This window comes from Ochotona princeps, chromosome 27, assembly GCF_030435755.1.
Source record: "Ochotona princeps isolate mOchPri1 chromosome 27, mOchPri1.hap1, whole genome shotgun sequence".
NCBI lineage: Eukaryota > Metazoa > Chordata > Mammalia > Lagomorpha > Ochotonidae > Ochotona > Ochotona princeps.
Window position 1 is genome coordinate 11,183,442 of NC_080858.1, and position 144,179 is coordinate 11,327,620.

A 144,179-nucleotide genomic window follows, 5' to 3' on the forward strand; every position below is an offset into this window, starting at 1 on the left:
GGAGGTGAGTTGGGGCTTGGTGATCATTGCGCAAGATGATGATCTCTGGAAAGGTTTCCCAGCATCTTACATGGGGCTCAGTATACATGCGTGCATTATAGTGTCTTCCACAGGCTGTTGGGGAAATGCCCAGCTGCATCATGGGAAAGTGGGTGTACTGAATTTGCATGGAAGAGAGTTTTTAGCAATATGAGACTCTGGCACGGAAACTTCTAGAAGCCTGTTAGCTGTTTGTCCTTTGCTAACTCTAGGCCTATCCCACATCAAAGCCACCAAATTATGAGTAATTTTCTAGTGACCAAAAGACAAGAATGTTGGCTCACTTCAATGTTCAGAGCAATTGTTCTCAAACAGTGAGAACCCCTGGGGTTCTCCAAGATTCTTTCATAAGGCCCTAGAGATCCAAACTGCTTTCAGTACAAAGACATTAATAGCTTTTTGTTTTTCTGTAGATAATTGTACAAAAACAGAAAAACAATTGTAGGTAAAACTCCTCACAGCTTTGTACCAATCAAGGCACTAGTTTTAAACTTTTTTTTTTTTTACCACTACCGTTCTTGTTAGTTTTTAGAAAATGTTTTTTTTTTTTTCAATAATGGAGAGGGTGAGCACTATTTTATTAGTTTGAAGCCTCAATACACATCTACTATGGTTTGGATGTAGTTTAAATGTTTAACTGGGTCTCCCAGAGGCGCACTGCGATTGAGGCCTTGATTCCCCAGGATTGCAGTGCTGGAAGGTGGTAGATATTTTGGGAGACTGGCACTGCCAGGAGGTGCTTAGGTCTCTGGGACTATGACCTCCAGAGAGACTGTGAGACTCCATTGTCTCTCTGTGCCTTTCTATTTGGTGACACAGGCTGTTAAACACACACACACACACACACACACACACACACACACACACACAGAGTCAAGAGCCAACTGCAGCCAGGAGGACCCTTGCTGGAACTGAGCCAATTCAAATATTATGCCCTTGGAACTCCAAAACTATGAGCTAAATAAGCCTTTTCTTCTTAAAAGGTTAGTGGCCTTGGGTATTCTGTTATAGTAGTGCAGAGCTGACTAACACAGCATCCATTTAGCAATCAGTGTAACAATGTGCAGAGTTCTAACGAAGTACTCTTGGCACAAATCAAAATATTTTGAGTGTCCCAAGGAAAGACTTGTACTATTGTTTCAATCATAGCTTGAAAAACCTGTGTTACCACTGCCCCTCCTCATTGGTTTTAAATTTTTAAAAAATGAGTCATGGAAAATCAGGCTTATTTAAACTTGAATTTTTGGCAGACACATTTCTTAAAAACAAAGCAAGTGACCTTGTTATTTCAACAGAAACAGATGGCAGCAGTTGTTGCCCATGATAAGATTTAAGCTTTCAGACAAATTAGAATGTTGAAAAATTTGTATCTGCCTCTGTAGGCTCAATAGCATCCAGCGTTTGCCTGATGAGATCAGAGATAGAATGGCTACTGTGATTTTTTTTTAAATTATTATTATATAACGAAATACGTCAGCCTTTGGAATGTTGCAAGTCATTCCTTACTGTCTACATCACTCAAGGAACCAATATTGTTTGAATGATCAATGTGTTAAGCTTCAAAATACATGCAGAAAAGAGCTATTCCAAGTGAAACAAATGAGGGGAGGGAGTGGTTGAGCCACTAGAAAGATACTATTGTCTCAAGGCCTACAAATTGGGAGTTTGGTTCATCTCACTCTGAAAAGGAACACCCCTCTGCCTGTAAGAGGCTCAGACCACTTTAGAAGGCCAAGGCTGACCCAGACAGACCAACGGTTCCCTCTATGTTTCTTGGAACACATTAGCATACAAAATGACATATCTGCTCAGCCACCATGACAGGAAACATTGAACTACATAAAGATTGAAAAGGGGTGGTAGCTAGAATTTGGGAAATCTCTACCCGCTTCCCAGAAAGACTATTTGATGAACCGAGCCACTTCATGTTAAACACAGTTTAGAGAAAAAGCCACTCTCCTCCACTGAGCTGTGATGCTCATTGTGGAGTGTGCATTTTTGCTATCTCAATGAAATGTTTGGTACTTGTTGTTTGTGATTTTCTGACTTGTTCTTAAATTACTCAGTGAAGCAAATGATGAACCTGGGCGCTGGGCAGCTCTCATTGTCTAGAGCCACAAGTGCAAGACAGACAACAAATTTTAATGCAACCAAATATGATGGATAAGATACCAGAAGGCACTTTGCAAATAACTTTTGAGAAAGTACCCCTTTGAATTCTGTTGTAGCATCAGAGATTATTCACAATTATCTAAAAAGGTTACTAAAGTGACCCACCTTTTTCCAAATATACTGTCTGTGTGAAGTCACATTTTCTTCAAATGTTTCAATAAAAAAAAGCAAACAAATCATAATGGATTGATTTAGCAGCAGAAGAAAGAATATAGCTGTCTTCTACTAAACTAGACTAGTAGTAAGTAAGCTTTTTCTATAAAGCACAGACAGGGTATTGTAGTTTAAAGGGCTGATGTGGAGCCTGGTGTCATGGCTCAGTAGTTAAATCCTGACCTTGCAGGAGCCAGGATCCCATTTGGGTGCTGATCCGTGTCCCAGGTGCTCCACATCCCAACCAGCTCCCTGCTTGTGGCCTGGGACAAGCAGCAGAGGATGCCCCAAAGCCTTGGAATCCTGGGAGACCTGGAGGAAGCTCGGGCTCCTGGCTTCAGATTGGTTCAGTTCCAGCCATAGCGGACATCTGCTGAGTGAATCAGGAAATGGAAGATTTTTCTCTCTGTAAATCTGACTTTTCAGTAAAAATAAATTAATCTTTTTAAAAAGTGTGTGTGTCGGGGGTGGAGGCTGGACGCTGGGATACATTGCCTGCAACACAAGCATTCCACACAGGTCCCAGTTCACGTCCCAGATGTTCCACTTCTGACCCAGCTCCCTTCTATGGCCTGGGAAAATCAGTGGAAGATGGTCCAAGTGCTTGGGTCCCTGTCTCCTACGTGGGAAACATGGACGACATCCCTGCTCCCTGGCTTTGACCCGATCTAACTCTAGTTGCCATGGCCACTTGAAGAATAAACCAACAGATGGAAAAGTTGGCTCTCCCTCTCTCTCTTTCTCTGTAATTCTGCCTTTCCAATAGATAGATAGATGGATAGATAGATAGATAAATAAATAAATAAATAATCTTTGTAAAAAAAAAAAAGGCTGTGGACTAAATTTGACATGAGTACTATAGTTTGCAGGACTTTGGGTCACTAAACCAGACAGTAAAGATGTCTATGTCCCAAATCAGAGTGCCATTTTGAGTCACAGCTATCATATTTCCAACTCAGCTAATGTACCTGGGAAGGAAGTGGAACATGACCCAAGTACTAGAGTCCTTGACATCCCTATGGGAGACCCCAAGAGGGTTCCTAGTTCCTGGCTTAAGGCTGGTCCAGGCTTTTGGGGAACGAACCAGCAACTGGAAGATATTTCTCTCTCTCTGTGTCTCTCCATCTTTCTTTCTGTTCTCTTGTGTTTAAATGTATAAAAACATACATCTTAAAAATACATAAAACTGGGGCCTGGCGGCGTGGCCTGGTGGCTAGGGTCCTTGCTTTAAACGCACCGGGATCCCATATGGGCGCTGGTTCTAATCCCGGCAGCCCAGCTTCCCATCCAGCTCCCTGCCTGTGGGCTGGGAAAGCAGTCGAGGACGGCCCAATGCTGTGGGACCCTGCATCCGCATGGGAGACCTGGAGGAACTTCCTGGCTCCTGGCTTCGGATCGGCACAGCACCGGCCACTGCACTCACTTGGGGAGTGAATCATCGGATGGAAGATCTTCCTCTCTGTCTCTCCTCCTCTCCGAATATCTGACTTTGTAATAAAAATAACTAAATCTTTATTAAAAAAAATACATAAAACAGGGGCCAGAGTGGTATAGTGAATAACCCCCTATCTATGATGCCAAGCATCACTTATGGGCGCTGGTTTCAGATCCAACTGCTCTGCTTCTGATTCAGGTTTTTGTTAACACATCTGAGAAAGCAGTGGAAGACAGTCCAAGTGCTTGGACTCCTACATGCATGTGGAAGACCTGGATGTAACCTCTTGCTCCTAACTTAGGCCTGGCCAAGTCCTGGCTGTTGTAGCCGTTTGGGGAGTGAAAAATTAATGGAAGCTTGCTTTCTTTCTGTCTCTTCCTCTCTCTCTGTAACTCTTTCAAACAAATAAATTAATTAATCTTATTTTAAAAAAATCATTCACAGAACAATGGTGGTCTTCTTCAAATGGAGCCCCTAATTAATGTCTTGAATGTAGGCATTAGATCCTGTCAGGCTGTAGTTTCTCTCCTTAGACTAAAATTTTTCTGCAAGTCAACCTCTTGCTAAAATTTATTTACTAGATGGAGGTCATTTATCTCCTTTAAAGAGAACACCTTGGTACTCCAGGCCCTGAAAAAAAAAAGCCAGCATCCTGACACAAGCCCACTTTGCCATCATCAAGATTCCTGAAAGAATGGTATTGGTCCCCAATCAAAGCGGAGCCATGAGCCCTGTAGCCAACCACAGGCCTGTGCACAAGCTGAAGATGAATCTCTGAAAGTCACCCTCAATCTGGTAGAATCTTATCTTTAGCCTTTTGAGGATCCCAGGAATTAAGCAATAGCTGTTTGGCTCCTTGTACTTTATAATTGTTGACCACTTTCTAAAATCACCCCAATGTCTTGCTGTTTATCAAGCAAGTAAGCTCAGGTTTTGGACATTCAAAAGTATTCCCACTAACTACTTCTGAAAACATTTTTTTTGCACAAAAACATTTTTATATTTTTAATATTAACATATTGTTGGTTTATGATTATCATTTTAAATGTATTTATAATTTGGGAGATGTTAACCAGTAAATGGAAGAGACATCCCCTTCCCCACTCCTTATTTTGTCATTTAAATAAAGAAATAAAAAGAGCAGAAGGGACACTATGAATGTTGGCTTCCCTATAGGAAGCCCACCCACTCTATGGTCCTTATAAAAATAAATAAACGTTTTAAGTATCCACATCAATTTTAAATAGAATAGATATTGGAAGATATAAGCCATACAATCACACCTCTTAAAGGGTCTCAAGAAATTTTTTTTTAGAAACTTATTTGTTTTTATTGGAAAGGCAGATCAGAGTTACAGAGAGGAGAGACAGAGGAAGATCTTCCATCCACTGGTTCACTTTGTAAGTGGCTGCAACAGCTGGAGCTGAGCCAATCCAATCTGAAGCCAGGAGTCAGGAGTTTCTTGTGTTTCCCAAATAGGTGCAGGGTTCCAAGGCTTTGGGCTATCCTTTACTACTTTCCCAGGCCACAAGCAGGGAGCTGGGTGGGAAGTGGGAAACAGAACCGACCCAGCAATTGCAACCACCAGCTGATTGGGGCAATGGACTGTGCCGGTCCCCGTACTTGCAAGTATATACAAGAATCTGGTCTGGGATCACCTCAGACAAAGTTTCTTTGAGGATCTCCCCAATCGAAATGCCGGACTCAGAACCCTAACCATGAAGAGAAGTGCAAGTTCCATGGTCTGCCATGGAGTACAAGTGCCAGAGCCGGGCCTCCTAAGAGGCTTAGATGGAGCAGTGGAGAGCATGGCCAGGCGCACATGGAGGATATGGCAGTCTATTGGAGGCTGCAGAGGATACCTGGTACTACAACAGAGGACAGAGCAAATCAATTAGCTACCCCAGCCATATGTTGGCAGTGAAAAACTGGGCAAATGGAGATTCTTGGGTGGACTATGTCAATCAGTGGATTCTGCAGTGACTTCATCATGCTTGGAATGGTGAGATTGGCAGCAATTCATAATTGAACTATCAAAACCACTTGAGCAAGATCCTCAGAGCATCCCCCATATTGGGGACCTGGGATGGGTGAGAGGCTAGGTGGGGCTTCATCCTTTATCTCCCCCTGTACCCCAGATGCAGAAAAAAATGTGGAAATAATAGTCTTACCCACTTTCCTGTATCCCTTGAACCTTTGTGCCCTAATTAACTATGTAAATTGTCAACAACAACAACAACAAAAAGGTCCCAGGGCCCCAAAATTTTGAGAACTACTGATTTAGAGGCCAAGAACAAATGAAAGTAGAAGACTAGCCCATTGAAGGAGAAAAACTGGATGTGGAACGTCCTGGAAGCCTCAAGGAGGAGTATGGGGGACTGTGCCATTCAATGATAGCATCATGAATGTGTCAATGGTAAGCTCCATTAGACAAGGAAGTGGTATGCTAACCACTGCCTGCAGCACACTGAGGAAGCTGTTGGCACCCATGGCACTTTTCCTGGTCCCTTTGTATGGAGGAGGCCACGTTGCTGAGACTGGAGAGACTTCTCTGCTGGGGAAGAGGCACCAGAGTTGAAGGAATCAACATCCCCAGCTTCTTCAGGGTCTTCCCACATGTGTCTGTCCTAATCTAGAGGATTCTTTCCTTCCTCCATGGAATGCCTGTACTTTCACAGCAGATGCCCAACAAGGCTGACTGCTCAGCTTGCGTTGGACTTGAGCCAATTGCAGGATAGGGATCTGTGTTTGAGTTTTAGCTCTGCCAACCCTATAGTTATGGGACACAGGGCTCTCCTTCAGGACATGCCCAGCACTCCCCAGATCACCTATGCGGTACTTGTGCTAGAAATTTAAACCACTAAGTTCAGCCTTTTCTTTTATTACTTTGTTTGACAGTATCAGAAGCAACCAACCAACATCTTCTTACTCCTTAGTTTTCCAAAAATATTCATATAAATATATACATATGTATATATTATATATACAGAATTATACGTACATACATATATAATATATGCATATACTATACATACGTACAGAGCTATATATGCATACACACACATACATACACACATATGCTATTTAGCTCTATCCCTGTTACATAAAGAACACAGAGATCTTGACAGTGTTTTGCACTAAGCTTCTGTACTGGTAGTCCCCAGCAGACCAGGATAACAACCGAAAGTGAGTTACTAACAGTAAAGCTCTACATCACCAGGCTGTAACTCAGCTGTCTCCTTGACCTTCACAGTAACCAAAGTTTCCAAGTAGGCAGATTTTACTTGGCATGATGACGGCAATCCTTCTACTTTAATCCTTACACAAAAGAAGTCAACTGAAACAACTCAAAGTTAACATTCAAATTCTTTCCATTCTATTCTATTTCTGTGCTCTGATCTTACAAAAAAAAAAAATAACCTTTAAATGATCAATTGACTTTTGGTCTTAGTTTCTACTTTCTTCTGTTCTTTTCTGCCTGTAAAACTGACTGCTGCTTGGCACATGAGAATACTTACTATATTTGTGAAGTGTTGCCTGAAAATTTAAAATAGAGTCAAATAAAAATGCTAAACCAAATTGTTATAATTTTATCCTTTGATACCTCTTAGCAGTGGCTGACTAGGATTAGCCAATGCAGATTTTTTGCTTGTTTCTGTAAATAGTTCAGGCACTGAACTGTTAGTGTTTTCTTTACTACTAGAATGAGAACCTGAGCAACTGTTTTTATGTGTATGTGTGCCTGTATGCATGTTCTATTTATTTGAAAAAGAGAGTAACAGAAAGCGGTAGAGGAAAGAAAGGAGGGGAGAAAGAGATCTTCTGTGTCTACTAGTTCACTCCCCAGATGACTACAACAGCTGGGGCTGGGGCCAGGCCAAAGCCAAGCGCTGGAACTCCATTCCCGTTTCCTGTGTGGGGCAGCAGGGGCCCCAGCACTTAAGTTAGCTTATGCTGCTTTCTCAGACGCAACAGCAGCAGGGTGGATGCGAAGCAGTGCAGCGAGGGCTTGAGCTGATACGGGATATCTGTATCACAAGTGGTGATTTAACCCACATGCCACAATGCTGCCCACCCTGCTTAGCAATTCTAAATCTAATGACATTGGAGAGTCACTTCAAGAAGCCCAAACCAGTTTAGCAAACTGACCATTTAAATTTTGTTCCTTTAAAATCCCTTTCAGTGGGCCTACTGTTATGGCACAATTGGTGAAGCTTCCTTCTGGGATTCCAGCATCCCATTAGAGTACCAGTTTAAATCATGGCTGCTTCACTTTCAACCCAGCTCTTTGCTGGATTCTGGGATTTTATTTGTAAATTTAAAAAAAATTATTTGAGATGCTGAGAGATGAAAAAAGCTCCCACTTGCTGGTTCCCTCCCCAATGCCTGTAACAGTTGAGACTAGACCAGGCTAAAGCTGGAAACTAGAAATGCAATCCAGGTTTCCACCTGGGTGATGAGGACCCAACTACCCGAGTCATCCACTGCTGCTGTCCTGCAATGTGTATATCACCAGAAAGCTGGAATTGGGAGAGGAGGTGGAATTTTAACTCAGATGTTTTAAAATGGGATGTGGGCACTCTGAGAGGTGTCTTAATGGCTAGGCCAAACGCCCACCACACTCTATAAGAAGAAATTTATTATGGGGCTTGGTTTATGCAATTTTGGAGGCAGAGATGTAGTGTAATATGCTCTTTGCAAGCTAGAGAGCCAAGAAAGCTGGTGGTGTGAGTCAGGTCTGAGAACCAGAGGAGGCAATGGTACAACTCCTGGTTCAAAGGCATAAGAACTGACAAGATGTGGTGGGGATGTCTGAAGGCCTGAAAAACTGGAATACCAGTACAGACAGTTGGGACAAGATGGATGTCCCAGCTTCACGAAGAGAGCTAATGAACCTTTCCTCCACCTTAGGAGTTCTCTCCTGGCCCTGCCAGTCTGGCTGACGGTCGCCCATGTTGGTGAGGGTGGATCTTCTCTATCCGTCTCCTGATTCTGATGTTAATCACTTCCAGAAATGCCCTCACAAGCATGCCCAGAATTAATGTCTTAAAGACCCTTTGGATTTCTCTTCATCTATTCAAAATGATATTTGAAATTACCCATCACAGCACTGGTTGAAGAATCGGCTTTCAATGAGTGAAAAGTTTCCACCTCCACTGATAGAAGAGATAATAAACAAGGAGGAAAGGCATCTGCAGGCAAATGTGGAGGTCCAGTAGCAGGAAAGAGGGAGTGCTAGTTGGATGCCTTCTATTTTCACGCTGAAGTAGGAGTGAGCATCTGTTGGGATGAAGGGGTGAAGTGTTTGGAGGCTTGGAAGAGTGAGAAAAGTGAAAAACTCAAGAAAAGAAATAGAGGCGACTAAGATGATTAGAAGTTTCTGGGCGATGTTGACTTTGTAGGTGGGGTTAGAGATCATGAATGCTCTTTGGCACCAATCTATATAATTAGTAGATTTTCTCTAGTAAATATTTACCAGTCCAGGTATTTGCACAGTGAAGGCAGATTACAGACTTGTTAGACCAGGGATAGGCAAACTTCTTCTCCATCAAATAAGGTGGCACATTATTTTAGGACTACAGACCATGTAGTCCCTACTTTAGCTATTCTATTCTTTTAAAACTTATTTATTTGAAAGAAAGTGATAGAGAAAAAAATCCATTGGTTCACTCGCTAAATACTCGCAACAGCTGGGGCTGGACCAGGCCAAAGCCAGCAACCAGGAACTCTTATCCAGTTTTCCCATGTGGGTGGCAGAGACTCAAGCATATGAGTCATCAATCAGCTGCTTTTGCAGGCACTCTAACAGGAGGGTGGATCAAAAGCAGAGTTGTCAGAACTCAAACTCAGAGATACACAGCTGTAACAAGTGGCAGTTTAACCTGTTGCCCCATAATGCTCCCTGCTCAACTCTGACTTTGTTATGTAAAATCAACCATAACTAATACATAAATACGTAATAAGCATAGCTATAGTTCAGTAAAACTTCATTAGGGGACTCATAAGTTTGAAGTTGATACAATTTTCATATTGCAAAATGTTACTTTCCTTTCATATTATTCACCTGTTTAAAAACGTAAAGACAATTCCTAGCTTGTGGGTTATACAAGAGCAGGCCATGGGTGGATATGCTTTCTGGAAAGTGTAGTTTGTGAAACTCTGCCCTGGATTATGTGGCAGCTTAGAAAAAGGTGCATCCTTGGAGCAAGATGATCCCAGGTCTCTGAAGCTCGGGCTTGTTTTCTCTTATCCCCTTTCTGCAGTGGTGCATGTGCAGCCCTAAACTGTCCCTATATTTGAGATGATCTTGCTGAGCTGGGGGGTCTACAGATGAGACGACAGTGCAGGAAAACAGCACGGCAAACAGGTTGCTGGTGCAGGCGCTGGTGAAGTGTCGTGTCACTGCAGTGTCCTGGAGGAGAGGGGCGGACAGAAACCAGAGGAGGGAGTCAAGGGCCGAGAAATATTGATCAGTTCAAGGAACTGATGTAATAGGAGTGACGATGAGAAAAGCTGGAAGATCAAAGCCCCACAGTGCTATGTCTAAAGAGCTCGGAGTGAAAGGGTTCCAGGTAACAAGCAACACATGGGATCCAAGTCTTCGTTGAGAAAGCTGCAGTGTCCAGGCTGTCCACCCAGGACGGCACTGATGGTGAAATGAGGCTGATACAACTAACGACAAGAACTTGAAGGAGCAAGGTGGCTGCAGGTGTAACCAGCTGGAAATGGTTCGGGGACAAAGGGAATGTCCATTGGCTGCTCCCTTAACACTGAGCTAACAGCACATTAGCTACCAGCTGTTTGGTCCTCGGGCCCAAGGACTTAGGCCCTCGGAGGATCTTTTCTTTCCTCACAAAGATCTGGGTTGGCAAGGAGATAATAGTATAAACAGTACAAATACTTAGAAGCTAATAGATAGGGAGTAGAAATAATGGGACTCTCCATAAGTTAACAAGTTTGGCTTCATTCTATTCGTGTGTTTCCACTGCCTCCTGGAACCTCCAGCTGAGTATGTCTCAGGCTGCTTAATAAACTCACTATGTCCAAAGCACTATGGAATCTTCTGTCTCAACACATCCTGCCATCTCCTCCTCCATAAGCTTGTGCATGATGTGGATAGCCGCTTAGTAAAGAACTTTGTTGCTCCTCACTTTTCCCGCTTGCTTTCTTTCTCCTTTCCTTCCTTAAATTTTATTTATTTGTTTATTAAAATTTTGTGGGCCTGGTGTGGTAGCCTAGCAGCTAAAGTCCTCACCTCGCACATACTGGGATTCCATATGGGCCCCGGTTCTAATCCTGGCAGCCCAGCTTCCCATCCAGCTCCCTGCTTGTGGCCTGCGAAAGCAGTTGAGGACGGCCCAAAGCCTTGGGACCCTGCACCTGTGTGGGAGACCTGGAGGAGGCTCCTGGCTCCCTAGCTTCAGATTGGTTCAGCTCCGGCCATTGAGACCGCTTGGGGAGTGAATCACCCGATGGAAGATCTTCTTCTCTTTCTCCTCCTCTCTGTATATCTGACTTTCCAATAAAAATAAAATAAATCTTTTTAGAAATTTGTCTATTTTTACTAGAAAGGCAGATTTTTAAAAAGATTTATTTATTTTTATTCAAAGGGGGATATACAAAGAGGAGGAGAGACAGAGGAAGATCTTCTGTCCGATGATTCACTCCCCAAGTGGCCACAACGGCTGAAGCTGAGCCAATCCGAAGCCAGGAGCTCTTCCAGGTCTCCCACACAGGTGCAGGATCTCAAGGCTTTGGGCCGTCCTTGACTATTTTCCCAGGCCACAAGCAGGGAGCTGGATAAGCGCCCATAAGGGATCCCAGTGCATACAAGGTGAGGACTTTAACCACTATGCTATTGCGCCAGGCCCTAGAAAGGCAGATTTTACAGAGAGAAGAAGAGACAGAGAGAATTGTTCACTCCCCAAATGACTGCAATAGTTGGAGATGAACCAACCTAAAACCAGGAGCTAGGAGCTTCTTCTGGGTCTCCCATGTAGGTATGGGGTCCCAAGGCTTTGGGCCATCCTTTACTGCCTTCCCAGGCTATATGTAGGGGTCTAGAAGTGAAGTGCAGTAGCCTAGACATGAACCAGCATCCACATGGGATCCCGGCATTTGAGGATGAGTATTTAGCCACCAAACCATCTTGCCCGGCCTGCCCCTCACTTTTCGTAGGTTTCCTCAATCTATCTAACGACCTTCATTCCCACCTGATGCCATTCCTTTGCTTCAGGCTTTCATCATCTCTCTCTCACTTGGATTATTAGAATTTCCTTTGAGTAACCCTGTCTTGATTAGACAATTTCATAACTTGCTCATCATGGTTGTTTCTTAGGCCTTAGTTTTCTAAAATATTACATTAGCATATTTATCCTGATGATTTAGTCTTTCAGTGTCTCCTCAACTTGGAAGACTAAAGTCTCTTTGGGTGCCTCCTTAACACAAGGCCAATCCTCAATCCACTCTGTCCTTGCCTTAGTCCTGCTCGCCACCCCAGTGTTGGCTCCCTCCATCTGCTTTCCGCTCACCATGGGCAGTTAGTCATCTACGTGGCTTGTGTCATCATGCCACATCAGTGCACAGAATTCATCAGCATGACTCCTATCACATTAATTCATCATGAAACTCGACAAAATCACTGCTTACTGCCTCAGCCTCTTCTCTAGATTTCCTTTTTAAAAAGTAGTTATTTGAATCTGAGAGATACAGAGCTGAAAAGAGAGAGACATCTTCCATCTGCTAGTTCATGCATCGAATGACCACAATGGCCAGGGTTAGCCCAAGCCTAAGCCAGGAGCCGGAATCTCCTTCTGGGGCTCCCATAAAGGTAGAAGACACTGAAGTACCGGTCCCATCTTCCAGCGCTTTCCCTAGGCCATTAGCAGGGAGATGGATCAGAACTGGAACAGCCGGGACATAAATCAGCACCCACACAAAATGCCAGCATCTCTGGCGGCAGCTTTATCTGTTATGCCACTACGCCAGACCAGACGCTAGATTTTCTTTTTTTTTTTTTTTTTTCCATTTTTCTTTGCTGTGGTTAACATTATGGACTAGCACTGAGGGAACAGGTGATGTTCTTAGAGTTTGACTTGCTTTATTGCATCTTATGTGTTGTGACAATAGAGATTCTATTTCATTATTTTGATATTCTTTTATGGTGAAAACACTGAGCCACAAAGATTTACAACTTTCTTATTATGTCTCTTGTAGTCTTTTCTTCATTTCTACTGCCTGGTCAGCTTTCCAGTCTCCTAGGATTACTGTGTGTGCCCAAGCAGTCTCCTCCCCTACTCTAAAGATGCCGTAATCCTAACCCCAGGAACCTGTTGACTTACACAACATGAGAGATCTTGCACATTGCAGATGTCAGTTTAGGAATCGTGCGATGGAGACTTTCCCCTGTGTTGACCAGATGGGCTCAGTGTAATTACAGGAGTGCTTCCTTATAAGAGTGAGTCATGGCGATCAGAATAAAAGAGAAGATGTGATGAGAAGAGCAGGGAGGGCAGAGTGATATCATGTCTGGAAGGGGACCAGGAGCAATGTGGGTATCCTCTAGAAGTCAAGAAAAGACAAAGAACAGGGGCAGATGTTCAGCGCAGCAGTTAGGATGCTGCTTACAAAGTCCACATCCCATACTGGAGGCCTGGTTTTGAGTCCCTACTCTACCCCTAATTCAAATTTCCTGCTAATGTGTGCACCCTGGAAGGCAGCACCTGATGGCTCTTGGGACTTGAGTTCCTGCTACCTACATGGGAGATGCAGACTGAGATACGGGCTCTTGGCTTTGGTCAACTCCTAGCTCTCTAAATATTTGTGGATATTTGGGGAAAGCACAAATACATGAAAGTGCCCCCCCGCCCTCTCTCTCTCTCTCTCTCACACACACACACACACACACACACACCCTCACATCTTTGTGGCACTCTGCCTTTCAAGCAAGTTTAAAAATCGGAAGACACAAGGAACAGGTAATCTTTTAGAGTATCCAGAAATAATGAAGCCCTGCTCACATTTTCATTTTGATCTAATATCTAGAATGACATAATAAATTTGTGATAAGCCACTACATTTATGGTACTTTGTTATAGCAGCAATGTGAAACTCATCTATTTACTTTTATGAGGTCTTCCCGACTCTCCCCCATTGTGCTCCAGGCTCTTTCCCAAGGCTGCCACAACTCCCGGCACGTCTTGCCGTTTTGCAGTCCCTGATCATGGATCTGTCTACGTCTCTAGACTCTAAGTTCCTTGTATAGGTGTTGTTCTTTTGCATCCCCGAAGCTTAACTTGAGGATACACAAGGGGTACGCAAAAATGTTTCTGGAAAACTGAGTCAAAAGTTGTGTTGCTTCAAAATCTTTGAGACACCAACATTGCCTTATTTTTTTTTCTAAAAAAAAATCTCATGTATAGTTGGAGCATCATAGTTATCTAGCGAGTGAGTGAGTGAATGTGATTTCTCAGAGAGCGAAGATTATGCGCTTATCCCAAAGTCAGGCGCAAAATGATGACATTGTGTTTAAAATGCAACTGAATTTGTTTCCATGTCCAGAAACAAAAATTTTACGTCATAGAGTGAGCTTTTTCCTAAGTGTCTCATGAATAAAGAAGAGAAGTCATCACTTTGACAATAAGGAGAAACCTGTGTCATTCAGAGAAGCAACTCAAGCAATAGGACAAGAAAGGGCAGAATAATTACGAAAAATCAGAATTTAACATATACCGGACACATGCTTAGAAATATGTGTCAGCTGCAAGAAGTTCTTGCTCATGACAATGATAAATTGAGTGTAACTGTGCTGTTCCTGCTACTATTGAGTGTGATTCAAACATGAGTCAGGGCCACATGACAATTTATTTGTATTTTCCTCTTATCATAAATCTTTGCAATGTCATGTGTCTTAATCCACTTGGCTACTACAACAAAATATCATAAATTGGCTGATTTACAGACAACAAATATTTATTACTCATGGTTTTGCATGCTAGGAAGTACAAGATCAAGGCAATGGCAGGTGTGATGACTGAGGAGGGCTTACTTCATGAGTCACCGCCTGGCACATTCCTGCCATGTCCTCAGAGGGTGGAAAGGCAAAGGCAGATCCTTGGGGCCTTTTCATCATAATGACACTAATCCCATTTATGACCTAATTACAATCCAGAGGTCACTCTTAAGGCAGACCTGGATAAATTTTTTGGCCAAAGGTTGAAGACATCCAAGGGTGAACCACTGGATGGAAGATTCTCTCTCTGCGTGTGTAACTCTGACTCTCAAGTAAATAAATCTTTTGAAAAAAATTTTGAAACTCAAGCACAGTTTTTATGTGATATGAATTTTCCCTGAACTTTCAAGACCTCTACAGAGATTAGTGAAGTATCTAGAATACAACTTTATGCCAAGAAATTTAATAATACAGTCAAATATCCAATCAAGATTAAAATTCCCTTAATTGTTCTCAGAAATATTCTTGTAGTTTATTGTTATGGGCTAATTTTTATTCCTAATTGTTGTCTCGCAGAGATTAAGAATTCAAAACAGGGCCTGGCGTAATGTCTTGCGTGCAATGGTATCTTATATGGGTGCTATCCTGGCCGCTCCACATCCCTTCCGGCTCCCTGCCAGTGGTCTGCGAAAGCAGTAGAGGACAGCCCAATGCCTTGGGGCCCTGCACCCGCTCCTGATCCCTGGCTTCAGATGACTTGAGTTCAGGCCATTGAAGACAGTGTCTTTGTCTCTGTAAATCAGACTTTCCAACAAAAATAAATAAATAAATCTTAAAAAAACAAAACAAAACTAAAAAAGGCCTGGCACGGTAGCCTAGTGGCTTAAGTTCTTGGCTTGTATGTGGTGGGATTCCATATGAGCACTGGTTCACTTCCCTTCCAGCTCCCTGCTTGTGGCCTAGGAAAACATTTGAGGACAGGCCAAAGCTTCGGGACCCAGAACCCTTGTAGGAAACCCAGAAGAGGCCTCTGGCTCCTGACTTTGGATCAGTTCAGCTCTGGCTGTTGCGGCCACTTGGGAAGTAAATCAGCGGATGGAAGATCGTTCTGTCTCTCCTTCCCTCTGTAAGTCTGCCTTTCCGGTAAAAATGAATAAATCATTTTTTTAAAAAAGAATTCAACTTATAGTGTACAAGTGAGAGCAAGATTTATTCAAAACAGAGTGAAGAGTGAATCTGCATTCATTTGTGAGTGTATGCTGCTGCACGCAGAGACACCCACAGTGGGTGGCCCAGAGTTGCCTAGGAAGACAGAGTGGAAGGAGGCAGACAAGGGATCCTAAGAGTGGTCCAGAAGCCAAGAACAAAAGAAAGGCATTTTCATACATAACAGTCTTCAAAAAAATTGTTTTACAAGATAAGGAGTAGCACCCTAACTGAATAGACAAATGGGGTAGAGTTTGGTGTGGCTCCATGTGTAGAACTCCATGTGCAGCTTAGCTTCCAAGTTATGGATAACACAAGAACATCATGAGACAGTGGGTGTGCTAGATGGACAAGCAAGGCGGCAGAGTTACGATGCAGCTGTTACACAGTTTCTAACTTCTGTTTGTTCCTACCTAACTCCCTGCCTTGTTCTCCCACATTATAATCAGGATGTATCTGTTGAATTTAGTTGACTACTATCTTACTTCTGCTAAAATATCTAACATTTCTCCACTTCTTTGTTTTTCTTGTGACATATTTGTCCAGAAACAGTCATTTGCTCTATGTAACTGGCCTTATTTAAGATTTTCCTGATTGTATTCTCATAGTGTATTTTAAAATGCTCTTCTATCCACTATATTTCCTGGAAATTTGGTATAAAGATTTGATTAGATGCAAGCTGATTTTTTGAGGGGAGGGAGGTTAGCGATACTTGTTAGCAACTATTGTATATATAACATTGCTTCAAATCAACAGACACATAAGCTTGACTCTCTGTTTTCTATATCTGATGTCAGCAACTATTAATCATCATTGCCTGAATACAAGATGGCATTGGGGCTGCAGATTAGCAATATTTTTATTTCATCATGCCTTATTTATTAACTAGAGTACTTATGAATATAGAAATTTTCTCTTTAGAAAAACTATACATAGGGGCCAGATAATTTAGTCTCAAGGTATAAAATTAGAAATTTTGTCTCTTATTTTAACATAAGCATGACAGACATTGAAAAGTTTTTGTTTGTTTATTTGCTTGTTTTAAATTTATAGAGAGGAGGAGAGACAGAGAGGAAGATCTTCTGTCTGATGATTCACTCCCCAAGCAGACTCAATGGCCAGAGCTGAGCTGATTTGAAGTCAGGAGCCAGGAACTTCCTTCAGGTTTCTCATGCGGGTGCAGGGTTCCAAGGCTTTGGACCATCCTCAATTACTTTCCCAATGCACAAGCAGGGAGTTGGATGGAAAGCTGGGCTGCTGGGATTAGAACCAGCACTCATATGGGATGCTGGCATGTGCAAGGCGAGGACTTTAGCCACTAGGCTATCATTCCAGGCCTGACAATGATGAGTTTCAAACTGGGTAGTGTGAATTGGGATGGTTAAGCAAATTTCTCACATCTGGGAATTGTGATGGTGGGTTTCTTGCTTGAATGGGAAGCAAGATACACATTAGCTATCTGGCAGCCAAGACTCAAAAGGAATATTGACTTAGGTCCCAGAGTATATAGCTGAATTTTTATTAGGGGTATGTGATAAAGCTCCCATACCTTTAATATTGGATAACATAGCATTGACTTTTCTTGTTCTAATATGATTCCCATATCTACTACTATGTAAAGCTCAGTTTTGACCTTTACCTTGAATGAACAATAGTGGGTGCTTGCATATATGTGTGTAATGAATGAAGCTACTTCCTTTTGTGGAAACAACACAACTTAACGGCAAGTTTAGAAACATCATTTGTTGCTATCTGGAAAAGACAGGATGGATTCCATACTCAACAGCATTGTACAGGAATACTAGTCATGGACTCAACTTACTCCCATCAACTTTAGCATTTTCAAGTGTTCACTATAAATTAAAAAAAATTTAATTAAATTTAAAAAACCCAAACACATTCCATTTCTTAATAACTAATGTTGGGATAACTGGATAGCCATAAAGAAAAAGGAAAAATTGAATGTATTGTTTGCATCAAAATAATTGGGACTTAAATCACATTCACACAATGATTTATAAAACTATAAAACCTAATTGCTGTGGCCTGATGTGGTAGCCTAGCGGCTAAAGTCCTCACATTGCATGCGTGGGCATCCCATATGGGCGCCGGTTTGTGTCCCGGCTGCTCCACTTCCCATTGAGCTCCTTGTTTGTGGCCTGGGAAAGCAACAGAGGATGGTCCAAAGCCTTGGGACCCTGCAGCTATGCGGCAAACCCGGAAGAAGTTTCTGGCTCCTGGCTTTGGATTTGCTCAGCTTCAGCCATTGCGGCCACTTGGGGAGTTAACCAGCAGATGGAAAATTTTTCTCTATTTCTAAATCTTTTCCAGAGAGAGAGAGAGAGAGAGGTGGGAGAGAGATGAAGGTGGCAGGAGCCCAGGCAATCGGGCCATCATCTGCTGACTCCCAGGATGCACTGGCAGGAAGCAAAAGAACCGGGACTCAAACTGGCATTCTGGTGCGGGATGTTGGCATCTTACACTGCAGCTTAGCAGGGTACAGCTCAACTATTGCCAAGAGTTTGATTTTAAACAGACTCAACAAGACAGAAATAACATATAAAAGACTATTTCAGACTGGTATCTGTCCCTGTAAAGTTTGAACATTTTTCATGCTATATTATAACGCAGAGGTCTGACTTGAATGAGGAAGTGTGCAGGAAAATCTAACCATTTCTTCTCTGTTCTCACACCGCAACTAACATAGCAGACTCCAGTGACTTCAAAAGTACTCAAGATTTCTCCCTACTAACAAGAAAAGAATCAATTTGGCAGCAGCAGACACCAGTTCAAAGCTACTGATAGGTGGGGGGCTTGGTGCCCAGGAACTTCCTCAACTTCCATCACAAATCCAGTCTCCGGAACTTCTGATAAAACAACCTCAGCTGGGGTTCCCATGATCCCTCCTTCAGGTTCTACTGGTTTGGGAGAGTTCATAAATCAGAGAAACAGTACCTACCAGTGCACTGTAAGACACATATTTTTAAGGAGATGAGTAAGGAGTGAGATAAAGAGCCACAGGGGCAAGATGTGGAAGGGTGCTGCGTGCCGCAGCTGTCATACCTGCTGAGCAGGTTGCGCTATTTGCCTGGCACATGAACCGTCTGCTTTGGGTTTTCATGGCGACTTTAGCGCATAGGCACAAAAAGGTTATGCTCTAACGCGATTAGACTTGATTTCTCCTTGAGGAGCCCAACAGATTCTTCTGGGCCTCTCTGCAGCATTTCTTCCTTGTGCGCATGGAGCAAAGATATCTCCTTACATGAGGATCTTATGAGCTACTTTCAAAAAAGGTAGCTCAGAAAATTTTTTAGTCAGCTCCAAGGCAGAAAAGCAGTATATCAGGTTTTTAGTTTCTATGCCTGGCCTGTGGAAGAAACATTCTAAGTTTCTAAGGTTTATCTTGGAGAGAGAGGGCTGGAAGGCAGAAACTGCAGATGAAAACTGGAAGATATGCATATTATAACAGCATGAGAAGAATCCTCTGACCTTTGTAAAAAAAAAAAAAATTCTCCTGAAGAAATGATCTGAGTAACTTTTTAAAAAGATCAGTTGGGCTGCTCTGTGGTGAACAGATGGGAATATCAATCTTCAGTGGGAAAGAGATGCATTTGAGAAGGTCTTTAGGAATTATAAATAATAGGGCTTGGTGATTAATTAGGTGTCGGGGTAGGGAAGAGGAAGAGACAAAGATAATTGTCAGTCGTGGGTAGAGTTTTCCACAAAGCCCTTAAATAGATCTACCTAGAAAACCTCTATGCTGGGCAGTACAGGCACTGATTAGGGGGATTTGTGCTGGTGCAGGTGCAGAAAGAAAGTACCTGCCAATTCTCCTGGGTGCCAGGGCTCCCAGAGTGCACTGATGATGAGTTCTAACGCCAGGCAATGGGTTCCACCTGCACAGCCTTCTGATGCAGGGCTGCCGTGTGATGATGGTCCTTGACGCAGGGTCTCATGAGATGAAAAGGGACTGATGGCAAGAGGAGGTTTCCAGCTGACTACTTACCTTATTTCCACAGTTGATTTGCTGTTTTAGAAGTAAATCGAAGTTGGGGCTAACTAATCCTCTGCCTGGAGCATTTCATATGGGTGTGATGGTTCCAGTCCCAGCTGCTCCACTTCTAACAGAGCTCTCTGGTTATGGCTTAGAAAAACAGCAGAGGAAGATGCCCAAGTCCTTGGGCCCCTGGACACACGTGGGAGACCTGGAAACAGCTCTTGCACCCAGCTTCAGAACAACCAAGCTCTGCATGTCACGGCCGCTTGGGGAGTGAAATAACAGATGGACGATCCTTCTAGCTCTCTGTCTCTCCTTCTCTCGAAATCTGCCTTTAAAAATAAATAAAACTCGGGGCCCGGCGGCGTGGCCTAGCGGCTAAAGTCCTCGCCTTGAACGCCCCGGGATCCCATATGGGCGCCGGTTCTAATCCCGGCAGCTCCACTTCCCATCCAGCTCCCTGCTTGTGGCCTGGGAAAACAGTCGAGGACGGCCCAAAGCTTTGGGACCCTGCACCCGCGTGGGAGACCCGGAGGAGGTTCCTGGTTCCCGGCATGGGATCGGCGCGCATCGGCCCGTTGCGGCTCACTTGGGGAGTGAAACATCGGATGGAAGATCTTCCTCTCTGTCTCTCCTCCTCTCTGTATATCCGACTTTCCAATAATAATAAAATATTAAATAGATAAATAAATAAAACTCTTAAAAAAAGAAGTAAGTCAAAGCAAACTAACTGAACTAAGTCCAAGTTGGGATTTATACCTAACTCCAACTTAAATCAGTTAATTTCTAGCTTGAACAAATGACTAGATTTGGTGTGATTACTGTCGGCATGGGCAACACCGTGCAGGAAGACCAGGATTTTGCTTGTTTTTCCCCCCTTAAGTTTATTTATTTAAAAGGCAAGCAAGAAAAAGGGAGGAGAAGGGGAGAGAGAAAATTTTCCATCTGCTGATTTGCTCCCTAAACGCGTGCAATAGCCTTCTCCCACTGCCTTCCAGAATGAGTTTTAACAGGAAGTTAAAAGTGGATCAGGGTGGCACTTGGCCCCAGGAACTCCAGTACGGGATGCTGGCATCCCAAGTGGAGGTTTAACCTGTAGTTACAAGGGTCAGGAATGCAGAGGAGAGCTGTGGGCTAAAGATAAAAATCTGAGGGGAAGCAAACCAAGATGGAGGTTGACAACGAAGCATGCATGATTATATACCCACAGAGACACCAAACTGGACGGCCACCCACGCAGCAAAACACCTTCACCAGAGCTAAGGCAGCCAGAGGGGAGGCCCCGGCACTGGATAGTAGCATGAGAATATGAAAAGGTGCCTCACAGAAGGCAAGAGGGAAGAAGCAGGAAGTGTGAAGAAGGATTCCAATGTAGACCTTAGAGCTGAAACTCATTACCAGGCCCATGCTCATGGTGAAACTCAGTGCCAGGGGAGGCTTCATGATCTGAGCCAGGACCTGCAAGGTTGAGCTTCGGAACCTCCCGTGGGCATCGTCGGACTTCTCCCGCCCCTCCCTCCCGAGTCTGGAGCAGGCAGCAGAGCAGACTTTTAGCTCCTGGGCAGTAGGACAAGAAAGTGAGCCAATGACCTTATTTTAGCACTCAGTGCAAGGTGTCTGTGGGGAAGGTCATTACTAGAGGACCCTAACTCCAGGCAGCCTGTAGATCTTCCTTGGTATGAGGTATGAGGCAGAAAATTACGTAACATTTTGGCCCGAGTTACAGCCAGCCCCACAGAGACCTGGTATGTGCCCTCAGGACTGAGGAAATCCCCAAGGTTGGGAGACCTGGCGTGATGTTGACTTGTGCAAGCAAGGCATTGCCTCCATCATCCCTCACCCAACCTGAGACAGACAGCAAGGTGCAAGGTGCCAATAAATCAGGAGTATATCCAAAAAGTAAGCACAGGATTGTGTCTTGAAACTCAGAGCTGGGCTGATACAAAGCCAGCTATGGAGACCAGCTCTGTGGTATAGTGGGTAAAGCTGCTGCTGCCTGGGAGTGCTAACATCTTACGTGAGTGCTGGTGCAAGTCCTGGCCGCCCCACCTCTGGTCCAGCTCCCTGTTGATGTGCCTGGGTCAGCATCAGAGGATGGCCCAGGTTCTTCAGGCATTACACTCCTGTAGGAGACCCAGAAGCTCTTGGCTTCCAACATGCTCAACTCAGGGCATTGTGATCATTGGAGAAGTAAACTAGCACATGGAAGAGCTTTGTCTGTTTGTCTGTTTGTACGTATGTCTCTCAGATAAAATAAATGTTTAGAAACAAAACGAAAAACCGATTTTAGGGATTCTAATGCACCCTAAGGGTCAGTGGCTGATGATGGAGCCTTTTGGAACCACTGGTACCAATTAATCAGATTTACATCTTGGCCATTTGTGGCTAGTTGCAGCCTCAAGTCTACCTCAGCAGCAGGCAGCCTATAACAGCATGAGCTTTTGCATGCCCCATGGTGCACTGGTCTCAGTAACCTATGGGTGCTTTTTCTCCCCTAAGCATTAATTTTAGCATTAGCGCAATGGTAGAAGTATGACTGCCTACCCCATATTCCCCCAAGCCCAACCAGGAAACACAGAACAACTATTCACTTACAGAAAGAGAAAGGAGGGAGACACCAAGTTATTGCATAAAACCTTGAAAATGATCCCTCCATAGTGAAGGCCAGAGTCAGGTGGGATTCTTCAGCACCTGATCATAGGGAAGTGACAGTGGGCAAACTTGGGGGTACTCCAACACTAGTTAGAGCTTTATAGGGATAGCTGACAGGTCTGACTCGGTTCATTCTGAATAGCACACTTACTGCAGATCTGGGAATAAATCTGACATTGGGATGCCTTAGTGTTAAAACAATGGCAACACACCAACAGCAGACTTGCAGCAAACCTAAGCTTAGGGCGCCATCTAGTGATGAAATAGCAGTAGTTCCACAAGCTCAGAGAACATAAGCAAATTGCTTAGAATTCCTAGGAGGACAAAGACACAGATTACAAAATTGGAGTAAACATCTAATCCTTTAATGCACGTACAATGTTGAATGCCAATAATCAACAAAAACTTTTGCGGAACTATGATTTGTCTAATGAACAAAACAAGGCACCAGAAAAGGAGCATATAGCAACTTGGAGAACTGCATGTTACTGCATGTAGAATTCAACATAGTGGCTTTAAGAAAACTCAGTAACCATGAGGAAAACACAGAGACACAAGTGGCTCAATGCTCTGAGATATTTAACTGAGAGACTAAAGTAATAAGTAAAAACCAGAAATCCCTTAGCACACTAAGCAAAATTAAAAATACAACGGAAGGCATGATATTAGACTAGATCAAACAGAAAAAACGAATTAGTACTCAAAGCCAGGATATCTGAAAGTATGTGGTGGGAGGTGAGGGAAGAAAGGGTAATAAAGCCTGCTTACTAGAACTTTGGAAGACACTTCAAAAAGAAAATATTAGAATTACTGCAGTTCAAGAAGCACTTGAAGGGCCCGGCGCAATAGCGTAGTGGTTAAAGTTCTTGCCTTGCATGCCCGGGATCCCATATGGGTGCTGGTTCTAATCCTGGCAGCCCCACTTCCCATCCAACTCCCTGCTTGTGGTCTGGGAAAGCAGTTGAGGACGGCCCAAGGCCTTGGGACCCTGCACCCGCGTGAGAGACCCCGAAGAGGCTCCTGGCTCTGAATTGGCTCAGCTCCAGCTGTTGCGGCTGCTTGGGGAGTGAACCATTGGATGGAAGATCGTCCTCTCTGTCTCTCATCCTCTCTGTATATCTGCCTTTCCAATAAAAATAAATAATTTTTTTTTTTTAAAGAAGCACTTGAAGAGGTCAAAGGTTTAGAAACCTTACTCAATGAGAAAACGACAGGGGAGGAGAGGCCCAAAGGTCAAATGTCTGGTTAAGATACCTGTGTCCCTTAGTACAGTACTGGGGTTCAATGACCACGTCCAACTCCTCACTCCAGTTTTCTGATAAAGGAGAGCTTGGAGGTGATAGAAGCTCATGTAATTGAGTTCGTGCGCCCACAACAGAGACCTGGGTTATGCTCCCTGACCTCGCTTTAGGCCCGCCATCGTCGACTTTTGGAGAATGAACCATGAGAAGCAAATGCACTTGCCTCCCCGCTTCCTTTTTCCAGTTCCAATTCTCAAATAAATAAATCAAATTTAATAACAGAAAGTTCCTTAAACGCAAGGACAGCTGTAACCATTTAGTATAGGAAGACTTAAGGTCACCAATCAAAATCAATTCTACCAAGACTATCTCAAGATATATTAGAACCAAATTTGCCAAGGCTGAAGGTAAAGAAAGAAGAAGTAAATGTACTTGAGGAATTAACCAGAGAATAGGAGCTTGCCCTATTCTCTCCTTACCCCTCCCCCTGTTTCCAAATAAGCAAAAGAAATAAAAGAAAGCTCATGATAAGAATAATAATATTGACTAGCTTAGAGTGTTCTAATATTGTAAATATGGTGCTCAAGCCACTTACATCTTTGGCCTGCAGAACAAAAAAAAATTAAAATTATGACTACATTAATATGTTAAGAGATACGCCATATGTAGAAACATACAATGGGATATTAGAAACTCAAAAAGATGTGCAGAAATGTAGTAGAACTGTGAAGTTTTTTGTATTATTGTTTTTATCACTTTATTTTTTTATCCTAACTTTATGATCAATGTTCAGTTTTAATATTTTAAAATAGGCTGGCATAAAGAAAAGACCTTTTTTTTGCATGCCTTGTGGTAACCACAAAGTAAAAATCTGTAAGAGAAATATCAAAAATGATAAGTGAGCATTACTCATTCATAGAGAAAAAAAACACTGAAATTTAAAGGAAGATTTTGAAAGAAGGAGAAAGAAAGGAGCTATAATAAAACAGGAAAAATAAGTATCAAAACGTTAGGCAATTGATAACTTATCAATAACTACCTTAAATGTAAATGGATTAAATTCTCTAATGAAAAGAGATCCAGTGGAGCAGTTGCCTGGCTCAGCAGTTTAACCCATCACTTGAGATGCCTGAATCCCCTATCTATGTCTTCCTTCCCTTTTTCAATAGAGATGATTAATTCCTTCCCTGCTTCAAAGAAGATATTACTTCCAGGAAACTCCTCCCCTTCTCCTCCTCCGCTAGAGAAGAAGGTATATATATATATATATATGGAGTGAAACAAAGAGCAGGAGGCACTCTTTGTTACTGTGTGTTTCCCGGGCCAGCAGCCCGGCACTCCCAGTCCACCCTCAGGGTTTGAGCATCGCGTCCTGCAGGTCGGGACACAAGGGAACAAGCAGGAAGCAATACATCAACTGACTTCAAAATATGCTACTAAGCTATAGTGCTGCTTCTTCATTTTTAAAATGCTTATTTCCATTGTCCTGGAAGGCAGGACAATGGAAAGAGTGAGAGCAAGAGAGACAGAGCTATTTTCATCTGCTGGTTCACTCCCTCAGCGCGTCTAGCAGCCAGGGGCAGGCCAGGCAGAAGCCATGAGTGAGGAATTCTCGTACAGGACAGAGGCCAAAGCACTCCTACGTCTATCACCTTCTCCCTCCTCGAATGCATCAACAAGAAGAGGGGTTAAAACAGGAGCAGTTGGGACTCAAACCAGAACTCTGAAATGGGATACAGGTGACCTACGTGGTGGCTTGACGTACTGTGCCACCATGCGCTTCACCCAATGCTGTCATAATTAAAATGGCACAGTAACAGCATAAAAACAGATGTAGCTAATGGAATGGAAAAGATGCTAGAAGGAAACCCTCACATATACAGATGACTGCATTTTGAAGGGTTGCTAAGAATGTGCAATAGAGAAAGGACACTCTTCAATAAATTGTCCTGAAATTTGGATAAATACATTCGGAAGAATGAGGCTCTATTTCACCTTAGAAAAAGTTTAAGTCAAGATGGATTAAAGAATGAAACGTAAGCCCTGAAATCATATGGAAGAAAACAAGGGAAAGAAGACAGAGTGGGCAAAGGTTTTCTTGGATTACACTCCAAAAGCACAGGAAACATGAGCAAAAATAGACAAATAGGATTTCCTCAAAGTAAAAAACTTCTTCCATGCAAAGGAAATGGTCAACAGGGTAAAGTGACAGCCTGCAGAATGGGAGCAAACATTTGCCAAGTATACTATGGGGTTTTCAAAAGGTCATGGAAAACCCATACTATGAAAAAAATACGCAGAAGTATCCATCTTCTCTGCATCGAAAAAGATCCAGCCTCTTTTTGAATGTATTCATTCAAAAACAAAACAGAACAGGGAGAAAGAAGAGAGACATCTTCTACTCACTGGGCTGAGAGTTGGTCGGGAGGAAGCCTGCAGCCTGGAACACCTCTGTGTCTTCTCTGTGGGCGGCAGGGACTCAGCACATGAGCCACCATCCTCTCTCTCCCAGGAGCATCGACAACAGGAAACTGATAAGAAGCAGAAGCAGAGGGTGACAAGATGGCTCAACTTGCTGATCTTCTGCCAGGAAGCACTGGCATTGCATATGGGCATGTGCCCCACTGCTCCACTTCCCTTCCAGCTCCCAGTTTGGCCTGAGAAAGCGAAGGACAGCCCAAGGCCTTGGGACCCTGCACCTGCATGGCAGCTCCTGAAAAAGCTCTTGGCTCTTGGCTTCAGATGTTTAGCTCTTGTCACTTTGCAGCCACCTGGGGGAGTGAACCAAGGGATCTTTCTGTCTCTCCTCCGCTCTGTAAATCTGACTTACCGAAACAACCAACCAACCCCAAGTGGATATTTTCAAAAGAAAACTAGAGGTAGAGGCAGAACTTGATGCCAGGCATTGTGATATGAGACACACTCTCACCAGTGGATATATATTCAAATGAAATAAAATCAGTCTGTTTTGAAGGGATGTTTACACACATGTGCTTGCCGTAGTACTATTCCTTCTTCTTTTTTTTCCAAAACTATTCCAAATAGCCCAGAAATGGAAACGAAGTATCAGTGGACAAATGGATCAGGAAATGCAGCCTATATACCTAACAGAAATCCTGCCATTTTCAACAACATTTTTGGAATTGGACGCAATTGTGTCAGTGAAATAAGCCCATCAGAGCAGTATAAGCGTTACATGAGCTCATTCATATGCAGAACCTAAAAATGTAGACCCCAGGGTGGGCATGTGGTACAGGGTCAAGATACCACTTCAGATAGCCACACCTCATGACCGAGTGCCTGAGTTCCCATCCTGGCTCCACTCCCAATTCCAGCTTCCTGTTACTGTATGCCTAAGTATCTGAGCAGCAGGTGATGGCTCAGGTGCTTAGGTGCCTCTCATCCACAAGCACTGGAGAGTTCTGAGCCCCTGGCTTCAGCCTCACCCAAACTCGGATGTAAGTAGACAACTGAGGCGTAAGCCGTGGATGGAAGAACACCCTCTCTGACTCTACATTTCAAATAAACAAAAATTTTTAAAATTAAAGCAAATAAGAGATACAGGTTAAGCTGCTGTCTGCAAGTCCTGGTTGCACATTTCCTATCCAACTGCCTGTTTAAGGGACTGGGAAAACAGCAGAAGATGGTTTTGGCCCCTGCCATCCAGGTAGGAGACCAAGATAGAGTTCCAGACTTCTGGTTTGGGCCAGGCCTAGCGCTGGTCATTGTAGCCATTTGAGGTGTGAACCAGCAGGTGGAAGATGTCTCTCTGTGTATAGCTTTGCCTTCCAAGTAGATAAATCTTAAAAATTTGAAAACAAAGTTGATCTCATAGAAAAGCTAAGAATATAATAGTGGTTAAACAGAGGCTGAAGAACACAGAGAGTGGGCAAAGGTTGATAATAGGTAATAAGGTATAGTTAGAATAGAGCAAAATGTTTAGTTCTATATTGCAGTAGGGTTGCTACAGATAATAATAATGTACTGTACATGCATGCATATATATATATATATGTCTAAAGCTACGAGAGACAAACTTGAATGTCGTCATTGCAAAGAGATAAGTGTGTGAACAGATATGCTTACTCAGATTTGACATTATACAAGGCACACATGTACCAAAACATCACATGGCATGCCATAAATATGAACAATTTTAATGTGTTGTTTAAAATTAAAGGCAGGAAGAAAGATTGCATTTATACTTAATTTTTTTTGGACAGCCATTGGCTAAACAGATGGAAACTGAAGTTAGGGGGATGGATGAGATCACCTAAAGAGAGAATATAGCTAGAAGAAACTCAAGAACTGAACCTGTAAAAACTTGAACATTTAATAGTTAAGGACAGTGAGTAGGCTGAGAGACATATGTATACACTAGAATAGGTAAGAGCAGAGTGGTGTCTGAATATCCACAAGCAAAACATTCTAAGGAGAGAGTATGCTTTATAGCATCGAATGCTACTGAGAGTCATGTATAATGAAAACAAGAAAAGGTTGACTAGAGTAGGCACCAGGGGCTATTGATAGCAGTGTTAACGAAAGCTATTTTGGTATAGAGTGTTGGTGGCTAAACATAGAATTTTAAAAATGTCTGGTAGGCAGGGAGAGGGCACCAAGTACAAGCAATTTTAATTTTACAGGGATGGAGAGTGATTAAAAGGAACATTTGGGTAAATTAGGAAGGAAGAGAGACCAAATATTAATATTTGTGTTGTTACTCAGTTTACTTACACAAGTATTTACTGACTGCCTGAGGCCCACAGAAGAAGGAAATGAGAATTGAAAGAAAAGAGGAAAAAATAGAACCCTTTCTTCAACATGCTCAAAGTTTAGTGGGCAGGGTTGGGGGTTAGGAGGGAGTATGAGACAGAAAAGTTACTTAGGACAGAGTACAGTAACAGGTGTGATATTAGCAGTAGCACGGGTGTGAATGAAGAGTATGCTTTTTCCAAAAGAGATCAAAGATGTAGAATTGACTTTTAAATTGATCTGTGATTCCTAAGTGACTGCTAGGGTAACTAGTAAAAAAATATTCCAGGGGTTAGCACTGTGGTGTAGTAAGTAAAGATGCTGACCGTGGTACCAGCATCCCATTTGGGCATTTATTGGAGTGCTGGTGGCTCCATTTCCAATCCAGCTCTCTGCTAATGAACCTGACAGAGTAGTGGAGGGTGGCCCAGGTGTTTGGGCCCTTTATCCATTTAGGAGACATGGAAGAAGAAGCTTCTGTGTCCTTTGGTATGGCCCATCTTCAGTCACTGTGGCCATTTGGGAAGTGACCCAGCAGATGAAGACTTCTCTCTTACTCTCTTGGTCTCTCTCTTTGTAACTCTGACTTTTAAGTTAAAAATACATGCTTTCTAAAAAAAAAAAAAAAAAAAGATAATCCCCCCCCACCCCCGCAAAAGATATTCCAGGCAGAGGGAAAGAAATAATTTGCTATAAAATTAAGCCTTTAAAGAGTATAGGTTCTTGGAATCACATTTCCTAGATGCAAACTGCTTATACCATTATCAGTTCTGTGAATCTGGTCATCGTAACAGCTTTGCAAAGCCTCAATTTTCTCATTTATAAGACGAGGACTGGGGCGAGTGGTATGGCACAGTGGGCAGATGACACCCGTCATGCTGGTTTGAGTCTCACCTGCTCTGCTTTTGATCTAGCTGCATGCTACTGTGCGTGGGAAACAAGGAAAGATGGCCCAGTTACCAGGGTCCCTGCCACGCATCTGAGATCGGGACAGTTTCCAGGCCCCTGGCTTCGGCCAGTCCCAGCCCTGGCTGTTGCTGTTGCAACCATTTGGGTAGTAAACCAATGAATCGAAGATCTCCGTCTCTTTGTCTATAATTCTGCCTTTGAAATAAATAACAAATAAGCCAAAAAAAAAAAAAAAAAAAACAAACCCAAGATGAAAGCTGATTGTACATGCAGTATTTAAGGAGTCTTAAAAACTTTGAGGCACAGAATTCAGTGGTTGGCACACTGCAAACACTCATTACGTATTAACTCTCGTTATTACTGTAGGATTTAAAATTCTAAAAAAAAGTTCAGGGTAGGAAGCTACAGGAGCTGATTAGGGCTCACTTCACAACGTATTTGTCCGGCAAGTCAGCACTGTTCCCAGCATTAATTAAAACAAACTAATATGATTATTAGGGAACAGTTAAACTGAAGACAGGCTTAATTTTACTTATAAAAAGGGTCTTCAGGAAGCATCTTAATTATAATCTCCTGTTAATGAAGCCTAGGGCAACAGGAATGTACAAGTACCTTATAGCCTACTAATTAGGAGGCTGGGATTGCTAACCTCTAATTATGCAATTTGCAAATACTTTTTACACTGCAGTATCTCATAATTTAACACATAATTGTCCATTGCCATTATTGCTAAGGTTTTCTAATGTATTTTTTAATGCTCCTGTATTAAGAGTGAATTAGCAATATGTAGATTTCATTAGAAATAGCCACTTCAACCTTACCACCAGAAAGTACTGATTGCTTTAGGTAGCTGGTCTTTAGAATTTGATAAGGATAAGAGACTCCAGAAAAAAGCTGCATGGGCAGCTTTGGTCCAGTGTTGCTCCTTGGGATACTGGTATCCCACATGGCAGTCTAACGTGCAGTTCTAACCCGCTTTATGCCCATGTGCACTCTGGGAAACACTGGTGATGGTTCAAGCGCTTAGGTTCCAGCCACCCTTTTGGGAAATCTAGATTGTACCCCGGGGTCTGGTATCTGGGGGAGTGAACCACTGGATGGAAAATCTGTAAGAGCTGCAGGAGGCAGTAAGAAAATTTTGCATTAACTATGGTCTCTACTTTTGCTATTCCGGGAAATCAGGAGCTTGATCTTTCAGATATTTTTCCTTGGATAAAGTTCTTCTCTCCTTAAAAGAGCGGAACTTTGTGTAGGAAGAAAATTTGTCTTGGAAAAGCTAATTTTGGGTAACATCTGCTTTGACTACCTACTGCACCTGCTGAGTTTATTCACAGTTAAATAGAGCACACTGATATCTCGGGTTAGGAAGTTTCCAGTCCTGGAGAATGCAGGGGCAGTGCAACGTCCTTTCCCTTTGCTTTGTTCATGCTGCTTTTGGCAGCGAGGACACGGATTAGCCACTAAGGCTGGTTTTGATATTTGATATATGGATTTTGATATTTGCTTTGCACGTTTCTCTGTACACCACTGAGTCGGTTCTTCAGGATGTTCACTGCTACTACGGCTCGCTTCTCGCGGATGACGGACCACCCGCAGCATCCTGGGTCTTGAATTTAGGCTTGTGGATGCTTCATAAACACCCCCGAGATGAGCCAAGTGCAGGGCGACTCTCACCAAGCAGAGACTTTGGCTTTCAAAGTGCCCTCTCGCCCCCAGTGCAAGTGCAACGTGCCCGAAACGAACGCTTCACGAAGTCACGCTCGCTTCACCACGGAAAGGGCCCGGGCAGTTTGCCCTCACAGAAAACCACTCCACCTGTACCTCTTCCAGGCCGGAAACTAGTCAAGTCTGTTCCACCCACAAGTGACGGGTGGTCAGAGGCGGACTGGAAACGCTCCCCTAGCAGCTGCTACTTCGCTCGGATTCGCGGTGGTCGGGGCTCGCGAGCCCGTGTCCGCGGCTATGCCCGTGAGCCGTGCCCGCCCGCGCTGGAGCCCTGAAAGAAGGCGCGTTTTCCTCAGCTGAGGAAAGACACAGCCACGACTCGGTGGATGATGCAAGATTCGACCCGTTCCCCTGTCCGCCGGTTTCCTCCAAGACAGCCCCGCCCCTTTCATCTCGGCTCGGCGAATTCAATTTCTCCCCCGCCAAGAGGGCCGAGCGCCGAACGATCGATGCCTCCTCCCTCCCGCGCGCCCCGACGGCCGCCATTTTGAGGGGGGAGGAAAAACACCCTGAAGGGGCGGTCGAGGCTCTAAGGGATGCGGACCGGGTTTGGCTTCCCTTCCCAGCTTTGCGGGGGACACGACAGAAGAATCCAGTAGGGAGTTTTCTTCCGCCTGCCTCTTCCGGAATGAGACCTCAGCGCCAGCGCGAGACGGTCCCCGTTCACCCCCGAGCGTGAGTGACGGGCCCGCGGCGGCTGTGCGCGTGCACGCGCGTCCTCGGCTGTCAGTTGCTCCGCGCGCCCCCGGCCGGCGCGTGTCCGGCCCCGGCGCTCGGCGCAGACTCGCTTTTTTTTTTTTTTTTTTTCTTCTGCAGGAACCCAAGGAGAGGCAGAAGCCGAGACGATGCCCGGGAAACTGAAGGTGAAAATCGTGGCCGGCCGCCATTTGCCGGTGATGGACCGTGCTAGTGACCTGACTGATGCCTTCGTGGAGGTTGGTGCAAGGTCCTGCCCCCCCCTAGCCCAGAGAGCTGCAAACCCTGGGAAGGATCTGCCCACCTCGCCTTCACCCGCCCCCTCTCCCCGCTCCTCAGCCCAAACGCCCTTCCACTGCGCGCCCTTTCCGCCGGGCGTGACCAGCTGTCCCTCGAGGGATGACCGCCGAGACCTCAGCCGTTGTCATGGATCTGGCGCACAGGTGGCGCGGGGACTGGTGTCAGGACTCGCCGCAGGGAGGACTGGCCCTGGGCGCCCGAGCGATGGGCGTCCTGTGGATGGAGGTGCCTCCAGCCCTTTCCACGGGTCCGCGGAGCCCTAGGATGTGACAGGGATCCACTCCTGACCCAGCCTGTTTCAGAATTGGTCAAACACAGCTGCTGACACTGCCTCTGTAGGGACCCACAATCGGGGGAGGTGTTTTCAGGAAGGATAATTTAGTGCCTTGAGGTAGGAAGTCAGTTTAAGTGCCATGGATTTAAATTGCAAAATTGCTTTTTAAAAATCTAATGATTAGTTTAAAAACGCATGCAAATTAGCGTGGGCCTAAGGCCCAGAAAGTAATAACCCGGTGTGTGAAAGAAGCCAAGGAAAAATTGCAATAAAAATTGAGTTGATGAGGTAGAGCAATAATCATTGGGGTGGTAATGTTTGAGAGCCGATAGAGGCCCCACCATTTAGAGCCTGATTGCATCTGGAACAGTCTTAGCGTTCCCTGAGGCTTCTCTGAGGCAATGACTGCGGTTCCCTTTCCCCTTCAGTGTCATGGTAATTCTTAATCCGGCTTCCTTTTCCATTGAGAAAATCCTGAGTGCTGTGGGACCAGATGCTGAAGAATGGGATGCTGCAGGTAGCTCAGGGCTAACCTGTCCAACAGAGAGAGAACACAGAGCGAATGTGTGTTAAATCTTCTCACTGCCAGATCACTGCTAAGTATAGGAAGGAATGTTGTGTTCATTTGCATTATTCAAAAGCTAAAGTGACACAAAGACTCTTCTCTCTGCGTTTTTTGCTTTCCCTGTGCCCGCCATTGCTGAGACTGGGCCAGGCTGGTTGTCCCATGTAGGTGATAAGGGACTCAAGTCCTTGAGCCAGCATTTGCTGACCCCCAGGTGCATTAGCAGGAAACTGGATTGAAACCAGAAGTGGTACTCAATCCTAGGCATTGAACATGGAGTGTGTAGTAATTGCTGAAACAAACTCTTATCCAAATGGGTAGAGTTTTTAACAATATGAAACTTGATCCCAGTGCTTTTAATTTTTACTTTGTAAAACATTTTACAGTGGTCAGCGTGGTGGCACAGCAGGCTAATCCTCCACTTAGGCCACAGCATCCCATATGGGCATTGGTTTGAGTCCCAGCTCCTGGCTTCAGATTGGCTTAGCTCTGCTGCAGCCATTGTGGCCATCTGGGGGGTGATCCAGCAAATGGACGACTCTGTCTGGCCCTCTTTCAGTAACTTCTTAATAAAATAAACTTTAAAAAGATTTAGTTACTTATTTGGAAGACAGCATGAGAGAGGGGAAGAGATCTTTCATCTGCTGATTTACTCCCCAAGAGACCACAACGGCTATGGCCCGGCCAGGAGCCTGGCACTCCACTGTTGAAAAAGTGGCAGGGCCTGGGTGCTTGGACCATTTGTTGCTGCCTTCCCAGCTACGTAGAAGGGAGCTAGGTTGAAAGTGGAACAGTCAGAACTTGAACCAGTGTTCCTATGAGATGCTGGTGTTGGAGACAGAGGCTTAACCATTGTGTTGCAGTGCTGGACTCTGTTATGGTAGTTTCACCCATAAAACTGAGTTGGTTTCCAGGTCCGGTTCCTACCCATGTGACTGTTGGATGGGACGCTGGAAAGTCATGACAGGGGATAAATCTTCAATACTGGGGAGACCCCTGGCATTGCAGGACACCCGCCTGTCTCACCCTTCTTCATTAGCTACTACTGTGTCCCAATAAAGCACTGCTAGACATTCCTAAAGCTCCTGCTAATTTTTGCAAACCTCTGATTTAAGGGGAAGAAGTGGGGTGTGAAGAGGTTTGTAAGATGAGGAAGAGTGTGAAGAGGTTTGTAAGATGAGGGAGACGAGGAGAAGGAAGCAGAATGTTAGTGGAAGGGAGGAGCCAGAAAGTAATGTCTTAGAAGACAAGAGAGGAAGTGTTCAGACTTCTGTGAATGCTTCGAGAGGTCAAGCGAGACTGAGAAGTCACTGTATTAGACAGTGTGGAGGCAGTTACTGATCCTGGCAGAGGCACAGTCGCTGCAACCAGGGCTGTTGTGAGTAAACGGAGCCAGGAAGGAGGAACGGTGTGAATAAGCAGCTTTTTGAAGAATGGCCGAGGGGTGGATGTTGTGGCAGAGTTGATTAAGCTTATTTATTTGAAAGAGCGGCAGAGGAGGAATTAGGACCCTTCCTTGTGCTGATTCACTCCTGACATGGCCACAGCACTTGGATCCAGGCCACCTTAAAGCCAGGAGCCTGGATCTCCATCCTGGTCTCACATACAGGTGGCAGGGGCCCAAGTGCTTGAGCCATCATGCGCTGCCTTCCCAGGGGTGTTAGTGGGAGGCCAGCTCAGAGCATCTGGCACTCATCCTGGCACTCTGCTTTGGCATACTGGTGTCACAGGAGCCTGCTTAAACCTGCTGGGCCCTAATGCCAGTCCTGCAGTCTCCCAGCTGTTCCACTTCTGATCCAGCATTTTGTAAATGCACATCCTGGGAGACAGCAAGTGATGGTCAAGTCCATGTTTCTTTGCCATCCATTTCCAAGACTCTGGAGGGATTTCTTGTCCCCTGACTTTGACCTGGCCCAGCCTTGCTGTTAGACATTTAGCACATGAAGCAGTGGAATGAAAAATAATATTTCAGCCTTTTCTCTGCCTTTCAGATAAGTAAGTAAATCTTTAAAAAGACAAATATGGCTATGTAAGGCAGAGGGAAAGTACTGGAATATTTAACCACAATTGGCTAGTAGCACTGATCCAGCAAAAGGGGAACATGCAGGTAAAGGGATAATAGGGGATTATGATCAGGCTCACTGGAGTGTGAAGCCGTAAAGCCTAGGATGGTCATGGGAACTGAGATATGCAGAGAGGAGGAGAGAGACAAAGCTTCCAACCACTGATTCACTCCCCCAGTGGCCACAACAGCCAGAGCTGAGCCAGGAGCCTCTTCTGGGTCTTCCATGTGGATTCAGGGTCCCAAGACCCTGGGCCGTCCTCCACTGCGTTCCCAGGCCACAAACAGGGATCTGGATCGGAAGCGGGGCTGCCAGGATTAGACCCGGTGCCCGTATGGGATCCTGGTGCATGCAAGGCGAGAACTTTAGCTACTAGGCTACGATGCTGGGCCCCAATATGCTATACCTTAAAGTGTTTGTAGATTATATTATTCTTAATGATTCTCTAAGTCGTTTGATACTTGATTGAATATTTGTCCTGGTGAGCACTGGTTGAGAGGATTTCTACTGTGCAGGATGGAAGCAAGTGGTATTTAGAGATGGCTATTCTCGCAGAATCTCTGCATGAATAAGGGATTCTGTACAAGGGAACTGTTAAATCTTGCAGTGTGCATGTTGAAATATGTTCTGCTAAACTACATTGCTATCTTGTGTTTATCCAGGAGCCTTTGAGAGAATACGGAGAGGAAATGAAATTAGTACTTAATGAGTATTTTTATATACGAGATATTTTGTGGGGCCACTACATGTATAAATTCATGTAATGCTTCCAGCATTCCTGCTTCTCAGAGAAAAGAAGCAGGCTTAAATAACAGGCTTAATAACTTTCTCAAGGTAATTTAGTTAATGAGTGGGGGAAAAGGAAGCATTACTTTACTGGGGAATCTCCCATTAAAGTCCCTGATGTTTCTTAACAAAGTTGTAAGGCATTCATTTAATTGCTGTGTAATAAAATCTCCTTTAAATTAAATAAGACCAAATGCACTGTGACTCTGCGTTACTTAAAGGGAAAACATCACAATGTTGACAAAACACACATACTAGCTTCTTTCTTTTTCTGAAATTTTATTTGTTTAATTCCGTTTGGGAACTGTCTGATCTATATCTAGAGTGGAAACATTTGACAAAAAAACAAAACAACACGAAAAAAGAAAAACCAGAGCATAGGACTAGGACGGGTGCCGAGGTGTGACAACCCTGAAGGGGCTCCAGGTTCATCATTTAAAACATGCTGTGCTTTTGAAGTGTGTTTGGTTTTTGAAGGGTTTTGAAAATCCTAGCATTTTATTTCAAATAAGGCAGTTTTAGTATTTTTACAAATATATATTTATTTTTAATGGGAAGGTAGATCATATTTATGGAAAGAAGGAGAGACCTTCCATCCGCAATTTGCTCCCCCAGTGGCCACAATGGCCAGAGCTGAGCCAGGAGCTCTTTCCGGTCTCCCATGTGGGTGGCAGGGACCCAGACCCTTGGACTATCTTCTGCTGCATTTCCCAGCTTGGTAGCAGGCAGCTGGATCAGAAGTGGAGCAGCCAAACCAGCACCCATGTGGGGGATACCTGTGTTGTGGGTGGCCGCTTTACCTACTGTGTTATAATGTCAGCTGACAGTGGCTTATTTAAAGGAAAAATTGTCTTCAGCTCATACTGGGATTTATGATGGAATTTAATTCTGATGAATCCATTGTACATTGAAAATTCACTAAATAAAAAGATGCTCTTATGGCTCAATTGCATAATCCTTTCCCTTCAAGCACCGGGATCCCATATGGATGCTGTTTCATATCCCACATAGCTCCTTGCTGTGGCCTGGGAAAGCAGTCAAGGACAGCTCAAAGCCATTCGTTGCAGCCACTTGGATAGTGAACCAGAGGATGGAAGATCTTTGTCTCTCCTACTCTCTGTAAATCTGCCTTTTGAATAAGAATAAATAAATATTTTCTTTAAAGAGCTTCTAATATAGCTAACCTTCCTAGTCTAATTTTAATGTGCTTAGCCCACTTAGCCTATGGTTGGGCAAAAACATCTGGTACAAAAATGTGCATCCACAGGCAGCTGCATCGTACCATGAGAAGCAAGCACTCAGCCCATGTTAGATAGGATGCTGGTGTTGCAAGGGACGGCTTAACCCCCTAAGCCGTAACACAAGCCTTCTTTGTAGTTCCTTTTTTTTCCCTACCCTTAAACACTACTTAGGTACCAAATAATTGATAATTGAAACTGAATTAGCTAAATAATACAATAACAAACATACAGAAGAGAAAAATAGCCTTGCTTTTTACAAGTTTTTGGATTAAGTTGTGACATCAGCAAATATTGTGACATTTACCAGGTTGGACAAGCATTTCCTGAGTATGTACAATGTGCAATGCTGGTTGTTAGGAAACAGAAGCTAAGGTTTACTGTATTTTGAAGTTTGGAAGAATACTTGATGGTGATAAATTATAGAATAGCAGTAAGACTTCACAGAGGTCAAGTTAGGGGCTTTGAGACAAGTTAGAAAACATGGGCCTGCTGTTTTTTCCTTAAACTTACTTCCTGACCACTTACAGACCCACTCTCAGGTTTCACTCAGTTCTTTGTTGGAAGCAAACCCCAGGGATTTACCTTGCTTCCCCCAACCCCCATCTTCATTTCTTTAATGACTTGTTTTTGGAGCTTGTGTAATTTAGTGCTTGCCAAGATAGGCTGTGAATTAAGATGTCTTTCATCTGACCCCTTTTATCATCTTTGAAGCTGGGAACATCAAACATCACAGTTGATGAAATGCAGAAATGAAGACACACAGATACGGGAAAGTTACCAGGAAATGTTCCGAAGTTCTTGAAGTAGTGGGTGTGCTAAATTCTCTTGCTTAGGAGGACATCACCTTATGATTTTTATTTGTGCTGGTCCTTCTCCCTTAAGATTTCCCTCCTTTTCCTGGATCCTCACCAAGGTACGGGCACCAAGGGCTGTATCCCAACTGCCAAGGAGACCACGGGGAATTGGATTGCCCTTGTAGGCCAAAAACTCTGAGGTCATCCACTCCCTTTCGGATCTCCCACATGGGATGGAAGATGCCCAGATCCTTCCTCACGGGATCTAATGTCATCGGAACAATAGCCAGGAGCCCTGAGCGGACCTCAGAAACAGAAGAACAGTAAACTTCCTTCAGGACTCGGGAGGGGAGCTTTCTCTGGTCCTTATTTAGTTCAAACTTTGGATCCCCACCCTCTCTTGCAGGGACCATCAGGGCTGCTCCGGATCCCCCCCTCCAAAAAAAATATTAGATTAGATAGACAGAAACCAATAAGGAAAGCTTAGAACTAGACAGGAAATGGTCAGCTTGGACTCACATATACCTTACTAGGTAGGACACAAGGATTAGTTACTCCTCATTAAGGTAGTGAAAATTTCTCTGCACACCCCTCCTAAAACTGTTCTGCATCTCAACTGTTGACATATGCCTTGGTAGAGTTATAAGCCAGTTTGGACTATCCTAAAATTCGCCAAGTTCAGTAAAAATTATGCTTCGACACTATAAACTGCTAAATATAAAAATGAAAATAGTCACGAGACAGCTGAATAGTATCCTATAGCCATTTTAAGGTGTATACCCAGTTGTGTATAAGCTAAAATTGAAATGTCAATGAAGTAGTCACAGAATATGGTTAAGAACTTGGATTTTCTAACCTTGGTCACTCAATACCATGTCAGTTAGCTCCATAATGTTGTAAATTGTTGTTGATGTTATGTTGGGGCTTATTGTTGGATGGGATGACCAGAGATGGTCTCCCCAAGAAACTGGACAATAAGATGCCGAACTCTATCCATGAAACATGCTTGCAATGAAAGAATCATGATTAGATTTGAACTGTAATACTGCAGCAGTGTGGAGGAATCCACCATGGGGGGAATCCCAGAGCCTATGAAACTGTGACATAAAATGAAATGAAATTAAAAAAAAAAAAAAAAGATTTCTCTCTTTTATGTCAGTTCTTTTCAGTGGTCCTCCTGAGTCCCTCCTCCAAGCTGACCCTGTGGTGTGTGCCCCATTTTCCCAGGGAGCTAGTTAAGCAAGGTGGGCGATCCCTGTGCCAGAAGTACTCCACAAGCACACATGGACAAATCTGGAACTTCTTTTTTGTCATAGAGGACAGCTGTCCTTTTTCCTCCTATAGTCATGTGGCTGTCATGATAATTTATGTTTACTCACAGTTTTAATATTTATGTCTGTTTTTAGGTAAAATTTGGTAATACCACATTTAAGACAGATGTGTACCTCAAGTCTCTCAACCCCCAATGGAACTCAGAATGGTTTAAATTTGAGGTGAGTTTTTAAGTAGCAGTATTTTGGTTGTTTTTTTTTTTTTTTTTTTTGAAGTGATTATTTTCCCAGAATGGTAGCAATACCTTTTATTTCAGGTATACTAGCTTTTTTACACAGTGAAAATACTAGTGTTTTTCTTTTACTTTGAATAATTTTAACTGAATGGGTAAAGTTTACTCAACAGCTAAAGTTGGCCAGGGGAAAGCACTTGAGGAGTCCTTGCTCCCCAGCAGCCTCCTGCGCACATCCTGCCCTGAGACACAGGGTTGCTGTACCCATTCTGTGTGTTGGTCCACTGCATGTGCTGTCCCTGGGGAATTCTGTTTTGTGTTGGCTCTGAACCACTGCCGGCATGCTTTGCCCCTCCTGCCGGCATGCTTTGCCCCTCTCTGTGTGTATCTGTGTATATTTTCATGCATTCAGTCTGTTGATATGTGCAAATATTGTAGGAGATTCTGGCAACTCAGCCAGGCCCTATGGAAGGAACATGAAATACTGAAAAAATGTGACAGTTCTCGCTTGCACAGCGTTTATTAGCCCTGGACCCTGGTGAAATGCTCTAGGAGCATTGTCTCATTTGATTTTCAGGGTTTTGGGCTGGTTTGACAGCCATGCTATGGCTTCAAAGAGGGACTTTCCCTCTATCACCCTACCTCCTCAAACTGATCACTGTCTGGTGAAGGTCTTGTCTCCTTTATTTTGTTTTGGCACAGTGCTTGGCATGTGAAACATTCTTGATAATGTGTGATTCAGAGAAGACATGTATCATGAATTTGATACATGGAAGTTTATTTGTTTATGCATAGTTTATTTTGCTTAAAATTTCATTCTTCTGAAATAATTCTTCAAAATTATGGTACAGTTCTACTCATTGGCATTTTCTTTCTGTGTAGAGAAGGTATGGGCTCTCTTGTGACATGCCTTTAGCATTGTTGCTGTATGTCACAGAGTTGTAAAACAAATGATAATATAGGAAAACAAATTGAGACATCTCTGTGTTATTACTTTAGTACTTGGAGGAAAACTGTGTTCTTTTTTTTTTTTTTTCAGAAAGCTGTCATCCTATAGTGTGTGTGAATGCCTCAATCTTTGTACTTTGAAACAAATGTGTAAAGAGTCTATACTTTTTTTTTTGTTTGTTTTTGAGAAATGTCATCATTTTCATGAGTCTAGGTATGCATTTGTGATCATTAATGTTTCAAAACTGTAAAATTTGATGTTTACATGTATTTTCAGGTGGATGATGAAGACCTGCAGGACGAGCCTCTGCAGATCACAGTTCTTGACCATGACACCTACAGTGCCAATGATGCCATTGGGAAGGTGTACATCGACATTGACCCTTTACTGTATAGTGAAGCTGCAACAGTCATCTCAGGATGGTTTCCAATTTATGATACCATACATGGTAGGAAGTGTTTCAAGAATAAATCACAGTCTCAATCTTTATTACTAGTCCATGAAGATACTTTTGGTATATTTGGTAGTTTTAAACTATGTGCACTTAAAATATGCCTGTAAAAAGCCTTTTTTGAAGAGTTATTTGAAAGTCAGAGTGATGGAGAGAGAGGGAGAGGAGTCCTCCATCTGCTGGCTTGCTCTTCAAATGACTGACATGGTGAGGATGGGCTTTGCCAAAGCCAGGAACCGGAAATTCCATGTTGTGCGAGTGGCAAGGCCCAAGGACTTGGGCTGCCATCTTTCTGTTTCCTTCACAGGTGCATTAGCAGTTAGCTGGATTGGTCTTGAACTGGTACTCCAGTATGGTGGGATTCCTTGGGTGGTGGGGTTCAAAGCGGCACTCCGAGGTGGAATGCTGGCAGCTCAAACGGTAGCTTTAACCTGTTGCATTGCAACACTGACCCCCTCGCAAATCATTTTTTAGGTTGTAAAGGGCTCCTGAAACCAAAAAATTTGTGACCTGCTGGACTAAACATGTAGTATCTCTTTAGAATGGCAAAGAAACCTATCTAGAAGTGGTGCTTGTCTCTCTAATCTTCTATGTTTTCTGTCATTGTTTACATTTTTATAAACGTTGAGTAGCTTATTTTATGTTCTTTTAAAATGTGAGAACATACTATGGATATTCATGTATGCTTACATCCTGTTACTAATGTTTAAAATGATAAATGTAAGGCGAAAATTAGGATTGCTTAAATTAAACATATACAGATACAAGTTATGCCTGGGATAAAAAGCCTATTTTCAGAAAACAGTATCACCAGGAAATGTGTGTGATTTACTTTCAAGTGCAAAGTATGAATTTGATGTGAAATCAGAATAGTTCAGTAAAATTGCCTAGCAAATATTTAGAGGTAAGTACTGGGTCATCTTTATATATTAGGACATTTTCTAAAAGTCCTTAGTCTTAGGATTTTATAGCTACCTTATTAAACTTATAGTTGTTGGAAGGAAGAAAATCTGTTTTGTGTTAAATAAGATGTTAAGAGTATGTATGCTGGGGCCACAAAAGTCTTTTAATACCAGCCTTGCCAGTTATAGTTATTATTAATTAAATGTTCCTTTTATGAAATAGGGTTGATGCTAGTATAGCAATACCTTATTGTGTTGATGTGGGTACTGTGACATATGATATTAAGACATTTAGGATGTCATCTTCAGTGTTATCATCATAGAAATCATCACCCTATTTGAATGAGATGGGACCTCTTTTCAGTTAGTCATGGTTCAGATCATTGGAGATTTGTGGCAAAAATGAAAATTATTCTGTAATGCACACATGTAGTACTTTAGAAAATAGAAGAATAGGTAGAATGAAAATAATGAGGAAACAAAGTTTTACTATTATGATTGATACGTTATTTGAAGTTACTCATTGACATTTATTTACTTGTTTACTTACATGTTATTTTTAAGGTAGGAACTTGATTTTCCTCTTACATTTCTAGGTATCCGTGGGGAAATCAATGTAGTTGTCAAAGTAGATCTCTTCAATGATTTAAATCGGTTTCGACAGTCATCGTGTGGAGTCAAATTCTTTTGCAGTAAGTAAAAAAGTTGTTTTATTCACTTCATAGAACATTTCATATTCTTAAATATGGTAAACCAGTGAATATTTCAGAAGGCTAATTGAAATTGTATTAATCATTGGTTTTAATACCAGAGAGAAAATTTTTGGCTTTCCAGAAATAATTGTCATACTAGAGTGTAAATAGTATATAGGATCTTGGAGTTTGTTTGAATGCAACAGCCAAGCACTATGTGGTTCTGCCCCTTAGTGCCCAGACTTCTTCAGGAATGAAGTTCTGAGAACTCTGAACTGGGCAAATCTGGGTGGCATAAGCAGCAAGTGGAGGTAGGGTTAAAAGGAGCTGAGCTACTGTTAAAGAACTAGCATCAGTTTGAAGAGACTAATTTGATAGTCTGAGGCTCTCCCTTTTTGAATCTGATGAGATCTTCACTACAAATACCAATTTAGTTTAAATGAGAGCATATTAAACAATGGGTGCGTGGAGTAGTGCAGTGACTATGGAATCACTTGGTGTTTGGATTATTAGGTCCTGCGGGGCAGTATTGACTCGAAGAGCACTCTAAAAGGTGAAGGGGTAGTGCTTGAGGCTACAGCATGCGGTGTCTAGAGCAAGTTTTGCTAAGATCTTTGTATAATTAAGAATTTTTAGATTTATGTACTTTGTGCTTACTTACAAAATAATCTGCTAGCTGACCTTAATTTTGATTTTTAAAACTATATTCAGTGTTATTTAAGGAAGTCTGTAGTTGTTTCCACAATTTACATAAATATAACTTATATTTACTGTGTTGACATAAGAAAGATGACAGGCTTTATGATAGAAAATGATTATTTGTATGACTAAAATAAACCTTGGATGCCTGTAAAGCTGTAATTGGAAGTGTTAGTATTATAATTCTATTGAAATTCTCATCGTAGAAATAGTTCTTATGTGTCTAAAATATAACAGTTTTGGCTTGGAGTAAATGAGGCATAACATCATTTGTTTTAACAGCAACATCTATTCCAAAGTGCTATAGAGCCGTGATAATTCATGGGTTTGTAGAAGAACTTGTGGTGAATGAAGACCCAGAGTATCAGTGGATTGATCGAATTCGCACACCAAGGGCATCAAATGAGGCGAGACAGAGACTCATTTCTTTAATGTCAGGTATTTAAACAAAAAAAAAGGGAAAAACTACTACTGATTAATGTAATACTCATAGCATTTCCACTTCCCTTTGATATGCTCCTCAAACTGTAGAGCAAGGGCTGTGATTGTGTTTCCCTGTCCCTGGATCACTCCTCCTGAACACAGATACATTGCCCTGTTGTAACACGTGGAAATCTCAGTCAGCAGCCTGAGGTTGCTTCCTAATCAGGTAGCAGAAGGAAATCGTGTTATTGATTCAGTGGTACGATGGGAAGAGTCATGAGTGAGAAGGTTCTGAAGGAGGCCTGAGCAGGAAGCTGGAGTCTGGTTTTCCTCCCTGTACCTTTTATTTGTGGTCAGAGCTTAGGCAGACCTCCCCCTCTTCCTAACGCTGTTCAAACGCCGCTGTCTCTCCATCCTTCCCCGAGAACTTACTGTAAACTCCCTCTGCCCGTCATGTCGGTTTCCCTGCCCATCTTATCCTGTGATTTTTATTCTTCTTTTAAGAACCTGGGTGCTTCATAAACTACATAGTTATTTGTGTATGAACATACATGTGATATGTGTATACACTAAAGAATACATACATAAAAGTATAAATGTTGTTTTTATGTTTAATTGTGATATTTGTGTTCTATATAATTTGTAATATATATTTGTTTGCTCAGATTATTTTTGGTTCATCTCACAAATGAGTAAACTCCATTAGACTGGGAACTTTACCTTTATTATTCATCCTTGTGTCCCTGGCACTTAGCATAGAAGAGCAATGTCCTTTTTTTTCTAAGAAAGAACCCACAACTTCTTGTAGATGAAGTTATCATTGTGAGAGCCTTGCTTGCGCGTCAGCAAAATGCAGCTCATCATAACTGGCCTCCCTGGAAGTCAGTGACTGGACCAGATGATTGTTTAGGTTTCCTTCAAGATGAAAAACCTGTGATTTTTTTTTGTTAATAAATTGTTTTTTGTCTTATTTGCCTTATTCCAGCTTTCTCATGTGTAATGGAGAGATAAGAAACACAAATGAATTTTCTTCCCCTTTTCAGGTGAATTGCAAAGGAAGATTGGTCTGAAAGTCCTTGAAATGAGAGGAAACGCAGTTGTCGGGTACTTGCAGTGTTTTGACCTGGAGGGCGAGTCTGGGTTAGTGGTACGAGCCATAGGAACAGCGTGTACTTTGGATAAATTAAGTAGCCCGGCAGCATTCCTTCCTGCATGTAATTCCCCATCCAAAGAAATGAAGGAGTAAGTATGAATCAATGAGATTATTCTTATGGAGAGTTTTATCTTACACCTTTTCACTGGATTTTATTAGCCTTGCTCAAAACACATTTTTCCTATGATGATATTTCTTATCCAAGAGGACTTACAAAATTTTAAGATGTTTAGTTATTATTAGTATTTATTTTGTCTTCACGTGAAACTCAAATAGTATAGATGAATGTATTCTAGATTTTTAGATATTGAATTTTTAAGTCGTTTCATCCCATGGTATAGAATTGTGCTTAAGTAATGTATAACCCCTGTGTTAATCCAGTTGTACTTGTTATTGACAACATTAGTAAAGGCAGCAGGAAAGACTTGAGTTATTCAGGAGTCTGAAATTCACTTGTCCGCAGAGGCCTTCCAGTTTATGAATGTTGACTCTGAAACATTTCTGGTTTCAGACACTCTAGATAATTGCCATTCAACCTGTACTGTCAGCTTGGAATGGTTGAATTAGGAGTTATCTGTCATAATGCTTAATGACGGGTGTAGGTTCCGTTAGGGACGAGAGATGCTGGCAATCAACAGAGCAAGCTGCTGACAAGGTCTTATGTGGTAAAGACCTATTCAGAGTGCTTCTATTGAGACCACTCATCTGTAGATTCTTGTAGATCAAGGCCTGATGAACTTTTTCTGAATGTGGCCAGATGGTCCAAATAAATGTTGGAATTTTTGCTGATGCTGCCACATAATTCTGTCATTGTGCTGTGATCTCTGCAGTAGAGTCTGCAGGCAACTGTGAGTGGCTGTGTTCTGATAACAGATACGTCAAGCTGGATTGGGCCTAGAGCCTGCAGTTAGCTAATCCTTGTTCTGTATGAAAGAATCACAGTTCTGTAGTTAGAAAATCTGAAATGTCCCCCAGTCCAGTAGTCATGCATAGAAGCTGAATAGAAAGCAGTTAATCCTTTTAAAAAGAAAATATCTGATAATCTTTTAAAATGAGATTTTCAGCTTTTTTGTTTAGCCATTTCCTTTCTACTGGCTTTAGTCATTTGGTTTGAAATTTACTCACAAGAGAGAGCCAAGTATTATATGTTACCTCACTTTGTTCGGAAACATTGACCAAAAAAATAATTGTTTTAAATAAGTTAAGAGTAGGTTTGCTTTATATTCTATTTGTACCATTTATAATTCTCACATGTCCTAGACAAATTATAAGTCTACTAGCAGCTGTAACTTTTGGAGGCATTCACATCTGCATTTTTTTCTTATAGATTTATTTGTTATATTTATTTGAAAGAGAGAGAGGGAAAGAGATATCCTATGTGCACTGATTCACATCCAGGGCTGGGCCAGCCAAAGCCAAGGGCCAGGAGTTTCTGGTTCTCTTTACTTCTGCACTGCAGAGCTGGCCCTGTGTTTTCCTCTTTCCATAGCTAATTTAAGATCCAGATTTGTCTTGCTGATGCCCCTGTACGGCCTGACTAGGCATGGTTTTGCAGATGTGCGGCATCAGGTTCTGTTTGGACTATCACTTCATTGGTACGACAAAGCTGTGTTATCTGCTGGTGCATCGGAATGGAATTGGAGTAGGAGAGGAGTATGTTTTACATGTGTTCAGAAACTTTCCTGTTAATGCACACATCGGAATGCTAGAATCTGCAAACTCATTCGGTCTCAATCTCGCAAGGCAGCCACAGGCAGAGCTTAAAATTCCTTTTGATAATCTTGTATAACTTATGAATGATGTTATAAATGTCCACTGGCTCTTGACAGGAAAAAGGTTCCTCACCGCTGCATGTCTGCCTTCATGAGCTATGTCGGTTTTTTCTGCTTTCTGATTTTGTTGTAGCTGTTTGCTGTAAATTGTCAAACACTCACACCATGAAGAGTTTAAATTACTTTATCAGGATTTCCTGAAAGGCATCTTCCCATAGGGTGTTTTCTTTTTATTATTAAAAAATGAACTACCCTCAGGAGCCAGACTGCTTTGTTCTCAGCCAACTTTGCTATATTTTTGGTAATTAATTGAGTATTATTTCAAAATGAATTTTTAATGATTCATCTTACTATAACTCTTCTGGCATTTGATTATCAATGCAAAATCGTTCTTGACAAGAATTTGGTAGAATGTAGTTTAGATGGTGTCCCTGTCTGAGTAGATTTAATATTAGAAGCTAAGGAGTTTTGGTGAGGCACTTTGATGTAAGGAGACTAATAGAACTACAGCTCTAGGTGTACATTAAAGTGATGCTGCAGTGTATTTGAATATTAATTCAGTGTTGTAATTTGAGCATTTCACAGTATTCATTCTATTTTACCGCTATTAAGGTTTGTCCCACTTCGTAAGTATTTTTCTTTTAAGTATTGAGGGAGGCACAATGTAAAATCTTTAGTGCTTCTTAGCTGTATTCTCTTGATGATATAACATATGGTTCGTTGCTTCTCTACTTGAAAAAAAGGCCTTTCTAATACACATTAGTCTGAGATTTCTCCTGTGTGCTGGACTGATTGTTAGACTTTATAAATCTGAGAATTCTTAGACTTTTTCACATGTCAGCAGAGAAATTTCAAAACAAAAAACTCTGGTTGGATAAAAATAGATCACCAATGAGATCTTTAAATGTTATCAAATTTTAGAAAATCAGAAACATTTATCATATTATAAAATCAGTTCTATTTTCAGTAAGTCATTTCTGGACCCTATTAAAAAACCACATGGCTAATTTGTGACAGTTCATGTGTGAACCATGGGCAGATTGTGATTGGTAGAAATATTCCCTTGGCAGTCAGTGGGACAGCGATTGGAAAGAGAAGATCAGGAAAGTTGGCCTACCTTCAATTTGACTTCTGAAAAATGAAGATTTGATGATGTACTTAGATGTGATTATTTCCCTCCACTGTAAAAAAGCAAAGATTTTATTTAGTGAAATAAGGTCTAGAATGAAGTCCAACACTTCTCTGTAACACACCTTCAGCGAAATGTAGTTTATATAATGTACCATATATACAAACTAGACAGATTATTTACATTGCTTTTTAAATGTGTGTTTAGAACCGGCATGCTCCTGTTCTGTTTTGGTTCCACTGCAGGTTAGCTCTAAGTTGTGTATTTCATCTGTTGAAATACTGAAACGTATAAATGTTCATATCCATTCAGTTCCCTCATTTCTCTTGATGCTGTCATTTTTCATGTTCTTAAAATGTCTTTCTCTTAAGAGACGTGACAAAGAACAGGTGTTAAAGTTTATTTTTAGAAAGTTATACCTACGTTAGTTATTCATCTCAGTTTCTAAGGTAATACAAGGAAGTTATATTTGACTTTTCACTTGTGGGCATTCCTCTCCCAGTAAATGTTATTTAGGTACATCCTCCTGTCATCCAAATAATAAAAAATGTTAAGACAATTTGAAACCCAAATCTTAGCCTTTTTCTTATTTAATTGACTTGTGCTTGTTAATTTTTCTTATTCATAGTCCTACTTTATTAATCAGATCCTTTTAACCTTTATCTATAGCCTAACAAATTAATAGTTAGCCATTTCTGTTTTAACTTCAACTAGTGTATTGCATGCTGTGGCTTAAAAAGTAAGTTTTCTCCCCCAACAAAAATGCCTTCAAAATTATCTTAACTTTGCAATCTGTTGTATGTATTATTTTCTTTTCTTCCACTTTGACCAAAAATTCCCCCAGGTCTCCGCTGGTTCATCCGCCAAGCCATGGATGCCGCTCGACTCACAACAGCCCAATTCACACTGCTACTGGCTCACGACTTACTCAGAACTTCTCTGTGTCAGTTCCCACTCTCATCTATACTGGTACGAGACTGCTCAGACTCCAGAGCTGGGGAGAGGCTGCAGAGGCAGGCAGGCAGGCAGGCAGGCAGCACAGGCAGGTGCCACAGTCTTTGTCTTTGGGTAGGCAGGTGCCGCAAGTCTTCGCTTCCTCCTTTCTTACTCCAAGTGCAGCTGCAGTGAAGAGCTTCCATATTCAGCCACCCTACTGCTGTCACTAGATGGAAGTGCAAGTGTTCTTCCCGCTTCCAAAGGCTCTTCCACAGATCTCCTAAGGCCCCTTTGCAATATATGTGTGTGTCACTTTGAGGAGAAGCTTCCAGTGTGTCATGATTTTTGCATATGTTCATAAGTGAAATTGATCAAAATCTAAATAAAATTTCCTTCCAAAGATTCCTCTTACTTATTTTCTTTATGTGCTAAACTGGGTACAGTAGGGTCTGGTTCTGTGGAAGAGAGCTGTTGGACAACAGGTAAGCAACAGTTGTGCATTAACTGCAGGGCTTCCGTTTCTTCTCTGCTGGGTTTTTAGCTGTGGCACTCTTGATGCTGTGGGATAAGGAAACATGTTTTTTTTTTTTTTTTCTTTTGAAGATACTTGTGTGTGCAAATATAAGAACAGTTACAAATATTTACACACACCGTTTGTGGCCATCATTTTTCCTTTTGTAATTTAAAAAAGCATTGTTTATTTGAAAATATTTTGTCTTTTTCATTTATTTCTCTGTTTAATAATTTTTACCCCTTTAGTTCATCATTTCATGCTTTTTTGCTTTTTTCCCTTGCCTTATTAACTGTTTCAATGCAGATAAATATTTATCTGGAGACGATGAGTGGTTAAACAGCAAACGGTTGTCTTTGGCCTCAATCCCAGCTCCACACTTAAGACTGCTGGCCCTGCCCCAAGTACTTGCTGGTGTTTGGATCATGCTGCCAACCGCCAAGCCCTCTGGCACATGATTACTTAATATTTCTCCACCTTCTTCTGGCAGGATTCCCTTCAATGAAGATCCCAACCCCAATACTCACTCATCAGGACCCTCAACCCCTCTGAAAAACCAAACTTATTCCTTTTCACCTTCCAAGTCCTACAGCCGACAGTCCTCTTCTTCTGACACAGATTTGAGTTTGACACCCAAAACTGGTAAGGCGCTTCCACCCACTTTTTGTTTTCTTCTTTTGAAAAAATTTGTCTCTATTTCTTAACTAGCTTTTTCATCCAAATCTTTTCCTCTTGATTTTGGCAGTTTAATAAATTAAAAAAGATAATGTTAATATTAATCATTTTCAGTTACTATCATTAAAATTTGAAAATAATTGGATAGCTCAAAAATGATCTTGTTTGGAGAAGTACATCTTGTTGATTGAATTGCAGTGTAGACATAAGGCCAGGGCTGGTGTGTCTAGGTAGATGCTTTTCATTTCATGCTCACACTTCAAGAAATAACATCTTAAAGCATTCGAATAGGACGTTTCTCCAGTAATTTGCAATCACATTCCTCATGCAGCCTGAGCTTTTTTGGATTCATTGTCTTTGCCCGTTGTTGAATTTAATTCTAAGATTTTATTATGAAAAATCTTCATAACAATGTGATCATATTTGTGTGCAAATATGTTGATTAACTTCTTATTTGGTCCACTGGACCAAATGACCGGATTCCAGGCCATTTTTTAAGACTTCATTATTTTTTTGCTACACCACAAATGAAGTTTTGAAACTATATTTGTGGCCTTTTTTGTCTCTTTAATTTACCAAAAAGGCCAATTCTAAAGAAGATTATCACGTAATGAATGATCTGAACTGGACTTGTTTTGCTTAAGCTTTCTAGTAGGCAGGCAGTTTTACTACCAAAGGAAACTTTTTTATCCTAGGGCTCTAAGTTCTTAGATTTTAAGTGTTCCTTTATAAATGAGATACTATTCTCATGCATTTCTTCGTTTGTAAGCTACTTCTAAATAATTGTCTTGCCTGTGCTTTTTCACTGCCTCAGTATTTTAAAGAAAAAGTCGGTGAGTTGGAGCTCCTGCTGCCAAGCCCCGTGTGACTCAGTTCACCTCATAATCCCTTCAGCTGTCTGGGGATAGTCTGGAGAAACCTGCCTGTTTCTCATAAATATTTAAACTGGCCAAATTATAATAATTGCCTGAAAATTCCCAAGGCTGTAGTTGAGCATGTGTTTCTTTTTCTCGTCCTTCTAATCTACCTGTATATGAAAACCAGTGTCTTGAGAAACAGAAGAATTAAGCAGGTGATAATTATAGATGTGGAAGTCAAAAAGAAAACTAAGATAATAAAACTAAGACTGAGAAAGACTTTTTTCTGTTTATATTTGCAGCTATCATTTGTTTTTCTGATAGTTTAAATTTTTTTTTAAGAATTTCCGTTTTTGTTTGTGTGGATTCTAAATTTTGTCATTTTAAGAAGACTTTATTTTTCTATTTTTTTCCCAAGTACTCAACTAATAAAAGTGGAATTTGAAAGCTGTCAGAATCTAGGTGTTACATTCTTCGGCAGTTAATTCTGTATAGTGTTTAGAGTACCCAAATCTCTGTAAACGCAAAGGGAACCAAGATCAAGTTAAAGGATTAAACATTCTGGAAGGCAAAAAATATGAATTTGAAATTCTAGTGGTACCTAGTATTTAACTTTTTTCTGTGTAGCTATTTAATAGTGCACCCATAAATGGTGTGTTATTTAATAACATCTTAAATAGATGTTAATATTTAACACAGCAAGTTTTGGGCTTTAAAAACTGAAAATGTGGTACATTTTAACTTTAAAGATTCTGAAAGAAAAAAACAGAAAGGTAATTTAAATATTTTGAAGTGGGTTAAAAATGATTATGATGACATGAAATCCTAAGATAGTGGTTAAGACAATTTTAATGCAGGCCAAGTTTGCAAAAGTTTTGTGGAGTTCAGACTCTGCTGAGCAGATGGTCTTACTAATGGCTTCACATGCTGAGTGTAATTTGTCGATACATTCTGAAATTCATTTTTACTGTTACGTTTTTGCTTCATCATTGGTTTCCTTATCCTGCATTTTCTGATCATCTTCTGAATCTGCATCTTTTTCTGCTACTTTCCTCTACAGCACCTTACCCACAGGGACCTAGGATGCACCTGGGCCCCAGCTCCCCCTCTCTCTCTAGTGGTTCCTTTCATCTTAAAAAGTCCTGTCTCCTCCTCTCGGAATCTAGCCTTGCCCCTCATCATTGTAGGCCTGTCAGCCCCGTTCTGAGGAAAAGTGTTTCTTTCAGTGAAGAGCTGTTCCTGGTTGCTTCTGGTAGGATCACATTATGTCAGCTTTTTAATCCTTTTGTCTTAAATTCTTTTGGAAAAAAAATTTTTATTAGTTTGTACTGTAAAGAATTATTGAGTATGCTATACACAATGTATTTCTGTTCATTTTCACATTGCTAGAGCCAAATGATTAAAATTATGGTAAGAAAATTATTGGGAATTATCGTATGGATAATTATGAATATGACACCAGATTATTTTATGTATTAAAACATTTTATGTCTAAGGACATGGAAAGGTGTGGATGTTCCCGGTAGTTCCTTATTACTGGCATTTCTTGCTTAGATACTGTACCTTCTTTCCCTTCATACCACTCCATTCGCACTGGATCTATTCATCATCCTGCGGCTAAGCCAAATGGCTACATTAGTGAATTTTTCTGTTTGAATCAGTTGAAGTCTCATTTTGGTGATATTCTTTCATCCCCTCCCCCCCTTTTTTGTCCATTATGTTAACTGCTTATTAAATTTTCCTGCTATATTTTCTGATATTTCACTTATCACTATAAATTTGCATTTTATTTTGTGGCTTTCAGTATGCTTCATATAAAGGTGTTAGTTTTATTTCTATGTTTAGTATTGTATAGTCTCTAAAAATAATATTTAGGTTGCTACAAGAAAAATAATATTTTTCCCAAGGAACCAATGGGACTATACACATGCTAACTAACCTTTGTTTCCTTATCCAAGAACAGCTAAAAATGTGAAAGTAAATTAGTTCCTTTTTAAGTCATTGTAGAAAATTTGATTGGTATGCTTTTTCAATTCTGAAAGGGTGGAATTAAATCTAGTTTGTACAGCACTGGCTTCCCACCTGGCCCCTGCTTTCTATAATTGTTTGATTCACAGTTGCTCTATTGGTATTACAGAAACAATAAAATGAAGATAGGAAAGGAAATTCAAAATTAAGCTTTTAAAAATACACATAAGAGCTTGGGAAATACTTTTTTTCCATCCGTAACTGTGTGCATCTGTGATGTGTCTATTACATGTTTGTGATTTTTATTTAATTTTTTAAATTTATGTTGCCTTTTGTGAATCAGCATTGACAAATACAAAATTGATGCTGTTTTGACATTTTTAGAAATGGGAAGTTATTAAAAAAACAAGTTTGATTATATTTCAGAAATACTTAAGTTTAGTGATATGGGAATATTTTAAGTAAGTACAGTTAGTGCTTTTTTTCTATTTGTAGCCAAATATTTAATGTTTCTCTTAGTATTCTAAAACAGAGCAGTAAGATGCTGTTATTATCTTGATTAGTTTTTATTAGATAAAAATCTCTAGAAGTGGAGTGTTACACAAAGATTCGTTGCCTTGATATAATTTTTTGGACGAATTAAGTCCAAACTTGCTCAGGTCATTAGGTCTTTGACATCTTGCCTCTAAGGAGAAGCTTATGAATGAAATTATAGTGGAATAGTTGCCATCCTAAAATACTTTTAATGTTTAGATTATTTTGGTGTATTTTGACTCATAATGTTTATAAAGATAAGTGCAGTTAAACTTTCTGTTTCTATAGTTTTTGTGTTTGTTTATGTTCTGTTGTTCTGTAGGAATGGGAAGTGGTAGTGCTGGAAAAGAAGGGGGGCCGTTTAAAGCCCTGTTGCGACAACAGACACAGTCCGCCCTGGAGCAGAGGGTAAGAGCGCCTGACATTCCTGCTTGTGCTGTGGATACCAAGGCAGTATCTTGGGCTTTTGTGGGTGTCTATACTTGTGTCTATACTTTCATGAACTGTTTTTGACCATATGTTTTAATATTGCAGCTTTGAAGTCCAAAATAGAGTTAAAAGTGTTCATTTGTTTATGAATAATTAGCTTTGATTTGAAATAGTTCTATAACTTTTTGTTTTGTTCTCCAGTCTTTTATTACTATTCTTTTTGGGAATATGCATTAAATACTGAAATCATTTCTGATTTTTCGTTAAGAATATATAATATAGGAAAGGAAATGGCAGACATTTTTGCAGAAAAAGCATTTCAGTTTTCTTTTGTAGTATGAAAAAGAATTCTGTAGTATATTTGCTTTGTTAAAACTAGCTTTTTAAAAATTACCAGCCAGTTTCTTTTGGGATAAGCAATGCACATATTTTATATTTGTCAGATTAACATAAATATGTGTTTGTGTTGATTTAATACATATATATTTAATATATAGTTATATTTACTGCGTGGGAAAATCTGTAGTTACAGTTTTTGGATGATTTTTCTCTATTTTTGTTTCTTTTTTGTGTTTTGTAAACTTCCTTGCTAAGGGAGGATCGCCCCGTAGGTTCTGTAGAAGGCGGGTATGTTCCTGACATGTGTGAAATCCTGTTTCCTGTATTGGAAGCTTCTCTAGTTTTAGTACTGGTCACTTAAGTTTTATTTAAGCTTTTAACAAGTGTTGCCAGACTTTTTTTTTTTTTTTTTCATAATGTGCACTTGTTTGTTTGTTAATTTAATAGCACTGTTAGGCTCATGTTCTTTTTCTACTAATACAGTGCATGGTTTTATATGTCATGTCCATTGTTTTAAGACACTGTTTCATAACTTTTTTTTTTTTTTGAAACTAAGCATTTACAACATTTTCTTTTGTGTGTTTCATTTTCACCAACATTGGAGTGGGAAGAAGTAGAATGTATCCTAGATACCCATAAAAGGGTGGAGTTTATAAGACAAAGATTTCCTTTCTACAGAATAGACTTTTGAAGTCAGTGCTTTCCATATCCTATTATTACAAATAATACAATGTAGTTTTCTAGACGTTTCTTATAATCCTGTTACTGTTCCAGAATGATCATTGACAGGAAAACTTAAATTGCCTTGAAATTTGACATAATGGCATTTTGCCTATAAAGTTGTACCCATCACTTTTCTATATTTGTTATAGAATCTTAAAAACTGTATTGCTTTGAGGAGAAAACAGTATAACAATCAGTAAAGATCCTTTTGAATTTACTGTTGATAACATTTGCATTTTCAAATATGCTTTTAAAAACTCTTAAGTTTTTGGGCACAGTGGACACGTATTGTTAGGTGATCTTCACCGAATTCAGTGCAGGAGTCTGTAAGACTGGCTTTCCTTTGCGGCTCCGTTGAGCATGAGTTGTTTCAGGTGACCTCGATTGCATGTACTAATTGCAGTTATCTGCGCAGGTGCGGATGGAATGCTCTTCTACCTGAATACAAAATATGAAAGACAGAGTTGCAGAGAGAGAGGGAGAAACAGAGCAAGAGTTCTTCTGTCTCCTGGTTCACTCCCCAGATGCCTGCAGATACAAGGGCTGGTCAGGCTGAGACCAGAATGCCAGGAGCTTCTTCTAGGTCGTCTGGATGGATGCCCAAGCATTTGAGTCTTGTTCTGTTGTTTTCCCAGGCACATTAGCAAGGAGCTGGATTGGAGATGGAACATCCTGGACTTGAACCAGTGCCCATGTGGGATGGCAGCACTGCAGACAATGCCTTGATCTGCATGTCACGTCACCATCCCCTGCTCTTATTTTTAAAATAATCATTTTTATCTCTCACCAACCCTCTTGTTAAGACCTTTTTCCTTTTGATGAGTGAGAAGCTATTTGCCTAATTTTTTAAACAGGATTTATTTATTTTTATTTGAAAGGCGGATTTTATAGAGAAAGAAAGGAAGATAGAGAGAAAAGCCTTCCGCTGGTTCACTCCCCAAATGGCTGCAACGGCTGAAGCTGAGCCATTCTGAGGCCAGGAGCTCCCTCCAGGTCTTCCACATGGGTGCGGGAGCCCAAGGACTTGAGCCATCCTCCAGTTCTTTCCCAGTCCATCCCCCGTCCATCATCAGGTAGCTGAGTCACAAGTGGAGCAGCCAGGACACAAACTGGTGCTTTTATGGGCTACTGATGCTGCAGGTGGAGGATTAGCCCAGACGCTACCACTTCAGACCCCAACTGTTGTTTGATGGTTATTCAAGTAGTAATTAAGAAAAAATAAAACCACTGTTCTTTTCTGTTAAAAAAAAAAAAAAGCAATAAAGTAGGGGTTGGTGCTGTGATGTACTGAGTTAAGTCGCCACCTGCAGTGCCAGTATCCCATATAGGCACTGGTTTAAGACCTGGCTACTAACAATCCAGCTCAGGGCTAATGTGCCTAGGACAATGATGAAGGATGGCTCAAGCACTTGGTACAACATATGGAAGAAGCTCCTGGCTCCTGACTTGGACCTGGCCTAGAGCCCTGGCCATTGTGGAGATCTGGGGATTGAACCAGTGGATGCAAGACCTCTCTCTGTTTCTTCCCATCTCTGTAACTCTGCCTTTCAAATTAGATGAAGTTAATTTTTTTGTTGTTTTTTTAAAAAGCATTGAAGGGCCTGGTGCTGTAGCATAGAAGTCCTTGTCTTGCATGCACCAGAATCCCATACGGGCACTGGTTCCTGTCTCAGCAGCCCTGCTTCCCATCCAGCTCCCTGCTTGTGGCTTGAGTAAGCAGGCGAGGACGGCCCAAGGCCTTGGGACCCTGCACCTGCGTGGGAGACCCAGAAGAGGCTCCTGGCTTCGGATTGGCTCAGTTCCAGTCATTGTGGTCATTTGGGGCGTGAATCAATGGATGGAAGATCTTCCTCTGTCTCTCCTCTTCTTTGTATATCTGACTTTCCAATAAAAATAAATATATATATTTTTAAAAGCATTGAAACATGTGTTGTGAATATCTTGGCAACTGATGCCAGATATTGGGAGGTGAGAATGAGAGAGAAAACTTTATTTAAGTTGAGATTTTACCTCTGAATTATTTGACATAAGGCAAATGCGTTTATATTTCGTTAAGAATGAAGTTACATTTTGGTTTCTGAGATGTGTGTTTTCCCTTCAGTGAAATGACTTAGCCTGGTTTAATAGAGGTTTGTGAAATGTGGTTTACCTTAGAACTTTCCTTGTATGGTATGTGTCGTGGAACACCTTGGAAACTATTGATGCAAAGCAGTCTTGGTGAATTGGGATCTTTGAGGAGATGGAGTAATTTCTGATAGTTCCTTTAGAATCTGCTGTTGATAGCAACTGCAGCTCTTCTAATTAGAGACCTGTTTGGAAACAACAAACACTTTTGTTTACTAAGACTAGTTTGAAAATCTTGGTGTTGTACAGTGACTAGGTGAGCTGATTAGGTGACCTGGAGTCTTGAAAGATGGAGCTAAGTGAGCAGTGTCCCCGCCCTTGTTTGGCTAACTGTGGCCATCTGCTCTTTCTTGACTTCTGCCTGACACTGCTCCCCTGGTCCTTCTAGAAGGCTTACAAACCTCAGGAGAGAATCATTTGGGTGCATTTTCCACAGTTGCCTAAAATATATCATACAGTTGTTTCCCATTGTGTGCGTTTACTTTAATAGTTTTAGTTTTAGAGGAAAGTACTGTTTTCTCTTTCGCTTTCACAAATTTTATTTTCAGTATCTTTTGTTGATACCTAAAAGATTTTAATTAATGTAAATAAATAGTTTTTCTCCCCCCTCTATGGGATCATCCCATGAGGAAATTTTAAAAATTTAAATGTTTCTGACATTGAAGAAAATAATATTAGTGTCTTACTTTTAAAGAAAATGCATTTCTGGTAACACATTCGCTTACTCATCACTCAAATAAAATAAACACATATTTCTGAAGATTTTGGAATGCATTTAAATGAATATTCCTTTTCTGTTTTTTTTGTTCTTTCAGCTGGGGAAAAACTAAATGCCTGCATAAACTATATTTTTCACTTTTTCTTTCAAAACCTAGATTTTCTGTCTCTCTGAAATATGTGTGCAGATGCACACACATTTTGTATTCTGCAGTCTTGAGTTTAAGGCATGAAGGCTGTTTTCCTTTGTGCCAAGTGATCCCGGTTGCTGTGCCTTGTGGATTGTGCTGTTACGAGTTTGTACTCTTCATGGTTTAAGCACCCAGTCAGTAGTCGTGTTGCTTTTAATGTCTACGCTTGGGCTGTTCTGTATCTGTTTCTCCTCCAGCTTTTCTGCTGGGGTATAGAAAGTAAGATTGTGATGAATTTCCTAATTCCTAAAATATGTATTTATACTTACTCTGTGCATATTGTGATTGGAACATGGGCTGTGGAAATCTGTGAACAAAGATCTGGTTTCTTTCTCTGGTTAAGGTTTTTTATTTATTTGAAAAGCAGAGTTATGGAGAGAGACAAGGAGAAGATAATCATCTCCACCACTGAGTCACCCCGCAGATGGCCCTAAGAGCCAGCGAGGCCGGGTCAGACCAAAGTCTGGAGCTTCTTCTGGTCTCCCACATGGGTGGAGGAGGCCCAAGGACTTGTGTCATCTGCTGCCGCTTTGCCAGGCGTGTGAGCAAGGGGCTGGGTTGGAAGCAGAAGAGCTACATTTGAACTTGCATCTCGGTGGGATAGTGGCATCACCGACAGTACCTTAGCCCAGTATGCCACGTGCTTGGTCCAGTGTGTTTTCAGACTTGAAACTACACAATTCTTTTGATGGTTAAGAGTCCTGATTTGCTTATATTGCAACTCTCAGTTGTGTTTAGAATAACTGAAGCTTCGGTAAGTGACGTGCAGTTAGGTGGGCTGTATGAATCTTGCAGGGCAGGTGGCCACTCTTTGGCATCCAGTCTTTATAACAGGAGGTACGTTTGCATCTGGGCCGTCACAGGACCTCCCCTTTCTCCTGGGTACAGTCCCATTGGATATCCCCTTCTCTAATTGGTGTTTCTTTTTGCCATGTTTCTTCCTGCCATTCAATTCCTGAGGTCTGTGTAGAAAGGAAGTTTAGAAGAGCTTGTGGCGTGGTATTGCCTCCCTAGTTCCAGCTAGCACATTTCTGTCCTCCTCTCCTTACTCATTTGTGCACTTGCTGCCCTGGTATGGATAGACTGAAGATAAATCACCCCAGGAGGTGATGCGCTGTACCTTCCCCATGTTGGTGTGGGGCCCTTTCCTTGCTCCTTTCTGCTAACGCACAGTACCCCTCTCTGGGTCCCACTGTTAGCTCTGCTGTGCCCAGGCTTTTGCAGTCTTCACCAGTAGCTCTTCCTTGGTGTTTATGTGAAGGGTTGGCTATGTCTCTGCAGTTATAGCAAAGTAGGGCCCAGTTGAGAGGTAAGCATGTTCCACGTGTCCCAGGCTGAGACTTGGTGGGAGGGGTGTCTGGATTCTCGGTGACACTGTCCATGTGGGGAAATGCATTCAGAATGCTAAACAGCCAGGGGAATTTAAGTACAAAGCATGTAGAGCATATAGTGAACTTTTTATTTTGAAGGCAATGATGCTTTTTTATGACAAGCAGTTTTATGCTTTGCATGTGGACAGTCCCATTTTCCCTCATTTTCTCTGCCAGGAGTTTCCATTTTTCACCCTGACGGCCTTTCCTCCTGGGTTTCTTGTTCACGTTGGAGGTGTTGTCAGTGCACGCTCGGTGAAGCTTTTGGATCGTATCCACAATCCAGGTAAGTTCTTAAGAAGTTTGTTTTCAGTGTTTATTTAAATTGTGATTTTTAAAATAGATTTTTATAATGCTGCTAATTAAGCCAATTCTATCTGAAAAAAGAAAGCAAAGTGTAAACTGGCACATGGTACTTGACAATATTTATAGTATCATAATTGAAAATAGATTAAGTGGAAGTGATATGCTAGTTACTTCCTATATAAAACAAATAAACCAACCTTGACTTATTTTTAGGCAAGGATCACTTCGAGGGACTCCTTAAATAACTTTTCAGTCAGCTGTTTACTTTGACACATGGAAATAAAAAAAACCTTTAATTTGATTGTTTAGAACGCTTGTTTAAAATGTTAATTCTTCTCATTCAAAATAAAAAATGCAAAAGGCATTCTTTTAAAACTTAATTGTAAGCGTTATGTTGAATGTCCATGAATTAAAAAAAAAACAGTAACTTCCTAATATCCGGTTCCTTGGCTTGTTTATTGTAGTTATTTGTTTGATGCACATAATAAACAAGACAAGGAAGAGTGGAAGCTCCTTTTGTTAAAATATGGGGCCATAATTTCAAATGAAGGTGGGAATTGAAGTCCTAGTAATTTTAGGCACTTGAATTAGAAATATTGTAGTATTTGTTCTCAGTCTTAACATGAGTGTCAGAAATGATAGAAACTTTTTCAGTGAGATATGTTCTTGGATCTCTTATTGACTGGATGTTCAATCAGTTGCTTAGATCAGTTATTTTGATGACATCCCTTAAACCAGAAATTATATTAATATCTTACTTTGTCATCCAGTTACCTCTTCTCGAGGCTTATATTAGCAGCTATACAAAGAAGAGTGATAAAAAGAAGACACTGTGTAGTGACTTAAGATAGAAGGTTAATGAGCATCCCTTCAAATTGAAAAAAAAAAAAAGCTTAACCTGTTCTCTATGATTTGGTGTCATTTGAGTTCACTACATGGAAGCAAAATGGAATGTTACACACTGAATCGGGCTTCATAAAAGCAAGGCTAGCCAGGGATATATAAACTTGGAAAGCTAAACAAATATCCTGTAAGCCTTGGCATTCTCTTTCAGTCTCTAGTTTTGTTCCTTGCTTCTTACTATTCCGGTCAATTGAAGATCCTTTCTGTATTGTACTTACATGGTCTGTAGTAAGTAAAGAAAATTTGAGACTTCTGCTAATATAATGTACCGACATCTTGTAGGCTATGCCAAGTTTGACATCTTGGTGTTTACTAACTTAAATTCTTTATACCATACAAGCAGGTAGTGAGTTAACAGTACCTCACTTTGTCTCTCAGACCCAAGGCGGATCATCTGTATTTCTCTGAACCTTTGACTCACTATATTTTAAGAAATGGCATCACCTGGCATGACAGCTGCAAAAATAGTTTCAGGTATTGGTGATGCCTCTGTTGACTAAAAATGCCTGGCTTTTATCTTGTTACTTACATGTTCTCTAAGTAGCAGAGCCTGAGAGAACAAGTGAAGGTTACTTAAATTTTTAAGCACACAGTTATATTTCAGGTGTCCCAGGTTTTTATCTAAAGAGCCTCTTTTGGGGATTTATCATACCTGCCAGTTTTTTCTAATTGTGTAAAACAAATATAGGAATCCAGGTCCAGGGAAAAATCAGAGTCCTTGTTATAGGATGTATTCGATATCTTGTAACTACCAAAACTACCCATTCTCTCCTTTTCTTTTCTTTTCAGAATATTTTTTTTGTTCACATGTAGAAAAGCTCTTATGAATAAATTACTTCCCAAGTGGCTATGAGCAGATATAAATGCTGTCAATGTTTATAAATATATTTTTCTTTCCTTTTCAGTTAAAGACATATCAATGATATAACAGTTCTAAAATTATACTAATTTGATTTAAAAGATTCCCATTTTGGATTGTTATACGTATATAGTTTTAACTAAAAAGAATGATTTTCTTAAGAGCATTTATTAACCTCAAAACCCCTTAAATCAGTATAAAAACTTAGATTTGTGTTTAAAAAAGCTGGGTGTTAACATAAAGTGAATCAAACATTTTCCATAATGAAGTGTTTACTTTTGTGACATTGCGGAGAGAAACTTAGGACCCTTTGAGATGCAGGTACTGCTATTAAGAGTTCTGTGTTTGCATTCTCAAATGAATCTTGCAGCTGTGTTTTCAGTTAATGGATTTGAAGAATTTTTACTTCACCCTCAGTACAAAATGACATATAAATTTACTATCAAACCCGGACTACCTGCTAACTTTATGGATTATTATTTGAGTTTATTTTTTAGAACTTCCTCCTTTATTAAATATTAAACAGGAGCCTACAACAAGGGAAAGAATGGGGTGGTTTTAAAGGTCATGAATGGAGAACTAGACTGGATAATGGTAGAGTCCTATGGTCTGCCTCTATTTCTTTTCTATTTCTACTTCTTATTAACTCTGCTGTCTGTGTCTTTCCAGTTCCTGTTGAGTAATGTTGTCAATTGTGTTCTTGTTTATAGTGTTTTTTTTGTTTGTTTGTTTTATTCCTACTATTCTGCACCTAAAACTGATCTACTAATTTGCTGTTTTGAACTCAGCCTTTGTCGGAATTATGGGTAACACAAGATCTTACAAACTACTAGACTGGAATAGTTTCAATTCAGGTATTTTAATGGTCATTCAGTACTACATATGCTGACAAAAATTATGGCAGCTCAGTGAAGTTTTTAGAAATGTTGTAGACTAAATAGGCTTAATGTAGTTTGCAGACACATTCTGTAATATGTTTAATAACATGATTTCCATGGAAATGCATTAAAAATATTCAATTAGTCAAAACCATAGAAACCATAGAAATATCATTGATTTGTGAATTACTTTTTTTAGGTGATAAATTTTCAGGATGATAACTTAAATTTAGTACATTCAGGGCAGTTTTTTTCATATGTAGCTATCATGGGCATTAGCTTTTTGATCAAGCAAACATTGTTAATTATACATATTTATTGACTAGCTTCAGAATTCTAACATTTAAGCTGATATTTAGATTTGAATAGAAAATACTTAGTGCTCTATAAAAAACTAGGTGTAATTCGATTTTTATAATTCTAGAAGTGTTCTAAAATTTAGTAACAGCAATTTTTTTTTGCAGATTAAATGTCTTGCTTCTTACCTTTACACATGAGAATGTAATTTTTCTCAGTGATTTTATATGTGGATAGAGTTTGCATTTTGAAAAGAAATAAAGTAGAGAACATTACAGCTGATGATGTGGTTTAGAGACAAAGTCAAATTTTTCATTTTGATGAAGGTATATTTAGAAAGTGAAAATATTTAAATTTTAAACAGCCTTTGTTTTAAATTAAATAATAGAACCAATTTGAGTATCTGAAGCTGATTGTTGCTTCAAGAAACTTCATGGTTTTCTTTTCTTTTTAAAAAAGAGTGATTTATTTTTATTTGAAGGCAGATTTTAGAGAGGGAAGGAGAGATAGAAGAGAGAAGGTTTTCGGTCCGCTGGTTCACTCCCCATATGGCTACAACAGGCAGAGCTGAGGTGATTTGAAGGTAGGTCGCAGGAACCAGGAACTTCTTCAGATCTCCCACTTGGGTGCAGGGTCCCAGGGCCTTGGGCCTTCCTCCGTTGCTTTTCCAGGCCATTAGCAGGAAGCTGAATCAGAAGTGGAGCAGCCACACACAAAATGGCACTCATAAGGGATGTTGGCACCGTACGGGCAGAGGGTTAGTTTGCTGTGCCACCGTACTGCCCCAAAACTTCAGTTCTTTGTATCAGAAAATATATTACAGAAAAACAAAGACACCAAAGGACTCAGCGTTTTAGACAGTATCTCATAATCTTTTGAATGCCGCAAATATATTGCTTTTAGAAGCCCAGGATATGAGTTCTGAAGTGAGTTATGCATGATTGATGACAGTGCCTCTCTTACCATGGAGAGTACCTCAGTTCAGGCCCAGCATTTGCAGATGGAGTGTGGGATCAGTTGGGTCATCTTTAGGTCATTACCCCTATATGCCAAAGTTTACCAGCATGCTCTCATTGATTAGAATTAAAATGGTCTTTTTTAGCTTAGTATTTTATTATTGCCTTAAAGAAAATCTATTTATATGAAATCCAGTTGTGGAAAGAGGTGGAGTGAGAGATGAATTACCTAAACAGCCAGGGCTGGGCCAGGCCAGATCCAGGAGGCTGGGCCTCTGTGGAGTCTCACGGAGGAGTTAATGAGGCTAACCACTGGCTCCTTATTATTTCTTTTTTTTTTTTAATCCTTATTATTTCTTTATGGTTAAAAAAATGCAAACATACGTGCTGGATTCTTTTATAAAGTTAGAATATGTTTTTAAAACTATGGGCAGATTAGCCTAGTGGGGACAGCAGAAGGCCATGTAGAAAAAGGGTGTTGAGAGCACATTAAGGAATAATAATTTTTAAAGAGTTACTGCTTTATTTAAATGGCAGAGTTAGCAGGAGGAAGGGAGAGAGAGACACACATTTGCGAACAAGTTTCACTGTGGTGGTTCACAGGGTGCAAACCTGACAAGTCCCTGAATCCGTGAACCTCTCGCTCTTAAGGTTAGAGGGTCACTGAGTGGCTTTCTGTGTGGTGTGACGAAGAGCAAGACATGTTTGACTTTGTCAGGGAATTTTATGCGGTTCAGATTTAAAGAAATATTGGAGTATCATGTTGACTTACATGTGTCAGACAGTGTACGATAAGGTTTGGGTTAATGGGTAGTGTGGTTCTGAAACTTGCGCTTTTGATCCTTTGATGATGTTTATGTGTTTGGCTCCAACTTTGTAAGTTATTTGCTACACGGTGCAGAATGTCTGTTAGTTCAGCTTTTATTTCTCCACCTGTCTACTGCGTTCAGTTTCAGTGGTAGAAAATAGAGCAGGAGAGAGGGAACCCATATGAGAGAACCTAGGTTAAAAATAGTACCTGTTCTTATCTTGCTTCTTGCGTTTTCTGGTTTGATATCAGGTTTGGAGAAAGATGGGGGTGTATCTTGCTGCTGGGAAGGAAGGAGACGGCGGCATTTGCAGATCTTGTTTGTGGCATGCTAGGCAAGGGAGTGCACACGAACACCGTGGGGCGGCCTGGAATCACATTTGCATCAGTCATTGATTACAGGATGCAGGAAGGATTTATTATTTGTTTTTTAAGATTTATTTATTTTTGTTGGAAAGGCAGATGTACAGAGAGGAGGAGAGACAGAGAGGAAGATCTTCCGTCCGATGATTCACTCCCCAAGTGAGCGCAATGGCTGGTGCTGCACCGATCCGAAGCCGGGAACCAGGAACCTCTTCCAGGTCTCCCTGGGCCATCCTTGACTGCTTTCCCAGGGCACAAGCAGGGAGCTGGATGGGAAGTGGAGCTACCGGGATTAGAACCGGCGCCCATATGGGATCCTGGCACGTTCAAGGCGAGGACTTTAACCACTAGGCCACACCACTGGGCCCTATTATTTGTTTTTTTTTGTTTTGTTTTGTTTTTATATATATATATTTTTTATTATTTGTTTTTAAAGGATGATTTATTTATTTGAAAGGCCGAGTGGTAGGAGAGTAGAGAGGTCTTCTCTCTGCTGGGTCATTTCCCAAATGTCTTCAAGAGCTGATGCTGACGTTAGCATAGGCCAGAAGCCAGGAGCCACCTGGATGATAGGAATCCAAGTTCTTGGGTCATTATCTGCTGCTCGGTGGCAGGAAGCTGGATCAGAAGCATAGGAGAGTTGAGGTGTGAGCCATGCAATCCTGTGTGGGGTGCAAGCATCCCAAGAGCCAGCGTCACTCACACGCTATCCCTGGAACAGATTTACGGGCAGCAAGGAGAGACACAGAGACTGGTTAGTTGTGATCTAGGATTTGGTGGTGATAGAGGGGCTAACTACCGAGCGCCACCCAGTGGCAGGTTCTCTGTAAGTACTTTTTCATATAAAGTTCTTTAATCCCCTCAACAAATCCTCTGGGTGAGGCACTGATCCCATTTTGTAGCTTAGCAAAAATGATCAGAGCAGTTTTCTCAAGGTGAATAGAAAGTGACTGAACCACAGTTGGAGCTTTAGTATTCTGACTTTAATCATAAGTTAATAAAATATTTGAGTTTAAAATCAGCAGGATCTCTCTGAGAGAATACTTTATACTTTCAAATCTGAAGTTTCAGTGAGCTGTTGAGTGCTACTGTTTGGGTACTCAAGTGGGTTTTTAAAAGTTGTAAAAACTATTCAAAGAATCATTTTAATAGTCCAAGCTCAATATTTCTCAAATGAATTTTTTCTCCCAAGTTAACTCTAAACATATTTTTGATCACTTTATACATGAACGTTTTGATCAGCCATGATCTTCATATAGTTGAGAAAAATTTGTTATTTTCTTTCTGTTTAAGATGCATAGCGATTTAGGTAATTTTTCCAGAAAGTTGCAAGAAGAAGTATAAAGTAGCCATATAATGTGGGTTGAAGATATGTATTAGTTTGAAATAGCTTCCACATTTAGATGTTTTGGACTTGATGTTTTAAATCCTTAAATGTCCTTAAGTAAAATTTTATTAAAAACTAGCTATCTCTTATTTTAGAGAATATTTCTTAGTGTTTCTAAAATACATTTTACATAGATTGAAGATTTTAGGATATATTGTACCTAAGATTTTTCGCAGTCCTAACGTAAACTATTACTAGTGAAGAGGCAAGGTTCATTTTTAGTTATTTGAAAGTGAGGAGAGACAGAAAACTTCATGTACTGTTTCATTTCCCAAATGGCCACAGTGGTCAGGGCTGGGCCAGGCTGAAGCCAGGGTCCAGGACCTTTGTCTGGTCTCCCACATGTGTTCAAGAGCCAAACACTTGGCTCATCTTGTGCTGCTTTCCCAGGCACACTAGCAGGGACTTGGATTAGAAGAGGAACAGCTCATCTTGGAAATCTAGTCTCCATTTGGGACGCCAGCTCTGGTGGGGAGCAGCTTAAAATGCTGTGGCTCAGTGCTGGTATAGTCCCCCATTTATTTTATTTCAGTGGAAAATTTTTGTCTTAAGAACTTATTTTTATTGGAAAGTCAAATTTACAGAGAGGAGAAGAGGCAGAGAAAGGTATCCTTAACCTGATTCACTCCCCAAATGTCCGTAACAACCAGTGCTGAGTTGATCCGAAGCCAGGAGCCACTGGCTCCCACACGGGTGCAGGGTCCCAAGGCTTTGGGCCGTCCTCACTGCTTTCCCAAGCTATATGCAGGGATCTGGGTGGGAAGTGGGGCAGCTGAGACACAAACCAGCAGCCATATGGGATCCCAGCACTTGCAAGGGAAGGGTTAACCAATTGGGCCATCATACCATGCCCAAATTAGAAATTTTTTTAGCTATTGGATGTTTGTGAAATCCCTGCCATGTTGGTTGCTAAAAGGAATACACATTTTTTTTAAAGATTTTATTTATTTTATTACAAAGTCAGATATACAGAGAGGAGGAGAGACAGAGAGGAAGATCTTCCGTCCGATGATTCACTCCCCAAGTGAGCCGCAACGGGCCGGTGCGCGCTGATCCGATGCCAGGAACCAGGAACCTCTTCCAGGTCTCCCGTGGTTTCAATGCATTGGGCCGTCCTCGACTGCCTTCCCAGGCCACAAGCAGGGAGCTGGATGGGAAGTGGAGCTGCCGGGATTAGAACCAACGCCCATATGGGATCCCGGTGCGTTCAAGGCGAGGACTTTAGCTGCTAGGCCACGCCGCCGGGCCCAGGAATACACATTCTTAAGTGAGATAGACATCTGTTGATGCAAATAATCTAACCTAATTCTTACAGTTTAAATGTATACTGTATTATGTGAGTATTAGTTAATTGGAGTGAGCTAATAGGCATTCTTGGATTTGAATTCTGATCTTCTCAACAGTTAGTCTTTTCACTTTATCTGAGAACTAACTTCTGAGCAGATGTGCAAAGACTAAGTCTAAATTAGGTAAGCAGCTTTTGGTTCTCAATACTTTAATAATGTAGGAAGTCGGTAAATAAAATTCAGGATGGCATAAATGCATGATGTGTGAGCTTTTTTATGCTACTGGTAATTTTAGAGTAACTGACATCCTTTTATACTATATGTAAGAAGATGACTCCGGTTGGGTCCAGCCTGGGTTCTGTCCCAGGTGCCAGCCTAGTAGCCAGTTACCAAGCCCTCCATTTGCTTTGTTTGCACGGCACTTCCTCTGCGGTGAGGCACTCATAGACTGGGCTTGACCCTACCCAGCCAGAGGATTCTTTCCTGAACCTAACTTTTAAATTTCTGTTTCATTAGAGAAATTAGTCTTCTTCAGGAGTTATCCTTTCAGAATACTGCTTTCAGGTATTTAGGAATACAGATTTCCATGGTGTCTAGTAATAAGATCATTGCTGTATTAGGAGCTTTTATTTGTTCCAGCTTAACATTCTATCTCCTCTTGTTCACTTATAAATTAGATTGAATTCACTTGTTCACTTATAAATTAGATTGAAAGGCCATTTCCTTTTATTTTTTTTTTCATTTAAGAAAGTTAAAAGGTTTTCCAGGTCTGAGTTGTCTCCAAGAGCTTTGTAAAAATAGAAGTGTGTGATTGAGTTCAAAAAGGAATATTTTGTTGACTTGTTTATTTCTTTACTTTCCGAGAGATAGACTTTTATTTTAGAAGTCTACCAATTCCACCTGCACTTCACAAGCATGATAAAATAATAAACAGATGGCATGACATCAAGCTGTGGCCATGCTCTAGGAGAGTAGCAGTGTAGTACAGGTGAATTAATTCTGATGTCAACCCACATGTGCCAGCGTTAGCCCTTAATTCAATGAGATATTTAGAGTTCTGTTCATGCCTACAATAAAAAAAAAATTAGTGATATCATATATGCACAGTTTTTGACCTATAGAAGAAAAGCAAAGTAATATGAAATGTAGTTTGTATAATACTTAACTTTTTAAAAGATTTATTTGTTTTTGTTGGAAAGTCAAATTCACAGAGAGAAGGAGAGACAGAAAGAACTTCCATCCGTAGACTCACTCCCTAAGTGGCCACGGTGGCTGGGGCTGAGCCGATCTGAAGCCAGGAGCCAGGATTTCCAGGACTGCTATGCAGGTGTAGGATCCCAAGGCTTTGGGCTGTTCTGTACTGCTTTCCCAGGCCAACAAGCAGGGAGCTGGAAGGGAAGTGGAGCAGCCAGGACACAAATTGGTGCCCACATGAGATCTCAGTGCATGCAAGGCAAGGGGTTTAGCCTCTAGGTTAATGGGCCCATATTAATTAACTTTCACGTTCTCTTTAAATGACTGGTATCTGTGTGATTACTGGAAGGAGCGTAGTATTTAAAGTGAGGAGTTTTTTTTCCTTTCTAGACATCTATGAAATGGTTTTTAAATGTGATCTCACATCTCAGCTGTATATCTTTCAAAGAACTAAATTAAATGTGTAGCAGGTGCAATTGCCATCATTTTTTGAGCTAGTCTCTTTTGCCTTTTTAAAAACTATGATAGAACCTCAATTTTGTGTTTATCATATAGTGAATAATACAATTCAAATTCACTAGTCTCCCATGAATGTAATAGTAGTTTTAAACTTTTAAAAATTGTATTGCAGAGCTCAAATTCTATTATTTCTGAGTTTTTGTTGGTAATAAATTAGGCTGAAGATTCTGTAGCTTACCTTTAGCACGAGTGCAATATAGGCTTTGAAGAAAAATTTAACTTTTCTGTAGTAATAAATAGTTTAATTTTATTCCAACAGATCTTAAATTTAATAGTCCAAAAATAAAAAAATATCTTTGTGTATATTATAGATCTTGTCCTTTGGCCTTGTTTCTAGAGCTGCAGATGATTATTGTTAGTACAATCACTAGTGTGTGATGAAGTGCTCCCCACTGTATGCTTGCCGGCTGTCACCTAGCTCCAGGGCCATTCCTTTCTGTGACCATTTCAGTGAGCTGCCATAGTTTTCGGTCCGTACTGTCACCTGATCCAAGCATGCGCCCAAATATCCACTGTTTCTGGCTCCTGTATGCTGAATCTGCTTTGCAAACCCTCTGTTCCTTGAGCTTTTGCTGTAACCAAAAAACCAAATTCAAGAACTACTCTGGAGTGTGGACATATGCCGTTCTGCTTCCTAAGCTCCCATGTTATGTAACTCTTGTTAGCTTTTGACCACAATTGTACGTAGTTTCTGAAATACAGTAATGGCATCCTCATGTGCAGATGTGTGGCTCATGTGTCGAAATAAAGGCTGCTTGTGAATGTGTCAGAAGAGTGTGAATGCTCCACTGGCGCTGCATTCAGCTTCTTGTTTTTTGTTGTTGTTTTCTTTAATCAGCCACTTACTCTTTCATAGTGTTTGGTTTAATTATCTGATTATTTTGTGTGTCATACTAAGGTAAGTTTGATGTAAATATACTTTGTTTTCTATGTGGTTACATGTATCTCACAGGAATTACACTTACATATTTTTCCATTAAGACATGCTGGCCATTTCTAGTAAATGTGTTTCCAACTTAAAATTAATAGCCACCTTCATTTTTCATTGGCTGTTAAAGCAATATTATAGATCATTTCTTGTAAAATTAATTTCTCAAAAAAGCTGTCATATCTTTACCAATGGCACAGCTAATAGGCAACCCTAATGTGAGAAAATCTGTTCCTAAAAAAAATACAGTTATTTGCTCTAGAAAATAATATTTTAAACTTTCAGGTTGTAAAAAGTAAGTAGCAGATCTAGTTTAAGAAAAAAACTATCTCATGGAGTTTTCTTAGGAAAATAATTATTTTTCTAAGCTGAAATGCATTTCTTATTCAAGATGTTTTGCTTTCTGTCAAGCATAATAATTGATTAGAATACTTGCCTGAATAATAGCTTGATTTTGGATTGACAGATTTGCTTTAGGCTGTGATTATGTTAATGCATGTACCAACTTATGAAGCTTGTCTGTTTCAGAAGGGAAAGAGAATAGATTGGAAAGCATATTTTTGTTGTTAAATAAACATTAAAGCTAGCAATATGAAGAGGTTATGTAACTCATTATATATATGCATATGCAAAATAAGGTCATTTAATTGTTTTACATGTTTCTTAATTCGTAATATCGTAATACTGATTACTTTCACCACATTGTAGGCTTTTCTATTCCTTTTTTTTTTTCTTTTTTTAAATCTTACACTTTGGCTTTTTCCTCAGTGTTCTGAAGTCTGCATTTTTTTTTTTATTTTCTTATGAAATAAAATTTTAGGGTAGTCCTATCTTGGATTCAAAGCTTTAATTCAAGAACTGCCTGACATCATTTGTAGTGGCTTTGATCTCATTTACTCCCTTGCTGAGGTCCTCCTGTGGGAGGAGACAAAATCCTCTCACAGAAATGTGAATATGATAAGCCTCTAAATCTGTATTTACTTTGCTGTCTTCACTATGTTACTAGTGAGTATAATTCTACGTTTTCTACTTCTTTGAAAAATATTTCTTGAAAATTCTTCAGTTTAAAAATAGAAAGTATCTAGATTATTTTTCAGTTTTAATATTAGTCTTTATGTGGAAAATTTGCAGTTCTATTGAAAGTTTGATGTAAATAGCTTTCTATTGAAATTTGTTTAAGTAGTTTGGTGTTTCAGATTGTTCACAAACAAGAATTGGCCACAAAAGGAAACAAATCAGTAACTGTTTTACTTTTAACATCTTTTATTAAGAAGGGCTGTAGTTTGCAGCGAATGCAAACCATTAGGGGGGAGTGAGGCCCGTGTTCCATTATAGAAAATCCTGGGCTGCCCTAATTTTTTGGGTCTGAGCCTTATTTTGTTTTTTAATTACAGAACCATATATGGAAGTTATATTGTTCTGCCTGAAAGTTATCCTTATATGCATTAACCAAATTGTTAGTATTTATCTTTTAAGTGTATTTGCTTCCTATCTTTTGTTGTTGTTGTTCCGATTCTCAAGTCCCTTGATTTCTTGTAACTGTTTTAAGAATATCATCTCTACAGATACTGGCTACAGATGGCTTCCTCTCTTTTAATGTTGACAAATCTTTGCCTTGAAAAGAACCTCAAAAGTAGTATTTGACTGAAAATTAGGCACCAGGGTGTGAAATCAGAATTTAAATTTATGCATATGACACACAAGGTGTCACTCCGATGAGAGACAGGTTATCCTCCTAATTAAGATCAGAATCCAAAACTCTCATCTGCACTCTAAGTTGTATCTACTAAGATACATTTTTGTGGGTATTACTTGAAGAAATGAAGCAGATAGATCTTGGTGGTTTAATTTCAGTGATCAAATTTCAAATGTTAAATTTTTGTTCTTTTAAGAGGTAGTGTTTAAAAGATGTGAGGTTTAAAAATCTGTTGTAGAACACTTTTAAAAAAATATCCCGTAGTATGTTTATTTTAAACATTTCCTATTTGTATCATGATATGCTGTTGAGTAGTGAACTGATTTGAAATTTATTTTTCAGATGAACCAGAAACTCGAGATGCATGGTGGGCAGAGATCAGACAAGAAATCAAATCGCATGCTAAAGCGTTAGGCTGTCATGCTGTAGTGGGCTACAGCGAATCCACTAGCATCTGGTAAATAGCAGCTTGATTTTCTGGGTGCATAGTTTACATTGCCAGTGGAATGGGCAAGAGCTTTATGTCCATATATAGGAAAACGACTAAGGAAGTGATTAGGATTACGTACCATGTGTTATGTTTGCCACTTACACATTGTGACACTTTGGGAAAGTTGCTCAGTTTCTCTAAGCCTCCATTCTGTAAGGTTTTGAAAGAAGACATTATTCTAGCACCTCCCAAGTATTGACTCTAGGCCTGTCTCACTGGGGTTTGTGGCTCTGCTGGGTCTGCACTGGAAACTTCGGAATTCTTGCTTGCTGTGTTGGAAATGAACTGCCAGATAGATTGTTTACTTATCCTGTTTCCTGCCACTCACGTGACTTTATCCTGCCAGCAGATCATCCCTCCTTACTTACCATGCTGTGAAAGGGCTTTCTTCCTCTTGACTCTAGGTTCCTTCTCCTTGTTAACTTTGGACAGCCTAGCTCCTGCTTTAAAACCATGCCATCCTAGTGTTCAGACTCCTCCACCTTCAAAAGGTTCTCCTACCTTTCTTCATAACGTCCCTGCTCTCTCCTCCAGTTGCACCTGACAATGTAGTACCTCAAAAATCCTCTGTCTCCGCTTGACTTGTAGCCATGTTCATTATGGCCACAAGCTATTCCACTTACACTGCAAAATTTTATTCTTAGAATAGAACATTATGTTTTCCACCAGTTTTCTCATTTCCACTTAATTTTTTTTTACCTTTGTATTTTTTATTTTAATTTTATTTTAAAGGAAAAGAGACACAAAGAGATTGTCCATTTGCTAGTTCACTCCCCAAATGCCTATAACAACCAGGACTGGGCCAAGCTGAAGCCAGGAGTCAGGAACTCCATCTGGTCTCCTGAATAGGTGTTCGGGACCCAAGTATCTAAGCTATCTTCTTCCTGCTAACACCTAGGATCTGCTTTAGCAGGAAGGTGGATCAGAAGCCAAGTAGCTGGGCAAATCCACCACGCTTACATGAGTTGTCCTAAGTGGCATGTTAACTGCACCAAATGCTTGGCCTTGAACCTTAACCAAGCATTTTCCCAGTTCTTTACTTTAGTAGATTTGCTGGCTGTTTTGGCACCCTTAAATACTACCTTTGCTTTTCTGCTCTAGAGATAATCATTTTTGTTGGGGAGAAATCATTAGAATAGAGTAAATGGGTCTTAAAGAGCCAACTATTTAATTTCTTTTAGCCCTACTGTTTTGCCTGCCATGTACTATGTCTTTGAGCTGTTCTAGCTCCATGGTAGCTGTCCCATTCATGTTAACTGCTTCCTTTTTCATGCTTATTATCTGTTCTTATTATCTGCCTGTTCCTCCCCAATAGGTAATCTTGCCTCCCTCATGGATTTAGTCTCACACAGTTTCCAGTTTTACGGATACCAATATTAAAGAATATAATTCTTACTGCCAGTAGATTGGCATTGTACTGGAGAATTATGACAGATATAGTAGATTTATGATTTATATACTCCATCCTGCTTTCAGATTCCAGAGGGCTGAAGTGAGAAATAGGATTGTTACAAGGTGTCACTGAAGTAGTTGATGCTTTAATTGAATCTTGGAGGGTGATTATGGATCCCAAAAGCAAAGAGAAGCAGTATGGGCTTGGGGTTCAAAGATAAGAAGAGTAAGGTGTGACGGTCAGAGGCTTTGCTGTATCCTCAGCAAGCTGGGGACACGGGCCAGTTGCAAAATGTACAAATTAGTCCAGTTAGTATACTTAGAAGTTTAAATTCATCTTCCAGAAACGATTTTTTGCTTTTCTAGACCTCAAAATTTTTTACTTAAATCCTATCAAAAATGTTTGTATTTATGTCCTTTACTGTTTTCCATGCAGTCTACTTAGTGGAGTCATCCTTTTGACATTTGCTTCTAATCTTAGAACTCCTTGGTTCTGAAACGCCCAGTGGCAATGTGTTACTCCTTAGAACTTCTTCTGTGCCTGATTGCCTTATAAAAAGCCTGGCTCCTCACTTACAGTCCAAACCACTTTTCCTTTATCTCCTCTTAAGCCTCTCTGTGCCATGCACATCTTGTTCCTAGCCTTTCATCCTAAGCTGCTCATTTGCCTCGGATGGTCACAAGCAATAGTAAGGCCGTTAGAGTTTTTGGGCTTCCAGTTGGGTGATATGTAATAGACTTTTACAGAATTCTATTTTTTTTTTTGCTTACTTTTTTGCTATGTTATCATTATTATTTTAAACATTTATCTATTTTTGTTGGAAAGTCAGATTTATAGAGAGGAGAGACAGAAAGATCTTCCATCCACTGGTTTACTCTCCAAGTGGCCGCAATGGTTGGTGCTGAGCCAATCCGAAGTCAGGAGCCAGGAGCTGCTTCCAGGTCTCCCATGCAGGTGCCAGGGTCCCAAGGCTTTGGGCCATCCTCGACTGCTTTTTCAGACCACAGGCAGGGAGCTGGATGGGCAGTGGGGCAACCAGGACAGGAACCGGCACACCCATAAGGGATCCCGGGCCTATAAAGGGAGGACTTTAGCTACTAGGCTCCCCACATTGGGCCCTCTTTTTTTAATTTAATTTATTTTTATTTGAAAGGCAGATTTACGGAAAGGAGAGAGAGAGAGAGAGAGAGAGAGAGAAGGCCTTCCTTCTGCTGATTTACCCCCAAATGTCCTCAGCAGCCAGAGCTGAGCTGATCTGAAGCCAGGAGCCTCTCTGGGTCTCCCATCTCCCAAGCAGGTGCAGATGCAGAGAACCAGGGACCTGGGCCATCATCCTCTGCTACTTTCCAGGCCCAAAGCAGAAAGCTGGATCAGAAGTGGAAAAGCTGGACATTCTTTTAAGAATTTAATATTTTAAGATTTTAAGAATTCTTCTAAGATCTTTTATATCACAAGTTAATGAGTAGTAAAGCTGCACTTAGTGTATTTTGGGCACTATTTCATGTGCCTTTACAATTATTTAAATTTTAATTAAATCACAGCAGTACACATATTAATATAGTTACACCTTGTAAGAACTGCATCTTTTTTATGTACTTATTTGAGAGGCAGAGCGAGATAGAAAGAAAAAGAGGGTGCAGCCGTCTGCTGGATCACTCCTCTGATGCCCACAGAAACCAGGCCTGGGCCAGCCAGAAGCCGAGAGTCAGGAGTTAGGAACTCAGTCCCTTTTCCACCGGGGGTGGCCGGAACCGGCTGCTGCAGCATCCCCGTTTCCTCTTGGAGTTGGCCTTGTGTGGAAGCCAAGAGCCAGGGGCTGGAGCTGCAAAGCATCAAACCCACGTGTTCTGATAGGGGACGAGGATAGCTTAACTGCAGGATGAACATCCACCCCAAAGTGATTTCAATAAATTGTACATCATTTAAAGAATGTTTTAGCACAGAATTGTTGTTAGATTCAACAGTGTAGTTCAGTATTGCTTATGTTTTGAGATGTTCTCATGTTTCAGCCTTACTATCTCCCCAAACAAGCTATGGTCAGTAATACTATTTCTTTTGAATTTATTAAGAATTCTTACCTCAGCCATTCTAATAAGTCCTTCTGCTTTGTGTCCTCAGTTTAGGAGGTAATCTGGTGATATCATCTAGAAGTTATTAGCTCGACCTTCAATTGTCATTCTTGTAATCACTTTGATATTTAGTGTTCCCAAGTTTCGTTGACCGGTGATGGGAGTTTGTGTTTTTTCTTTCACAGCGAAGAAGTCTGTATTTTATCTGCTTCCGGGACAGCGGCCGTGCTGAACCCCCGCTTTCTGCAGGAGGGCACCGTGGAGGGCTGTTTGGAACAAAGGTTATCATGGCGGCCTGGCTTTTTTCCATAAAGAGAGGGCGAGGTTGACCTTTCTTCCTTCCTCGGAGTTGGGGCAGTTCTCTGTGTGGGTGGCTCATGGTAGTTCAATGCAGAAATCAGGACCGTGCTTTGCAATGCTGTGTCTTGTAATGCTGGTAACAGAGAGGAGATTGTACAAATTATTTCCAACCAATTAAAGAATCATAAGATCACAAAGTATGTACTTGATAAAGAGCAACCTGCTTACTAGTTTACTACCCACCTGCCTACAGTGGCCTTGGTCTGGGCTGAGGCCAAGCAAGAGCAAGAAACTGAATCCGATGGCCTGTGTGGATGGCCTCCTCTCTGTCCCCTTAGCCAGACCCAGGGCTTCCTCGCTCCTGTGGTAGCAGGAAGCTGGGTTCAGGAGCCAGGCCCAGAGCTGAATGTAATGGAAAAGCCTGCCCCTAGGTTTCAGCTCGGAAAGTGTTGCTTTAGATTAGGGAGGGGAAAGATTCATGTCTTTCCAGACTCCTAAATATGATGTTATGAAAGACTGAAGTTCATTTTAAGGGTTCAGTCTGTTGATTCCTGTTGTCTTGACTTTATCAAACTTCATGAATGAGAAACAGTTTAATCATTGTAAGATGAAGTCACAGGCAGCACGCAGCAACAAGTGTGTCACAGTGGATTTGGGCGTTTCATCGTGGTGTCTTTATGATTTGTACATCATTTAGGAAGCAAACATTTTGCCTTTTCAGAAATGCTCAACTACTCATTGGGAAATAAATTTTAGAGTGGGTCTATTTTAACTTGTGTTGTTTTAATTTTTATGCCAATTTTTTCTCCCAAATTTTTAGATTGGTTAAGCCATTTTTTTTCTCTTAGGCATTTTTCTGTGGTTATTTTTGTCAGCTGGTAGGCAAATGATATCTATATCGTCCAACTGTTTTTTCATATCTTTCAGAAAAAAGCTTTGAGACAGTAGCAATCTTTGTCAGGTGTAAAGCCTCAAAGAATCAGTGTTGATGATGGTCTCCTTGTATTAGTTGTTTGTCCTATAGGAAAAGTGTGAAGTTTTGATATCAGGGTCATTTATCATTCTTATCGATCACAGTGCTACTCTTACAGCCTGTAGTGGTAGAATTATCTAGTTTATACATCAGTACTATACATGTACATATTTTTGAAAAAAATCAGATTATGCAAGAATGCTGTATGTTTTTTCCTTAATGTGTTTATATAGGCTTGAAGAAAATGTGCCTGTTGGCTGTGGATTTTGCCATATACCATATGATGAACTGAATATGCCATTTCCAGCTCATCTCACATATTGCTATAACTGTAGGAAACAAAAAGTTCCTGATGTTCTGTTTACCACTATAGACCTCCCGACAGATGCAGCTGTTATTGGAAAAGGTTGTCTCATTCAAGCAAGGTATGTCTGTGAAAGCAGTATCTAATATTCCCAAAAAAAGTATGAAATGTGGAATCATAAACCTGTTTGATTATAGCCGAGCTGGGCACTTCTCTCCCAACCTTGTATTTTATTGCATGCAAAATTTGGAATTAAAATATTCTTGGCATACAGTTCAAGTAAGTTTATATGCAAAAGCAAATTGTAAGAATTTAAATTTAAATATTTATTATTATGGAGATGATTAATTAACCTGCTATGGGCTAGGAATTTCCTTTTATTCGTAAGGATTTTGAAAGACAGGGTAACAGAGACAGAAGGAAACAGAGATCTTCCATACTGGTTCACTCCCCACATGAGCACAGTGGCCAGGACGCTGCCTGGATCTCCCACATAAGTGACAGCGTAGATACTTCTTTCTCAGATGCCTTAGCAGGGAACCGAACTGGAAGTAGAACAGCTGGAATTTGAGCTGTCCACCATATGGGATGCTGACACTGTAGGCAGTGTCTTTTCTGTTGTGCAACATCACTGCGCCCTATGGGCTAGGATAGGGATTTGACTGGATGTTAACTTAAAAAAATCTATTGTTTACATAGTTGAGAGCGGTGCATGCCCATGTGGGCCTCCCATCAAGGTGGGGAAGGTCTAGGTGTGGAAGAGGGTGGGTAGGATAATGTTTCAGTTGTTCCACATGACAGGGACCCACGTATGGGAGCCATTAGCTGCTGCTGCCTCCCAGGGTGCCTATTAGCACCTGAAGGAGAGACACAACTTGTACAGAGGTGTCCCTAGCAGCGTCTTAACCCTTGTGCCAGGTACCCACCCCAGTTGAAGTTCCAGCTCCACTCCTGCCTCCTGTCTCTCATCTAGAGCACACTTTGGGTGACAGCAGGTGATGGCTCAGTGACTCAGGTGCCTGGGTCCCTGCCATGCGTGTGGGAATCTCGGACTGAGTTTCTAGCTCCTAGCTTCAGCCGGGCTTGGCTTGGCATTCTGCAGGCTTGTGGGGAGTGAACAAGGATGTGGAAGATCAATCTTTCTCCTCTCCTAGGTATCTGGCTCTCTGCCTTTGAAATAAATGGAAATACATAAATGATTTTTGTAAGTCAAAGGAAAAAGTAGTTCCTTCTGAAACACTCTGGAGAAGTATATCTTCAGTTGTGTAGGCGCACTAGAAAGAGCTGTAGCTGTCTAAAATGGGAGCTGCATGACACAGCTGGTCATCTTCTCTTGAAGTGTCCTTGATTTCACAGTGTTGCACCTTGTGTTTCCCTGCCTGTGTGTAGTCTTCAGCTGCCCTGTGGAGTCCTGTTCAGAGACCGTCTCAAAGCTCTGTCTGGTTCTCCATCAACTCCTGTGGATCTCTCAGCTTTCTCTAGGTCTGCGACGCCTACCTTTGTGGCGGGAGGCCAGAACTTCCTTCAGAGCGTTAGATCCCGGTCCCTCTCTGCTTCACTGCCGTGTTGTTCTAGGCCAGGCATTGTGCGCTTAGTCCAAGCTGAGCTGCTTTCTTGTTAGCCCCTTCAGCTCTAATAAATGGCACCTTTCTCTACCCAGTTTCTCATGCCAAATTTGGTGTTTTTGACACTGTTGATTATCCTTCTCCTCTCTTTCCATCATCTTCATTGCAGAGTCATGTTTAGTTGTTCTTTAAAGTATGTTTCTAACCACATGCAGTTATGGAACCCAAGATTTTCTCTGGTGATTTGGGTCAATATTTATTTCATTTATACAGATTTTAAGCACTCCCATTATTTAGTAAAATATAACTTAGTGAAGTTTACACAGAAACAAAAGTGGAAAAAAGATTAATCTTATATTTAAAACATGTAAATATAACAAACATTTTCAGAAAATGTTAGGAATTAAGCATTTCCTTAGATGAATATTGTCCACTGACTGAATTACTTTCCTTAACAGATTATGTCGCTTAAAAAAGAAAGCACAGGCCGAAGCGAATGCCACAGCCGTCAGTAATCTCCTGCCGTTTATGGAGTATGAAGTGCACACCCAGCTGATGAACAAACTAAAACTTAAAGGAATGAACGCCTTGTTTGGGCTAAGAATTCAGATCACAGTGGGTGAAAATATGTTGATGGGCTTAGCGGTAAGTTGAGGTGTTTCAAGTTTTGATTTCTGTAGTTGTAGCAAATTCTATTGTATGTGATGTAAAGAACCTTCTAAAAAGATATCCTCTAAAGAAAATGGTGTTTAAATCTTTTAAGTGTTGGGGACCATTGAAGCAGAGCAAGATCCTGTGTTGGGCCTCACAAACTTCAGGGAACTGTGACCGTAGTCGCAATAACTGCAGTCACGTTACTGTTGTGTGTGTCTGTGCCCTAGACTGCTTGTTCTTATTTTTCTTAAGTTTCATTTATTTGAAAGGCAGAGTTACAGATTGAGGGAGAGATCTCGCAACTGTTGATTGACTTCCCGAATGGCTACCCCAGGGGGAAGTGTGTCAGGCTGCAGCCAGGAGCTTCTTTGGAGTCTACCATGTTGGTGCAGGGATCATTCTCGCTGCTTTCCCAGGAACATTAACAGGACTGCATTGCAGGTGGAGCAGCTGGGCCTCTTGTCGATATGCTGTCTAATGGGATGCTGGCCCTGCAGGCGATGGCTTAATGTGCTACCCCATAGCACCAGCCCCTCAGTGGTCACATTTCTACATTTTTCCTGTGTAGCCTACTCAGTGAGATGGCTGTCATTGCTCTGGGCTTCCTGATTGCTTATGAATTACTCACAGCAGGGGTCTCTGGACACTGCTGGCCTCTGAGGCAGGATAGCTCTTCAGTGCAGAGCTGTCTTGCTTCTTGCAGGTTGCTCAGCAGTATCCCTGGCCTCTACTCACTGGGTGCTTAGCCACATACCTCCAGTGGTAAAAAACAGAAAGTCTTCATATTGCCACATGTTCCTTAGGAGAGCACAGTCACTCCAGGGCGAGAAACACGTAGTAAAATAATACTCAGTCTTAAGGGAGCTGATAGAGCAAAACGTGGGAAACAGCTGAGCAGAGAATTAAGCATCGCTGTACATGTTCCTCTGCGGCCAACAGTAGCGAGAGAAATAAAATGTGTTCCTTAACTGCTGATAGAATACAAGTCAGGGAAAATCCCTGTCCATGCTTCGTGTCTGCCTCGGCTTGTTGGAAAATAAGTTCTTAAGAGAGATGTCCACCAGGAAAGTTGGCGCAGCCTCTGCAAGTGGCATGGGACCCAGAGGATGAGGGACCTGCACTTGTCTATTGATCGGGTAAAATCTGATCAGTTATACTTTGGCAGTCTCTCTTGTTCTGAACACTTCACTAGCCAGCATTTCGGTATATGTCTCTGGCATTTTTTTGAAGATTTATTTATTTTTATTAAAAAGTCAGATATTCAGAGAGGAGGAAAGACAGAGAGGAAGATCTTCATCCAATAATTCACTCCCCAAGTGGCTGCGATGGCTGGAGCTGAACTGATCTGAAGCCAGGAGCCAGGAGCATCTTCCAGGTCTCCCACACGGGTGTTACCAGGATTAGAACCAGTGCCTGTATGGGATCCTGGTATGTGCCAGGTGAGGACTTTAGCTGCTACCCCACGGCGCCAGGCCCCCATGACCAGGCAGTAGAAATGAAGAAAAGACTACAAGAGACATAGTAAGAAAGTTGTAAATCTTCGTGGCTCAGTGTTTTCACCATAAAAGAATATCAAAATAATAAAAAAGAATCTGTATTGTCACAACACATAAGATGCAATAAAGCAAGTCAAACTCTAAGAACATCACCTGTTCCCTCAGTGCTAGTCCATAATGTTAACCACAGCAAAGAAAAATGGAAGAAAAAAAAAAGAAAATCTAGCGTCTGGTCTGGCGTAGTGGCATAACAGATAAAGCTGCCGCCAGAGACGCTGGCATGTGTAATGACAGTAACATTTCAAATGATTCACAATTAGTATCTTTTATCTCCTTTTCTACCATGTTGAAGTTAATTTGATGTTGAATCTACTGTTTTTAAGCCTGCTTGTAATTGCATATTTAAATACAAACAAGTATAGCAATCTGAATTAAGCCTGTTTTAACCCAAATTTCTCCAAAATTTCTGGTATAAATAATGTATGATAACTGAATGAGAAATTAATAGTCATTTAATTATTGAAAATAGTCTAAAGCTTTTTATTCTTGGTAATATGGAGGAAGGGTAACTTTAGAGTGAGAATCACACAAACTCAAATCTCCACACTTACTGGCTGTGGCCTTGAGTAAATTTCATGTCTTTTCCAAACTTAAATAATTCTATTTACCTTGCTATAGAAGTTTTCCTTCTACTTTTGCCATTTTGAAAATTATCTACCTATTGAAAAACATTTATTTTCAGCAACGTTTTTATTTATTGTTTTTCTCAGCTGTGTTTTATTGGTTTATTTATTTTATAATTATTAAGAGTTAGGCTAGCACTGGGTGCACACAGCCAGGTTCACCCCCGTTGTATGATTATCCCGAAGCTACTTGATGTTGTGCACTGAAGTAGCCAGCCTCAGTTTCCAGTCTGACCTGTCCTTGCCTTCCAGAGGTGGCCTGTGCATAGCTTGGTGAACATTTTGTTCTTCTTACTGGGTAAAAACTCCTGTCTCCTGAGCAGGAATGCTGGCAGACCAGCTCTTGTTGGTATGTCACTATGATCACTTCCTGTTGCTTTCACCAGTCTGCTACAGGTGTGTATCTGGCAGCACTGCCTCCACCCGGCGGCATCCAGATTGCTGGGAAGACTCCAAATGATGGCACCTATGAGCAGCACGTCTCTCACATGCAGAAGAAGATCAATGACACGATCGCCAAGAACAAAGAGCTGTATGAAATCAGTCCTCCTGTGAGTGCAGTGAGCCTGCGTTTGACCACGTCTTTGCTGTTGGGATGTGTTGTAGTGTATGTTGTCTTGTTGGACACTGTATGATACGCGTACACCGATAGGCTTTCGATTTTTGTCTCTTGCCAGTTACTGCCGGCAGAATGAAGTGCTACCATTCCTGAATTCTCTGTGCCTGGAAATGTTTCTAATAATAATGACTGATCAGTAAATATCTGTTGGGTGACTTAGTGGTTTGAATGCTCTTTTGTGATTAAAAAAAAAAAAAAAAAAAAAAGATTACCTGTGGTTAAAAATGTAGAGTGCAGTTTTCTGTTACAGGTACTTTCTTAGAGTTTTCTGAGAAGCCACTTCGATGGTCAGTCTCCCAATGTGTATCACAAAGTTTCTCCCTTACGCATGGCTTGAAGCCACAGTATGAATTTAGAGAAAGATATGTTGGAGTGAGAATAAACTACCGTGTTTTTCTGAGGCCACTGGAATGAGAACCTGAGTTAAGTTATTTCGGCCATTCCATGAAAGCTTAATGAGCTACCTGTGTGTTATGCAGTTTATATTTCGTAGGAGGGAGTAAATATATTACAGTCTTAAAACAGCCAGCACATAAGGCTCTCATATATTGATGACTGTATTTCCACGAAAGGACTCATCAGGTTATGAGTAATGTGTTTTACTCATTTTATATACTGACCACGTTGTAATTCCTTACCATAAAATCTCAGAGGTTAGCAGTCAGTGCCCGTAATTCATCACGAGGCCTCTGTACACATTTCTAGTTTTGTCTTTAATTTTGTTGAGCAATGTACACCCACCTGCAAAACATTTAAATCTGCAGGTGTGGATCACTGTATTCCTTCTGTTAGCCCCAGCCAAAGTAAATGCTATTTGATTTTTTTTTTCCTCTCACTACATTGAAAAATCTTTTTAGTGTAGAGGTGCAGTACCACTTAATGAAATTTATAGGGATAGTTGAGGATAACAAAAGCAGACATAAAACTTTTACAGTAACATTCCTAGTGATGAAATCCTGATGATAAAGCTAAAGTCTATACTCAGGTAACAGAAATCTAACCTGCTATATGGCTATAAAAACAAATGTAGTATCTTGCAGGCGGACATTTCAAAAGGCAGCTCCTCACTTAGCAGTGGTCAAACCCAGGCAAAAGGCTTTATCTTTGAATTGCTGCTCTTTTTCACGCTGTAACTGCTGTAATGTGCGTCCTGTCAGATTTATGTGTGGCAGATTAATTTGAAATGCAAATAAGATTAATGGATGTGCAGTTAGGCCACAAATCATGTTAGGAAGCTGTGCAGCTGTTGTCTTTTATCTAAAGTATACACTAATAATGAACATTTAAATCTATCATTTTGAAAAACTTGAAATTGTTTTTTTTTTTTTTTAGATTTTTTTATTTTTTGTTTTTTATTACAAAGTCAGATATACAGAGAGAGAGGAGGAGAGACAGAGAGGAAGATCTTCCGTCCGATGATTCACTCCCCAAGTGAGCCGCAACGGGCCGGTACGCGCCGATCCGAAGCCGGGAACCAGGAACCTCTTCCGGGTCTCCCACGCGGGTGCAGTGTCCCAAAGCTTTGGGCCGTCCTCGACTGCTTTCCCAGGCCACAAGCAGGGAGCTGGATGGGAAGTGGAGCTGCCGGGATTAGAACCGGCGCCCATATGGGATCCCGGGGCTTTCAAGGCGAGGACTTTAGCTGCTAGGCCATGCCGCCGGGCCCTGAAATTGTTTTTTAATGACACTGATGAATTAATACATAGGAAAAATGTATTTTAGTTCACATTAATATAAATATTTGAAAAATTAAATGTTTCCTTATGCAACCGAATTCTAAAATAAAGAATTGAAAAATTTAGGCCCAACACGGTAGTCTAGCAGCTAAAGTCCTTGCCTTGCACGTGCCGGGATCCCATATGGGTGCTAGTTCTAATCCTGGCAAACCCACCTCCCGTCCAGCTCCCTGCTTGTGGCCTGGGAAAGCAGTTGAGGACGGCCCAAAGCCTTGGAACCCTGCACCCACGTGGGAAACCCAGAAGAAGCTTCTGGTTCTTGGCTTTTACGGCCGCTTGGGGAGTGAATCAGTGGTTGGAAGATCTTCCTCTTTGTCTCTCTTCCTCTCTGTAAATCTGACTTTCCAATAAAAATAAATAGATCTTAAAAAACGAGAAAAATTTAAAACCATAATCTTACACTGTTAAATTACTACAGACTTAATGAATGCTAAAGTAAAATAAATATGAGAAACATTTGCAGCACTAATTATTACATGGGAAAATCAAAGTAAAAGAAAGAAAATACAAAATTGTTTCAAAAGCATGTTTTCCGTAAATTGATAACCTCAATTTCAGTGCCTAATGACCCTAATATTCAGGCATTTTATAGAATCTTTGAAAATATATGGATTATGAAAATAAAAGACAACCTATGGAAAAGTCCAAAACTGGAGGCACATGACAGTTTCATCCAAACAGATATGATAGCACATCATTGACCAATAGAACTGCACTGAAATTGCACTTAAGAACAAGGTGTCTGGATCAGCTAATCCCTTATTTAGGCAATTAACTAGATGTGAATATGAAATAAAGATAGGGACTCATACAAAAATGACATGTACTGCTTTAAAGTCCTGTCTTGTCCATAGACAAAGAGTATATTCCTGTAGGGTATAGGACAAGGACTTTAAACTTACTGAACTATTTACTTTTTTATTATTATTATTATTATTAATTATTTTGCATTATGTGACAGTTTCATAGGCTCTGGGAATCCCCCTCCCCCTCCCCTCCCCCCTGGTGGATTCCTCCACCTTGATGTAGTATTACAGTTCAAATTCAATCAAGATTCTTTCCTTGCAAACGTATACCAAGCATAGAGTCCAGCTACTTGTTGTCCAGATGGGTTGAACAGTTTCTTGGGGAGACCATTTCTGGTCCAAAGTTAGAGCTGGTAGAATATCATCCCAGTCAATTAAGAGTCCCAATATAACATCAACAGCAGTTTGCAACATTATGGAATTGACATGGTTGTGAGTAACCAGTATGTTAAAAAAAAAAAAAAAAGCAATGAACTATTTACTTTTTTTTTTAAACATTTTTTTTATTAATTATTATGCATTATGTGACAGTTTCATAGGCTCTGGGAATCCCCCCACCCCTCCCCACGCCCCTCCCCCCTGGTGGATTCCTCCACCTTGGTGCAGTGTTACATGAACTATTAACTTTTACTCTTTACTTATTTTGCTACTTCTTGAACATTACGGCTAGTGGTACATTAGCCTGTAATTATAATGTTAATTGAACGGGTACTAGAAAAATTAAAGAAAAAAAAAGAATGGAAGGAAGGAGACCTGAATGGGGAGGTGAGAAGGGAAGAATGTATGGGGTTCCTAGCATTGTAGACATGGAATACATTCTCATTGTATTATTATATTATTTATGAAATAAAATCATCAATTTAAGAAAAAAAAGTCAGAGTAAAGTATTCATCATCTTCCATATCAGCAATTAAAGTGCACTTACTGGTCCCAGTTACTAAATTAGCTCACCTATAAAATACCTTGGAATGAAAAAAAACCTATATTGTACAATACACAATATTAAAAATAATAATATTTTTTAAAGATTTATTTATTTTTATTACAAAGTCAGATATACAGAGAGGAGAAACAGAGAGGAAGATCTTCCGTCCCGATTTACTCCCCAAGTGAGCCGCAATGGCTGGTGCTGCACCGATCCGAAGCCAGGAACCTGGAACCTCTTCCGGGTCTCCCACACGGGTGCAGGGTTTCAATGCATTGGGCCGTCCTCGACTGCTTTCCCAGGCCACAGCAGGGAGCTGGATGGGAAGTGGAGCTGCCGGGATTAGAACCGGCGCCCATATGGGATCCTGGCACGTTCAAGGCGAGGACTTTAGCTGCTAGGCCATGCCGCCGGGCCCTAAAAATAATAATTTTACTAAGAATGCACTTACCTTCCAGTTGTACAGGGAGGCTCAATTTTAAAGAGATCTACTCTCTCTTAGTTAATCTATTACGTTTGGTACAAATGAAATTTAAACTGAATTATTTTTTTCCAACTTGCAATTTAACTAATCAATTGAGAGAAAAAGTACAAGTATAGACAGGAAATATTTTGCAAAAGAGAAGTGAAATAGAGCTCGATGGGATGACTGTGACAGTGGAAATCATTAGTTATTAAATTCATCAGAATGAAAAGTAAGATTCAGTCAATTGTAGGTAGAGATACTAACAATGAGGGTCAATGTGAATAAAAATGAAAACGAATAATTCTATAATAGTACAGTAACATGCTTTTAAAGGAAAATAATTCAAGACTACAGTAAAAGGTTGTATTTTCAACACATAAATTCTATACAAACAAAAAACAAAATGTCACTTAAAAATAAAAGGGAAAAACATGGTATTTCATTTACAGTGACAGGTAAAATGGTCACATCCTTACACAAAAATGTATGCTTACAAAGCACAACATAGACTGCTGAAGATGATTTCACTTAGTATTTACATATCGCAAAAGAATTATTACAATGCATTGTCATTGTTTAAATATTGATGTCATATGTATACACACACTCTTAGGAAATGAGCTAGAATTCAAACTCTGGATGGATTTTCTCCAATTAGTAGAACTCCAGCTAAAAAATAGTCGTTGAATGTATTTAACAAGGACAGTTCTAACTAACAAGGTCCATTGCACAGTAACCCTGCAGCTAACACATTGCTCCTGCAAAAGACTGATGATAGCAACTAGTTTATGAATGCTATGTTTTAATAATTTTTTGCTGTTATACCAGTGAAATAAATTGCTCAGACTTCCTGCATTGGCCTGCCTCAGCCAGCTGTTGTGGACGTTTGGAGAATGGGCTGCTGCATGGGAACTCCCTCTGTCTGTGTCTGTGCTTTGTCTCTTGAATAAATAAAATGTTTAGAAAGTTTAAAAAAAAAAGGGAATGAGGGCAGTTACTGTGGAAGGAGGGAGTTCAGTGGTGCCTACTGAGTGCCTGCTGCATGCCACCTCATCGGTTCTTCCTTCTGATGCACGTGGCAAGGCAGCCAGTCAGAGCCCCGGTGCCTTGGTGCCTGCCGCCCTTGTGGGAGAGCCACGGTGAGCTGCTGGCTCATGACTCCTGGTCCGGCCTTGTTCTCTCTGTTGTCTGTCCCCTTCTGTCACTCTTTGAAATTTCCAACGCAGTGACTTGGTGGGGGATTCAGAGTATATGTCTTTGGTCTGCTGGTTCATTCTGCCAAGTGACCATAATGATGAAGGACTTAAACCCCAGAGCCAAACCCTAAAACCAGGAACTGCATCGAGTTCTCCCACATGGTGATAGGAACCCAAGGACTTGGGGTCATCATGCACTGTTAGTTGCATCAGCAGGCAGCTGGATCAGAAGTTGAACATATAGGACTTAAACCCTCGATCTTTTGGGATGCTGGTGTTCATGGAAGTGGATTACTCTACTAAGCCGCAGTGCTGGCCCCAGTGAATAAAATCTTAAAAAGTTATATTTGTAATAACTGGTATTATAAGATAAATTGACTTCAGAAGAAAAACCTGACCAATCCAGGCATGTTTAGGTTTATTGCAGTGTTCTCTCTGTGTGCTAGCTGTGTGTTACTACCTTTGTTGCATCTCTGATGGTTACATACACATATATACATATACACACACATTATTGGTTGTATTGATGCTATTGCCACAGGTATAAGGAAGTCATGGATAGTTATAAAGGTTATACTTAAATATATGCTTTACTGAGTATGTTTCATAGTATTTTCCCAGTGAGTTTTCTACTAATATGAAAGTTTAAATCCAAACCGAAAAAGTCATGATACGAAGAAATTTTGTTTGTTCTAGGAGATATCTGAAGAGATTATAGGATCACCCATCCCAGAACCTAGACAACGCTCAAGACTTTTACGATCTCAATCAGAGAGTTCTGATGAAGTTACAGAATTAGATCTTTCACATGGAAAAAAGGATGCTTTTGTTTTGGAGGTAATAGTGCTTTGGACTGATTTCTCAGACGTCTTTGGAAGGCACACATTTCAGATTCAGATGCCTGGTTGATGTGATACTTTCCTGTCATTATAGCAGTTATAAATATAGTATATACATATTATATAGAAATTTTATTAAACCTGGAAATGTTACAACTTGAATGATAGAATAATTCAGTTGGTTCTCAGTGTGTATGTCTGAATAATATTAACATGTGCATTTAGCATTTGGTGTTTGGAAATTCTGAATTCAAGAAATTGTGAAACCTGGAACAGATCTGTTTCAGATAAGGGATACCTATTCTGTAATATTGGACCATTGGAATTATTTTTGTAAAATTATTTTCTCACAAATATTTTTCACTTAGTGGAAAATAGCTGTATTCATATTTTTTCATTTTGCTATTAATTTTTAAAATGTTGTACTTCTGTAAAAGGGGAATGTTCTCTTTTCAGATCGATGACACGGATGCCATGGAGGATGTCCACTCCCTGCTGACAGATGTCCCGCCGCCCTCAGGTGACAGAGGAAATCACCTTGCAAATGAAACTAGTTCTTCACTAACTTTACTTCAAAGGCCTTGTCTTACGGTCACATCCTGTTGTGTGCTTTCTGCCCAGTACTGAATCATAACTTACAAAAATAATGGAGTTAGAACTATTGTAGAAATAATTATAATCATTTTGCATCTATACATTAAAAAAAAGGATGATGACTTATTAGAGTGATTTAAAGACTCCTGCAGCTATGGCAGTTTTTAAAAAATATTTTTTGGTTAGCATTTCGTGTACTAGTAGAGAAATGTTATTCCTTAGCATGAAAGTCAGTGGAACGTGCTTAATTAAAGTCAACGATGTATCATATTCTAATTACTATTTATTTTGACAGGCTTTTACAGTTGTAATACAGAAATAATGCCTGGTATAAATAATTGGACATCTGAAATACAGGTAAATCTTACACTTAGTTTCAAGTGAATATCACATTAATTAATAATTTTGTATGTCCCATCTAAGTATCTGTTTTCTTTTTTACCTGTTACAGTCTTTTTTTTTTTTTTGTGCCACTTTTAGTTGTAATTGTTCATTATTGGCAGTTTTATCTACTGGTTTAGTATTCAGTCAACAATGAAATGATGTGTGGTTTTTTTTTTTTCTCCCTCTATTCAGATGTTTACATCAGTAAGAGTAATCAGATTAAGCAGCCTTAACCTGACCAATCAAGCTCTCAATAAGAACTTTAATGATCTCTGTGAAAATTTGCTCAAGGTAGGAACCTTGTGACAGACTTTTGTTTAAAGACCTTAAGAACTGTGAAATTAAAGAAAAGTAGCTGTATTGTTTCTGATACTTTATACGGTTGTGGGCCAAGATATTTTCGTGTGTCCATCCTTTATAACTGTCACCAGGTCAGATGGCAAAGTTGTCTGCTGTGAGAAAAAAACTACTTGAGTCAGGTAATGGCTTTAAATATCATAAACATCTGCTTTATGTGTACAAATTTTTTAAAAACCTACTTTTTGCAACTCACTAACATGATTGTTACTATGTCTTTAAATATTAGACTTGTTGCTTACTTAAGAAGAGATGAAATAGAAATGGGACACTTTTGTGTTAATTTTTTAACTTTTCAGTTGCTATAATGTACATCAAGCAAACTGCGTTTGTAAATTTTGAAGTGAGAAAAAGTGACGTTACTTGTGTTTTCTCTTGTGCAGAGCCTATATTTTAAACTGCGGTCCATGATCCCCTGTTGCCTTTGCCATGTAAATTTTACAGTATCTCTGCCTGAAGATGAATTAATTCAGGTAATCAAGTAATTATTAAAGGGGTTTTCCAGCTGTCATCTCTCCTGTCTTAACAGTATAATTTTTCTGCAGTTAGGAACAGACAGCTTGAGAACACAGGGGCTTTGCCTTGGAATATTTGAAAACTGTGTTAGTTGAAATCAGGCCAAGTGAGTTCGCTTTTTCTGGCCTCTGATTATCTAAAGGTGGAATTAGTGAGAGTATGCCCCCGTATATACAGTAGAAGTGTGCCTTTTCTTTCTCTTTTGAAGATTTTTTAGTTTATTTGAAAGGCAGGTTTGTAGACAGAGTGGGAGAAACAAATCTTGTGGCTGCTGCTTCACTTGCCAAGTGATTACAATGGCTGGAGCTTGGGGAGGCTGAAGCCAGGAGCTTCTTGCTGGTCTGCCGTGTAGATGCAGAGCCCAGCTGCTTTGGCCATCTTGCTCCTTTCTCAGGGGACATTTTTAGAGAGCTGGATCAGTACTGGAACAGTTGAGACACAAACCAGTACCCATTGGGGATGCTGTCATCACAGGTAGTGGCTTAACGTGCTGTGCTACAGCTCCAGCCGTGAATGTCTGTTTCATCAGGGATTTTCCCAGTCCGTATGTATTTTTTAGAGCTCTCCTTAGAGATCTGTTTCTGGAATATCTAACTTTAGCTATTCATGTTGGACTTAGTTGTGTTTTGGATATTTAGTTTTATGTGTAATAGTGATCAAAGAGCTTAGCCAGGAAAGATGGATTAGCAAAATGGTAGCTTGTTCCTGGGTATTGCAAAAGATTAGTAAGAAGCTTAATTTTGGCTGTGATGTTTGCTAATCATATTTTTCTATAATTCTAGGTTACAGTCACAGCAGTTGCAATAACTTTTGACAAAAACCAGGCATTACAAACCACAAAAACACATGCTGAAAAGTCATTGCAAAGAGGTGAGCCTGATAAATGCGAGGTACAATTGTGTTTGTCTCGGTTACAGTTCAGGGATAAGATGTGGCAGAGGTAGACTAAATACCTTGTTTTTTGTAGAGATAGAACTTTTTGTGTCCATCTTTATTGTCATAACCAGATGTGTAAGTGTATGGCCAAGTTGATATTTCTCATACACCATATGGTGTTGACATAGAGAATGCTACCGTTTGCAGACTAGGGTGATAACATTGATTCTGCAGTAGGTTAAGGATACCTGTCCTAAGACGTCTGACAGGGAGCTGATGTGGTGAGCAAACTCGCACCGCACCAGGTTTTTCTGTGGAAATGCTCTAATATTCAGCATGTTCGGAGAGAGGTCCTTTAGCCAGTACAATTTAGAAAGAATCATGTTTGAATTGTCCTAAATAAACTGGTATTACTGGAAACTTGCTTTGAAGGTAAGAGAGGGAATACCATACTGTCTCAACTTTAAATTATTTACTGACTAAACATTTTTGATTTGTCTAGAATTTCGTAAAGTTGATTATATGCCATATGTATGGCATTGGTGAGATTTGAGCATAGAGTTTGTAGCAGATATATATATTAAATGTGTGTGCAGATATATATCAAAGACAGTTGATCATAATTAGTTTTAAATATTTTAGAATCTAGTAAAGCATGAAGTGTAGGGCTTTTTATTTGTATGATATTGTGCTAAATGATTTGAAAGTATTAATTTTTTAAAAATCTCAGAAGAGTTCCTTGCAGGTGTGATAGTGCCACTGTATACATTACTTAGGTTGAAATGTCTCCTTGGGAGAGGCTAAGGAGACAACAACCAGAATAAATTGGGACCGGGGCTACCATGACAAAACGTACTTGATGGATTTAGTGTGTATGTTACCACAGGTTCTTCATTAGTAAATAACTGGGGTGTTTCTTGCCTCTGCAGCCTCTACGGATAATGAAGACCTTCTGCAGTTTCCACTGGAGCTCTGTTCAGATTCACTTCCTTCGCATCCTTTTCCACCGGCAAAAGGTTGGTTCTGTAAAGCAGAGGCATACCTCAAATGTATTAAATTCTATTTTCAAAGATTTGAATTTCCCAGCGTAACTTTTCATATATAATGTGCATATATTTGACATTTATATATCTGATAATTTTTCCACAAAAATTAAAGCTTTACAAGGACTTGTGAATTTTCAAAGAAACAGAGTATTTTTTTTTTTCCACAAGATATGAGGAAGGATTTTAGGTGGGGGAGAGTGTGAGAGAGGGATGAGTTTCTCACCTTAATTTTTTACTGTAATTGATGAATATTGTTATGTACTTAAAAGACACTCAGATTTTCACATGCAAATTAATGATCCTTTAGATTCAGCAGATTATTTTTGATCTATATCATTTTTGTAGAAAATGTCAATTCTTTTTTTCCATTTTTCTAATGACTTTGGCATAATTCTTACTATAAAATGTTCAGAATTACTGTACTTTGTTTTATAAAATTACATTTTTATAAATGTGTTTTACTTTTTCCTAAATATTTTATTCTGAACAATGTTGTGTTATTTAAAATAAAAATCAACCTCTATTAATTTTTATATTTTATACTGTGGAATTATTTCATGAGTTTTATTTGTGAGTTATTTTATCTAATGCTAAATTTGCATATGGTATGGAATGATTTTATTCTTATTTTGCATCCGTGCCAATCAGATCTTAGTTGAGTTAGTACATGGCCCATGCAGATCTTGACTCATATTACTCAAGATGAAAGCTGCTTTCATACTCTGAACCTGTTGACATTGAGGCCTTGGTTCTTTTTGCTTTTCGTCATTGTCTATAACTCTTAATTTAGAGCTTCAGAGTTTCAGTTTCCTAAGATGAATGGGTGAAGAAATTACATTTAAAATATGGTCTAGTTCAGATCCTGAATTAAATGTGGTTTCCAGAACAGAAAGTAGAACTGTTAAAAATCTTCCTTAAATTCACAAGGTTGCAGGTTGTTTGCTTTTGTAAACACCTGCTTCATGTAGAAATGGATTTCTGAGAGTTACTTCCGGGTAACTTCCGCGCATGACTGCGTTTATCCTTACTCTGCGGAGAGGGCTGAGAAAAAAGTAAGACCCACCAGAACCTGTCAACAAAAACATGGGTTCAGTTGCACATCTGCAGGACTAAGAGTTACGAGTTTAAACTGTGTTATTTATTGAGGCATACTGAATAGTGTGGCTCAGATTTAAGCTCTGAAGGCTTGCCTAGTCTATTTTGATAACAGCTTCTGCAAAAATTTTTCAAAATGAATTTTCATAGGTAATTATGACTAATATCTACATGGTCCTTAGTATGTTTTTTTGTGAAGTAAGAACAAGAATAGAAGAATTTGAATTATTTGAACAGTACCTAAAATGTTACTTCTTTTTAGGGAGCATAGAAATGGGCATGACATGGACTAAAGAAGTCACAGAGCTGGGTGCTTTTCTCAGTTCTATTGTTACTATGTGAGAACATGGGCTAACCGCTTCACACTCTTAGTGTTAAGTCCTCGTAGGTAAAATGTGAAAGAGATGATTGTTTCTAGGCTTTAAACTTTTGTAATTCCTTGAATTTCCTTAGGTTATGACTTTCATTTACTGACATGTTCATATACATATTTATTTGAAAAGCAGAGTTACAGAGAGAAAGAGTGAGGGAGGTCTTCTATCTATTGGTTCATTCCCGAAGTGGCCCCAACAACCGAGCTGGGCCAGGCCAAAGCCAGGAGCTTCCTGCAAGTCTCCCAAGTTGGAGCAGGGGCCCAAGCACTTCAGCTGTACTCTGCTGCTTTCCCAGGCATATTGATCTATAGAAGTAGAGCAGCTGGTACTCAAGCAGGCATCCCTGTGGGATGCTGGTGCTGCATATAGCACCTTAATGGGCTATGCCACAGCACAGGCTCTTCATGTTCATATGAAAAAGCTAAACAAATAAGAGCTAAACTAGTGCTGAGCTCATACTGAACTTCTGTAATGAAATGTTTCTAAGTGTCATGTGATCGGTTCAGCCAGTACATTGTGTACTCCACCCTCAAAGCCATAGCAGTGTTTGAGAGGTGAACAGGGGCAGCGGGGGGGCGGGTAGGAGTGTGAGAACAAGTATGTGGACCCCATCCTCTGAGAGGGAACAGCTTTCCCGTTGGTGGATTTTACTTGGTGGCCTTCTGCATTTTATTTGAAGAAAAGATTTCAAAAGGTTGAAAACCACTAAGTCAGCTCATTCCAGCTTTAGCATCATTGTTGTTGTCATCATCAACATTCTCTTTATATTACATCTAATACTGATTCATGTGTAACTGTTTGTAGCAAGTGCTTAATCGCAAAACCTATGTGCTTTCCTTAAAATACTACATTTTAAAATCAGTAAATACTGAAAAGTGTGTGTCTACCTTCTCAGTTTTGTCAGTTATGGTTCATGTTACATACTGGTTGAAGTCTACTTCCTTGAGTCGTTTCAGGAGGACGTGGGATAAACATATCTTTTAAAAACTATTTGAAAGCAGGTTGAAATATGGGAGGTCAAGGTGGGTTTCAAAAAGACCTGAAAATGTAGTTATAAGCTCTTATTTGAATGAAGTAACTGAGTGTGGTAAAAAGACAAAATTTGTACAGAAAATAAAAATGTCTCAGTAAAATGAAGTGCAGCAGTTTAGAAAGTAGGCCAGCAGTAACTGCACAGGTGGTTGTCTGTCTTTCTCAAGCGCAGCTGCAGGAGTCGGTCGGCCATGAGGACTGACCAAGAAATAGTTTTTAAAGGTCTAGTCATTTGTCTAGCTTACCTTCTAGGAATTTTTTATTTTTTATAGCACCACTAACTTTGAATTTGATTTTATATTTCATGTTACTATCCACTTTGGAAGGATTTACTAAAATTTTCATTTTCTTTTATGTTGACAGAGTAGTTTGAAAAATTAGACACGGTATGTTTATTAACACCTCCACTTTTTCACTTGTAGATAAAACTTTCATTGTATTTTTGCATTATTGAAAATGAGCCACTGTCATGTGCAGAAATGACGTTCTAATTAAGTGTACCCTAATCCACTACATGGAGTAAGGCTGGGCCTGAATTGCTCATCCGTGTTCAGTTTTTTTTATTCTATCATTTGTTGTATTTTTTTTCTTCAAGGTAACAAAATCATTTGAAGTGTCTCAAATTTGTGGTTGATTTAGTGTTACCTTGCTAATTATCTTGACTTTTTTCTGATTTAAAATATTGAAAAGTGCTGAGCTTAAGTTATTTCCTAAAGGGTATGGTTGTGTGGAGGTCATCAGAATTCCTTAAGGAGGAACCACCAGGAACAGCCGTGAGGCAGCCACATAAATTATTCCTGCTCACTTGTAGCTGTTACAAGAAAAAGATGGTTTTAGCAGAGTTTTTTTTTTTTTTTATACCACTTGCAAAATTTTTTGTCTTATATACTCTCCACATCTTTCTTATTCTCTGGAGTGGTTTTCAAGAGACTTTAAAATGACATAAATAGAAAGACAAAAGAACTAAAGCAAATGCAGTAGAGTAGGAACCACAAGCAGAGATCATTTAAATCGAAAACAAAACTGATTTCTTGAAAAGATTTACTTTATTAGAAAAGCAGAGTCAGAGAATGAGAGCAAGAGAGAGATTGTTCAGCCATCGGTTCGCTGTGCAGATAGTGGGCACTGGACTGGCCTGGGGCCCAGAGATTCACCCAGGTCTCCCTAGTGACTTCAGGGGCCAAATGCTTGGTCCCTCTTCTGCTTTCCCAGGTGTGTTAGCTAGGAGCCGGGTAGGAAGTAGAGTAGCTGAGATGTGAAGTGGCACCCAGGTGTGATGCTGATAATGCAGGCAGTGTGTTAACAGATATGCCACAACATTATCCTCACAGACTTTTCCCATCAGCTGCAGTTGTCTCAGTAATATTATGCATGTAGATTTTGTAAATAGATTATTGCTTTAGATACAGATCTAAAGACCTGAATCTTGGAATATTTGTTACCAAATTATAGACCTGTAATCAGTTCGGAGGAAAAATGAAAGCTAACTTTTGTAGTGTTACGGAAAACATGGACATTTGAGTGTTAGCTTGAAATCATGTCAGACAAGTCACTCAGCTGAAAATAAACTATCTTTAAAAAAAATTTTTTTTTTAATTTTTATTGGAAAGTCAGATATACAGAAAGGAGGAGGGACAGAGAGAAAGATCTTCTGTCCGATGATTCACTCCCCAAGAGGCTGCAACGGCCAGTGCTATGCCGATCTGAAGCCAGGAGCCAGGAATTTCTTCCAGGTCCCCCACATGGGTGCAGAGTCCCAAGGCTTTGGGCCGTCCTCGACTGCTTTCTCAGGCCACAAGCAGGGAGCTGGATGGGAAGTGGAGCCACCGGGTTAGAACCAGCATCCATATGGGATCTTGGCACTTTCAAGGCGAGGACTTTTTAGCTGCTAGGACGCCGCCAGGCCTGAAAATAAACCATCTTTTAAATCAATTCTGATTTGGAAGGGCCTTGTAGCACAGTGGGCTGAGCCTGCACTCAGGACACCTACATTCTATATTTACTTATTTATACTAATTAAAAACATCTTTATATATTAACAATTCATTGCATGTCTGTTATGTTTTAAAAAAATACTATCTTGGCTTTGTGAACAAATGATAACAAGAATAAAGAAATTAGCATTTTTCGTTTGTGTTACTGGGTGGCCAAACAGATCAAGTAGCAGGCCATGAAAGGAAGGAGATGCCCAGCAGGGAGGCGTCAGGAAGCTGGAAACTAAAGACAGGAACATGTGGGAAAACAGCTTCGATTTCATGATTCTAGATCGCATGAATCTAAAGATCAGATTTTTGGGGGGAGGAATTTTTTCAGTGTTAACATTTTTTTTTTTTTTTAATTTGAAAGACCTAAAGAGAGAGACAAGACAGAGACAGAGAAGTCTAATCTGCTAGTTCACTCCCAAAATGCCTGCAGTGCCTAGGACCCAGCCAGAAGGAAATGGGGAGCCAGCAGCTCAATGCAGGTCTCCCAGGTGGGCGGCAGGGACCCAGCCACTTGAGCCATTCCTGGTGCTTCCCGGAATATGTGTTAGCAGAAAGCCAGAACTAGGAGTGGAGAAAGGCCTCGAACCTAGGCACTCCAGGGTCGGTGTTTTAACTAGCATCTTAACCAGTAGACCAAATATTTTAGTAATTTTAAAACAATGCTCAGGTAAAATTGTATTGAGTAGTTTTTTAATTACTCAGAACAAAGATGATGTGTGCATTTTTTTTGAGACTGAGAGTAACTTGGACTGGGCAAGAAGAGGGAGCCTTTCTTGTTTGTGTTTGTTTTTAGACTTGTTTTTATTTGCTTATTTGGAAGGCTTTCGTCCGCTGGTTCACTCCCCAGATGACCTAACCGCTGGGGCAGGGCCAGGCTGAAACCAGGAGTCAGGATCTTCCTACAGGCCTCTTGTGTGGGTGGTGGTCTCGAGCACGTGGGCCATCTTCAAGTCCTCTCCCAGGCACACGAGCAGGGACTTGAACTGGTGGTGCCCATATAGCATGCTGATGCTGCATATGGCAGCTTAGCCCACTGTGTCATGACCCTGGGCCCCTAAAGTAAATAATCAAGAGTTAGTGATCAGCGTAAACCATTATGATGACTGTTTTAGTCTGTTTTGTGTTGTTGTAACAATGCCTGAGCCTGGATAATTTATAAAGAACAGAACTGAATTTATTCTCTATCTTGTTATCTAGGAGGCCCAATAGCAGTAGGTCATCTTGCTCAATCATAACACGATAGCAGGGCAAAAAGGACAAGAGGCCAAGTCAATGTTTCTATAATAGCACCAGTCCCAACCATATGAGGACAGAGCCCTCATGGCCTAATCATCCCTTGTGGGTCATACCTCTGGCCCAGGGCTTTGTGTTAGCAGGTGAAGCGCCTGCTTGGGATTCCACATACTATATTTGAGTACCAGTTGAGTTGTGGCTCTTCCACTTTCTATCTAGCTTCCCACTGATGTGCCTGGTAAGGCAGCAGATGTTGGTACCAGTGCATTGGGTTCCTGCTACCCATGTGGGAGACGCAGATAGAGTTTCTGCTCCTGGGCCCTAGCCTGGCCCAGCTCTGTTACCGGCATTTGCGGGAGTGATCCAGTGAGTGGAACAGCTTCCTCCACCCTGCCCCATCACCCAGTGTTTGGGTGTATGTTACTCTGCCTTTCAGTTAAATGTAATTTTTTTTTTAGTGTTGAACCTGTTATTAATTTCAACATGAATTTCAGAGGGGATATACATTCTAACTGTGGCTATAACTAACCAGTTCATTCTCATGGGCAATGACTGACCACCTAAATGGGTGGAGAAGTTTCACACTTTAGAAGATTGGCAAATGTGCAACAGAGAGAAAGAATTCGTGCCCCATTTTTTTCTTTTTATCATCAGTATACTCATTTCTTCTTAACTGTGTTGAAGCTGGGTCAGTTTGCTTTTCCACACGGCTGGATAGGCCATGGAATAATGTAACAATCATCTTATATTTGCTCCACTCAGTTTCTAAGGTTGCTTTTTTGGGTTCTTTGCAAAAAGCAAAATCATCTTTTTCTTGTGTAGAATGAGAGCAGAAATCATGCAGGAAAAGTGGATTGTTGTAGCTTGAAATTGTCTTTATAGCTAGAGATTGGGGAGCTAAGCAAAGAAGTATTTGTTTCGAACATTCTCTAGAGAGACCCAACTGACCCACACTGAGCATTCACTCCACAACAAAGCCTGAAGGATTTCAGTGTGTTTTCATTACTCAGGAAGTCTGTTGTCTTGTAGTCAGTATTGTTGTGGAGGTCACTTATTCTGTTGTGTTTGTGTGTGTGTGTGTGTGTGTGTGTGTCTGCATTCTTTGAAAGGGAGACAGATTCATTGATTCAACCCCCAAAAGGCCACGATGGCCAGTTCTGGGTTAGGCCAAAAAGCCAGGAGCCCACTCTAGGTTCCCCCCATGGGTTGCAGGGGCCCAAGTACTTGGGCCAGCTGTTCCTGTTCCCAGGTGTGATAGCAGTGAGTTCAGGCAGGAGCAGATTACTAGATTCCACCTCCCCACTGATGTGCAGGGCCCTTCAAGGTCCTCACGTAGGATGACTTCCTACTGAGTCTGCAGTTCCATTGCACCGAAGTTCAATTTGTATTAATTTAAGAATATTACCAAAAGATCACCAAACTAAATACAGCCAGAAAATACATTTACCTAGTTTATAAGGAAGAAAACCAAACCTTACTGACCCAAATTGTTCCCAATGGTTTTTGTGACTTTTTTTTTTTAAAGATTTATTTATTTTTATTGGAAAGGCAGATGTACAGAGAGCAGGAGAGACAGAGAGGAAGATCTTCCGTCCGATGATTCACTCCCCAAGTGGCTGCAAAGGCCGGTGCTGCACCGATCCAAAGCCAGGAGCCAGGAACTTCTTTCTGGGTCTCCCACACGGGTGCAGGGTCCCAAGGCCCAGGGCTGCCCTTGACTGCTTTCCCAGGCCACAAGCAGGGAGCTGGATGGGAAGTGGAGCTGCCGGGTTTAGGACTGGCACCCATATGGGATCCCGGGGCATTCAAGGCGAGGACTTTAACCATTACGCTATTGTGCCGGGCCCTTTGTGACTGTTTAATAAACGACAGTGCTGTGCTTTGAGTTTGTAAAATTCTTTGGAACAAAAATTCACATATACTGTGGCAGGCGTTGTGGTATAGCAGGTTAAGGTACGTCTTGTGATGCCAGCATCCATTCTGTGCTTTTTGTCCTGGCTGTTCCATTTATGATCCAGCACCTGCTGGTAGCCTGGGAGAATCAGTGGAAGATGGCCCAAGTGTTTGGGCCCCTGCCTCCCACTTGGGAGACGGATGAATCTTGAGGCTCCTGACTTGTCTGTCCCAGCCCCGCCTTTTGCAGCCATCTAGTGACTGAACCAGCAGATGGAAGACCTCTCTCTGTTTCTTTGTCTCTCCTTTTCTCTGTAACTCTGACTTTGAAATAAATAAATCTTATAAATAATTTTTTAAAATAAGCTAGTATTGGTAGAGCATAAACAGTGAAAAGAGATTGGCTTGTTTATAGTGTTGTGTCAAATTGCATAAATAAGCGCTTAAATTATCAGGATATTCCTTGAGGTTTACTGGGGAGTGTCTCTGGTTAGATTCCTAGCTGTTTCTTGGGAAGATTGGGGGACAGTCTACTTGTAGTGGCCACCAGAAGGAGCTTACATATTCTTTCCAACATTCCACCCTTTCCTCTGTCCAGTCTTCTCACATCTGCTTTCATCCTAATAATGCTTGTTAATATGTTTATGTTTTCTGTGACTGTAAGATTTCTGTAAGTTTTCATGTATCAATAGAAAGTGCCGTTTAAACCCAAGTGCTTATATTTGGTTTACTTTTATAAGGAAGCCATGAAGAGCCTCCTTTTTTTCTGGCTTGTAAACGGTATTAACAGATAACAAAGATGAGATGCTGACTTGTACTTAGTGTTTAAGCTAATGCTATTCATATTGTCTTATTAGAACACCTGGAGAGTGCAAGTTCTAACTCAGGTATACCAGCTGCACAGAGAGGTGAGTTTGTTGATTTAAGCAAATAGTCACCAAAGGTGAAAAATCTAGTTCAGTGGTGCAAACAATTCCAGGTGGAAAAAATCCACTGGAAATGGACTAGACACCAGAAAGTGACTTTTTTATAGTTAGGATATATTTTTATAATAAATATTATTAGCCATTTAATATAGTTTCCCAGTGCCTAAAGATAAAATTTTAGCTCTTTGACACTTGTTTTTTCTTCCCCTTACAGTAGAAAAAATTATTGTTTTTAACAGAAGAACCTCCTAAAGTCACACATCCCCCCCTTCCCCATGTTATCTAGGGCTTCTGCCAAAAAGCAGGTGCAGAGACAGAATACTGACCAAACTATTGGTTACTGATGGTCAAAGAAGTCATTGTAATGCAAGATAATTCGAGTGATTTTTTTTCCATGTATTCTTCAGTATTTTTGTTTTTATTTTGGATGTTAGAGTCAAAATAGGGGAGGGGATTATTCTCAAAGTTTGAATCACAAATTCAAGTTCTAAGCTAAAAATAACTAACGTATTGTTAATTAAAGGGAGGGGGGTGGGAGTTAAAGCGCAATATGTGGTCCTCTCATGTTATTTATGGTAGATGAGGCTGCTGCTCTCCGTGAGGGTCCACGCGAGCGTGCCGTCACCCGGACACTCAGCCGGCTAACAGAGAACTTGGTTTTAGGCAAATCAGTGTGTCTAAAGCTTGACTCTTCTAGCTTTCTTATCTGACTTGAAAAGGACCATTCTTTTTCTAAGTTATGGTTAAATTACCATCATCAGGAGTGTTATGACCAGTAAGACACGTCATCCATATTTTTTCTTTGTTTTTTCTTTTGTTTTCTGTCTGTGTTTTCAGCAACGTCAGTTGATTACAGTTCCTTTGCAGACAGATGCAGCAGCTGGATAGAGCTCATTAAACTGAAAGCTCAGACCATAAGGCGCGGATCAATTAAGACAAGTAGGCGGATGTTTCTACCACATTATGCTGATCTGAGAAGTGTGTCCCTAACTTCCCACTGGTGAAGGCTAGACTTTCCTGCCCAGTAACAACATTGCCGATCAGTCACCTTGTGGAGTGTGAAAGCTGCAGACGCTAAAGGTCACTTTGGAGACGCTGGTGAAGGACCTTTAGATTTGCTATTTTTAACCAGAAAAATGTGTTTTAAAAAAAAAATTTTTTTGTGAAATATATGAAATAGATATGTCCTTCTAGGTGGAAGGAAATTTCTAGCTGTCTTGTTGAAGAAATACCTTTTCCGACCCAAGGTTTTACTTTGTTTATGACATCGTCAGTTTACGCAGTGTGATCCCCAGAACTGGCTGAAAGTAGGTAACTCTTCAAGTTAGAATCCCAATCACTAGCTCTTTGTTCTTTATCTCAACCCTGGTTGTTGGGTAGATTTTGAGATGACTATATTTGAATAAAAGAGTTTACAACACATTTAAAGAAAAGAAGACAGAGTATAAAACCAGCCAGATCTGACTTGAATTTTAAAAGTGGCATTTTAATATTTATGTGACCTTGGGCAAATTGCTTAGTATCTCTGAGTCTCATGCTTGAATTTTCCTCCTCTTTGAAATGGGGGCGATAACCCATGTTGTTGATGTATTATAAGGATTGAATATACACATATCTGGCTAAAGGAGGTAATGTGTGATAGCTATTCTTACCTATAAGTTTATCATCAGTTATTTGATAGCCAGCCTTTCATTTTGAGAAGTTATGATTTGGTTTGATCAAAAAGGTTTGAAAAAGATATATATTATACCTGCTTAACAAGGTTTATCTACAAGTTAACAATGATGAAGTCGTCTGAAAAAGGTGAAAAAAAAACGCTGTCCTGGGAAATGACAACTTTCACACTCTCCTTGTAATAATTTGTTTCTACAGCAGATAATTTTAATGCTCTTCTGCTTTTTCTTTTTCTACACTCTGTAACCGATCGTTGTGTGTATAGCTATACTGCATCAACAGTTTCTTTTGCAGGAATGCCATTTTTTCTTCCAAAAGAATTCCATTCAAGCATCTCCTCTTTTTTCTTTCTTTCTCTTTTTTAATTGCATGTAGTGCATGGTAATTTCTTTTCTTTCATGACATGGCTTAGCGTCACAGACAGCTGAATGTTGTCACCACTCTTTGGAAACCTTAGGGAGTGATCAAGTTACCAGGGTCTGTACTTAATGTTTTTTTCCCTCCAACTTTAGCTGTGACAGTTGAAAAAGCAAGTCCAATGGGAGAAGGAAATTTCCAGAATCGCTCTGCCCCACCATGTGCAAACTCCACAGTTGGGGTTGTTAAGATGACACCACTTTCCTTCATTCCTGGAGCAAAAATAACTAAGTATCTTGGGATAATTAACATGTTTTTTATTCGGGAAACCACTTCTCTTCGTGAGGTAATTACGTAGAAATTCCTTTTTTTTTCTTGATTGAAACTAATTTCATTCTGATGTGCTTTTTCTTTTTTTCCAAAACAGCGTATGTTTCTACATTTTTCTGTATTTACTTAATTTTTAGTAACTTACCTGAATTGATTCTAGAGCTAGCTTACCAAACTTCATTTAACAAGCAGTAGTATTTCAAGTCCTGTTAAGTTTAAACTCATTAATTGTTAGAAATTTTTTTATCGTGTAGTCAGTATTTAAATTTATCTGTTTGAAGTTTAAAATAGCCGTGAAAGAATAGCTTAGTGTTCATAGAAGTTATCTGCCTGAGCTGTGCTTCACTAGCAGTCCTTAAGGGCTCACATGTCAAAGCAGTGCGACTGTTATACCACGTGTCTATGTGGTATTTTATATCTTTTAGTGCTGGTTTCTTCACAGTTTTAAAAAAAATGACACTGCTCATTTTCACTCTGTCCAACAGTGTGTGAGAGTTCATTTCTTCAAACTGTTAAACTCATACTGAATATCACTGAACTTTCATTTGGTGTTAAAACAACTTTACTCGATGTGGTTGAAGCCTGACTCAGCCTGACTGTTACATCTTCTGTAACACAGGAATTTTGACTCCAGAAAGGTGAAAGTTAATACTGGCTTTCTGTTAATGAAAGGGGCTGCTGAGTAAATTAGTATTGTGAATAGGGACATTTCTCTTTTTTGAAAGATTTATTTCTTTTTATTGGAAAGGTAGGGAATGTGTGATCTATGGAGGCGTGGCACCCATCGCTCCCCGTGTTTCATGTTAGCAGCCCTGGGTATTTTTGATAAGTGTTTCTGTGGTCAGATTCGCTGGGCTGTGCTTTTCCCTGTCATCTAACCAGAAGTATTTCTGGTGCCATGAAACGGCCCTCCCACCCTGCACAGTGCCTGGCACGCCGTAACCACAGGACTGTTGAGTAGAGTCAAATGAGTGACTTCTGACGCTAATTAGTTTAATGGATGTTTCTAAGTATGTTTAGTTGCAAATATCTTAACATATTCTCAAAAACAATTGTTTAGTGAAGATTAAAATAACACTTCTAAGTGCATGTAATTTTGATGAAGATTTGGTGTGAGAAGCTGGTATAGCTTGTGAGTTACTCTCTGTGACTCTTACTGGTACATGCATAGTTGACAGTTTTGAATTCAAAAGTTGTATTTCTTTCTCTGCTGCTCAGTCTCCCATACCTGACATGTTCTTCCCCAGAGTTTCCTTCAACATAGACTGTAAAAAATTTTTATTTGAAAGGTGAATCAATAGAGGGAGAAGGAGACAGGCTGTTAGCAGGAAGCAAGACAGAGTAGAGAAGCCGGGGGCCTGCCCTGGTGCCCACATGTGATGCCAGCCTCACAGGTGGTAGCTTAACCCACTGTGGGACAGCACCAGCCCCTCAACATGAGCTTTTATGTTCCAAAGGTACTCTTTACCTGTTGAATTGATTTGTTTAGCGTTGGCCTTTGAAAAATGAACCTTGTGTAGCTGCTCTGCCATCAGCATTTGATCTCCTGTCAAACCATGCTCATCCTCATTCCATCACACTGATGGATACATAGATAACTTCTGTTTCCTCTCATTCTGAGCCACATTCTGATCACACTTGCTTTTTTTCAACTTCTGAAACTGAATTTGAAAGAGGGAGGTATAGCAGTAGGAGTACAGGGTGAGTATTGCCCTGCCATTTACCCACTGGCCGTGTGATTGTTTCTGGTTTTGGACAGATGACAAATCCTCTGAACTTTGGTTTAAGCTTGCATAAAGATAGTAAATCCTATGCCAACGTGTGTCGAAGTTAGGAGTTAAATCTCTACCATGAGGAAAAGTTAATTATTATTCATTATACTACAGTAATTTGCAGTGTTGTGATATATATCTGTGCATGTATGTTATTTCATATTTTGTATATATTTCTGTATCCCCTTTGCTGAGTTCCTGTGCATTGGTCCCTAGGAAGGAGGCGTCAGTGGTTTTCTCCATGCATTTATTGCGGAGGTGTTCGCGATGGTGAGAGCCCACGTTGCAGCGTTAGGAGGGAATGCTGTTGTCTCCTACATAATGAAGCAGTGTGTTTTCATGGAGAACCCAAATAAAAACCAGGTGAGACACAGTGGAGCATCTCTGATTGGAAAGAACCTGAGAGTTTCACACAGGACCTTATCATTCCACACCACCACCAAATAGGATTACGCTTCAGACATCTTTGATTCTGGGTGCTTAAAATGTATTGTAGCAACATTTAGCTCAGATGTGACTTCACATCTCCAAGGATTAGTTTTAATGTTCTATATTTTTAAACGTATTTATTTATTTGAGACAGAGGGGGAGTGAAGGAACATATGCTTTTACCTTCTGACTCACTCTCCGGATGCTGTCAGGGACCATGGCTGAAGGTGGGCCGTGGGCCTCTTCAGTGGCAGCCGAGTGGCTGGACCAGATGCCTGCCCCCAGCTACTGTGCTGCAGCACATTTGGGATTCCCCCTCCTGAGCCACTGTTGACCCCAGGTTCTCAGTGGGTGTTTGGAATATCTGAAGGCTAGCTGTGGAGAGCTGAAGACAGCCTTCGGTTTGAACCATGACACAGTCTATTCTAACTGCTGTGCTGTAGCCGGACTCTGTATTTCTACTAAGCAATTAAATTTTGTGAATAGCAGATAAAAGGCACCTTGTTAGGTTACATTTTGGGATAAATTTGTTTTGAGTTAAGATCGTAACTCCTCAGGGTCTCCCATGCAGATGCAGGGTTCCAAGGCCTTGGGCCGTCCTTGACTGCTTTCCCGGGCCACAAACAGGGAGTTGGATGGGAAGTGGGGCCACCGGGATTAAAACCAGTGCCCATACGGGTCCTGGTGTGTTCAAGGCGAGACTTTAGCTGTTGGACTACTGTGCTGGGCTCTTTTTTTTTTTTTTTTAAGATTTATTTTTTATTTGAAAGGCAGAATTATAAAGAGGGAGAAACACACACAGAAAGATCTTCCATCTTCTGGTTCACTCCCCAATTAGTCACAGTGGAGTCAGAATTGAGTCATTTAGAAGCCAGGAGTTTCCTCAGGGTCTTCTGTGTGGGTGCAGGGACCCAAGGACTTGAGCCATCCTGTGCTGCCCTGCAGGCCATACGCAAGGAGTTGGATTGGAAGTGACACAGGTGGGACATCCCAGAAGGGATGCTGTGCCACAGGCAGAAGCCTTCCTAGGCTACTCTGTCCCATGCAGGTCCTTTCATCAGGTTTGCAAAAGGTGTATGTATTTAGTTAGTTATTAGAAAGTCAGTGGATGGTAGCTTCTGCTGGTTTATTGTCCTAAATGTGTGTAGCTACTGGATTGGGCCAGGCCAGGTACCAGGCACGCCATCTGGGTGTCTCAGAGAAGAGGCAAGGGCCCAGGTCCTCAGGCATCCTGCACTGTCTTCCCAGATGAGTTAACAGCTGCTCAACATCCGGGACTTACACCAGCTCCCCACTGAAATGTATTGAATCTATTGAATCCGTTTTTTCAGAATGGTGTTTCTTTTACTGAACTCCTTTTAGTTTTCTGTGATAATTTGTACATTGTTGTTCCTTATGTCACATTATCCTTCACTAGTGGGTGTTGAAGAAAAAGTGAGTTCACGAGACTAGAAGACAACTTTCTGATGAGTTTAATGTTGAGGGCAAGGTAGGCAGGGAAGGAGACCTGTGAAACCTGGGCGGATGTCCGATAGAGCAGAGGTAGAGTCAGAGAGATTTCTGAGCTACAGTTCCTGATATAGGACCAGTTTATTGACCAGAATTGCAGCCATGAAGGTTGTGTCGAGTTAGCAGAAAGGGTACTCCAAGAAGGGTGAGCCAGAAAGGAGCAGTCAGAGAGGAGGGAGGCAAGCAGAGAGGCAGAGTGGTGCCTGTGCACAGGCAGGCGGTGGCACAGTGCCACTTCCTGATCAATGTTACTTACTATAAACAATTTGATATAATCTAGTTGTAAAATGAGCAGCTTGGAATTAATCTTGCTCAGCAGGCAACCTTATATTGGCTTTATTTGGTATAATAGGATTTTTCTTATTTTGCTAAACAGATGTTTTTTCTTAATTATTTTGTATTTGAAATTACAACTGGTAGATTTAGAGTTTCCTTGGTGTTAGATTTATGTGTTTTGTTCATTAATTTAATTAGAAGTCTAACAGGTGCCTCAAAAATCAATTTATCTCTGCTTCGGTTTCCTCATCTATACTATGGGAGGAACAGTTGGACATGAGTTAATACATGTAATTTGTGCATACCTGATTGATAGTAAGTACTCTAAAAAATTGTCCCTATCATCTTAAAATCTCCGAAAGTCCTTAATGGCTTCTTACAGGATAGTAACTTTAAAACAAATTTTTTTTCATTGTTATATTCCATGGTACAGAATACATAGGCATAGGGATGACTGGATAAAATGTAATATGTCAAACCAATTCTTCCATGGATTGGCCATTTTCCTACTTTTTCGGGCTCATTTCTTGCTTCTTCCTCTTCCAATATGCATATACCAGACTGTGGATGTGTTGAACTGGTCTCCAAATGAACTGTGCTTTTTCTTTTTTCTGGTATTTATGAAGCATTGATAACTAACTCCATCTTTGTAAATGAGAAAATTGAGACCCACATAGTTGCCATGTATATTCCAAGGTTATAACTAGAAAAGCTTCAGTATTGCCCCTCCCCTCTTTGGTTCCGATTCTGTTGACCTTCCCACTGGCACTCCTCTCTCTCTGTCCGGCGTCAACATTGTCAGTTTGTTATCACTGCTTATGTGCAGTCATTGTGTCAGGCGAAGCTTTCTATAGGCTATTGGAAGGAGCTTCTAAAAGCTCCTAGAAAAGTGGAATTAAAGGATAAGCTTATTTCGGCACAAAATTGTTTTGAAATCCATGAATAGTTTTTATCATAATATAGTTCCCAAGGACCTTGTGAATGACCTTCATGTGTGTGGCTTAAAGAATATTGGACACATATAAAATAAGTATTAACACATGACTGTTTACTGCAGTGTATTTAAAATAGAAAAATACTTGAAACGACCTGAATGCCCATGACATTTACTTTTCTGCAGCTAAGAATGTAAAAATGACTGCATTGATAGAGTGAAATTTCTAGAACCCTTAATTCTGTAGAGCTGAACTAAGTGGCTGGTGTCATTGCTTACAAAAGTGAAAGTGGCTAGCTTCAGCTTGAATATATTGATGTTCAGAAATGAAGTTTTCTTTTAATTTCATGTTCCTATAAATCATTTGAAGCCACTACTTCCACATATTCACATGTGGGTGGATAACAGAATGCACGCTTTCTTTGCTTTTTTGCAATATTGCCAAGATGTCTCCCGACATGGCTACACTTCCATAGCAGTGACACGTGGTGCTGCTTTTGCCCTGTTCTTCGTCAGCACTTCCTGCCAGCTTTATTTTTTTTTTTGCCATAATATGTGAAATGTGGTCTCTTAATGTCATTTTAATGCATTTTCTCTGATTAATAGTACACTTCAGTATTTTTCATATGAGCTTTCGGGGCTTTTGCATTTGCTTTCCCATAAGTTCCCTTTTTCATCCTTTTTTCATTTTGTTTTTTAGATTGGGTTGCTGTGTTTTCCTCATGATTTGTACGCTTGTGCGCTTTCCACTCTGCAGTACCGTCCCTTGTTTAACAGAAGTGTGAACGCGTAGCGGACTGTAACTGACCCTGCCTTATTGGCTGTTCTTCCAGGCACAGTGTCTCATAAATGTGAGTGTGAACGCGTAGCGGACTGTAACTGACCCTGTCTTATTGGCTGTTCTTCCAGGCACAGTGTCTCATAAATGTGAGTGGGGACGCAGTGGTTTTCGTTCGTGAATCTGCCTTGGAAGTGATACCCACTCAGCAGTCCACTGCCAACTGCCCGCCATTATGCACTGGAGGAGAAGTTACAACCTGAAGAAAATTAGAAGGAATGAGCTGAACTAAGTGAAACTCATCGCTCTCCACTGTTCTATCCTTAGTATCTACACGTTTTTTTAAAGTTTGAGTTTAATTTGAGGCGATTAAGAAAGAACAGACACTTAATGAATAGATGCGATCTGTCTGGAATCTCTTGGAGGCCTGAGAATGTCCTAATTCTTAGATGGGCTCCATGGAATCCTGACCTGGCTCGAAGTAACATACATTTCTAAAAGAACTGTAACAAAGATGTCGGAAGTTACTAGTAATTTATTCTGATTTTAATAAAATCATAATTTAAAATGTAAAGATTGTCAGGAAACGAAAGAATGATCCTAGTATAATTTGGAAAAATCAATTCAAGCCTTGCTAATTAGTAGATAGTCTGATAAGAAGTGTGGGAACAGTTGTGAAGAGGTTTCAGAAAACCACTGTCGGTTTGCTAATGTGTTTTGTTCTCATGAGAATTTGGTAACAACTGAGGGGACAGTACATGTGGCGTTGTTTACAAAGAAGCTAAAACTCTGCAGTTAACATCCCTAAGACATCCTGAGTACAATAAAAGAGAAAGCGATTTTTCAGAGCTGGAGTCCTTTTATTGACTAGGAAGGAGGGAACGTATGATTTCATTGTGGTCACATCCGAGTTAATGTTTAATTTGTCCAGAAGATGATAGTTGCTTAAACTGCGAAGCAAACGTCAACAAGTTTTCTTGAAGAAATAAAAGTACAGGAGTGTAAAATAATTTTCTAATAAAATTATGTTAAACTCCCAAACGAACAGCGTGCTGGTAAGAATCTGAGGATTTTTCAGTGGTTAGATTGTATTGGCATAGGACCTGGAGATAGAACTTGAATGTAAATATGCTGCAAGTTGTTGAGTGTGCACACAGAAATGCTTTTTCTGTCAATGCCAAATGCCTGTTGTAAATGAGCTATAAAAATGAACATTCCTCCTTCGCACAATAAAATTATAAAAATCATTTTCTTCCCCGCAGGACAAGTTGCCCTAAATATTAAGTCATTTTCTTGTTATCACAGGTGTTAATATTTTTCTGTATTTTGTTTATAATTTTATTTTTTAATAAAAAAACTTATAATCAACTTTTTTTTTCCTTCCTTGATGTAATACTGTCAGTTTTCCAAAACACTTTCAACCTGCTAATATTCATTCCATCAGCGTGTAAGGTACGTGTCTTAACTTTGCATTTTTTGCGGGGAGAGGGTGAATCTTAAAATTGCACAACTATTTTTTAATTTCAAGCTAAACCCTGATCCTGGTCTTTTCGGTAGGATTTCGTGTTGAGTGCCATTTTATGGCAGTGGAAGCTGAGGAGCGCTTGTGTGAGTTGTTCAAAGACACGAAGAGAGCCAAGATCCAAGCACAAGCCTTCTGGCTCTAAGAGCTTGAGAGAGAGAGCAGCTAGACAGTAAAGTGGCTTCTCGCAGGAGATGATATTTAAATTCATTCAGGAAGAATATTTCCCTAGAATTGACCATTCCTGATTTTGTTCATTCACCCCTTGGTCTCTGCACCAGTCTTTCTGGTGATTGCCAACTCCAGAGTCCTACCTAGGCAGCGCAGTAATAATGCTGTTGGCTGTGTACGTGTGCCGTGCTGTACTCTTACATGTACATTGCAACTAATATTTGCAGGAAAAGCTGGATGGATGAACTGCCATGTCATTTTAGCATAAATCGTGTGTGTACTCACCAGGGACCCGACTTGAGTTGTGTCCGTGTCGCAGCCCTCTTGACTGCTCAGGCTCGCCACCTTTCAGCTCTCGTGGCCACTTGTGCGGGCATAACCTGTAAAAGCAGTCGCTGTGTGCCATGAATCTCCACTGAAACATGATCCTAGGGGAATGTGCTGAGATGCTAGGGTGAGTTCTGGTGCTTTCTGCACACCTCTTGCGTCCTTCATCCTCTGCTACCGCTGCAGATTTACGTTATGCAGTTAGAGCAATGATGTATGAGATTTGGTAAACTCACTTCATCTCGTTCTCTGATAATCCCTGGCTTTCATGCTCCTGCTCTGCCCCAAATGGGAACATTCCTGGACTACGAATACAAGTGAAGCGTCTTCCCTTGGGAATCTGGCTCCATTTCTGGAGTTGTCAAAGCAATCCTCAGGAAGCTAAGTTCTGCTTCCCTGATCCAGGCAGGGCCTCCAGGGACCTTCCGAGTACACGATTGCACTTGCTTTGCTTTGCCACTTGGTGTCACTGTCGGGATGGTCGTCATCAGCAGCCGTGCTGTCCCGCAGTGGCGACCCCATCCTCAGGCAAGACACCTGCACGGGTTTCTGGGGTTTCAGACTGTCGCCTTGTTTCCTCCATACCTATCCCTTCCCAAGGAAAGCTGCCGAGGTTTCCTCCTCTCCATCCCCTTTCACGGCTGCCTCCCGTGGGGCCAGGAAGACCAGGGGCTCCCTGTGTCATGACGGTTTCTGGAGCCTCAAATCCTTTTGCGGAATTCGTATCTACTCTTTGGGGAATTCGTATTTACCATGTCAGAGGGTCCCACGCTGTGCTGTGCGTACTCATCTTGGCTTAGCAAGGCCAAGGTGACATCGGTAAACAGCCAGAGACCTTGCTGGTATCTTTCATTAAATGTAGTGGTTTAAGGCATAACTCCATTTTTACAAAGGTTAGGATGTAGTAAAATTTGTTCATCCCTTAGGTACTAAATTGTATGTCCTTTGACTTCTGCTTTAAGAAATCCTAACTAAAAAGTCAAAATGTATTGGGCTATATTGAGCTATAGCTTCCATACAAAATATTGATCTTTTTTGTGTGTGTACAATTCTGGGAATGTTGGGAATGCGTAGCTTTACAGCCGCCATGCTTTGAATAGATCCCTGTCTGTTAGCCATTGACCAGTTGTTCTCCGTTATTATGTTTCCATTGTTTGGAGAATATGAAAGCTGCAGGCTGTCACATTCAGGTCTTTGCATGGGCCTGAGTGTGAGTTTTGTTTGCTGTTGGATCAGCAACTAACAGTAGGTTTGCTGTGCCATACGGTAAGTGGCGATAGGCAATTTCAGACAGTTGTCCGAAAGGCCTGGACTGCTTGCACCCTCACTGCCATGGCCTGTGAGAGCTCCTGTTTGGCATCCCCACTTGGCACCGCTGTCCTCAGTTTCATATCTCACTGTGATTTCCCCTTTGTGTTGCTTGCAAGTGATGACATCCCGAGTGTGTTTTTCATGGGCTCCTTTGCTATCTGTATTTCTTCTCTAGTGAAATAGCTGTTTATTTCTCTTGCTCATTTGTTGTGTCCTGTATCACAATGTTCTTGAGGGTTCCCAAATAAATGTATATACATAATATATATTGGAAAATATTTGATGCTTATAATTATGTAATTTCTGGATGATCCATTAATTATTATAAAACAATTGAAAACATTTCCAAAATGTTGATTTAAAACTACAATCCTTTATTGGAGTTTTGAGCGAGTCTGGTGAAACAGTTCAGGATGTTTGATAAGGTTAATTTATTTCTTTGTTGAACAGCGGAGTGATGCTGTAATGTTTCACAGACTTGACTATGATCCATGGGGTTTAATTCTTCCAGGTAGTGAAGAGCATGCTGCCACAGGAGACAGGCACTGTGCATTAATGCAGCGCTTTCAGGAGGATAGCTTTTGAAGTAGGTACGAGTAAAAATGGTAAATTGGAAAACTTGATGTTTTTAGTAGTAATATTCTCTTGACAGGAAATTAATTATTTGGGGTTGTTTAAGGGAATTGATTAGATTCCTTGAGAAGAGAGTAGATAAAGCTTAGAATGACTGATGACCCTGCATTTACAGTGGCTTAAAAAGTTTTGCTTCTCCTTTTGTGTTGCAGTGAGATCCACAGAGTATTTTCAAAGAAACTGCTAGAAATCAGGTTGAGGCAACAGGAAAGATTCATTTGGACATAGGATGAAAGAAGCTATTCCATGCTCCACAAGATAGACGCATACTCTCACACACACACATACACACACACTTACACTTCAATAGCAGAGTAACCTAGTTACAGTATTCCTGCCTCTCTTGGGGTGGGATTTGCTTGGCTCATTTAGAGAAGCTGGCCTATTTATGGATGCCATTCATATCTTTTTCTCACTGTCTGACATTGAGGGAAAATTGTTTTGTTTTAGTCTGGCCACAGTCAGTTCTGTTTGATGGATCCCTTCTGAATTTAAATCATTTGGTGCCCTAATCCCCCACTTTGAAATAAAGCACTCACCGTGACTGTAAGTATAGATAGTAGAAACACTTCCAAGGCTGTGGGTTTCCTGCCACATCTTGGCACGGACACTTCATTTTCTGAAGTGATTATTGGGATGGAAATCCAAGCTGAAGCATTGCTTTTCATGGACCCCCTGGGCCCAGTGAATTTATTTTCCAGAAGGGCCTTCCCCATGTATTCTTGTCAGGTTTCAAAGGTCTGCATCGAAGGGACCTCCACTTAATGGATTTCAACTGCAGTTGGCTTTGATGCTCAACAGAATGGGCACAGGTACCCTTTTATCCTGTAGATGTTTTGTATTAAACTGTTAAGGACCTGTTTACAGTTGATTTTTGTGTGTTCCTTTAGCTCATGATGCTGTGTTAGTTCTGTCACTCCCAGCACAGAAATTAACATGTAGTAAGTTGGCAGTAAGTATATATTTCATATAAAATGAGTGAAAGATCTTCTTAAAAAAAAAAAAAAGCAAAAAGGAAGAAAATACGAAGGGGCAGACCTTGTGGTGCAGACAGCGTGCCTGGAACCAAGTTCTGCTTTTGGTCCAGCTTGCTAATACACACCCCGGATGGGCAGGCAGCTGAGAGGACCCGCCTGTGTAGGAGGCCCCGTTGGTATTTCTGGTTGTTAGCTTCATCCTGGCCCAGCCCTGATCCCTGCAGGCATTTGGGAAGTGAGTGCGAAGGTGGGAGATCTGTATCTCTGCCTCTGAAATAAATACAAATCAATTAAGTAAAAAGCCTGTTTGAGTTGTCATCTAAACATTACAGTGTAGGGCCTGGCGCGATAGCATAGTGGTTAAGGTCCTTGCCTTGCATGCGCCAGGATTCCATATGGTCGCCGGTTCTAATCCCGGCGGCTCTGCTTCCCATCCAGCTCCCTGCTTGTGGCCTGGGACAGCAGTCGAGGATGGCCCAAAACCTTGGGACCCTGCACCCATGTGGGAGACCCGGAGGAGGTTCCTGGCTCCTGGCTTCGGATTGGCTCAGCTCCGGCCATTGCACTCACATGGGGAGTGAACCATTGGATGGAAGATCTTCCTCTCTGTCTTTCCTCCTCTCTGTATATCTGCCTTTCCAATAAAAATAATTAAGAAAAAAAAAAACAAAAAAAACACAGTGTAATCTAAAGCATTATAGTGCATGCGTTTTCCTTTTTTTTTTTTTTTAAAGATTTATTTTTATCTGAAAGGCACAGTTACAGAGAGAAGGAGAGACCGAAAGATCTTTCATGTGCTGGTTCACTCCCTAAGTGGCCACAACAGCCAGAGTGAGCCAATCTGAAGCCAGGAGTCAGGAGCTTCTTTAGGGTCTCCCATGTGGGTACAGGGTCCCAAGGCTTTGGGTCATCCTCCACTGCTTTCCCAGGCCACAAGCTGGGAGCTGGATGGGAAGTGGAGCTGCTGGGAAATGATTGCTACCCATACAGTGTCTTTTATTTCAATATTTAAAGAGCACTTTAAGAATACTTACTTTATCCTTCTGGTTCTGAATGCATAACATGTACTAGAGGTTGCTAAGGCCTCTGCCAGTTGTCATTAACTCCATCATCAGCAGGACTTGGTTACTGGTGTGGCTGCAGCCTGAGAACACCAGGTAGTGAGGTATGGAATGTGCTTTGTCCTGCAAAGCCGCAAAGCCCCAGAGGTTCTGACTGGCAACCACCCTCTTCCAGACACATAACGCATGGTAACCTACCTTTCCAGAATCCCAGATTCCTAGATTAAGAAAAACCAGTTACCTGCCTGACTTTAAGCCAGGTTTCCCACCCCCTCCCCCTCTGGTAGAGCAAGTTCCTGGCTGTAAAGGAGCATTTCAGCAATCTATCTAAAGCAAGGTGACAAAGCAAAGAGATGCAGCATGGAGTGACGTGGCGACTGGGGGTCCATTAGTGTAAGTGAATAAGCTCCGGTTGTGGGAAAGCTTGTGAATCAGAAGTGACAGTCCTGAAGCAGAGCAAGGAGCCCTACAGCCCGAGGCGGCTGTCTGCTTAGTCCTCCCCGTTGTGAAGCTGGTGGTAGTACCAAGGCATCCCAAATGCCAACTCAGCAGCAGCAGGAACAAGTAACACACACACTCAGATTCTGTTTACCCTGCTACTATGAGTGGGAATCATTTTCTGCCTTACCCACCTCGTCCCAGCTCCAGCTCCAGCTTGGTGAGCTAGAGGTAACCCACATTGTGCTGGTTCGCTCCACTCCGAGCCTCCTCCCACCCACCTGCCATGTTGGCCAAACATCCACAAAGGCTCCTGAGTGTGTTTTCTGTGCCTGAGATTGAGGAGGGCCATTCAGGGGTTTGAATTCAAAGTCCAGAGCATTGAAGAATACCCAACGAGGGGGCGATAAGCAAACATAATGGTGATATGTTGTTCTCAGCCAACCAAATTTTCCCAACAAATATTTAGAAGAGAGACTGGTCCAGCTCACATGGGACTATCTGCCATGAGATCCTGTTTCCTAGAACTGACACAACAGTATTTTTGGGCCACATAATTTCCCAGGTAGAGTAGTTCATTTCCTGTTGGGATGCGAAATGGAATACGAAGAGCAGAGGCGCTAGCGAGCAGCAGCAGAGACGTCCCTGACTCGGGGCTTGATCGTCAAAGGTGCAGCAGTGTCTGCTCACTCTGCCCGTGCGGCTCCCCTTAGCTGGGCTGACACATCGAGCCCTGGCCGTATCCCTGTAGCTTAGTTTCCTCATCTGTAGACTGGAGATGATTTTAGCCGTTCTCTGGGTATATACAGTGCTTAAAACCCTGTCTGCCCTACATTCCGTGCCGTCTAAGTGTTCATTATTAACATTGTTTTTTTTGTATGAACACAGAGACCCACAAAAACGTGCTGTTCCCAGTTAAGCCTTATTAAGTTCACTTCTGTAAGGAATTCTAGTTATGATTTGCTGTAAGAATATCTTTTCCCATGCTATTTGAAAGGCACGGAGAGAAGGAGAGAAAGGGAGATCTTCTATCCCCTACTTCACTCCCCAAACATCTGCAGCAGCCAGGGCGAGGTCAGACAGAAAGCAGGGGCCCAAAACTCCATCCAGGTCTCCCCACATGGCGGCAGGGACCTGCGCACATCATCTGTGGCCTCCTAGGATGCACATTAGATGGACGCTGGGTCGAAGTGGAGCGTCAAGGATTCAAACCAGGCATTCTGATGAGGCATGCGGACATTCCAAGCTGCAACCCATCAGCTGTGTCAAACATCCAGCTCACTAGCAGAAGCTTGGCAGAGCAGGGCAAGCAATCCATCTAACACTGCTTCCTAAGAGCCAAAAGAAAAGAAAAAGCTTTCTTTACATACTGACTTTCACGACAGTGCTTGTTTAGGGCAGCTGGACTTGTACTGACATAAGAGACGGCCATGCGGCATCCAAGGACTGGTGTGTATAAACTTACTGCCATTTCTTATTTCCAGGTCTTGATCTCCACGAATGTGCTTATGAAAGCACAAATATAGATACTCAATATTGGTAAATCGAGTTAAAAGAAAAATCTTTATTTGAAAGCAGGAGAGACATCTTGTATCCACTGACTCACTACCCAAGTGGTTACAATGACTGGGGTTGGAGCCTGGGACTCCATCTGGGTCTCCCACAAGAGTGGAAGGAACCCAAGCACTTGAGAAATCTTCCGTTGCCTTTCCACGTATGTTGGCGGGGAATTGAGTTAGAAGTGGAGCAACCAGGACTCAAACTAGTGCTGATATGGCTTGCTGGCATTGCAAGCAGCAGCTTAAGTCACTGCACCACAACACCGGCCCCTGTTCGTTGAATTCTATGGTAAACTTTGCTTTTCCACCCACACACAACTTGTACTTATAATTCTAGATATTTTTTGCTTTGCAGCACAACCAAGATAAATGCCTAAAGGTGACATTGCAACTCAGTTCAACTTTGAACTTGAGCAGTTTACCTTACATATGTGTTCTTGGCAGCTTGTGCCTCCATCGAATGCGAGTATGAGGTGAAGGCTTACAGACCCTGTACTAATATGAAGAATCATTCCCTCCTTGTGGTACAGATTAAAGCGCGTCCTTCCTTAGCTTGGCTGTCATGCCTGACTCTCCAGCGCATCGCTGCCGGCAATCTTGACTGGAGCCTCACGGGGGCAGCACTGAGAACTGAGTGGTCTTCAGTAATAAGATGAAAAGCTAAAAAACGCTGGACATGGCTTTGGAGTGGTCAGCATGAAATAAAGCTCAGACCCAACTGTTTCTACCTTGCCTTGCTATCGAAATAACCTCATGTTATCTCCATGTTACAAAACTTGTCAGAAAAATAGCCAAAGATAATGGTAGCTGTTTAATGTCCCCTGAGTTTTCATGAGCAATCCAAGCATAATCATTAAAAATGGATGAATTAAATATATGTAAGATAAAAGTTTATCAATAAGTCTTTCAATAGTAATTATTTTGTGTAACTTTCTACTTAAAATATTTTAATACTTTCCCAAAACTTTTCGGTAATTTATACTCTTAAAATCATACTAAGTAAAATTACATAACAAATATTCATTAGTTCCCTAGGTCATTTCAAAACAGAGTAAAATATCAAAAATTCATTGCTAAACATGCATTTGCCTACATTTGATTTCAAAGGAGGTCAGTATACAACACCCCAAAGTATGCTGTACTGGCATTTGAATTAAAGGAATTTGAAAAACAGCAGATGTAAATAAAATAAACAACCCCCCCACACACATTCCGACCTTCTTTCTTTTTCTTAAAACAGGAGATAAAATTTCCATGTGAGAGATATTTTCCCTATATCAGAAGAAAGTTAACATTCTTTTCACCAAGGTCAGGAAATTGTGGCTAAGGGAAATTGATGCAAACAACTTCATTCGTAGATGAAAATACTAAGAGGAATGGGATGTGATTTTGCCTTCTTGGGGCAGGTGCTTAGCCCAGGGTTTAAGTCACTAGCTAAGATGCTCCTCTCCCACAGTGGATTACCTGGCTTCAACAATCTGCTCCCGATCCTGGCTCCAACCCCCTGCTAATGCAGCCCCTGGGAGGTTGCACTGAAAGGTCAGGTTCATGGATTCGGCCACCCAGGTGGGAGACTAGGCTGTGCTCCTGCCTTCTGGCTTCTGCTTGACTCTGCTCTGTCCATTGTGGACATTGGGGAGTGAACCAGGTATATGGGTCAGCTGGTCCTGCCTCCCACTTCTTTTATAATACAGCTTGATGTGTGACTATCGCTCACATGAAAAATTAAAGACAACCTCATTGAAAATTGAGGAACGCTTGGTAAGAGTTTAACAGATGTGATTATTGATTCAAGGGGTTGTATGTTTTCATTTGGGAAGTAGAGAGATAGACGGTAGACAGCACCTATCTGTGTTCACTCCCCACATGTCCTTACTGTCCATGGCTAGGCCAGCCTGAAGCTGGTAGCCTGGAGCTCAACATTCAGAAGGGAGCAGACAGGACAAGAACTGTGCTCAAATGAGATGCCAATGCGAGTAGGGTAGAGGATTAGCCTGTTGAACCACCATGCCAGCCCCTAGAGAAACCCTTTTAACATACTTACTGGGAACCAGTGCAATGGCTTAGTGACTAAATCCTTGTCCTGGAAGCTCCAGGATCCCATATCGGTGCCAGTTCGTGTCCCAGCTGCTCCACTTCCCATCCAGCTCCCTGGTTGTAGCCTGGGAAAGTAGTTGAGGATGGCCCAAAGCCTTGGGAACCTGCACACATGTGGGAGACCTGAAGGAGGCTCCTGGCTTTGGATTAATTCATTTTGGGCCATTGTCACCACTTGGGGAGTGGACCAAAAGATTGGGGATCTTTCTCTCCGTATCTCCCTCTCTCTCTAAATCTGCCTTAGGGGATAAGGGAAATTCCAGGGCCTATGAAACTGTACCATAAAATGATAATAATAATAATAAAAGAAAATAAAAATCTGCCTTTCCATAAAAATAAATCTTTTTTAAAAACCCACATACTTACTTTTAAAGTATATTTGTGAATGTTTATACCATTTAATCTCTTTAATTTACTCATTCTCAGATCAATCTCAGATTTTTATTGTCGCCGCCCTGCAGCGACACTAAAATGACGAGGAACCTCCAGGGCCTGAAAAAAACAGGAACCGCCACCGCGACCGGCACACACACACACACACACACACACACGAACGAACACACACACAAAGGAAGGAACGAAAAGCCGAACAGAAAGGAGAGAGATGAACCAGAAGAGGCAGGCGAACCACAAAAAGGGGAGGCAAAGGAAAAAGCCGAACGAAAAAAGGGCGAACAAAAGGGCTTATTGCCGAAAATGGGCTGCTTTAGATATTCAGTTCTCCACCAATCACTCCTCCCCGTGGGTCCACGGGGCGCTATCTGATAGGCCAGCAATCGCGGGGGGCGGGGTGGCATTAGCGTATCTCTGCGACTTCCTGCCTGGGACAAGTCCCGCCTCCTGGCCCCCGGCCAGCCGCCATCTTGCGGCTCCTCATACGCGTGGGGGCCGGCTTCTCCCCACACTTTGTGAATATAAATACCTAACAGGGACATTACTATGCAAAGCAGGCCTTCATTAAAGCACTCCTTTTGTTTAGTCCTGCAGGTAGATGGCTAACTCCTGGAGTTGTTTGCTATCATCTGGATGACTGGTTTTTAGCGACCTTGTTCCATCCATTTGTTAGCTTTGTTTTTACAAATGAGCATTTGAAAACTGATGCATGCCTGAATATCTCAGCTAACAATCCCTAACAGGTCAGTCAACATTTTGTGCAAACTCCATAAGGTTTGGAAGATCTTTTGGCAAGACTCTTAGCTGAAAGGAACCATTCTTGAAGGATCTGGAAGGTTCTGGATCTTTTCCAAGTCTGCACATCTGGAAGACAGAGGGAGTCTGGTGACCAGCCGTATTCGCACTTCCCCAGGTGAGCCAATTTAGGACTTCTGTGGCCGACTGCAGTCCCATGAGACTGCTGTGTGTTTCCAAAGTCAGTCCCAGCTTTCCTTAGCCCCTGGTTAGCTGGAAGCCCCTGGATCCCAGGAGGAGCGAACAGAAATCCTTTCGTTTCAGACTCCGTAAACATCGCGTCTCATTTAAATGTCATGTTTTAGTCTCCTTGAACCAGATTTCAAGGCTTTGTTCTGATAACAGGGAAGAATACACTGACTTTAATTCCACAGCCAGTTCCCCCTTGTCTGTGTCCTTTTTAACTGAGGGGAATGTTTATATTAAAATTTGGAATTTGCTTCCCTGTTATCTCCTTTTTTTTTTTATCACCCCCAAGTCCCTCACCCCCCCTTTTTTATTATTGGTAAGTCACATATACAGAGAGGAAGATTTTCCCCAAGCGGCCACAAGGCTGGAGCTGCGCTGATCTGAAGCCAGGATCCTGCAGCTTCCTCTGGGTCTCCCACATGGGTGTAGGGTCCCAAGGGTTTGGGCTGTCCTCGACTGTTTTCTCAGGCTACAAGCAGGGAGTTGGAAGGGAAGCCGGGCTACTGGAATTAGAACCGGCGCCCACATGGGATCCAGGCGCATTCAAGGCGAGGACTTTAGCTGCTAGGCTACTGCGCTGGGTGCCCTCTGTTACCTCTTCATGAAGGAACAATGACCCCAGACCCAGAATGCAGACAACGGGCTCAATCAACAGCCTGTAGAGCAGTAAGGGCAGATCCAGTACAGGAGATTCTCACCCTGCTGCCTGGGGGCCTTGGGCAAGCTGTTGGGCTTCCAGGGAGCTTGAATTGCTAGCAAGGCACCGGCTTCTGCCTGGTGTACCTGTTGGTCTTGGATGGTCTGCTCTGAATCCCTTGGTCATCATGTCATCACACAGGACTGTTGACCCATGTAGAATTTGAAAGAAAAACCAAAGTTGAAGTTAATTGAGCCAGTGAACTTGAGAATGTAATCCCAGAAACAACCAGTGAGTTGACTGTTTCTGTTCCATAAACTTGAGTGTAGTTGTAGGTTTTGTTCTCCTCTTACAGGATGAATACCTGTGTTGAATCAGGTTTAAACAGTACAGATTTTGACATGCTTGTCAATTGTGCCGAACATTAAGAACATCTCAGTGAACACACAAAGACACCTGGTAATACTTAACAGACTTGATTCTAGATTAAAGGGGGTATGTTATACTCCCACACTCTTTCCTGCTTTCAAGGCATAGAAAGCCTAATAACGGGACTGTTAATCACCCCTTCGAATTGGCTCTAACACATAAAGCTCACTTTTATTTTTTTTTTCCTTCCTTCCGATGATTCACTCCCCAAGTGAGTGCAACGGCCGAAGCCAGGAGCCAGAAACCTCTTCCAGGTCTCCCACACGGGTGTAGAGTCCCAAAGCTTTAGGCTGTCCTCCACTGCTTTCCCAGGCCACAAGCAGGGAGCTGGATGGGAAGTGGAGCTGCCGGGATTAGAACCGGCGCCCATATGGGATCCCGGGGCGCGTTCAAGGCAAGGACTTTAGCCGCTAAGCTCACTTTTAAAAGAACGATTTGTTTATTTGCTTGAAAGGCAGTGTCAGAGAGAGGGAAGACAGGGCGATCTTCTTTGCTATTTTACTCTTGTAATGATCTCAAAAGCCGGCTCTAGGTCAAGCTGCAGAAAGGGCTAGAAACTGCGCCTGGATCTCACACTGCCGTCCCCCGGGTCCTGGCACTTGGGTTAGCACCCGCTGCCTTCCCAGGTGCACAGGGAATGCCAACCACACGAGTGGCACTGTACCACCTGTGTTACAACACTGACCCCTCACTGCTTCTTAATGAACAGTACCTGTATCCTTCATGAAATGTTTATTATTATCCACTTTTAGTCACATCCATGACATCTCTCTATTGTCTCAAGAGCTTTAAAACATTTTTATGTATTATTTATTTGAGATACAGAGAGGCAGAGAGAGAATGTCCCGTTTGATGATTTACTCTCCAGGTATCTGCAACAGCTAGAGCTGGATTAGGCCAAAGCTAGGAGCCTAGAACTGCATCTTTTGGGAACCAAGGTGCTTGAACCATGCCTCCAAGGTGAACGTGAGCAGGAAGCTGGAGCAGAAGCGCAATGGAGACTCAAACGCAGACATTCTGGCAGAATGTTTGCAGACGTCCAGCTCGACCTCCAGGAGTCTCAAACACTAACTCAATAGATGATCTCAGTGGAGATGGAATGGCAGAACTGTAAGAACAAGAATCATTGAAATAACCTCCTAAGATGCTAGCTTATAAACTACAGAATCAAACGAGGAGTGGGAACCGCGAGTAATGCTAAATGGCTGGGCGTACTCAATTCAACTTGAAAGAATGCTCAAAATGAGTAGTTGGGGAGGAAAAATGGAAACCACAGACAGATAGAAGGTTAGCCCTTCTTATCTGTGGGCTTGGGTCTGCATATACACTCAGCTGCGGACTTAAAATCCTAGGGAAACAATTGCATCTGTGCTGAACATGTGTAGTTTCCTTATCCTTCTGTATGTAACACACAGTATCACAGTGTAAGAGCACTTACATTGAATATCAGATGTGATCTAGTTGTGATTTAAAGTAAGCAGGAAGATATGCAAGTACTATACGCTTTTTTATCTAAGGGACTTGAGTGTCCATGGATTTTGGTATGCAGGAGGAGGAAGACAGGGGTCCTGGAACCTGCGGATCTCACAGGATCACTATTCTTGCAGAACAGTCGCCCACATCATGCAACCAAAGCTCAAGTCATCCTGATTATTCTGCAACGTTATCTTAAGAAAATTAAATAAATTAGTTATAGAGCCAGGGCTGTGGCACAGCACATAAGACTGCAGCCTGTAGCACCAACATTCCATATGGACACTGGTTCTAATCCTAGGTGCTCCACTTTCAATCCAGGCTACTACTAATGGTCTGGGAAAGCAGTAGAGAATGGGCCCCATTGTTTAGGGCCCTGCACCCACATGGGAGACTGGAAAGAGACTCCTGGTTTCTGGCATGGAATTGATCCAACCCCAGTCATTGTGGCAGTTTGGGGAGAGAGAAGATTCTCTCTCTGTCTCCTCCTCTCTCTAACTTTCAAATTTTGAATAAACAAATATTTTTAAAAAGTCATAAGAAATGGGCCTGGTATGGTAGCCTTGCAGCTAGGGTCCTCGCTGAGCCAATCCCAAGCCAGGAACCAGGAGCTTCTTCCAGGTGTCCCAAGCAAGTGCAGGGCCCTAAGGCTTTGGGCCATCCTCTAGTGCTTTTCCAGGTCACAGGCAGGGATCTGGATGGGAAGTAGAGCAGCAGGGACACGAACTGGTACCCATCCATAATCCTGGAGCTTCCAAGGTGAGGAGTTATCTGTTGAGCTATTGTGCCTGGCCTGTCGAAAGCATACTTTACAGATTTTTCCTAACTTGACTGTTTTTTTTTTTTTTACACAATTGTGTATCTCAAAGACGGTGAACCAGATACGAATGATGCTGTTGAAGCAGGATGCAGGGAACATGGCTGGCATGGAGCTGCAGAGAGGGACATACAAGATGGTTGGTGTCCTCCCACGGCGCCTGGGAATTTCCCAAACCAATAGCATTTGGGAAATTTAGAATTGTTGCAAAAGAAGGATGCCAATTGGCTTCTGTTATTCTTTGGATCATTGAAAGCTGCTGAAATAGAAATGCCTGAGTTTTCAGCAGCTGTGGGGGTTAAGTCAGCCTGCTTTCCGCTGGCTAAGAACAAAGCCGTGTCTTGCCTTTCCTCCTTGGAGGCTGACGTTCTTTGATATTTAGGTTGCTGTGGTTGCAAAAATATGAGAAGTGGAGAAATTATAAAAGTGAAACAGCAAGAGAACTTCCTGGCTGTTGCACATTTCCGGTTTTTTTTTTGTTTTGTTTTAAAGATTTTATTGTAATTGGAAAGCCGGATATACAGAGAGGAGGAGAGACAGAGAGGAAGATCTTCCATCCGATGTTTCACTCCCCAAGTGGCCGCAACTGGCCGGTACGCGCCGATCCGATGCAGGGAACCAGGAACCTCTTCCAGGTCTCCCACGCGGGTGCAGGGTCCCAAAGCTTTGGGCCGTCCTCGACTGCTTTCCCAGGCCACAAGCCGGGAGCTGGATGGGAAGTGGAGCTGCCGGGATTAGAACCGGCGCCCATATGGGATCCCGGGGCGCGTTCAAGGCGAGGACTTTAGCAGCTAGGCCACGCCGCCGGGCCCCACATTTCCGTTTTTAAGAGCAAAGATTTTTTTTTTTAGATGACCTGACTTTTCTTCCTAAATTCCAAAGGATTTCTTTTGTCTTTTTGTTTTTTCAAGTTGAGATTCCCCAGGACTGTGAATCTCATAAACTCACAAGGAATCTATTTTCATATTTCAGTAATAAGCCTCGATATCCTCTGTATTTCTTCGGGTATGACTCTTAAGTTTTTGCAGCCTGGCTGTTCTGTTTTAAAAATACAACCTGAAGTATCAGAATATTAAATAATAGGTGATTTTTCATGGGTTGGGCCTGAGAAAACTTCCATGTAATAATGTTGTCAGTATCTTGATTCATGTCTTTTTTTTTTTTTAATATTTAATTGAGAGGCTAAACAGGAGAGCAATAGTGAGAGAGTGCTTCCATTTCCTGTTTATTCGGCACAATCCCACAAGAGTTGTGGATCTCCCACAAGGACAGCAGGAGCCTTGGGTTTTGAGTCATCCTCTGCTGCCTCCCAAGGTACACATGGACAGGAAGGTGGACCAGAAGCAGAGGCAACACACTACAGAATGTACGTGTCCCAAGAGGCAGCTTGACCCTGTCCAGTGCGATGCCCACCCATGTTTCAGGGTTTTAAGCTGATATTCAGCAGTGATTTTTAAGGGACTCTTCGTCCTTTCTCCCCACATTTGTGGTTGCTGAAACTGTGTACAGGGTTTCAATGCTTTGGGGCATCTTCTGCTGCTTTCCCAGACCACAAGCAGGAAGCTGGATGGGAAGTGGAGCAGCCAGGACATAACCCAATGTCAGTATGGTACCCTGAAGCTTCCAAGGAGGGGCTTAACCAATTGGGCCATCACATCAGACCAGCAAAATAATATTAAGTGATAAATGGATCCAGGACTTGAATGCAGATTTTTCTTACTTTCTAAAATCTGATATTTTTAAAGGTTAATTTATTAATTATTTTCCTTGGAAAATCCACTAATTGGACTCTCCCAGCATGACCTGTAGAAGAGTCCATTGGTTTTACACAGTCCCAGAGCCACATCAATTGGTGCTACAAACCCTGGCCTAACTCAGGCTTGCCTTTAGGACAAGGGGACAGTCACCCTTGTGTCTGAGCACTAAGAATAAGGCCTTGACTGTCACATTTGCCAGGAAGGCTGACACTGAACTCTGTTTGAACAAGATACACCCCCAAGGACATCTTCATTCATTTTAAACCCACAGTTCGATCCCCATGCACTACAGCACTCTACACCACTGTGTCAGTTATAGACACAGCCGACATTAAGACAAAATAAGTCACTCAGAGACTGTATTCCTGCAAAGCAACAAACCAAGTGATACCCTGTTTTGCAATAAACCATAAATTTATTTCCAGTGAAATGAACTCAGTCAATAAGAAAGGATAAGGACACCAAATGGGCAGACATCAACACAGGAACACGGGAGACTTGAAGAAGCAACATAGGTGAAGAAGCCACCAGAAGAATATCATACTTCTCCAGAACTAGATCCCAAACTGAAGGACATCAGGAAAATGACAGGTACAGAATCCAGAATAATGAGTTGAAGGAAACTCAACGAGAGGCAAGAGAATACAGACAGAATCATTCTCCACTCACCAAAATGCTGGTCCATTGCTTTGGTCTTGCTAAAGAGCAAACTGCACCTTGTAGGCTGAAAACAGAGAGCATTGGCCCACTGTTGGATAGAACCGCTGAGTTTGACCTCATTACGGGAGTATTGGCCCTGTCTCCTATTCAAAAGCTCTGCATTCTTGGTCCTTGCCACCATAGTTAGCATGTCCTGTACCAGTTTGCCTTTTCATGGAGCTCCAAGAAGGGAACATTTCTGCAGCACGCTGAGCTATATTTCTGCTCAAATAAGGAGGCTTACTTTATTATTTTCCCCCAAGAATATAACATTGATAAAAGCAGGAATTTCTTACTTGGGTTTCTAGATGACTTAATTTATGACTCTCCAACCAGGTCTGACAGCGGATTCTTGCTGTGACAGAAAGTGGTGACTTTCCATCCTATATGTGGATGGATGGTGTTTCCTGAACTGATTTGTTGATGTTTGGTTTTCAAGCTGATTTATGTTGTCTATTAAACTTTCCCCTACCATCTGGTATAATTAATGACTGCAAAACTTGCCTCTTGTAGCACAAAATTCATCTCATTGCAAACAATGCAGATGGGCATTCTATGAAAGGAGCCAAGAGTTTAAACACAAAGGTTTCCTCAGCCAGCTGGGTGCAGACATGGGACAAATTGTTGCCACCTGGACTTTCTTCTTCTTCCCCAATAATTGTCTCAAAGCACAGGAAACAAGAGTTTGACGATTGCTAAAGCTGAAGCTTCAGTGAACGACAATATTGATATTACCGGATGTAGACTTCTGTGCCCTTGGTTTTGTTCATTTATGGCTCTTTCCTTTTCTCAGTACTATTCACCCTTTTAGCTCTCCTTTGACCTGATAAATCACCATTTCCTAGTTTTTCACCTCTTTTTTTTCCCAGAAATATTACACAATCATGATAAAGACATTAGAAAAGTGCTACAGAGCTAGTCTGATGCTATACAACCAAAGTAAACCTGGTTAACAGGTATTTTTGCTTCTTGGTTAAACTTCCCACAAACAGTACAAGCATATTAATAATATTTGTACATGCAAGGTTACTTCAAGAAGTTTTGGGGGAAAATGGAATTGAAAGACAACTTGCAGTGTTGCTGTTGTGGTATATTGTGTTAAGCTGCTGTCTGTGACTGTGGCATACCATATGGAGTATTGAGTATGGAATCCTGGAATCCTGGTTGCTCCACTATTGATCTAGTTCTCTTACCTGGGAAAAGCAGTGGAAGATGGCCTGAGCGCTTGGGTCCCTGCTACCCACTTGGGAGATCCAGATGAAGTGTCTGGCTTCAACTTAACCCAGTCCTGGCTTGTTGAGGCCATTTGGAGAACAAAACAGCAGAGGCAAGATCTCTGTCTCTCTCTTTCGCCTTTCGTCTCTGTAAAAACTTCCATTTAAATAAGCAAATCTTCAAAAAAAAAGTATAGATGACGTGGAATGGCAGGCATTTGGTACAGCAGTGAGGTTGCTCCTGGGGACACGGGCATCCCGTATTGGAGTAAATGGATTCAGAGGTTGAGCCCGCTTCTCATCTGCTTTCTGCTAAGGTTCATCTTGGGAGGCAGCAAGGTGTGGCGTGCCTGCCTTTCCAACAAAAATCAATATTTTTTTTTTTTTAGAAGTGAGAAGTATTGTTTCAAAATCATATCATTTAGACACTATTTCACCTAATATAATTTGAGAATATTTTTTGTCATTTTCAGAATTCCCAATATAGGATTTATACATTAGTTTCTCTGTCTGCTATCTGCACGTTTATTAGTTTTATTTTAAATCTATTGTGCCTCCTAAAATTCTGTAGCTCCTTTGCTAGGTTAGATCCTAGACATTTTATAATTCATCACTGTTGTGGAAAGTAGTGTATGTTCTGGTTGTCTGCTGCTACCCCAGGGGAGCATTGTTGACTTTGACGTGCTGAGCTGGTGTTGAGCAAAGTTGCTGTGCTCCCCTGTATTTGTGAGATTATCTTATATTAACATCTGCTTTTTTCCCTTCCTTTCAACGCCTGTATTTATTATTTCTTTTCCTTGCCTCATCCTGTTGGCTGGGATTTCCAATAGTGGAATGAATAGAAAGGATAGTAGATAATATTTTAGTCCCAATTTTAAACAGAAGAGCTGAATTTATTTGTGAAACATGTGACTGCTGTGACTTTTCAGTGTGTAGATTAAGAAAGTTCCTTTCTTCTGCTCTTATAAAATAAGTACATTCACGTTTTTGGAAAAAGATTTATTTTATTTATTTGAAAAGAAGAATTTCAGAGAGAAAGGGGGAGGCAGAGGTTTCCCAACTGCTGGTTCACTCCCCAAGTGGTTTCAGTGACTGGGACTGGGTCAGGGCGAAGCCAGGGAGCCAGGGGCTTTTTCTGGGTCTCCGACGTGGGTGCGACTTGGGTCATTTTTCACTTCTTTGCCAGGTGCATGAATAGGGAGCGGCATTGGAAGTGGAGCAGCCGGGACTTGAACAGGTGCCCTTATAGTGTGCTGGTGCTGCAGATCACAGCTTAATCCACTGTGCCACAGCGCCAGCCCCAAGGATACTTTTGTTAGTGGCTGTAGAGCTCGATTTTGCACATTTTACCACATCTTATAAAACCAAAGAGAGTTAGCATTTGGTTTTCCTTAAAAGAAAATCCAGATTGAAATATAAGCGGGGCAGTAGCATTGTACATGTTCAATTATGTGATTTCTAAAGTAGTCATTGGCTTAAACAACAATTCTTGGAATTTAAAATCATCAAGAAAAAAGTTGAAAGCTAGAAGGATCAGACAGCCCTTTCTGAGCTCACTGGTGTTAGCAGCAATCAACAGCAGCCAAACAGCCAGAGTTGGTGGGATGCAGAGAATAACACATGCATGAAGCATTGCCGTAGAAAGCAGCGTCAGCCTTAGGGCTGGAGCAGTGACGTAGCACGTTAATCTTCTGCCTGCAGCCCTGGCATCCCATCTGGGCACCAGTTTGTGTCCCAGCTGCTCCTCTGTGATCCAGCTTCCTGCTTATGACCTGTGAAAGCAACAGAGGTTGGCCCAAGTCCTTCAATCCCTTCACCCATGTTGGGGACCCAGAGGAAGCTACTGGCTCCTGCTTTGGATATTAGTTCATGCTGTGCTAAGTAAATCAACAGATGGAAGTGCTTTCTCTCTCTCTCTCTCAGTATATATGGCTTTCAGATAAAAATGAATAAATCTTAAACAAAAATGTGTCAGCCTGGATTTAAGCAAGATTGCAAACTTAGCTTCCACTTTATGGGGTGTGAGAAGACAAGAGTTCAGTAGCACAGGAGAAAGCATAGGGCCTTCTACAAAGAACCGCTGCATTTGATTCACGAGCCAGTGACACAACTTTGGCTTAGGAGAAGTGATGCAATGACCGCATCTTAGCTGTGGACCGTATGCGTCTCCTCTGCTCAATACGTCTGCGGAAGATCTTCCCTTTTATTGTCTGTTTATTTTAGAGGCAGAGACAGACTGACAGAGGCATCTGTTGGTTCACTCCCCAAACGCCTTCAGTGGTCAGTGAGGGGAGAAGATGGAGAAGAGTGAGACAAGCCTCGAGCCTCAGCAGGTGGCATCCCGCCCAAGGTGGCTGACTGCTTCCAGCTCAGTGCATGTGGGTTCCTCAGAGGTGACTGTAGTGTTCCGTGTTGTGAGCGGAAAGCAAACACACCGGCGTGGAACATCATCTCTCAGGAATTCAGACTTTTTAGTGGCAGTGGTCCCAGGCCCCAGGACTCCCGTGCATGTTTATTTCTGTCTTGGCAAGAATATTTGCAATGTCACGTCCACTGACCCTTCCAGGCTCTGGCCCTGAGCCTGCCAGGTCAGCTCACCCCACTGAGGCCCCCGTGGCTACTTGCTGTTCTGCAGCTGCTGCTGGGGAAACTGTTGTCTTTGGAAGAGGTGTACTGAGTTTCCACTTGGATTTCACCAGCAGAATGAATCTCAGTAGATTTCTGACCTGAAGTTCTCCTTAGTGGATAGGTTTTTTTTTTTTTTTTTAAGATTTATTTTAAAGAGTTGTACAGAAAGAGGAAGAGTCAGACAGAGCGAGTGAGAGATGTTTCCCATCCAGTGGATCACTCTCCAAATGGCTGTTGACAGCAGCCTGGCACTTCTCGCCTGTTTCCTATGGGGATGTAGGGGCCCAAGCGCTTGGGCCATCTTCTGATTTCCGGGGGCATCAGCGGGGTCTTGCTGGCTCTTCAGGCTGTGTTTGGGGAGGTGGGTGAGAGCGTGGCGGTGTGTTCCTCTCAGCCTTGGCGTGTGCCAGACCTTGAGAACACATATTGCTCCTGCATCTTTGTTGTCCCATAGGTGAGCCGTGTCTCCAGTATTTCTTTACCCTTTGTTCTTCTGTTGCTCTTTTCAGAGAGTCTCAGCTCAACCTTTCCTATTCAAACTGCTTTTTAAAATCCTACCTTAAAATCAACACGGAGAGCAGATTTGCTATTAACTTGGCTTTTGTTCCTGGCCCATAGGTTTGTTCTCATGGACTGTTCTCTTATGCGGGGTGGCGGGGCGGGGGTCACTCAGCAAGACAGTGAGTCATGAAGCTGTGGATTCCCAGATCACATCAGCATCCGTTGTCTCTTGAACTTTTCTCATCCATCTACTCCTTTTTAAAGTGGCTCATCCGACACACTGGGGGTGCAGGTCTACACTTGATCTATTGTCCTGCCTGGAGCCCTCTTATCTTGCCCCAGGTTGTCTATCATCCCCCACAGTCCCAGATCTATACATTTTTTTGACATGACGCCACAGTGCACAACTAATGCAGTGTCCAACTGTGATAAATTTTAGATTGTTTTGGAACTGACCCAATAATTCTTGGAGTGTTTGCCTCATCCTTGGTTTTCTCCCCTTAAGTTGGTTCACATTTTTTTTCAGCAGTTGTACATACCTCTCCCTCAAGGCAAATCTCCCCCTTCATTCCCATCCCCGCTCCCTGGGACTCTGCGGATTGAAGGGAGACCCCTGAAACTTGGGTCTTTGCAAGTGGCTCTCTGAGACCTCACCTCTCTTCCTCTCCCAGACCTTCTGGGTTGCAGTCGTCGTTTCTGCTTTACCAATTGGTTACATATCTGTCTTTTTCATACCAAAATGTTCTCTTTTCCCATTTTATATATGCGCATCCTGATTTCTCCTTTCGTGTCTCTCTAGTTTGCCGATGGGAAGCATCTATTATGAACGAACTATTTATTAGAATTTTTGTACCAAAATGAACTTATCCTGCAAAAGATCTGTTTATTGCTCTAAAAGGCGAAGTGATGGACACACAAGCACATGAAGATCTTTCATTGCTGGATCACAATCCGGTGGTCACAACAGCCCATTCTGCAGCAGGTTGAAGCCAGGAGAAGGCCTTTCCTCTGAGTCTCCCCCTGGGTGGTAGAGAGCCAAGCCTTGGGTTTTCTTCTGCTGCTTTCCCAGGTGCATCACCAGGAGGCTGGGTTGGAAGGACAGCAGCTGGGACTTGAACCAGTGCCTTGCTACAGACACCAGTGTCACAAACAACAGCTTAACCCTCCGTACCGCCATGCCATAGCCAGTCATTTACCCTTCGAGTCCATTTTCCATGAAAATTTTGAAGTTCCATGTCATGTGGCTACTTTATTGAATTTTAAAATATATATTTATTTTTGTTGGCAAATCGGATATACAGAGAGAAGGAGAGACAGAGAGGAAGACCATCCATCCGAAGATTCACTCCCCAAGTGACCGCCACTGCCAGAGCTGAGCCAATACAAAGCCAGGAGCCCAAAGCCTCTTCTGGGTCTCTCCAGAAGTGGGAGATGCAGGGTGGATGCAGGGTCCCAAGGCTTTGAGCCGTCCTCGACTGCTTTCCCAGGTCACAGGCAGGGAGCTGGATGGGAAGTAGGGCAGTGGGGATTAAACTGATGCCCATATGGAATCCCAGTGTGTGCAAGGTGAGGACTTTTAGCTGCTAGGCTTCCTCACTGGGCCCCACTTCACTGAGTCTTAAAAATCAAAATACCGTTCACTCTGCTTTGCTTTCTAAAAATTCTGCTGTTAGTTTATATCTTGTTCTATTGTTTCCAAAGGTAATCTCAGTTTCAAACTCTGAGTAGTTCCTTTGTCCAGTGTTCTTTTATCTCTTCTCTTTATTATGTTTTTGGATAGCCTTTTGTATCCCTTTTCAGCACACAGTATTTATACTCTTGTAATCCATGCTCGTTATGATTTATTAATGGGACCAAAGTTCACTTAGAAACATAGATCTTTGTTTTCAAACACAGAATTTTTCTCAGTTACATTTTTGTTACTGACTTCTAGGTTAAGTTATGATCATAATATATTGTTTAATCTGTGTGACTTCAAATCTTAGGAATTGCCAAAGAGAGTTGTTTGGATGTAATGGTCATTTAGAAAAAATGGCCCATGTGTACTTTTAAGAGAAGTACTAGACTATGCTGTTCAGATGTTTTATGCCTTTATTTTTTGTTTTCCTTTCTGTTAGCTACTGGGTAAAACATGTTAATTGTTTTCCATTTTTCTTGTCACTGTGTTCACATTCCCTAAGCATTATGCAAAATTTTAAATATATTTTTGTTTTTATAAATAAGAGCATATATATTTTCTGATTTGTTAAATCTTTTATTCTTATGGATAACATTTTCTCTAGAACTTTCAGCAGAGTGTTGCTTAGAAAGTGGTAAGAGAGCGCATCCTTTTCTTGTTCATGATCCTGCGGGAGGTGTGTGGTTTGTCTGAGTCCTGTGGATGACCATTGTCAACCCAAGAACATTCCCCTACATTTCTGGCTTACTGGTTTATTAAGCAAAGCTGTCAGATTTTGGCAAATGATTTTTCTCTATTAAGATGATCATGTGATTTTTGTCTTCTATTACATGGCTTTATACATTGATTTTCATGTGTCAAGGTAGGTCCTACATTCCTGAGTCATTCTTGGGCTATGTGATAGGATCTTTTTTTTTAATTGCATTGAAGTGTAGTTACACATGAAGAACGGCACATGCTGCATATAATTTGATGTGGTTGGACATATGCAAACACCTATGGGGCCATCACCTCCGTCTAGAAAACAGACCTACCTAACACCTCTCAGCATTTTCTAACATCCATTTATTTTTCTGAGGGCAAGGAAGTGTAAGAACACCAGAATCTAACTTATTCACATCGAAGAAAATATTTTAAACTTATTTATTTTCACCTTTATTTTAAAAGGAGAGAACAAGAAGGAAAACGATTTTTTCTCTGCTAGATCAGTCGCAAATGTCTGCAACAGGCAGAAGTAGCACAGCGGAAAGCCAGGAGCCTGAAGAGTTCAGGTTGCCTATATGAATGGCAGGAACCCAGTCACTTGAACCATCACCTGCTGCTCCCTAGGATATGAATTAGCTGGAAGCCAAACTGGAAATGGACACACCCCAATCAGACACACCCCTATGAATTATTGGTGTCTCGATTTCAAACCATGACTTAACCATAGCGCTAAATACCTGTTCAGTCGGCAGCTGTGAAGTGTACAGTATCACACTGTTAATAATAGGAATTGTGTTGTAGGCGTTGCTCTAGAATTTGCTCATTGAGCAGAAATGAAACTCTGTGACATTTGTTTGAACAACTCTAAATTTCCCTCTTCTCTATTCCAAGGCTCTTGAATGCTCTGCTTCTGTGAGTTTGATTATTTCAGATATCAGATTTCTCATACACATACTTGTGCCTCTGTGACAGACTCATTTCACTTCGCATAGTGTCCTCTGGACCATCCTATTGTAAATTACCTAGTTTACTTCTCTTTTTCTTCCATCTCTTCCTCTTCCTTCTCCATCTCCTGCTCTTACTTCTTTTAACTGATGGATAAATAGCATTCCGTTGTATGTTTAGATACATTTTCTTTATGAATGCATCTGTGGATGGACTCTTGGGTTGTCTTCATATCTGGACTATTATGAGCTGTGCTCAAAGCAACATTTTGAGATTCTGTTTTGTTCTTTTGAGTGCAGACATGGAACTCGTGTATCACATGGTTCTGTTTTTAACTCTTTCAGTGATCTCCATACAATTTTGCATAGTTGTTGCATCATTTTATTTTATAAACCACAGTAAATAGGGTTCTAGTGTCACCACAACCTCATCAGAATTTCTCTGTTTTGAAATAATACGCAGGTGTGAAGTGATATCTCAGCATAGCTTAGATGTACATTTTACAAACTGTATACTGTGTATATATCATATGTATGTATATATATAAATATAGAAATTTGATAGCATTCTTAAAGGATTTATTTGTTGTTATTGGGAAAATAGAGAAGCAAGAAGGAGAGACACAGAGATATCTCATATGCTGGTTCACTTCCCAAATGGCTGCAATGTCCAGAGCTTGGCCAGTCTGAAGCCGGTAGCCAAGATCTTCTTCTGTGTTTCACACATTGGGCCATCCTCCACTGCTTTTTCAGGTCATTAACAGGGAACTGGATCAGAAGTAGAGCAGCCGGGACTTGAACCAGTAACCACAGAGATTGTCAGTGCCACAGGTGGAATCTTAGCCTTCTAAGCCATGGTGCCAACCCCAATAGTATTTTTAAAAATTTATGTATCTATCTATGCATCTATCTGTTTTATTTATTTATTTGAAAGGCAAAGTTACAAAGAGAGACAGGCTCTGGCACAGTGGTGCAATAGGCTAATCCTCCACCCCGTGATGTGGGCATCATATGGGTGCTGGTTCATCATACCCTGGCTGCTCCACTGCCCTATCCAGCTCCCTGCTTATGGCCTGGGAAAGCAGCAGAGGATAGCCCAGGTCTTCGGGAACCTACACCCACATGGGAGACCCAGAAGAAACTCAGCTTTGGATCCCAGCTTTGGATCAGCTTAGCTCTGGACGTTATGGATGTAAGATCTTTTCCTCTGTCTCTCCTCTGTGTGTGTAAAATCTGCCTTTCAAATAAATATTAATAAGCCTTAGAGAGAGAGAGAGAGAGAGAGAGAGAGGCAGGTCTAGATACAGGGAGAGATCTTCAGTCTGCTGATTTACTCCCAAATGACTGCAATGGCCACAGTTGAGCCAGTTGGAAACCAGGAGCCAGGAACTTCCAAGTCTCCCACATGGTGGCAGGGACCCAAGGACTCCAGGCCATCTGTTGCTGCTTTCCCATTCATATTAGCCAGAAGCTGGACTGGAAGTGCAGTATCTAGGACTTGAACTAGACCCCATGTAGAATGCTAGCATTTCAGGCTTTATCTGCCATGCCACAGAACCAGCTCCAATTTAGTAGTATTTTATTGAGGATTTGTGCATCTACAGTCATAGCAATATATTTATCTGTAGGCTTTTTGTGATGTATTTGTCTCGATCTATGATTTAACTAATAATTGCCTCAAAGGATGAATTGGGAAGTATTTTGTTTTGCCTTTTTGAGAGTTTGTGAAAGATTGGTGTTAATTTTTTGTTATTTATTCTGTGCAATTCATCATTGAGTCCTAGGTTTACATGTTTTTTATAGTGGTGAGAGCATGTTTCATCACTATTTTAAAAATTTAACTTGTGATATGTCTGTTTTAGTAATGTATGTGTGTCCTGGAAGTAATTTATTTCATCAACGTTATCCAATTAATTTGCTCGAAATTATTTATGGTATTCTTTTGTATGATTCAGTTGTTTGAGCCATCACTCCTGCTTCCCAGGTAGGGTGTTAGCAGGAAGCCAGGGCTGGGCCTGCAGCCCCCATCTCCAGTGTGGGACGCAGACATTCCAGCCACTACGCCAAATGCCTGCCCTTCCACTATGATTTCTTATCCTTCTGTTTGTTTTCTCTCTTTTCTACTAGTCTAGAGATGGAAAGCTGAGTTACTGATGTGGGGTTTTTTCAATTTTTAATGTAGGTGTTTGCATAAATGGGGATTTCCCTCTCAGACCCTATTTTTTTTTGTATCCCGTCACTTTTTTGTATTTTGTATTTTCATCTTTACTTGTTTAGCAATATTATCCAGCTTGCCTTGTGATTTTTTTTAGACCTGTTGACAGTTTACTGGTTGCATGCTGCATAATTTCCAAAGTTTTGATGAATTCCCCAAATTTTCTTCAGTTGTTATGGCCAGGGAATATTCTTCATATGGAATGAATTTTTTTAAACTTATTGAACTTATTTTATGACTTCGCACGTGATTGAGATGGAGAATATCCCATGTGTCCTGCAAACAACCGCATTCTGATGTTGCTGGGTAGAGTGCTGTCGATGCTTAGGTAAATGTATTTGGTTTACAGTGTCGTCCAAATCTCTTTTGTTATTACCTTCTGCCTTGTCTTTCTAGTGTAGAAGTCTCCAGTTATTACTGATGAATTCTCTCTTTTTCCTTCAGTTAAATTTTGCTGCACACACTTTGGGCCTGTGGTGTTAATCGCATCAGTCTCTAAATGTGTATCTTCCTAAATGTATAACTAGGTATATGTAATAGGGGTTTTCAGAAAGCCCACATGTCATGAACAAATAATGCATGGATTTCAAATTTTCTTGCACCAAAATGAATGTATTTTAGTTCTATTTTCCATAAACTGTCTTAAGCTCCATCACATTATTACATCTTGCTAATGGTTGATTTTTGTATCATTCTAAAAGTCCCTCTTCATTTTTAGTAAAAATGTTTTCAGTCTGTTTGTGTAGTATTGGCATAGTCTCTAGCATTCTGCTTTGGTTAATTCGTTCTGCCAGTTTCTGCCTTTTGATTAGTGTTTTTTTTTTTTAAAGATTTATTATTATTGGAAAGCCGGATATACAGAGAGGAGGAGAGACAGAGAGGAAGATCTTCCGTCTGATGTTTCACTCCCCAAGTGAGCCGCAACCGGCCGGTGCTGCGCCAATCCGATGCTGGGAACCAGGAACCTCTTCCGGGTCTCCCATGCGGGTGCAGGGTCCCAAAGCTTTGGGTTGTCCTCGACTGCTTTCCCAGGCCACAAGCAGGGAGCTGGATGGGAAGTGGAGCTGCCAGGATTAGAACCGGCGCCCATATGGGATCCCGGGGCGTTCTAGGTGAGGACTTTAGCAGCTAGGCCACGCTGCCAGGCCCTGATTAGTGTTTTTAATCCATTCAAATATAAAGCAATTACTGATAATGTATGGTTTACTTTGATGTTTGATTAAAAAAAGATTTACTTATTTTATTTGAAACTATTACAGAGGCAGGAAGAGACAGAGAGGTCTTCCATCCACTAGTTTACTTCCCAAATGGCCACAACGGCTAGAGCTGGGCTGGTCTGAAGCTGGGAGCCAGGTACCTCTTCTGGTCATCCCACCTGGTCCATTAAGCACTTGGTCCATTTACCACTGCTTTTGTAAGCTATTAGCTAGTAGCTAGATCAGAAATGCGGCAGCCAGCACTTAAACGGACGCCCATATGGGATGCCAGCACCACAGACAGATGATTAACTTGCAATGCTACCACGCTGGCCCCACTATTTGATTTTTATGTATGTATGTCTTTTTACATTCCTTGATTTATCCATTTTCCCTTTTCCTTGAAATTAAATTAATATCTTGAAGTGTACTGTCTGAATTATTTTATGTAGACATGTACTATTTTCTTATATTCTATATTTATATAAATGTGTAACAATATATTGCACTGTCAATGTATTACATATTGTTTATATAAAATATTTGTAAATATATGTTCATTATTTTCTTAGTGAATGTCCTGGAAATCACAAGTAATACCTTCCCATAAAACTAGGTAGTTCCTACTAATAGCAACGAGTTAACACCGAGATACATATTGAGTTGCCCACAAACTTTACCCCAGTATGTTTCACTACCTTACTGCTTCTGCGTGCCATAGAAATTGCTTCTTAATTCACCGTGAGTCCTTCAAGACAGTTTTATGACTATTGCTTTATACAGTTGTCTTTTAAATCAGATGGGGGAAGAAAAGAGTTATGAAGAGTAATATATTTTTAACTTCTTTTATATTTCCTAAAGTAGCTACTGATACTTTCTATTTTTTAAATATGAATTTGAGTTACTATCTAGTGTTTTTTCATTTCCTTCTGAAAGATTCCCTGTAATATTTCCTGCCAGGTAGGTCTGCTGCTGAGGGATTGTCTCAGTCTTTATCTGGGAATGTCTTAACGTTTTTATTTGTTTTTGAAGTATAGTTTGGGGGATTTCTAAATCATGGCTGGGAGTCTTTCTGCCCTTGGAAAAAGCGGTCCCTGCTAAGCTGTTTCCTTCTTGCTTCAGGACTTCTGATGAGAAGTCATTGTGAGTTTGAATTCCTTGGTCAGGATGTTTCAATCTTTCTTTCCCCTTTTCTTTCACCTGCCAGCAAGCCCACTAGAGGAATCTGTGTTGGTGTGTTTGATGCTGTCCCCCGGGTCCCTTAGGTTCTACTGACTGTGCTTTCTGTTTTTTGCTTTCAGCTTTTAAAAGTGAATGACTGCAATCAACCTGGGTTTAAATTTGTTCGTTCTTCTGCCATTTCAGTTCTGCAATTAAGCTTGCCTAGTGATTGTTCGTTTTAATTATTCCTTCAACTCAAATTCAGACATTTCTCTGTTCATAGATATTCTTTATTTCATGGGACTTTTTTCATCTTAACTTTAGACATTTATTTCTACTTAATGAAAATATTTATAATAGTTGATTGGCAGTCTTTGACTGAGCATAGTCAGACATCATTTCCACTAACTGTACTTTGCTATTTATGGGCCCTATTCTCCTCTTTCTTTGTATGTCTTGTAATTTTTGTTTAAAATTATTTGTTTGTAATATTTTTTGTAATTTTGTTTGTAATTATTTGTTCATAATATTTGTTTAAAACACATAAAACCTCTATGTGATATTTCTTTTTTTTTCTTTTTTTCTTTATTTTATTTATTTTATTTTTTACAAAGTCAGATATACTGAGAGGAGGAGAGACAGAGAGGAAGTGGAGCTGCCAGGATTAGAACCAGCGGCCATATGGGATCAAGGCGAGGACCTTAGCCACTAGGCCACACTGCCAAGCCCTCTATGTGATATTTCTAAAATTGCAGTCCTCTACTTCCCTAGAGTTAATTATTCATCAAGGAACTTTCATGGCAAATTGTGTAAGGTCAATATTTTGGGTCACTCAACAGCCATTGAAGCCTTTGGTACTTTATTTGGTGATTAGGAAATAACTCAACTGATACTTCTTTCAGTGTCTTGCACGGTAAGTGGATCGGCCTTGCCTGAGGGCCAGTGTATGCACATTGGAACATGTTCTCAGTGCCGCAGGAGGCAGTTCACAATTTGGTCTTGGTGTTTTCTTGTTGCTTCTGCAGAGCCTCGACATGTGCTGGGGTGAGAGATGAGGGCCTTGTAGATCCTCCTAGCTCTTACACAGCCTTGCGCACGCACACAACCTTCTAGGTTCCCAAGAATTCATCAGAATTTGTCAAGGCTCACTTGCATTCAGCCTCCTGAGTTCCCTGATGCCCCCAGCAATGGCCATGGCTTCATGCAAGTTGTGACACAATTGCTGCTCCTTGTTTTCAAGATAGGGTTGTGGGATAGGTTATAGCATAGGGTTGTTTGCCCGGATCAAGCCCTGAGTCAGATGGAAGACAAGCTCTTAGAACGCAGATAACAGGGACAGTCCTCTGTGTGCGTGTGAGGCTGTGGGGCCATGCCAGCCTCCAGGACATCTTGGCTGTTGATTTTCACCAGCAGTTGTGATGTTTTTCACTTTGACGGTGACTGCAGAATGAGAGACGGCTGGGGAGATCTGGGCAAGTGAAAGCATCACAAATGCTCACTACTCTTACTGCTCCTTTTATTGGTGCAAGCCATTGGTTAATTCCAAGGATTCTTAAAAAGTTGATTTTTGACAATATTGACAATAATATTCCACAATTATAGAAGTGTGTTTTTCTCTCCATGTTTTAAAAAAGATTTCCATGTTTAAAAAAACATTGTTTTTTTTTCTTTTGCCGCTGTGTATCTATCTGGATGGCTCCTTCTGACCTACTTTGCATTTCATCAATTCTCTCTTTAGCTTGGTCTCAACTACCGTTAAAATATTTCCTCTCCATTTTCATTTGAGTGACCACATCTATTTTCCTTTTTTTAAAAAAAAATTGTTACAGTTGGTTTTTATTTGAAAAGGCAGAGTAAGCAAGAGAGTGGTCCTCTCCTGGTCCATTTTCCCTGTACAACTAAAGGCTGGGCCAGACGAATGCGAGGACCCAGGAACCAGGGAGTCTCTCATGTGGGTGGCGGGAATCCAAATACCTCGGCCACCATCTCCTGCCTCCCAGAGGACGCAACAGCAGAAAGCCGGGTCAGAAACAGAGGAACTGAGACTCACACTGGCGTTTGGGTGTGAGGTGTGTGAGGTGGGGGCAGCCCAGACATTAGCTCAACGAATCCTCTCAGACTGATTGCCTGTCCACCTATCCTGTGAATCAGAGTTGCTATCGCTTGTGAACAGCCTCCCAGTTTCAAGAAAGTGAGAACATAAATGCATTTTACGTTCCCGACATTCCTTTTCAAACCAGTTGGCCATTCTTGGTAGTTTTCTGATTCCTACATAGGTTTTCAAACCAGTCTTACTTTTTAGGCATCATAATTATAGAATTATCTTGCTGATAATTCCAATACATTATTTCTTTTCCTGTCTGTTTCTGCTGTCTGCTATTTTTCCACTCTTGCGCATGCAGCCGGCTTCCTGCAATTTTCACTGCTTTTGGCCTGTGATCTGTGCATTTTCCTGGTAGAATTTTTTTTGTAAAAGTCCTTTGATGCTGGGGATAAAAATGAATTTTTTTCTTCAGGAAGAATTTATGTTTGTATTGGCCAGACTCCAGGACATATGACAGTCTGTGATAAATTTCAACTAACTCAATGTTGCATGTGTTTTGTTTTGTTTTGTTTTGTTTTGTTTTGTTTTGTTTTGCACAATGCCGGGATGTCAACTCTACCTAGTAGTCTGTGTGTGCACTCATATTTTTCAGTCTTCCAGGTTTAAGTTCATTTCTCCCCTTCTCTGCTCACTATGATGAATGACATCCGTGTGTGTTCATTAGGTGTGTGCCCATAGAGTAGGTTGACGGTTCCGAGTCTGAAGATTTCTGACTTTGTCAACAGAGTGCTCATAAGCTGCTATACCCAAAAGTTTGGTGGCATAAAAGAATAAAAACTTGGTATTTTGTTGATGACCCAGTCAAATGGAAGGTATTTGGCTCTCTTGGATTTGTCTCATGAAGTTATGCGTTTAAGAACATGCTTGTTCATCTGTTCTATTTATTGGAAAGGTAGAGAGGCAGAGAGATCACCCACGTATTGACCCACTCCCCAGATGCCCACTCCAGCCAGGGGTGAGCTAGTCCCAGCTCAGACACCCAGTGTGGGTGTCTCCAGTAATGAGGCAATGACGTATCTGAACCATCACCTGCTCCCTCCCAGGGTGGAAAGAAAGTTCAGAAGCTGGAGTATAGAGTAGAGCCGGGACTCAGTCCTAGGCACTGCAGCATAGGATCCACAGTCCCGAGAAGTGTCTCCATGGCGCTGCCAAAGGCCTGCCTAAAGAAGCTGTTCATTTTTAGCCAAAGATCTTGTTGGTGTTGCGGGGAATTTGACGTGAAAAGACAACAGCAACCTCATTTCTTGTCTCATGTGAAAGAAGAATTTTCACGTGGACAACTTCAGCGTGTAAAGCATGATTTAGTTAAGAAAGAGTGAGAAGTCTCCTGCCACAGTGACAGGAAGGGGCTCCGAGCAAGGAATGACCCACGTTTTGTGTGGATTTAAGATTTTAAACACTGTCTCTGGAAGGTGAAACATATGAGTCACTCGAATGGCAGGAAAAATAACTCATGCAATACTGTCGGGCACTTGGCTCAGCCAGAATGGACAGTATGGTGGTGTGACTGGTGGCTTCCTCCTCCCATTCTGATAAACTGACATCTCAGGCACCATCTTCCTGACAGTATCTCAGAGATGGGGGTTGCTGTGGGTTACCTTGTTTTATAGACGGGAAGGGACATGTTGATTCTGTCTCTTTGTTCTCCCTCAGGGGCACTGGGGGCGAAGCTCTTGAAAGGGTAGGCAATGGGAGAAGCAAGGTTTTACCTGCTACCAAGGTAACTCCACCAGGGAGCAGAGAGGCTAACGGCCTCTTAGCCCATCTGACGCACAGTGATGGTCTCCTTCAGGGCTAGTCTGGAAAGGACATGAATCAGTTCTGTTCACTGAAGCTGGACAGGTGTTCCAGCATAAAGCAGGTGGGAAATGCAGTGTCCCCAGATGTTCAGGATAAAGGAACAAATCCATGAACATAACGCTGAGCTCAGCTGGCTTTGACCTCAGGCCTCTGGGAGCAGGAAAAGACGAAACCCTCAGCTCTGCAGGGTCAGCACATATCCTCGGGCAAAAACAACCCCAGCGCCTCCTTTTCCTCTCTCACTTCCTGCTTTTGTCTAGCAGTAGGGCTGTCTGTCACTTGCTGAGGCTCTTCAAGGGCTTTATGTTGACATCAGAATAGGTAAATGTGTTTGCCATGTATGATCGTTTTCAACTGCAGAGACCGCGCAGACACCCAGCCAGTGCAATCCTCATAAATGAAAGTCTTGAAGCTTTTCCGTGCTGTCCAGGCTTCTGCGGTTCGTTCCTGTCCATGATTCCTGGCAGCTTACCAAGCCTGACTTGAATATTTGTGTGGAGCTGGTTGTTAGGTCCTCGCTTTATAACTCTGAGCAGTTCATGTATGCAGAAGGGAGGAGAGCATCACCTAAGATTGATGTCACTTTAGAGGCCTTATACCGTTTCCCCGTAGGCTGCTTTGTCTTTCTAGGTGAATGAGACAGACCCATGGCTCCCCGCTCCTCACCTGAGCAGATTCTGATGCTCATCGCAGGATCTGGCTTGCACCTGCCTGTCCTGCTCTAGGGCACTTCTGTATTGCCCCAACTTTCTTTTCTTAATCTTGGCTCCATGTGCTTGGTTCTGAACAAGCTGTGCAGGTATGTCTTGCTGGGATTTGGGCACCTTCTATTAGCTTCAGAAGATCTTCCGTCCGATGGTTCACTCCCCAAGTGACCAATTGCAACGGCTGGAGCTGAGCGAATCCGAAGCCAGGAGCCAGGAGCTCTTCCGGGTCTCCCAAGGCTTTGAGCCATCCTCAACTAATTCCCCAGGCCATAAGCAGGGAGCTGGATGAGAAGTAGGGCTGCAGAGATTAGAATTGGTGCCCATATGGGATCCCAGCGTGTTCAAGGCGAGGACTTTTACTGCTACGCTATCGCGCTGGACCCCCCCCTCTCTTTTTTTTTTATACTAGAAATAATAAAAGAGATGAGCAACCAAACTTCAACAAAACTTTAATTTATTTGTTTGAGAGAGAGTGCAGGGACTCTCATCTGATGTTTCCCCATTCCCCACCTCCAAATTTTTTGCATAACTAAATTTTTTCGTTGCTTTCAATAACAGTGTGTGTAGTTACCTATTGATATTTTAAAGTGGAGAAACTGGGCCCAGCACGGTAGCCTAGTGGCTAAGGTGCTCACCTTGCTCATGCCAGGATCCCATATGGGTGCCGTTTCTAGTCCCAGCTTCGCATCCAGTGCCCTGCCTGTGGCTTGGGAAAGCAGTCAAAAGTGGCTCAAAACCCAAAGCCTTGGGACCTTGCACCTATGTGGGAGATCTGGAAGAAGCTCCTGGCTCCTGGCTTCAGATCAGCTCATCAGCAAACACTGTGGTTGCTTGGGGAATAAACCAGCAGACCGAAGATCTTTCTCTCTCTGTCTCTCCTTCTCTCAGTGTATCTGCCTTTTTAATAAAAATAAATAAATCTTAAAAAAAAAAAAACAAGCCTCCACCCTCTCAAGGACAGGGCTGTGAATTTCAGTTTAAAGAGAAATATAATAATACTGCTACCTGTCTTTCACCCGTCAAGCTGAGTCTTAAATTTTTGAGTCAATCAATGTTCATAGCAGCCCAAGTAGGCAGGCTGTCTTGTTCTTCATACTTGTATAAATAAGTAAGCTGAGTCACAGACTGGTTAAATAAATGGAGTCAATGGCCTAGTGTAATACAATGATTGAGTGGTTACAGATACTGGGTCCAGGAAGTCTGGCCACCAAGCCGACTGTTAAACACAAAGTGACCATGTGGAAGCAGGTGGGGGCGGGGGTGATTCAGGCTTCTGTGGCTAAATCACTTTTTTTCAGTGGATTTTCTCTTTTCTTATAATTTGATAATCGAAAAGATCCAGAGTGAGGTAGAATTTTTTTATACGTTAAAAATATTGTGCATGGAAGAATTTTTACTTTTATTTGTGTATAACAGCTAATGTCTGTTTAACCCTTAATCCCATTTTTCTCAAATATGTACGCTTTCTGATAACTTTTATTTATAGTTGTTTTATTTATAGTTATTAGTGTAACCAATGAAATCCCTAAATATTTAAGCAGAAATGGTAATCTTAATGTTTTCCTAAGTCTAGAACAGCATGTTTACTTACATGTTATAAAGTCTTTTAACTATGTGCATAAAACAGCACAATGATCATCATTTTTGTCATTATTCTAGAAACTAGTCTTTATTTTTTTATTAATGCTATTTAAATTTAACTCGTGAGGAAAAGGGAGGCAGAAGAGGAGGGAAGGAGTAGAAGAAAGAGAGTGTGGAGGAGAGAAAGTGAGAGAGGA

The 144,179-nt window shown here is 41.3% G+C and overlaps 1 protein-coding gene across 20 annotated transcripts; it reads left to right on the forward strand.

Moving 5' to 3' along the window:
- The first annotated feature begins 31,726 nt into the window (after positions 1 to 31,726).
- On the forward strand, positions 31,727 to 109,106 carry C2CD5 (C2 calcium dependent domain containing 5). Of its 20 annotated transcripts, none has more exons than XM_058656076.1 (29): positions 31,727 to 31,907; positions 32,049 to 32,167; positions 39,358 to 39,444; positions 40,681 to 40,852; positions 42,354 to 42,449; positions 43,431 to 43,586; positions 44,615 to 44,813; positions 49,563 to 49,714; positions 51,665 to 51,856; positions 53,429 to 53,514; positions 54,130 to 54,162; positions 59,177 to 59,285; positions 71,722 to 71,836; positions 75,517 to 75,612; positions 76,838 to 77,029; positions 78,932 to 79,118; positions 81,693 to 81,857; positions 87,751 to 87,891; positions 88,350 to 88,413; positions 88,783 to 88,844; positions 89,064 to 89,162; positions 89,612 to 89,701; positions 90,527 to 90,614; positions 91,550 to 91,636; positions 100,136 to 100,186; positions 101,042 to 101,143; positions 102,391 to 102,581; positions 104,554 to 104,700; positions 108,395 to 109,106. In XM_058656076.1, exons 2-29 carry the CDS (start codon positions 32,078 to 32,080, stop codon positions 108,524 to 108,526), a joined length of 3,381 nt encoding a protein of 1,126 aa, XP_058512059.1. In that variant the 5' UTR covers positions 31,727 to 31,907; positions 32,049 to 32,077; the 3' UTR covers positions 108,527 to 109,106. The 20 variants fall into 20 exon arrangements, with proteins under 20 accessions (XP_058512059.1, XP_058512060.1, XP_058512061.1 ...); XM_058656077.1 differs by having other exon boundaries at positions 101,072 to 101,143; XM_058656078.1 differs by lacking the exon at positions 100,136 to 100,186.
- The last annotated feature ends 35,073 nt before the right edge of the window (positions 109,107 to 144,179 follow it).

Bases quoted from the DNA above. Each gene is read 5' to 3' on its own strand.
- C2CD5 (XM_058656076.1), top strand. From the start codon at position 32,078: ATGCCCGGGAAACTGAAGGTGAAAATCGTGGCCGGCCGCCATTTGCCG. The intron at 77,030-78,931 runs GTATGTCTGTGA...TTTCCTTAACAG, and splicing joins GGTTGTCTCATTCAAGCAAG to ATTATGTCGCTTAAAAAAGA. The intron at 100,187-101,041 runs GTGAGTTTGTTG...CTGTGTTTTCAG, and splicing joins TATACCAGCTGCACAGAGAG to CAACGTCAGTTGATTACAGT.